This window comes from Panthera leo, chromosome D1, assembly GCF_018350215.1.
Source record: "Panthera leo isolate Ple1 chromosome D1, P.leo_Ple1_pat1.1, whole genome shotgun sequence".
NCBI lineage: Eukaryota > Metazoa > Chordata > Mammalia > Carnivora > Felidae > Panthera > Panthera leo.
This window is the reverse complement of record NC_056688.1, coordinates 21,630,027-21,751,922: the sequence shown is the minus strand read 5'-3', so window position 1 is coordinate 21,751,922 and position 121,896 is coordinate 21,630,027. Positions and strand designations below refer to the sequence as shown.

The 121,896-nt window shown below is 42.1% G+C and overlaps 5 protein-coding genes across 5 annotated transcripts; 1 reads left to right on the top strand and 4 right to left on the bottom strand.

Moving 5' to 3' along the window:
* Window positions 1-4,633: 4,633 nt before the first annotated feature.
* On the bottom strand, window positions 4,634-15,818 carry SPA17 (sperm autoantigenic protein 17). Its single transcript, XM_042904770.1, has 5 exons — window positions 15,715-15,818; window positions 14,349-14,529; window positions 10,425-10,495; window positions 7,795-7,881; window positions 4,634-4,967 (listed from the first exon to the last, which is right to left on the bottom strand). Exons 2-5 carry the CDS (start codon window positions 14,500-14,502, stop codon window positions 4,824-4,826), a joined length of 456 nt encoding a protein of 151 aa, XP_042760704.1. The 5' UTR covers window positions 14,503-14,529; window positions 15,715-15,818; the 3' UTR covers window positions 4,634-4,823.
* A 103-nt stretch (window positions 15,819-15,921) lies between these two features.
* Window positions 15,922-54,733, top strand: SIAE (sialic acid acetylesterase). Its single transcript, XM_042904768.1, has 10 exons — window positions 15,922-16,063; window positions 19,662-19,823; window positions 27,727-27,902; window positions 38,208-38,346; window positions 40,748-40,925; window positions 42,560-42,669; window positions 43,230-43,363; window positions 51,352-51,506; window positions 52,493-52,682; window positions 54,031-54,733. The coding sequence occupies exons 1-10, from the start codon at window positions 15,997-15,999 to the stop codon at window positions 54,280-54,282; spliced, it is 1,563 nt and encodes a 520-aa protein (XP_042760702.1). The 5' UTR covers window positions 15,922-15,996; the 3' UTR covers window positions 54,283-54,733.
* Window positions 54,734-58,589: 3,856 nt separating this feature from the next.
* Window positions 58,590-69,920, bottom strand: TBRG1 (transforming growth factor beta regulator 1). The gene is made up of 9 exons (XM_042904769.1): window positions 69,561-69,920; window positions 67,799-67,869; window positions 66,934-67,166; window positions 66,216-66,352; window positions 65,775-65,921; window positions 60,478-60,575; window positions 60,107-60,217; window positions 59,603-59,745; window positions 58,590-58,917 (listed from the first exon to the last, which is right to left on the bottom strand). The coding sequence occupies exons 1-9, from the start codon at window positions 69,708-69,710 to the stop codon at window positions 58,772-58,774; spliced, it is 1,236 nt and encodes a 411-aa protein (XP_042760703.1). The 5' UTR covers window positions 69,711-69,920; the 3' UTR covers window positions 58,590-58,771.
* A 3,844-nt stretch (window positions 69,921-73,764) lies between these two features.
* On the bottom strand, window positions 73,765-80,655 carry PANX3 (pannexin 3). Its single transcript, XM_042906272.1, has 4 exons — window positions 80,475-80,655; window positions 79,093-79,235; window positions 76,137-76,351; window positions 73,765-74,649 (listed from the first exon to the last, which is right to left on the bottom strand). Exons 1-4 carry the CDS (start codon window positions 80,653-80,655, stop codon window positions 74,010-74,012), a joined length of 1,179 nt encoding a protein of 392 aa, XP_042762206.1. The 3' UTR covers window positions 73,765-74,009.
* Window positions 80,656-115,603: 34,948 nt separating this feature from the next.
* On the bottom strand, window positions 115,604-116,560 carry LOC122201159 (olfactory receptor 151-like). Its single transcript, XM_042907105.1, has one exon. It carries the CDS (start codon window positions 116,555-116,557, stop codon window positions 115,604-115,606), a length of 954 nt encoding a protein of 317 aa, XP_042763039.1. The 5' UTR covers window positions 116,558-116,560.
* Between the last annotated feature and the right edge of the window lie 5,336 nt (window positions 116,561-121,896).

The following is a 121,896-nucleotide window of genomic DNA, read 5'->3' as shown; positions in this document are numbered from 1 at the left end:
CCTGGTGTTTGGTTTTGGCAAAGAATTTAATAAACAGCATAGTGTGGTGTGAAGCCATGTGGTGATTAAAGTATTGTGGTGGGTATTTGTTGGTTGCCTGCCCAGAGTCTACTCTCCCTTCCTCCTGACAATATTCCTATATTTCCTAAAAGGGACATCAAACTTCCTTGAATTTCAACCAGGTTTTTTTGGGGGGCAGAACTGACCCTCTACTCCAAGTGGTGGGTTCTGATGTTGATAAGTACAGGCCAATTAGCATATTCTTTTCCCTTGGTCTCAGTGATTTATTCGAGGATGGATGTATAACCCGATCAGGGTTAATTTGATGGAGGAACAGAAATGTCTGTTCCCCCTTCTCCCCCCACTTTTGTATGAGCCACTAGAAAGAATTCACTCTTTTCTGCTCTGTGTAATAGGGGCACTAGGCAGTGAACAAACTAGCAAATCTGTATCCCTATGGAATGTACATTTCAGTAGGAGAAAGTGGGCAGTATAGAAGATCCATTAATTAGATGATGTTCAGAAGCATGGAGACAATTTTAAAAGATAAGCGAAAGGAATAAGAGAGGTGACAGGAGGCAATATCTGCATAGCGCTTTGCAGACCGAGATGGAGACTTTCGCTTTTAACTCTGAGTGAGACGAGAAGCCACTGGGAATTTTAAGCAGAGGAGTGACGAGGTATGATTTAACTAAAATAGGACGTTCTGGCTGCTGTTCTGCAAAGGGAAAAGAGTAGAAGCAGGGAGACTAGTTGTGACAGTTATAAGGCTTTAGTATATTGCAATATTTCACTCTTTTTAATATAATAAATCTAGAGAGAGGGGGGAGGCATATCTCGAAAGAAACTGTGGATGCAGCTTTTGGCTCATGGAGTTGACTGGAGTCAAACACAGAAAACTCACAAAGCTTTTAAGAAAAGCATATTGGCAAAACAACTAAACGAGACTAAGGGTGTGTGCAAGAAGAACAGAAATTTGGTCTCTCAATTGTCTATAGGCAGGAATCAGTTTGAGAATTCCACGTATCCACCAAGAAAGATATATTTTCCAGTGCCCTTTCCAGGTGACTAAGATAGATGATGGAAAAAGAATTATTTTCTAGACTGAAGAACCGAGAATTATGGAGAATAGACTGGAAAGTCATTCTGAGAGAGCAGAACCTATGCCTGATCATGGTACGTTATTCCCTTTTCCAAATAGAGGAAACTGACAAGCTTCACTCAGTGGAATTTCATGTGTCATGGCCCAGTGACTGCGCTTTGCTTTCATTATTTTCTTTTTTTAATGACAGTATTTTTGTTGTGGTTACATTGTCTTGTACATCATTTGTTGTATGTTGGATGTATGAGAAGATACCTGCTCTTTTAATTCATATGGCTCAAGAACAGCCATATTTGGACCTGATGTAGATCCTGTATTTCAAAGACTTGATGGACCTTTTAGAGGTCTTGGGACAGGAAAGAATTATTTTGTATGTGAAAAGGATATGAATAATTATAACCAAGAGAGTACACTGTGGTAGACTGAATTGCTGGTTCTTCATAATTCTTCACTACCCTGTAGTATTATTATGTATACATGAGGCCTTTGCTACGGTTGCATGGTGAGCAGTGTATTTTCTCACCTCTTGACTTTGGGTTTGTGCAAGTGATTTTCTTTGGTCAATGGGATGTCGGGGGAAGCGATATGGGGAAAACCTTGAAATAGTCTTCTATGTTGGCTTTTTCTTCTTGTGCTTCTGTGACTCCCATGAGAAGAGCATGTCTTGGGTAGCATTTTCAGCATGGGCTCTGAATAGAACACATGAAGCAGAGACACATAGTAGACCCTTGGGCTCACAGCCTGAGGCAAACATTCTCAGTCAACCCACAAACCTTCAGCTTAAAGTGGATCTGAACCTAATCTCAAGCCTGGAATCTGGCCTGCCTCAATTAAAGTGCTACCGATCCACAGACTCATGAGAAAAAGTAATGGTCTTAAATCTCTTTGGGATGGGTTATACAGCATTAGTGTGGTAATGACTGAGCAGTAGAGAGTTAATTGCAATAATTCACAAGAGAGAGGATGGGAATCAGGGCCAGGGTGGTCACAGTAGAAGTGGTCAGATTTTGGGTATATTTTATAGATTAGAACCCACAGGTTTAGCCAATGGATTATAAATGAAGTGTGAAAGAAAGAGAGGAGTTGAGGATGAATTTTAGGCTTTTGGCTTGAGCAAAAAGGAGAATGGAGTGGTCATTTTCTGAGACGGAAAAAACTGAGACAACTCAAGACTTGAAGTAACATCGGGAGCTGTTACTAGGAACAATGACATGGTATTGCATGTGTTTGAGTTGGCTTGAGTTGGCAAATAGGGATGTTAGGTTGGTCATCGAATATACAGGTTTGGAGTTGAAGGAAGGCCCAATGTATACAGGTGGACAGCTGAGAATAGTCAGCTTTTAATTTTTTTTTAAAATATTTACTTATTTTGGGGAGACAGAGACAGAGTGCAAGCAGGGGAGGGGCAGAGAGAGAGGGAGACACAGAATCTGAAGCGGGCTCCAGGCTCCCAGCTGTCAGCACAGAGCCCGATGCTGGGCTTGAACCCACAAAGCGAGGGATCATGACCTGGCCTGAAGTCAGACACTCAGCCGGCTGAGCCGCCCAGGTGCCCCGAGATTAGTCAGATTTTAAAGCCATGACACTGAATAAGATCAACAAAAAAATGTGATCACTTAAAAAGGGGTCCAGCGACTGAGCCTGGTGGGCAGTTTCAAGTTTCATGGTTGGGGAGTTGAAGTTACCAGCAAAGGAGATTGAGAAGGAGCAGGCAGGAGAGAGAAGAGGAAAATGAGTTAAATGACAGTAAAGTGTTACTCATATGCATTGTTATAATACGGCATCCATTCCTTCCTACTTTCTTCTCTTCCTTTTCCTCCTTCATCAAAAATGTCACCACCACTAGATTTGTGTGTGTATGTGTGTGTACGATATGGAAAGCACAGTGTTAATCACTTTATACAGAAATAAGTATAACAGAATTATGAAGAAGGTAACAGGTATCTTATTCTTTTTTTCTCGGTATATACTCAGTAGGAGGAAAATTCCTTTTTTCTCTTCTGGTCTTCTCTCTAGGACAGAGAAGCTAAGTGTTTGTATTAATTCTGGGTCCCCTTCATAATCGCCCAAGCAGGATGGCTTTGTTTGAAGAGCAAAAGGATTGGAGGCTGGTGCTTTGAATGGAATAGAATGAGTAGCTGGAATGCTGGAGTAGAGTTGATTATTATTTTTTTCTCCCTAAGCCTGGGAGGGGGGTTAAGGATGGGAGGAAGAGGTCCAGTGCATATTAGAGACTTGTGTTTAGCTAGCCTGCAGCTCCCTAGTGACAGTAAGACCTTGGAAGGGGAGATGGCTGTCCGGAGGTGAGTGGAGATTGGAGAATGGATGCCATAACCTTGAAATCGTTGGCCTAAGTCATCTGATCTGAGTGGAGAACTTCTGTTCTTGGGTGAACTTCTGTTGTAGAGCCTGATAAAGTCTCAGAGACAGGAGTCGGTGTGGGGCAACAGGGCACCTGAAATAAAACTGCTTTGCAGAAAGAGAATGTCTGAGCTTAAGAAAAAGATCTAAGTGTTTGCAGGAGCACACTTGTTATGCACAACATGTGGCTGGCTTTAGAAGCTCCTCGAGATAGAGCCAGTCATGTTTTTGAGCTTTGGGGAACAATGGTTGTATGACTAGGAACTGAGAGAGGTGTAATCCTAGAACCAAAGCTTGGGACATCCAATGTGTGCAGACTGGAATCTGAACCAGCCAGGACATTACCACAATGCTATATTATTGTGGTAGAAGATAGCAGCATTAGTTAAACAAGACTCCATTTTTTTTCTCTATTTTGTTTTAAGAAGAGTACTGCATCTTTTGGTCTAAGACATGAACCCCACAGTTTCTTAGGTATTCAAGGGTGAGGAGGTCTCGAAAAGGAGAGACTGAACTTTCCAAAAATAAGGTACTGGGTGGGGGGCTTGAATGATTTGCTGGGGGAAAAAAAGGCATAAAGCCTCTGAGTTTATGATACACGTATTACTATTTGTGCTTTGGGGAAAACTTGGGAAGTTTTAGTTGAGGAAGGGTATTTAAGATGTTATGGTGGCTTTTGTTTTTCTTAAATATGTATTAGCCTTATTTTGTGTGGTTCTGGAGAGCAAAAAAATAAAAAACTGTCAGCTGCACGGGTGGAGGGACAGATAGTCACTACTGTATCATAGCACATGTATTGGGCTCAATACATTTTTCACTAAATGACTGCATGCATGCGTGACAAATGAAAACATATGGGTGAAACTTACAGGGAGGCAGATTTTTGACTCAGCTTATCTTTTTCATAATCTGAGTTATTAAAAAAAACTAAATGGACTATTCTCGAAAGGCAGTGAAATTCTCTATCACCAGGAGTGAAGCAGGAGCCAAAGGACTGTTTTGCAGCGATGTGATACGGGATTTATTCGTTAGATGATGGTGAGACCACGTAACCTCTGAGGTCTCTGAAAACTCAGATACACCAGTTCTGTAACTTTAAATCCAAGGCTCTTCATCTTTACACATAGACTTGGGAGAAGTATAAATAAGACTCATGATCTCAGGGAAATCTTGAAGAGGCATGTGTTCAATGGCATGTTTATTAAACAAATGCTCATGACAGATTTTCACAACAGCAACAAATGTTATTTCACTACATCACATCTCCCTTGCTAAGAAAAAAAACAATCATAGCAAGGTTGATGGATTTGGATTATTTGTTCACATTTTTCTGGGGAGCGGGGGAGTAAAACCGGTCTCCTCACTCCTTTTCCTCTGTTTCCTTTTCTTGAGCATTACCTGGTTTCATTTTCTTCACCTCCTCTCTGACTAAATGTCCCCGGAAGGCTGCTTGGATTTTGACAGCAGCATTCTCCTGTTTTTCTTTTTCTTCTTCAGAAGATTCCTTCATGGAATGGATAAAAAGTAAGAGACTTCTTAAATATCCAATATTTTGATGCCATAAAAATAGTGCATACATTGAATCCATTGACGGTCGTAACAACTGAGATCTGTTGCTTCCTAACAGAATTTTACATACTTGTCACACCGTATATGTACCAAATGGTGAGTGCCAAAATGGCAGACATTTTGTTTTGTCATTCTTTAATATGTCTCTGCAGTAAATGATCATTGCCAACTCCCCCAGGCCCCACCAAATAGTTCCTATTTAACAGTTCCCAATAACATTTTTTTTTAAATAAGTAAGACTCCTTAAAGCTTGGTAAAAATGTCAAGAAGAATAGTAAGTGTCCTGTTTCTAAATAATCATGATTACATGAAATTAATTTCTTAATTTCTCAATGGTTAGCTAATCAAAATCATACATTTAAAGCAATAATGTCAGTTTCAAGGTGGTGGGCTGAACTTCTGTATATAGCTCCTTTTTTTAAAATTGAGGTATAATTTACCTAAATTGTAGACAGTGGAACACAGAGATCTTAAGGGTCTAGTTCAATAGCTACATAGTTTTTAATATATAATTTTAAATTATAACAGTGATACATATACATTTAAAAACTTAAATGTCACTGGTAGTGAAAGATTTCTCCCCCTTTCCAAATCATACTCCTAAGATGTATCCATTATTATGGGTTGAGTATATATATCCCTCAAAACGCTTTCTGTATACAAAGTATTCATATGGGTATATACATGCCTTTTTATTTAAAAAATGAGATCATGCTAATTACAATGTTCACAACTACTTTTTTGTAACTATCTATCTTGGTTCTCTTTTCAATGTATATAACTCTGCCTATTCTTTTTTTTTTTTTTTTTAATAACACCATTGTATTACATTGTACTAATGGAACTTGATTTATTTACTCAGTCTTCTGTTGATGGACCCTTGGGGTGTTTATACCCCTCACTCCATTAAAAAAGCAATGAGGCACAGGGGCGCCAGGGTGGCTCAGTTGGTTAAGCATCTGACTCCGGATTTCTATGTGCTAACAGCACTGAGCCTGCTTGGGAATCTCTCTCTCTCTCTCTCTCTCTCTCTCTGCTCCTCTCACCCCCTCAAAATAAATAAATAAACATTATAAAAATACAATGAGGCAATTCTAGCTCTTAAACTTTTTTTAAAAAATTAAAAAATATTTTTTAAAGTTTTTTTTTTAAAGTTTATTTGAGACAGAGGGAGAGACAGAGTGCGAGTGAGGGAGGGGTAGAGAGACAGGGAGACACAGAATCAAAGCAGCTCCAGGCTCTGAGCTGTCAGCACAGAGCCCAACACCGGGCTCAAACCCATAAACCGGGAGATCATGACCTGAGCTGAAGTTGGACACTCAACCAACTGAGCCACCCAAGCACCCCTAGCTCTTAAACTTTTAAATGCAAACAGAATGGTATTAAAACCTCTGAGATATACCCCAATATGGACAAATAATTATAGCGGAGTTGGAAATCAATGAGATCTCAACTCAAACTTTTGAAATTCTGCGTAAGGGCAACTACTAAAGATGTAAGGAAATGAAACTCCCTTTCGTCTTCCCTGACCTCCCATTGCACCTTATGGCAATGTTAAGCTGATTGGGTTGTACTGATATAATTCTGGAGTAATTTATAAAGGTTATGGGGAAAAGTTCTGCCCCCCCACTGGGTAGGAGGTGAGGTTTTCCTTGAAGGGGAGGCCTACTTTGGGTGTCAAGACCAAGTTTGGCCTAACTGGGACATCAAGATATGAAAAGGAACTCAGAAGTTTGGTCTTCAATGCTGTAGAGAGTGAATTCTTTCTCACTAGGGTTGGTCCTCTTGAGTCTGGACGATGAAGAACATAGACAGTGATATGCTGGCAAATGTTTATATACGAACTCTCCAGAAAAAAAAAAAAAAGGCTGATTTGCAGTATTGGCCACAATCTTAATACTCCTACTGTGGCTGATTTCAAGCTACTAAATAGACATTACTGAACATGGGTTTGTACACATGTGCACAGTTGTCTCTTGAGAGCTGGCCCTAGCACACTAGTGAGAATAGGTATCTTTGAAGGTGGACCCTGCTCAGGTCTTTGTTGCTTAGATGTGGGCTGTCAGGCAGGAAGCCATTTAGGCAGTAGTGCATGGAAGGTGAATAAGACACACTGTGTGAGGCCATTTTATTTGGTGGCACGTACTTCTCTGTGAGTTTCCTTTTGTTATCTCTGAACCTTTGCCACTGTGTGGTAATGAGAGCATCAGTTAGTGAAAGACTCCCAAAGGGGAAAATGAATCTGAAGCATCAAGACTGGGGCAGTGAGTTCTGTCTGTTCTTCTTGGGGAGATTTCCCCACCCGATGACAATCATGGAAAATAAGGTTTTATTTTTAAAGGGAAGAATGAGTTTTCCTTTATAATAGGCACAGCTAAACATGATCCACTAGCTAGTTTACCACTGATGCTACTTATCTAGAAAGTAAAATCATAATTTTAGCAATATGGATAACAGACTAGATTCATATTGGAAATACGATTTTAAAGTTTATTTATTTATTTTGAGAGAGAGAGCGAGCGAGCACACAAGCATGCAGGGGAAGGGCAGAAAGAGACAGAGATTGAGAATCTCAGCCACTCCCAGTGCCTCTGTGGGGCTCGAACTCTCAAACCGAACTAAACCATGAGAACATGACCTGAGCCAAAATCAAAAGTCGGATGCTCAACCGACTGAGCTACCCAGGCGCCCCTGGAGTACAATTTTAAGTTGAGTGATATCTTTCTTTGTAGGAATCTAATAGTGTACAGAAAACAACTTACTAAGGCTGTGACTGGTGTCTCATCTTCTTTCACGGATGTGTGAGACTTTTCTTTTTCCGACTCACAACTCTCAGTTGATTCATGCTCCTGGAAGAGGGGTGAGAGGATCAGAGGCAATATTCTAAAACAGTAAAGTCTTGGGTCAAACTGCTTAAAGGTAATTAAATATTGCTTTATGTTATTGAGAAGAAGTGGGGATTAAATACATACTGTTTTTTTTTTTTTCAAGTAGGTTGGAAAAAAATAAATACATGAAAACTCTCAAGGGAATATGTATAAACAAATATGACCAAGGAACTCGTAGAAAATGTTTGATTTTTTGCTTTTGGAATGTAACATGGTTGGTTTTATATTAAAAACAAGCCATTGTCTTATACTAAAAGTTGATAATATGCTGTAATTAATCTTTTTTTAATGTTTATTTTTGGGAGAGAGAGAGAGAGAGAAAGAGAGAGAGAGAGAGACTGAGGGAGGGGCAGAGAGAGAAAGAGAGAGAGAATCTCAAGCAGTTTCTGCACCATCAGAGCAGAGCTAAACGAAGGGCTAGAACTCATGAACTATGGGGTCATGACCTAAGCTGAAGCCAAGAGTTGGATGCTTAACCCAAACTGAGCCACCCAGGAGCCCTCATGCTGTAATGATCTTGAACAAAATATAAAAAAGAAGTGCTGATAGTTTTTAAAATAAGAACAAAATATATGCCATTGTGTCTCATGTGTGAAGTCAGGTTGACTTTTTTTTTTTAAACTTTATTTCTTTTTGACAGAGAGACAGAGAGAGCGAGAGGGAGAGGGGAAGAGAGGAGAGAGAGGGAGACAGAGAGAATCCTAAGCAGGCTCTGCACTGTCAGCACAGAGCCCGATGTGGGGCTCGAACTCACAGGCCGTGGGATCATAACCTGAGCCAAAATCAAGAGTCGGAAGCTGAACTGACTGAGCCACTCAGGCACCCCTCAAGTTGACTTTTTAATGAAGTTTGTAGATTAAAAATGATGTCAAATAATTAAGTTCTACTGTGGGGAACCATTTAAACAAAAAAGGGAGGGGGAGGGGAATCAGTTCTGCCTATTTTGACATGGTTATTGAAAATTTCCACCAAAATAGAGGCATTGCTAATTCACAACCTATGGGAAGAGTTTCTTTCATCTGTAAAACAGAAATCTGAAGACATATAAGCTAATCAAGTAAAGTCTTCAGAATTCAAAAGATATGAACAAAAAAAACACCCTGAAATTGCTATGTGACACAAAGATTTAAAACTTTTCGACATTATTCCTTTGATTGCAGTAAAACATGAATACAGAGAATCTAGTTAAACGGAAACAAACTCAACACCCCCACATCTGGCAGGCACAAATGGATGGAACTTCACGTTTGAACTTATGGAATAAGTGACAGGTATTTCCCCAGGAAATTCCCCAAATCTATTGGGAACACCATCAAAACTAGAACTTGGCTAATTCCTTTTAATTCTTCTTTTTTAAGTTTATTTTGAGAGAGAGAAAGAGGGAGAGCATGTGTGTGTGGGGGGGTGCAGAGACAGAATGAGAGAGAGAGAGAGAGAGAAACAGAGAGAGAGAGAGAGAGAGAGAGAGAGAGAGAATTCCAAGCAGGCTCCCTGCTGTCAATGCAGAGCCTGATGTGGGGCTGGATCTCACAAACAGTGAGATTATGGCCTGACCTGAGCTGGAATCGAGTTGGACGCTTAACTGACTGAGCCACCTAGGGGCCCCGTATTCTTCTTAATTCTAATATCTGATGGTGCTTTGTGGCTAATGTATTATCTCAGTTGTCTAGCAGAGTGCTTCTCAGACTTCAAGGTACCTACAAATCACTTTGGGAGCTTGTTAAAATTCAGCTTCTGATTTGTAGATCTGGAGTAGGGCCTGAAACAGAAGTTCCACAAAGTTCCCAGCTCATGCCAGTGATGTTGGATCACACACAGCCCTTCTCAACCAGTGCTCCTCTTCTGGACCACAGAACACAGTGTTTCTGTTCAACTATTCTCTCAATTCTCCCACAGATAGTAAATAAGTAGAATCATTCTAGACACAAAGGAGAGAATGATTCCCTACATGCAATGAGTGCCTTTGGCTTAGGGCTTAATTATTTTGAGGAACCTTGGTTGAGACAAGCTGGTTGTAGGAATGCTGCTAAAGAGAAGACAGGTTCAGTGTCTGAATAGATTAGCTTTATAGAAAAAACACCATTACAAACATTAATTCTAATCAGCAATTTGTAAGATGTCAATGATGATGAAACAACTGGATAAATGGTGCTTTATTTTATGAAATGTCATTCATTAATTCAACATATATTTACTGAGGATCTGCTATTGCTAAGCACTGTGATACTCAATGAAATTTGAAGAATAAATGAGGGTAATCATTCTGTAACTTTCAAGTACATTCTTCCTCTTGATCATCTTTCGATTTCAGCTAAGTATCCAACCACGATTTAGATACTTGGGAAAAAAATTTCTCCTCAGAAAGAACAACACACTTAAAAAGGTTTAGGCAGATATTTGTGATGCCTCTCATGATGTTCATGATTCTGGGGAGATCCTGATGATCTCTGCTTTGGAGATAGGGAGAATAAATAACCCAGTCCACGAGTTTCATAGGACCGTACCTTGAATGCATGGTTGTTATAGAAGCGGTCATCTACCTTAGTCCCCCATTCTGCTGGATCAAAGTTGGTTTCTAAATTAAAAAATATATATACAATAATTTCAGACTTATTTTGAGTTCATTAAAGTAAATCCAGAATAGTAACACAAAACAAGTTTTCTTTTTCAAATCACAGGTTCTTTACTGCCAGCTGAAAATCTTATTATTTTTTAATTTTTATTTATTTTTTAATTTACTTTTAAAAAATTTTATTAAAAAATTTTTAATGTTTATTTATTTTTGAGAGAGAGAGAGCGCAAGCAGGGGAGGGGCAGAGAGAGAGGGAAACACAGAATCTGAAACAGGCTCCAGGCTCCAAGTTGTCAACACAGAGCCTGATGCAGGGCTTGAACTCATGAACTGGGAGATCATGACCTGTGCCGCAGCTGGAGGCTTAACAGACTGAGCCACCCAAGTGCCCCTTTTTTAAATTAAAAACATTTTTTTTAATGTTTATTTTTGAGAGAGACAGAGAGTGAGTGGGGGAGGGATGGAGAGAGAGGGAGACACAGAATCTGAAAAGGCTCAAGGCTCTGAGCTGTCAGCACAGAGCCTCATGTGGGGGCTCAAAACCACCAACCGGGAGATCATAACCTGTGCCGAAGTCAGATGCTTAACGGATTGAGCCACCCAGGTGCCCCTGGAGAGGTTTTTTAAAAAGTGAGGCATATTATATATAGTCAGTAGATACAAACAGGAAGAAGTATTTATATTTAAGCAGAATTTTTCTTTAACTTTTCATTATGAACAATTTCAAACTTAGAAAGTAGAATAACATAACAAGTTCCCATTTGCACATTATTCAGATTCAACAATTATAAACTCATGATTTATCTTATCTGTAACTTCACTCAACTTGCCATCCTTTCTTCTGATTATTTTCAAGCCAATTCCAGGATTCCTATTGTTATCTACAAATATTTATTTCAGTATGAATCTCTAAGATATAAAGAAACCACAATATCACTATCACATCTAAAACACTAATTCCTTAGTACCAGCTATCCAAATTTTCTCCATTGTCTAACATATTTTTATTTATTTTTTACTGTGGATTTGTTCAAATCAGAACCCAAACAATGGATACATGCAGACTTTTGTTGTGTCTTTTGAATATCTTTTGATTGAAAGATTTTTTCACCTATCTCCCAGCCCATATTTTTTCCTTGTAATTTTTTTATTGAGGAAATTGGGTCATTTTTCCTTTGGAGTTTCCCACAGTTTAGATATTTCTGATTCCATTCCTATGACTTTTAATAAGTTCCTTTGCTTTCGAATTTTCTGTAGCTGATTCAGGTTTTATTTATTTATTTATTTATTTATTTATGTTATTTAGCAAGAATACTTTATAGATAGTGCAGTGTAATTCCGTCAGGATATACATAATATGTAGTTGTTTCTCTTTTTAAGGGGATTGTTTCTTTTCTTTGAGGGCCCATTGATGATGATTGCTTAGATAATTTCTTTAGGGATTGCAAAATGGCAATGCTCTTATTAGATCATTACTTCTTGTTTTCTGGAGCAATCAGTAAAGAAAAACTTTCCTGTATCAACTATTTGGTTACCCTGACGTAAGGTTCATCCAGAAAAGGCAGGTTGAAGGTTTGATTTTATCGGCCAGTTTTCAGAATAATCAGTTGGTTTCTTAGGATCCTCTCAAAAAGGTTTTGTTTGTTTTTATCATTATGAACTAATGAATATTTAAGAAATTGGATAAACTTCGATCCATTGCATTTTTTATTCTTCCTGATGCTTTAATTGTCCAAAATTGGCCAGTTGGAGCTTATTTGTGTGCTCAGATGCTCCTGAGTCCATTGGAAACAACTCTAGAGTAGATGATCTCTTGAGGTTCCCTTCCACCCAGTGTGTCCATGAAAGACACAGTGAAGGAGGTCTGGGTAATAAACTGGTAATCTTCAACAATGTGACATAATGTGATTTTAAGAGAACCTGCCACAAAGGCACACGTTTTCAATAGCAAGAACTGTTACTTGAAGACACCTGCGTCATAAAGCCTTTCTATGGCATAGGGATGGTCTTGAGCGAGTTTTATCATAACCAAATGCCCACCTTTTTCTTAGGGATTTGTGATATCACTTATATCAAATGCTAACATGTTTCCTGTCAGAAAAATAAAAATTAAGACCAATAATTAGCTATGAAGAATGCTGGCAAGGGAATTCTTGCCTTGTGTGAGAGACTGGGCTAGAGGAATTTTTCTTCCCTTTTGGAGAGACTAAATTCTGACACTTGTATCAGTTGGATAACTCACCTTCGGTTTACATGAGTGAAAATGGTTGTCATGCTTCAAATGTTTTCAAATAGTTTTATACAGTTTTTATCAGTTAGAGAGCTAGTATTCTGAGACCATCAGTCTGAATCACCAATTGCTTTAATTACCATAATCCAGTAGCAATGACTCAAATGTTTTTGTAACGGGACATTTCTGAGATCTAAAATTAAATAAATGACTAAAGACATTTTACTCATGAATTTGTAAAATTAATGCTATAATAACAAAATTAAATGAACGTTCATTGGTATTCACCTCTTACCCTAAAAGATTTCGCTTGATAGCTTTTTAGTGGCACTTAAGTTTCAAGTTGTGCAACAGATAGTCATACTGACTGGATATGGAAAAGACCAGCAACATTCAGGAAATTGGCAGAGATTCTGAGCTCTGCCTGGATTGAGATAAAACAAGATGGTGGAGCTGTGCCGTGTGTATGGGAGTGGTTTTAACTCAAGCCTTGTGGTAGGTTTCCTTCTTCTGGAAGATGATTTGAAATGGAATGCTTACTTACCTGTAGGTATTTCTAGTCACCTTTACCACTCTCTTGGAATACTGTAGTCAAAAGTAATGATGGTAACGACTTACACAAAATGGTTGTTCTAATCAAGAATAGGGTTTTTTAAATAGAAATGTATAGCTGTAACAATGTATAGCTGTAACTAATCCTACTGGATTAGTCATAAACCAAGTTGTAACTTGATAGTTACGAGCCTTCAAGGCCGGGACTTTGGAAATTTTGTTTCTGGAAGTAAAGAAGCTGCTTTGGCTCTCAACCTGTCATATTAGCATGAATTTTAGTCTCTGGGCAGGAGAGGACCTTGGGAGAATAGAGAAAGAATATAAATTACCTTCCCAAGCTGGAATTTCACATTTATTTATTTATTTATTTATTTATTTAAATTAAAAAAATTTTTTTTAAATGTCTGAGACAGAGAGAGACATAGCACAAGCAGGGGAGGAGCAGAGAGAGAGGGAAACACAGAATCTAAAGCAGGCTTCAGGCTCTGAGCTGTCAGCACAGAGCCCGAGGTGGGGCTCGAACTCATGGAGTGCGAGATCATGACCTGAACTGGAGCTGGATGCTCAACCAACTGAGCCACTCAGGTGCCTTGGAATTTTACTTTTTAAAAGCTGTTTTTCTCCGTGCCTTCATTCACTATTTAAGGAGCACAGAATTATATTTTGCAACACTCACGATTCTTTCAAGTAAGAAGGGTCAAAATGTATAGAAAGTCACAAACTCTCCTCCCAGGAAGAACAGTCAACTGCCTGGGATGCATAGGAACAGCCTGTTGGAAAAAGCAGAGCTAGACTGGATGATCTCTTGAGTCTCCCTTCCACCCAGTGTGTCCATGAAAAACACAGTGAAGAAGGTCTGGGAAAAATACTGGTAATCTTCAATAATGTGACATAATGTGATTTTAAGAGAACCTGCCACAAAGGCACATGTTTTCAATAGCAAGAACTGTTATTTGAAGACCCCTGCTTCATAAAGCCTTTCTATGGCATAGGGATGGTCTTAAGCAAGTTTCATGATAACCAAATGCTTAGTCTCTTACTTAAAGAAAAATATGCCTATTTTAAAAAGCTTACTCTCTCGTTTCTCTAGAAGATTTTCAAAATATGCTGCTGCAAAAGCTGGTATGTTTTCTGGTTGCTCCCTCAGAATCTCGCGTGTCAGCCCTTCAAGAAGATTCCCAAATCCTTGTGGAATTCGGTAGTGGGTGTTGGAGAATGGAATCGACATCTCCTTGGAAGGAAATGCCTATCGTACCTAGAGATTCATTAAAGGGCACAGTCTTTAAAATTGTCTGATTTTACTTATATAATCACAACTATGTCAAATTATTTCTGAGACCCAAATTTTCTGGACTTGAATTCTTCCCCCACCCCCCACCCCGTCCACACAACCCCAATCCATCATTTCTTCCAAAGAATTTTGAACTTTCCGTTATTAATTAGAATATTATAAATACAGACCCATTTAACAGGCCAAATCATTTTTTTACATTAAAAAAATCACACATTTTTCACTATAGCACTAAATACTTTTTCTCTCTGACCCCTTTTTTTTGTCTTTAAAAGGTGAAGGTAATTTCTGCTATCCCACAGGAATTCAGAGAAAATGATTGTTAACAATTTATCATAAATTGCCGAGAAGACGCTGTTTGGGATCTAAAATTTAAAAAAAAAAATGAAGAACTAATGTTGGTTCTAGAAATTACTCTAATGTGTTGCACGAAGAAGTTTAATACTTAGTCTTGTCCTAGTTTCCACTTCTGAAGCATGACCTACAAGGCCTCGAAGCACCTATATACTCTGAAGGGGGGAAGCAGGGGCAGTGGGGAGGGAGGGTGGGTGGTGGCCGCAAGGTCAAGACTTTGCAGTCCTAGCGTCCAAAATTTTGGGATTCTTCCATTTTTTGGTTTTGTCTTGACCAGGTCTTATCTTCCTGTCTTGGAATACAAGAAATACAAGGACTAGATTAAGGATAGCAGCCAAGCGGCGGGTTGGGCTGCTGAGTAAGCAAACGACACTCAGGGACCTGGCTTTTTGGTGAAGGTGTTAATGTCACAAAAGCCCGCAAGCCGTGGTAGGGGTCTAGGTGAGGGACTCGACGGTTGAATGAGGCCCCATCTGTGCAGGATGTTTTTCTTTCTTTTTTTTTTTTTTTTACGGAACAGGAGATGAGGTGTCGAATCGTTGTAGGGTTGTGAAAAGTACTGGTGAGACCCTGAACCAAACTGGGGACTGGAGGGCGGTCGGAGGGGGAACGGTGGTCTAGTCGGGGGCGAGACGTCGAGGAGCTGGGATTTCAGACTCTCGCAGAATGGGCTGCCTCGGCGCCCAATCTCTCCCAGCGATCCCGGAATTTGTCGGGGATCCTGAGAAAATACGAGAGGAAAAGGGAAAAGGCGAGGTCTTAGTTTTGGAGAGGAAGTGGGGTAAACCGCCTCACCTCTTGGTTCTCTCAGAGCTGGTGCCGTTGGTTCCAGTTGTTATTTCTCGTTGCTGGGTAACCGTTTTTTTTTTTTTTTTTTTTTTTGTAACTCCAACTACGGCGGCCGGGAAGGGGAGAGGCACGGCTTCGCCCGGCTGCCGGTGCGGGTTCCGCGACAGAACGGCCCTGGATGGGTGGAGTCTCAGGCATCCCCGCCCCCCGCAGGTCCCGCCCACGGCCCCGCCCCGGCGTGGAGTCCGCGTCTCGAGTCCGGCGCAGGGCTGGCAGATCCTCCCAAACATGGTAGCGCCGGGATTTATATTTGTGCTGGTGCTGCCTTTAATCCTGCCGGCCGACACAAGTGCAGGTGAGGCGGCCCGGCTTGGCCCAACCTGTGCCGGTCAGCCTGCGCGGGCTCGGAGATCCCTCGTCCTCTGCAGGACCCGCGAACCGCGAACCTGGAGCCGGTCCTCCGACCCGACCCAGGCCTAGGCCGCAGGTGTCTGCTGGGCGGGAGTTCCGGCTGGTCAGCTTCTTCCCCGTCCTTTCAGCGTCGTCGTCGTCACGTTGCAGCGTGTGGGGCAGAGGGAGGGTTGGGTGTATCTGATTGGGGAGGCCCAAATGTGCTAGACCGAGGCCCTCGGGGTCTTTGAATAACTTCAAGGGAACTCGAAGGGAAGGGGGCGAAGCTAGTTCGATAGTATTTGGAAACAGGTAACTGAGTCATCCAAAACATTTCACTTCTGCCCCCACAGTAGTACCCTTGGGGAGGGTTTGCTGCAGGCTTGGTTCCTTGGGGGAATTAAATTTTACTAGTTTAAGTGGTGATTAGGACTAAGAAATACAACCCCCTCACTAGCTAAGAATATTTAAGGCTTAGCTTTGATTGCTGGTGCAGCTAACAGGGATAATATGCGTGACACTGGGGAGGAGGGTGACTCACTTTGACTACTGTCCAGGTCAGATCCTGTCATTTGAATACCCCAGGCTGGACCCTGAGTCACAACCGTGGAGAACCAGAAGACGGAATCTGCGTGCTAAAGCAAAATGATAATGCTGGCCTTGTTTTTTTCTTTAAACCATTCGAATTGTGGACCCCAAAGTTCCCTGCTAAGAAATGAAAGTTGAGGCGAGAATAGGGACAGGGTGCAGAAAAATGGCTCGTGCTCTACCTGAGCACCCAGAAGTACCCAGACAGACCAACTGCTGCCCCTAAGTAGTTTTTCAGGCTTTAACAAAGTGTAAACCAGCAGCACTCTCTGCATATCATTTTTTGCCTCTCACCCTCACTCAGTGACCTTTGAGTCCAGCATATGATAGGCGAGTAGGGCCATTATTTTATTAACTTTTCTGTTAAAGGCTGTTATCTTTAATGCCGGTGCAATATTCTGTCTTCACCTTGGGTCATATGCCCATGGTTACTATCTAATATTTGAAATGTACAAAAGTATATGAGCAATGAAACAATAAAATGGAACACCCAAAGGTGCTGCACCCAACTTAAGAACTAGAATATTGCCAGTTTTATTGAGACTCCCAGGATGTTCCTCCCAGGGCATCCAGGAGTTCCTCGCCAGAGGTAACCTACCCACTGGATTAATTTCATCACTCACTAACAGAACACTAATTCTTGTTTTCTACTCCAACATCCAAATGAAGGAAAAATTGAAGACCTAAGAAAAAAAGATTCAAATGCTAAGTGTCTTGTGCTTGACAAAAAGAATGACCAGTCCCGCCTCCTTTCTCGTTCTCCTATTTTGTCCATTGCTCAACTCCCTGGTAATGTTCCACTGTCTACTCTTATCAGCTTGGAATGTGAGCTTTATAAGGGCAGGGAATATGACTTTTTTTAAAAAAAATTTACCAGCAATATCTGCAGCAGACTGGAAATTGCAATAATAACTCTGGAATCAGGTGACTTGGTTTCTAGTCCTTTTGTAAACTACCTGTGCGATTTAAGGTCAGTCAAAGGAGTTTAATATGTGCAGTGTGGATAGCACTGTGCCTGCCACAAATAAGCTCCCCGGTAGAATGTAAGCTTCCTGCTGCTGGTGAGGCTTTTTGTCTGTGTTTTGTTTTCCCTTTATTGTTTTCTTCTTTCTTTTTCTTACTGTTCTATCCTCAATGCTTAAAATGGTGCCTGGCACACAGTAGGCATTAATAAAAAATTTGTTGAATTAATTCATTAATATGCAAGCTATTAGGTAAAATTACCTAATCTACCTGGGTATCGGTCTGTTGATCCATAAATAACATGATTGTGCCTTGGGGTGTGAAAGATCCTTTCTATCCTTAAAATTCTTTAACTCAGAATAGAGCCAGGCACAATGAGGACCAGTAAGTGCGTGTTGGCGAAAACAGACTGACTTGGAAAGATGTGTCCCCGGCACAATGAGACAATGGCTGCACTCTTAGAGAGCCCTTCCTTTGTATAGACTCATGTGCAAGCGACAGCCAGTTTTCTACACTCCGTTCCCCTACCCTCACCCTCTTTCTGCTTAGCTCTTAGCCCTTTGGTTTTGAGTTCTTGTTCCATATGAAGCACCTACCCAAGACTAGGCCCTCCCACACGTGTGCCTCTCCCTTTCCCTCCAGCAGGCTGCCAACGTGCTTATGCAATTCTGGGATGTTAGAGTCTCTTCTTAGAGCATTTTGCTTGTGGTAGCTGTGCATCTCCAGCCCATTATCCAGCCTTCTGGATGATTGTTGGTTGTCATTTAGGTTTTATGATGGAACTAACTCATGAGGGAGCGCTGAGGATGTTTAGCGACTGGACTGTTATTTGAAGCAAATAGGCCACTGAGTCTGTATGGGAGACCCTGTTAGCTTTGCTGCCCTGTTAAGTATAGCCTCAGGGGCCATCATCATTTGTAGCTTTCAGGGAAGAAACCTTGTTAGTTCTCATTCTCTTTCCTGCCTATCATTTTTGTTTAAAATGCTTAAAAAAAAATCTTAACTTTGTTAATTATTTTCTTCTAGGGATTTTAGTCTGTTTTGTTCAGACAAATTGGGACATAACTTAAGAAGATTTTTTCCCCCCTTGTTAAGTTTTGATGAGGAACTCACTGAGATAATTTGGATAGATGCTTGTTATTAATAAAATACTTCAATATAGGCTGCATGTTAAAAATAGGAATGATCTCGTTAAAGTAAGTTCTTATTCAGTCTTGTTAGTGACTCTAGAATAGAATCTACAGTTTCAAGTGCTCTTCCTCTTGTTCTTTTTATATAACTTAGCTTGTGAAATGGGTAAAATTGAGACGAAAGACCTTTGTTCTGACATTTTGACCCTCTATTTCTCGCCGACCTTATTTTATCATCTTAATTTATTTGAATTTACCTTAGAAGGAAGCAGATGTCACAGATATTCATAAATGCTTATTTAAAATTTTTAGTGGGTTGTCAAAAAAAACAATAAGGGGAATTATTTGTAGGAGTCGACACTGGTGGGAAGGAAAGGGGGAGATAAAGAATGGGGGAGAGATTAGGGGAGGCTGTGTTGGAGAGAAGCAGGTTTCTTTATTCCCAGCAACAAGGAGTGGGCATGGTAATGGAAAGTAGGGGAAGAAAGTGGTTTATTTTTCTCATAAATACCATCTGTGGGGTGCATAAAAGGAGCATTTTAACAATTTGGAGGGAGAGCGCAGAGCGTCAGGGCCAAGCTTGAGAGCAAAGGAGGATCAAGAGCTCTGAAGCGGAGGAGGCTTGTGGCACATTGGTTGCCGTAGGCTCTTTGAGTTTTCCTTATTGGTCATCTTGTACTATGATGCATATTATTGACAACTGCTCTTGTTATGTTGCTTACCTAATTAGGACGAATAAGACGTAGTTTTAGAAGATTAAAGGGTCTGGGTATATTCAAATTGTCCTGTATAAAAGCTTTATGGTTTCTTGCTGTTTAACCAGATTCAATTGGTGATGAATCCCCCAGTGATGCTTTTCTAAGTGTTGGTTAACATTTTTAGATGTCCGTTTTCGCTTTGCTTCATACATCAATAATTACATGGTGCTGCAGAAGGAGCCCGCAGGGGCAGTGATCTGGGGCTATGGCATATTCGGAGCCACAGTGACAGTGACTTTGTGCCAAGATAAAGAAACCATCATGGAGAAGGTGACGAGTGTGAAAGGTAAGGCTGCTCATCCTCTGTTCAGCTTTTGTCCTCTTCTGCCACCTGCTGGATAATCTGAAAAACGAACACTGGTGCTGGAACTCAGGTTGTCTCACCCATCCATTTAAGTTTGAGTATTTATCATGTGTTAGGCACTGAGGACACAAAGAAAATTAAGACAGAGTCAAAGTTCCTGCCCTCCAGGATCTCATGGCATAATGGGAATAGACACCAAGTCATAAAGTGCAGTGTGATAAATGCTATGATGAAGGTGTATATAGGCTGTTGTGGGATACAGAAGAGAAGCGTCTAACTCAGATTGGATGGTAAGAAACAGTTTCCCCTGAAGGTGACATTTGAACTGAATTATACATAAAGGAGAGGCAGTATGGAGGAGTGCTTAAGAACCCAGGCTGTGGACTCACTGAGCTCAGGTTCTGATGCTATAACCTCAGGCATATTATGTAACATCTCTGTGTCATAATTTCCTTATTTGTAAAGTGGAGATAATAATGATATTTAGGGTAATTGTAAGGATTAAGTGAATTAGCACATGTAAACATGAGTGTTAGCTGCCATTATTATTCTTATTCTTATTATTATAATATTTAGAGAGTCACTCAAATATTTATTGAGTGCCTATGTGCCATATATTGTGCTAGGTACTGGTAATACAGTGATTAACAAGATAGATGTGGTCTGTCTCCTAATGAAGCTGACAGATGAGGAAGGAGGCAGAAAAAGAATAAGCAGTTACAGGTAAGTTAGGTGCCTCAGTATGGAAGCACAGTGTGCTATGGGAGTGCTTAGGACTTAGTCTAAGATTTATCTTGAAAAGTGAGTAGGGCAAACCAGGTAGGGCAATAGCCTGGAGCCATGGAGGCATGAGGGAGCATGGGTCATTGGAGAAATGGCAAGCAGGTTGGTTTGTCTAAGCACTGGAGTCTGCAACTGGTGGCAGATGACAGGAGAGAAGGTTGGAAATGTAGGAAGGCTTGTTTGTCACTGCTAAGGACTGTATACTCTGTTGTGGACTATACAAATCGATGGATTTTAAGTGGCCAAATAATCAGATTTGTATTTTAAGAAGATAATTCTGGCAGCACCATGGAGAGGAGAGTGGAGATCAGTAAGAATAGAGGTGGTGGGAACCGTTAGCCTGTGATATTTAGGCAATAGATGACAAAGGCCCAACCCACCTGACCCATGGCACCACCCAAGGTAGTGGTTGTAAGGATATTCAGGAAGGTGAGAACCAGAAGCTTCTGTTAGCAGACAGTTCCTACAAAGGAGTCTTTGTCTAGAAGGCGTAGAGTTGTGTAAGTTGGCATGTGAAAGAGCATAGCTAGAAGTTAACTGCATATTGGAGGCCACAGTCACGGCTGGGTCAAGTGGAGACAGGATCAGATCTTGGTTAGAGGTAGTGATATAGCCATGAAATGTTGAAGGTGAGAGTCAGACAGGTAACAAGGCTGCTTTGGGGAGCAGGGGTGTTCATGTGGGAGTTGGTAGTTTGAGCAGTGACTTGAAGATATATATGACAGGGAAGCTTGTGGGAGTTTTATTGGGCCTTGAAAACAAGGGTTTCCTGATTAGTTTTCTCAATATCCAGTCCAGAGTGAACCAGACCCTGGTGCAGGCTCTTTATAATTCATTTCCATACAAAAAACATTTTTTAAAGTTTATTTATTTTGAGAGACAGAGAATGCACGCACACACACACACACACACACACACACACACACACACACACACACACTTACTTGCATGTGAGCGGGGAAGGGGCAAAGGGAGAGGGAGAGAGAATCCTAAGCAGGATCCATACTGTCCGTGCAGAGCCCAACAGGGGGCTCAAATCCATGAACCATGAAATCATGCCCTGAGCTGAAATCAAGAGCTGGATTCTCAACCGACTGAGCCATATAGGTGCCCCAACAAACATTTAAAAATACTATGTGCCAGGCATAGATGCGAGGTGAGTGCTTCTAGTTCTTGGATTGTAAGACTGTTTAAGGTAAGAATGTTATCGGGTGACACTAAGAGACTTGAAAGGGGAAGCTTAATCTGATTGAGAAGTTGTTCTGTGTTAGATTTAAATGCTACTGGTGACCTGTGGGATGTACTGAAAATGAATTCAAGAGACAATTTTTGTGTTGTGTCTATCTTAGAAATTAACAGCATAGAGTATAAATACTGGTGATCACAGTTGATTTAGAAATCCAAAGAGCTGCTGTAGTTTAAAAATAAAAAATAGGGTTTCCTTGGCTAATAATTAACATTACCAATAAATATTTAGGAGACAGAGACTACATAGTACTATAGTGATAGATGCAAAAGAATATACGTATACTTTATATTTGTTAGGCTCTCTACATTTGCTTGGTAGGAGAGAAAAAATAAAATATTTATTTTTTTTAGATCCATAAACCTACTTATAGGGACATATTGTTGTGTTCTATACATGAAACAAAATGAATAAAGTGTTATTTGGAATAAAGGAGGTAGACATGTAGGAAATTTTATAGGGCAAAAAAATGTTTCTCAAAGGAAACACTACAGGGTATATTGAAAGGTTGACTTCTCTTTAAATTTGATGAGGACTCTGGGATTTTCAGCTAGACTACCTCAGTTTGTCATTCTGTCTCTGTTAATATTTAACTTATTACCTATAATCAATCCCCTGGGTGCCCACAACAAAATGGAATTAACAGCATGAAGATTTTTGTCCAGCAGACTGACACTTAAGCTTTGGGATGGTTCAATTAAAACTTGAGGGATGATTGGGAATATGGGTCAGGTACTGGGCCTAGTCAAACCATATCGTCAAATGATGCATGATGATTTTTTCAGACACAAGGAATAAAATTGGGGAGGGGAGGGTATATCTTTTCACTTTGACATACATGGGGGATAAAATGAGAGTGTGTCTGGATTCATCATCATGACCTGAGGTAAGTAGGGATATTTACTTTAACTTAGAAAATTACAAAAAGCCTAAACCCCTTAGAAAAGTAAAAAGCTCCTTGTTGCAATGTTAGCATGCACACTAGTTTTCTGTGCTATACAATAAATTACCACAAATTTAGGTGCTTAGAACAACACACTTTTATTATGGCACAGTTTCTGTCTTTCTTTTTTTTTTAAATTTTTTTTTTTAACGTTTATTTATCTTTGAGACAGAGAGAGACAGAGCATAAACAGGGAGGGGCAGAGAGAGAGGGAGACACAGAATCTGAAACAGGCTCCAGGCTCTGAGCTGTCAGCACAGAGCCCGACGCGGGCCTTGAACTCACGGACTGTGAGATCATGACCTGAGCCGAAGTCGGACGCTTAACCGACCAAGCCACCCAGGCGCCCTATGGCACAGTTTCTATAGATCTGAAGCCTGGGCCATTGCTTAGCTGGGTTCTCTGTTCAGGGTCTCACAAGACCGAAATCAAGTGTTGGCTGGGCTGTGTTCTCATCTGGAGGCTTGACTAGGGAATGATCCACTACAAGCTCATGTAGGCTGCTGGCAGATTTCCTTCCTTATGCCTATAGAATTCATGGAAGCATCTCTACTGCTTCAAATCTCTGACCTCTAGACCTTCTTCTGTTTTTTTTTTTAATTTTTAAAAATCTTTTATTTATTTTTGAGAGAGACAGAGTGTGAGCAGGGGAGGAACAGAGAGAGAGAGGGAGACACAGAATTGGAAGCTGGCTCCAGGCTCTGAGCTGTCAGCACAGAGCCCGACACAAGGCTTGAGCTCACAAGCCCTGAGATCATGACCTGAGCTGAAGTCAAATGCTTAACCGACTGAGCCACCCAGGAGCTCCTAGACCTTCTTTTAAAGGGCTTACCTTATTAGGTCAGGCCCACCCAGGGTAATCTTCCTTTTTATTAACTTAGTGTCAACTGATTTGGAACTTTAATTACATCTGCAAAACTCCTTTATCTTTTCCATATAATGTAACCCAAATCACAAGAATGACATCTCCTCTCCCATGCCATTTTCTGATGGTTGGAAGCAAATCACAGATTCTGCCTGAATTTGAGGGGAGGGGATTTTGTACGGGTGTGACTTATTGGGGGGGGGGGTCACCTTAGGGTGTTATATGCCATAGCATGCTATAATTTAAATAATTTGCATAAATAGTTTTATTGATGGAAAAATGTTCAAGCTCTTTTTTTGCTTTTTATATTCATATTTGGTGGTGGTGATGAGCTTTATACAGAATAAATGAAGGTTGCAAAGGGGCAGTTTGGGCAGTAAGACCTTCTTTACCTCCAAGTCACTTCTCTAGATCACTAAACTGATTTGCAGCTGGTGAAGTGCCAGGGTTTTGTGGGAGAAGAACTTCTTCCAATTGTAGGCTTTTCCTCTTGAGGAGGGAAAGGTCATGGATAATTTCCTTTTTTCTCTTCTTGGCATCTGAGATTTGGCACAATAATCTGAAAAATAATTAACATCTGATGTGAATAGCAAAGAAAAAAAAGCATGAACGCACCTTATGACTAATCATGTCTTTAGACAAATTCTTTTAATTTTTTTCCCTTTGATTATTTGTTCTTCTGATTTTGAGGTGGCGGGTGGTCAGGGAGATGGAGAGAAGAAAATGAAGAGAGTTCTTTACTTCAGTTGTTAGCTGGAACATGAAGAGAAGAGGGACAGGAAGAAATAGGCCCCCAGATATGCTAACCATTGGACACAGAAACAAAGCCTGATTAGTAGTTTGCATGGCTTTCTTGGTGGTATAACTCAGGACTGAGGTTTACTCTCTGCTGTTCACTGAATGCCTCGCACACAGTAAGCACTCAAAGTAACCGTGTAATAAAGGAAGGACATGAATCTTCCTACATGGGAGATGAAAGAATGCGAGGAAGCAGAGATTTGAATGCAACAAACATGAGAATTTACAGAAATCCAGGCCTGGATTGGTAAGCAAGGTCACAAGATTCGCATGTGATGAAGGTCCAGAAGAAGGAACCAGAACAGCTGTTGCTCAGAAAGTCCATCAGGATGAGCAGAAATTCAGCTGGATGGTGAACTTCCAACTCTTCGTAGTTGGTGACTCAGTTTTATTATTTGGATTCAACCTAGTGGACTTGGTGGAGGGGTGGTCAACAAAGTTTCTAAAGACTGTAACTGGATTTCATCATCCTGTGGTGAGCTCCACTTTAACCAGCCAGTCCTCAACTCGATGGCCAAGGACTAACCACTTCTCTTGTGAAATGTGGTGATTTCTACTTTTGTAATCCCATCCTTGCCTTTGGTCTAAGAACCAGCCTTCACAGAGCTTGCTCTCCTTTGTGTATACTTGCATGGGGGTCAATCCTCAGTGTCTTAACCAAATTGTTTCTAGGTTGGTTTAACCATTAGTAAGCTCTCTGCAGTGGACCTGGTTTCCCCTGCATTCCCTGGCAGGTAACTTCACTTAACCCTCATTATTGTGTCAGTTTTATCAAGTGGGAGAGGAAAACAGCTTGAATCAAAAAGAGCTCAAGTATTAGACAAGAAGGAAGTTCTCTAAGGTCTTTGAGGGAGTTGAGAGTTTTCCTCAAGAGAGCAGTTCTTGGTGTGGATCCCTAGTTCTCTTCAGACTATTTAGGTACTAGAGGGAGCTCATTCTCTGGCTCTAGTAGGATGGCATTGCTATCTTTTGCCCAAACATCTCCCCCCTCCCTATTTGTCCTTCAGTTGCTGGGCAGTGAAACTTTTCAGAAACTCTGGTGAAGGTAACTTTCTTCACCGGCCATATTGCGTGGATTGAGGCTAAGTGTAAATATCTAATTAACAGTGACTAGAAATAGGTTGCACAGTAGTAGAAAGCTAAAGAAATTCTGCCCTAGGTTTTTTGACCTCCTCATCATAAATGAGTAATGTTTGTGGCAGAAGGACAGAGACTTAGTAAGATATGTGAGTGCAAGAAGCCTGGAAAGACCTTGGCAAGACTGTAGTGGGGACAGATTGGAGTGTCTGCCTGTTCAGAAGCGTGAGCCATATGGAGCACATCACACCTGTGCGACACAATCTGTACTAGCTGCCCACTGTTTCCAAAACAGCGATTTTTCTGCTTTAGGTGAATTATACATTTAATATGTTGATGTCTGGCTATTGGTGGTATAAAAACAATAGTGAGCATTTGGTCCTGAGCTTACTTGACCTCTAAGGGATGGGAGTAGCAGTCTCAGTGGGTTGTACTTTCAAGAGGGGCAAGCATGCACCCTTTCGCTGATGCCTTCAGGCTTTTGTACATTTTCCCCAAGACTCTGAACAATATGTGTGGTTTGAGCTTTTCCTAATCTCCTGTCATGCATCCGGACTTCTCATGCTTCTGCTTAGCTTTTGCTGATTGGGAAGAACTTCGCGTAGCGTCTGGCACTTAGTAGGCACTTGGATACTTTTTTTATAATTGTAATTTTTGCTGGCTGCTATAACTTTAGGGTGCTCCATTTCCACTTCTCACTCTTCTTTCCCTCTGAATTAACATTAATCTGATGGGCACAAATTAGAAATTATTTTGTAGCCTTTGGCATGATGCCAAGAATATTTATTTTAAAATGATCATTTCTCTATTTTCTTTATTCTCTTCTCACTCTCCTTTTTTCAACTTTGTTCGTGTTGTTTGGCTCCCCCAGGCATCATTTTGCCATTTTGAAGATATTTTCCCTAAGTTTCTGAATATGATGTTGGCAGTGGTGGTGGTATGAGTGGGTGAGAGGTAGGAAGGTGGTAGGGGGGTGGTTCCTAAGGAATGTGCTATGAATTTCTGAAACAGGGTCTTGGATAGCTTTTCATCTTCCTAATTGAGTCCGAAAACCTTAAGTCTGGTAAGTAACTCTGTGAAAATAATTAATTGGGCATGTCTAAATATCTTCTTCACAGAGAGATCAATTTGTGATTAATCTTAAATTGGTACTATGTATGCTCCTACTCCTTTGTCCTGTGTCCGTTTCTCTGCTCACCTTAAGGGAAGTTCCAGATTGTAAATTATTTTCTCTAATCTGTGTTCACATTTGATTAGATAATTACAAATTAATTTGGGGCACTGCATAAATCTATCAGATCATGATTATATTAATACTGACATTTGGATAGTATAATATGAATTTCTATTTTATGTTTTTTTTTAAATTAAGGTTTTTTTCGTATTTATTTATTTTGGAGAGAGACAGAGACAGAATGCGAGTGGGTTAGGGGCAGAGAGAGAGAGGGTGACACAGAATCCGTAGCAGGTTCCAGGCTCCGAGCTGTCAGCACAGAATCCGACGTGGGGCTTGAACTCATGAGCTGTGAGAGCATGACCTGAGCTGAAGTCGGATGCTCAACCGACTGAACCACCCAGGAGCCCCTATTTTATGTTTGTTTTTTTAAAATTAAACTCTCTTGGATTTTAATCTCAGTATATTTTTGTCTGTTCTCATTTAGGATTATAACTGGGTGATTAATTTTTCCTGTAAATGCTTCAGTTACAAGGAAGGAGGGATTGGTACAGATTAAGGATAGAAATGCTACTGCTTTTGTTATTTCTTTTGCTTGTCTGAAATTTGGCTAATTTTCATATCTTTTTAAAGTTTGTTTTGAGAGAGCGGGAGAGTGAGGGTGAGAGTGAGAGAGCGAGCGAGCGAACGAGAGAGAAAAGTGTAGGGGCAGAGAGAGAGGGAGAGAGAAGAGAGAATCCCAAGCAGGCTCCACACTGTCAGTGCAGAGCCCGACGTGGGGCTTGATCTCACGAACTGCGAGATCATGACCTGAGCTGAGATCAAGAGTCAGCCTGTTAACCAACTGAGCCCCCCAGGTGCCCTAATTTTCTTATCTTTGAATTCAGTTAATCACAGTGGTTGGGAATAGCCACAAATGAATATGATGCGTGACAGGATTGTGCTTTAATTTCGTTTTAATTGATTGATTGATTCCTTGGAGTCTTTTTATGATTTCAGCACATTCTAACAGCTGGATGGTGGTACTGGATCCTATGAAGCCTGGTGGACCTTATGAGGTGATGGCACAACAGACTTTTGGGAGAACAAACTTCACCCTGAGAGTTCATGATGTCTTATTTGGAGATGTCTGGCTTTGCAGTGGGCAAAGTAACATGCAGATGACGGTTTCACAGGTAATTTACAGAGTCTCAGTGGTAATAAATAATGATGATGAAGAAGAAGAAAAAGAAGGTAGAGGAAGGGGACAAGTAGAAGGAGGTAGAAACCTTTTTCTGCCACGTGCCAAGATCTGTTCTCAGTGTTTGCCATGTGTTAGTTAATTCGATTTAACAACTTTATGAGGTAAGTATGGTTATTCATCTCACAGATGAGGAAACTGGCCCCCTGAGGTTAAATTACCAGCTTAAGGTCACACAGTTAATAGTGCAGCCAGAATAGGAGCAGGTAATGCGACTCCAGAGCCTGCTTTCTTTCTCACAGCTAGTGCTCTGTACGTGTGCAGGGCACCATTTGCTGGCCTTCCCGAGCTACGGGCAGGAGCTAGAGTGTCTGACGGCAAGGAAGATTTCATAACAAATTGAAGACAAAGTAGATTACTCTTCTTTTTGATTGGTCTTGATGAGCTTCTGGAGAGAGCCTGGGAAATCAAAACAATTAGAATTTGTTTCAAGCTGTGCATCTAATATATGTCTTTTGTTGTCATGGAGATTTAAAAAATTGAGACTGAATGTTGGCTTTGCCTTTTACCAGTTACATGACTTGGAGAAAATCACTTCGTATTTCTGAGACTTTGTTTTCAAAACCTGCTTTTTAGGAGCACCTGGGTGGCTCAGTTGGTTGAGCATCTGACTCTTGATTTAGGCTCAGGTCATGATCCCAGGTCATGGGATCAAGCCCCGTGCTGGGCTCTGTGCTGAGCATGGATCCTGCTTACGATTCTCTCTCCTTCTTCTTCTGCCCCTCTCCTCTGCACCTGTGTGCTCTCTCTCCTCAACCGCCTCCGCCAAACCCTGCTTTAAAAAAATTGTGGTTAAAATGAGTTTTTGTTTATTATATTTGATAAATGAATTTTATTTATCATATTTATCATTTTAACCATTGGTAATTGTACAACTTAGTGGCATTAAATTTGTTCACAACCCTCTGTGTACCTGTCAGCACTATCTGTACTCAAAAAATTTTCATCATCCCCAGCATCCCTCTGTACCCATTAAACAATAACCGTCCCCCTCTTTTTGCCTTCTTCCAGCCCCTGGTAACCTCTATTCTGCTTTCTCTCTATGAATTTGCCTATTCTAGGTACCTCAGTTTTCAGTATACAAGTCTCTTCCATCCTTAGCTAGATTTAGTCCTAAATATTTAATTCTTTTAAATGCTATTGAAAATGGAATTATACAGTCTTTGTCCTGTGTCTGATTTATTTTACCTAGCATAATGTTTTCAAGGTCTATCCATGTTGTAGCTTATATCAAAACTTTGCCCCTTTTTGTGGCTGAATTGTATTCCATTGTGTATGTCACATTTTGTTTATCCATTCTTCTGTTGATGGACACTTGGGCGGTTTCTGTCTTTTGGCTATTGTGAATGTGTACAGATACCTGTTCAAGCCCCTGCTTTCAATTCTTTTGGATATATACCTTTGAGTGCAATTGCTGGATCATCTATTAGTTCTGTGTTTAACTTCTGGGGAACCACCAAAACATTTCTACAGTGGCCGTACTGTTTTACAGTCCTACCAGCAATCTGCAAAGGTTCAATTTCTCTAACGTGTTATTTTCTGTTTTTTTTTTAATTAATTTTTTTTATTATAGCCTTGCTAATACGTAGGAAGTGGTATCTCATTGTGTTTAAATTTTGTTTTTAGCTTTTTATTTAAATTTTAGCTAAAAAACAAAAGTTGGGGCGCCTGGGTGGCTCAGTTGGTTGGGCGTCTGACTTCAGCTCGGGTCATGATCTAACAGTTTGTGAGTTCGAGCCCCACGTCGGGCTCTGTGCTGACAGCTCAGAGGCTGGAGCCTGCTTTGGATTCTGTCTCCTCTCTCTGCCCCTCCCTACGTGTGCTCTGTTTCTCTGTCTCTCAAAAATAAATAAATGTAAAAAAATAAAAAAATTAATTTCAGCTAACATGTAGTGCAATATTGGTTTCGTGAGTAAAATTTAGTGATGCAGCACTTACATGATACCATCCAGTGCTGATCACAAGTGCCCTCTTTAATACCCATAATCCGTCTAGCCCATTCCCCACCCACCTCCCTCCATCAACCTTCAGTTTGTTGTCTATCCTTAAGAGTCTCTTATGGTTTGTTTCCTTCTCTCCTCTTCCTCCTCCCTTCTCGTATGTTTATCTGTTTTGTTTCTTAAATTCCACATATGAGTGAAGTCCTATGTTATTTGTCTTTCTCTGATTGACTTATTTCACTTAGTATAATACATTCTAGCTCCCTCCATGTCATTGCAAATGGCAAGATTTCGTTCTTTTTGATGGCTGAGTAATATTACATTGTATGTATGTATATATGTGTGTTTGTATATATACCACATTTTCTTTATCCATTCATCAGTCAATGGACATTTGGGCTCTCTCCATAGTTTGGCTATTGTCAGTAATGCGGCTATAAACATTAGGGATATGTAGCCCTTCAAATCTGTATTTTTGTATCCTTGGAGTAAATACCTAGTAGTGCAATTGCTGCTGGATTGTAGGATAGTCCCAATTTTAGTTTTTTGAGGATCATTGTAGTTTTGATTTGCATTTCCCTAATGACTAATGATATTTGTCATTTGTATATCTTCTTTGGAAAAATGTCTATTTAAGTTCTTTGCCTATTTTTGAATTGGGTTGTTTGTTGTTGAATTGTAGGAATTATTTGTATGTTCTAGATATTAACCACTTTTCATATGTATGATTTGCAAATATTTTCCCCATTCTGTAGGTTGTCATTTCACTTTCTTGAGAGTGTCCTTTGTACATAAAAGTTCTTAATTTCAGCAAAGTCTAGTTTATTTATTTATTTCTTGTTTTCTATGCTTTTGATGTCACATACATGAAATTGTTGCCAAATCCAGTGTTAAGAAGGTTCCCCGCCCCCCCCCCCCCATGTTGTCTTCTAAGAATTTTATACTCTTAGGTCTTTGATCCTTTTTGACTCAATTTTTATATATAGTGTAAGTTGAAGATCTAACTTCATTCTTTTGCAAGTGGATATGCAGTTCTTGCAGCAGCATTTGTTGAAGACTGTCCTTTCCATATTGAACTCTTGGAACTCCAATTGACCATGTATGTGAGGGTTTATTTCTGGGCTTACTATTTTATTCCATTGGTCTATATGTGTCTCCTTATGCCAGTACCATACTGTTTTGATTACTGTAGCTTTGTAGTAAGTTTCAAAGTTGGGAAGTATGAGTCTTCCAACTTTATTCTTCTTTTTCAAGATTGTTTTGGCTATTCATGGCTATTCATATGGAATTGTCTTGCAATTCCATATGAATGTGAGGATATGCTTTTCCATTTCTGCAAGAAAGGCTTTTGGAATTTTGATAGATATTGTGTTGAATCTGTAGATTGCTTTGGGTGATATTGACATTTTAATGATTTTAAGCCTTCCTGCTATGAAGGGATGTTTTTCCATTAATTTAGATCTTTAATTTTTTTCAGCAATGTTTTGCAGTTTTCAGTATACAAGTCTCTTACCTCCTTTGCTAGATTTATTCCTCAGTATTTAATTCCTTTAGATGCTGTTGTACATGAAATTTCTTTCTTAATTGCCCCTTAAGACTGTTCATTGCTGGTGTATAGAAACAAATGATATTTGCATGTTGGTCTTGTACCCTGACCCTTTGCTGAATTTGTTTATTAGTTCTGGTAGCTTTCTTGTGAATTTTTTTGGGTTTTCTAATATAGGAGCATATCATCTATGGATAGAGATAGTTTTACCTCTTTGGATGCCTTTTATTTCTTTTTTTTTTTTTTTTTTTTTTGTCTAGTAACTGGTTAGAGCTTCCTGTACAATGTTGAATAGTAGTGGTGAAAACAGACATCCTTCTCTTGTCCTGGTTTTAGTAGGAAAACTCTCACTCTTTCACCACTGAGTGTGATGTTACTTGTGGGTTTTCATAAATGCCTTTTCTCATGTTGAGGAATGATCCCTGTATTCCTAGTTGTCTGAGAGTTTTTACCATGAAAGTATGTTGCATTTTGTTAAACTAAGTCTGAGACTTAGTTTTCATGACTATACTGCAGTAGTGATTGTATCTGACCTGATTTACTGAGCCATTAAAAAGATTAAATTATTTTGTTTGTTTCTAAAAGGTCTTTATAAATTGAAAATAGCTGTCAAAATATAAGGTGTTGCTATTTTCTCAAATTTTTTATTATAAAAAGTTTTAAGCACACAAAAAAGTTAAGAGACTTGCAAACACCTATATACCTACCACCTAGATTGACAGTTGGTAATATTTTGCCTTATGTGGTTTATCTGTTTGTGTGTGTGTGTGAATTATCTCAATGTAAGCTGTATATCTTGATATTTCAGTTAGGTGTCATATGTCAAATTGATACATATTCATGTATAAAATTAATATGTTGATTTATATGTACATATATGTATACATAATAGAAAATATGCTAGGTCTCAAAATTTAAGAACAGTTAATCTTCAAAGGCTGTGATGTATATATAAATATAAACATATATTTGTATATTTTTTTTACACAGAAAGAACATATATGTATATATACATATTTTTTTTAACAGAAAGAAGGCCAATGATGATTTTTTTTTTTTGCTCAACTTTTTCATAGCCTAGGATTTCTTTTGTTAGCATCAATTCATTTTTCTCTGTTTCACTCACAGCCTTTGAAGACGTTCTTAAATTTTGAGACCTAGCATATTTTCTCCTTTATGATAACTGTATAGAGGCTTCACTAGGCTCTATTTACTCTGCTAGAATTTTTGGGAGGAAAGGCACTACACAGGCTCCCAAGTAGGGACGGGACACACAGGGTGCATGGAGCCATGTGGGATGGAACCAGGGAATACTGACTTGCCATCTGTTGGTCAGTGACGAAATTCACTTTGAAGGGTTCCGGTGTTCGTTGCTCTTAGGGAATAGGGCTGCCCTGACAGACTATGAGTGAGGTCTCTTAAGTAAAGCTGGGTAAAAAGGACACTGAAGGGGCGCCTGGGTGGCTTGGTCGGTTATGCGTCCGACTTCAGCCCAGGTCATGATTTCATGGTCCGTGAGTTCGAGCCCCGCGTCGGGCTCTGTGCTGACAGCTCAGAGCCTGGAGCCTGTTTCAGATTCTGTGTCTCCCTCTCTCTCTGCCCCTCCCCTGTTCACGCTCTGTCTCTCTCTGTCTCAAAAATAAATAAACGTTAAAAAAAAAAAATTAAAAAAAAAAAAAAAGGACACTGAAAAAGTTGCCAAGGGGAAGGAAAGTTCTTAGTAGTTTGGTATTCTAGCAAGGCAGCAGAGGTAGAACAAAAGCCTTGGTGCTGTATGTCTTTGGCATTCAGATTTATTTTCAAGATCAGCTCTACTTTCTAATTAGACACAAAAACTGTCTAGAATGAAGAGGGTGGATTTCTGGATAGGGTGTGATGGTGTTAGAGCTTTGGGCCTCAGAATTGTCCCCTCTTCGTTTGTTTAGTGGAAGCTGTCTGATTTAAAAAGGAAAGTAAGGGAGATCATTGTTATTTCTTTTAAATTAAAATCAGGGTTGGACAACATATTAGCAAGTTCACAGACATAATTGAAACTATATTAGCTTGAAATATTGCTGACAGAAGGTAAAGGTTTTTTATGCACTATCAGAACTTCAGAGAAAGTAGTCTGAGTTAAGTTCTTTGGCACATTTGAAACTGGGATTGATTTTCTTCCCTTGTCTGTATGTTCTGATTTTGCTGTAATGAGCATGAACTAACTATAATTTTTAAAAGAAAGTTATAAAAACAAGAAACTGATATGCACTTGCCTAATCCCTTAAAGATTTATCAAAGGCTCAGTTTGCAATGAAGAGTCCCATTAAATAAACAAGAATCTTAGGAATAAATGGTTTTGTTTGCATTATGGGTTGGCACAAATATGTTCTGCGTACTTTGATTTGTTTCCTTTAATAAGTTAAGAATTTGAAAAGATTATTGTCTTCCTAGCTCTTCCCCTGAAACTTAGTTTCTCCTCAAGTTGATATTTATTTTCTTGCCTTTCTTTCATTATGCTTCTCCAGTTTTGAGGAATACTTAAATTTGAGGTTTAAAAATCTCTATGACTATACTATGATCTCAACTCATTTTTGAAAAAATTTTTATTTATGTTATTTCATTTTTTAAAAATGTTTATTTATTTTTGAGAGAAGAGAGAGCACATGAGCAGGGCAGGGGCAGAGAGAGAGGGAGACAGAGGATCCGAAGCAGGCTCTGTGCTGACAGCAGACAGCTCGATGCGGGGCTCGAACTCACGAACTGCCAAGATCGTAACCTAAGCTGAAGTCAGAAGCTTAACCGACTGAGCCCCCAGGCACCCCAATTCATTTATTTTTTTTTAAATATATAAAATTGAGTCCTTTCACATACTTTGTGGTTTATTTTGCTTTTATTGCTTCTACCCTGGATTGCTTTTTTTTTTCTTTTTTTTTTTGTTAACTAATTACTAAATAATGCTACTAAAAAGATCCTACTCTGGACATACCTACTCCATTTTTGTATTAGTTTTCTAATTCAGAATCTAAATTCTTGCATTTATGTCTTCACAACCAGTATCTTATTTACTCTTGCTTCCTGCCATACTTAAATATGTGGGAACTTTTGAATTTAAATGTTTATCGAACTGAACTTTAACCGGGCTCCCTTTCAGCCCAAGTGGCTGGAAGCAAAACTGAAGTTTTATATCTTGAGAGAAAGCATGGTTTTGTTTAGAAGTGGGATTGCTGTTAACTCACTAAGGAAAACAGTCCTTTCTTGAATGCTTTGATTATAGTTCCCTGTTTGCACAGAAAGGCATGGACCAGATGTATTTGTATCTATACAGTCAGGTTCTCAATAGCAGGCTGTGCCAGGGGATCTCATCTCATTTTCTGTCAAGCTAAATCAGATTTTGATTGTTAAGAGTAAACACATTCTTTCTGCCTAGAATTTACTCTTCAGCATCTTCTGCATTAGATTAAGGCTATAAGCTCTGAGATACAGGGAGATGGAAAAAGAATTCCATCTGACACAGCCACATGTTAATTTTTTATTTTTTTGTTTTAAATCGTGCGCTTAGTTTGCAAGACAGCATTTTAGGTGCTGATGGTGTCAAAAGCCAAGTTTTCTAGTCTGTTAACATTCTATAGAACTTTATTTTTTGATCGAAAGCATGCTTTATATGATTCTTCTTTTATTCCTTTTGCTCTTTTTTCCTCTAAAGACGCCCAACACAGACATGCACGTACACACACACGTACACATGTACATGTGCATATGCACACATGCACACACATGTACCCAGACACGGTATCTGTCTCTTCTCTTTGCCCTCCTCCGTGTGACTTTTCTGAGGAGGTAAGATTTCTACTATAACCTACCACTCTTCACATTCAAATGAAGGAAATGGCAGATTGTATGCCCATCTTGTTGTTAGGGTAAAGTGGAATTTTAAGATTGAGTGTTATTTATAACACTGAGTGAGATGTGTATAAATGGAGAAAAGTCTAAATGTTCATCTGTCGCCTCCTAACTCAGGGTAGGTCTTAAGACTTGGATATTTCTAGTTAGGCTCAGAAGAAGATGGCCAGTGTTAGACAAGGAAGCCCAGTTTTCAATATCTTGGCAATCCTGACATTGTTCGTTTACAAGTAGAGAAGTCAAAATCCAGAAGCAAAGGGCTCATACTGTATTACAATAAAAGATTCATGGGAGGTATGGTGGCTGGCTTATTTATAGTTATTGCCTCAACTTTAAAGCTGCTATATTCTACTGTAGGAGAAGGGACTCTAACTTAGAAAACCTAAATTCTTTATTAAGTGAAGCTCCCCTGTGTTCTTTGGTATGGATTCCCCACGCGTGCGCACAGCCTCACATACTCTCACACAAGGGCCCTGCTCCCTCACGCAGACCCCATGCCAAGATTCTCTGAGGAAATAGATTCTTGACGTTTCTTCATTAATTCAAGAATGTGGCATAAAGGTTACAAAATGAACACAGGCGAGCAGCTGCTTTGATGGTGAACGGCCTGTCCCCAGGGAGGCAGTGGTACACTCTTTCCGCCGCAGCAGCCTTAATGACTTCAAATACCTTGGTATTCATTTACATCCTCATTTAAATACTTGGTAGGAAAATAATTACACTGAGGTGTTTGATGAGATGAAATTTGATCTCAGCAGATGGAGTAAGGCTTCCCCTTTCATCAGCGGGGGAAACCAAGTGTCATTTAAATGAAAATCTTCCTGAAATCTCTTTATTCCTAAATTTGCTGCCCATATCCCCGAGGAAATGCTTCCATCAAGAAGGCTTGGTGAGATTGGGAAAGGATACCAATTTCAGAAGTAATTGTCATCAGGTACAGCAAGAATTTTCCCCCACCCCCAAGCGTTTTTTTTTTTTTTTTTTTAAACGCTTGCTGTGGCTTTCAGGTTTTGGCTTGAGAGAATACACAAATGTGAATTTGAAAATGGAAGTTTTTCCCGGCCGGTGTTTTGGATCCAGGTCTGTGTGCTGGTGACACGGGAGAGTGCCAAACACCGCAACCCTGTCGGCCTTGAATAGTCCACCGCGCTAGCAACGGGCCTATGAGACAAGTAGCATGTTCACCCCGTACCCGCCTCCCCACGCTGGCATCTCACTGCGATGCGGCACTTGAGTTCCCAGGCAGTGCGGAAGCTAGTGTGGGAGGAGAGAAGGAAAGCAGTTTCACCCACGGTTTCCATGGAAGCAGCATACCGTCCTTAGTGCTCAGAGAGGAGCTGGTTTCAAGGGAGGTGACTTTTTACAGGTACTTGCTGCCGAAAAATAATTTTCCTGCCAGAATAGACTGAGTGCTTTAGGCTGTTTTCACTCTTGACTGTTTATTTTACATTTCGCTTGCCGGGCAAGATTTTGCACAAACGTGTCTGGATTTCCTATGGAATTTTCCCGAGAACGGATGTAGTCTCTGTCCTGATAGCGTGAAGACCAGCGACCCCCACCGGCTAGAGCTGCTGTTACCCAGGGGGCAGTTCAAGGCTGTGGCTCCCGTAGTGATCGGAGAGACATTTCACTTGCATCTGGCCGTCTTATTGGCCACAGCAGGCTCAGTGGCAAGTCGAAAGGCGATTCAAGGGGGCAGTCTATTTCACTGAAATGCCCTGTGGGGGCACTCTGGCTGCTCCAGGGTTTCTCTTACACTGTGGACTGGAGGGCCAGCTGTATTCTGTGTGGTGGGTGGGAGGAAAGGGGAGCCAGCTGCACACTCGGTGGCTAGCGGCCAATGGAAAGTATCCCAGCCTCCTGCGCTCTCGGTGTGGCAGTCCCGTCAGCTGGAGCTCTTGTTCCCTGAGGCCAATGATAACTGGGCTTCCCGATGCGCCTGTTAGCCCTTTGTTTTGGGAAAACCAGACTAGTCCAGGGTGGGGTGGGGGGATAGAGAAGACAAGAAAAGGCACCCAAATTACAAAACAAATCAATACATTTACACTCTATATTCTTTGTAAAAGAAAAGAAAAGCATAACTCAAAAATCAGGATGGAAGGAACTGGCACTTTTGTATAAGCTCACAGAGGAATGACTAACAAAGAAACTACTCAGTATAATGCAGTCTCATCCAGAAAAGCTCCAAGCCATTCCTGTCGTACTCTTGGCAACTGGTGAGGTTTTGTGAAGGGATCTGGGAAGAAATGGGGTCTTTGGGTGGACACTTTTCTTTGTCTGCAGCCATGCTGAACATCACCTTTCAGATTGCCCTATCTTCTGTGCCTTTCTTGAGTGATTGGGCAGGATGAGATGAGAATATAAACATTTGAGATATTTCAGTATGTCTTAGTACTTCGAACAATCATCTCTCAGGTGTGTTCCTTTTGAAGACACCTCTCTTCTGTGTTGTGGATTACACACACCTACCTCCCCCTGGCCTTTTGAGCTCCATTTTGGAGAGACGTGAATGCTATGGTTTTGTGTTATCGGTTACTTTTCCTGACTAGAAGCATTTTAGTTTCAAGATGCTACAGTGGGTCTAGTTGACAGTTGATCTTTAGCCTAAACCTCATCCAATTCAGACTTGCTCCTTGAGATCTCAAATTTCAGGGTATTCCTACCTTCTTTGGGGACAGGATTCACCATGGTCTGTGTTTGTCAAGGTGTATCAAGGTGATTCAGAGCAGCCCTTCACTGGTTTGGGTTATTTATTTGATCTTGGTTTATGAAGGCTCAGAAGAGCTCAGAGGTTGGGTAGTGTTTACTAAGAGGTGGTAGGCTAGTTGGCCGCCCACTAGGTTGATGTAAGAAATGACATTCCTGTCTGTTTTCCTAGATATTCAATGCGACAAGAGAGCTGTCTAACACTGCGGCCTATCAGTCTGTCCGCATCTTCTCTGTGTCGCTCACTGAGGCAGAGCAGGAACTGGAGGACCTGGCCAAGGTTGACTTGCAGTGGTCTAAGCCCACCTCAGGTGAGTGACTGTGGAACGTGTGCCACCTCTTACGTACTGGGTCAGTGCCCTAGGAGGACTCTGGAACCCTGAATTTGGTTCTGATCTATTTATTAGGATTCAGCCACCCTTATACTCATTTCTCGTTGACTCTCCACCCGAGTTCTGGGGGTAGCCACTTCATGCATTTCTTCCCGAGATTCCCCCCTGCTACGAGCAAATGACACTTCCTTCAGCTTCACTGAACAGACTGAGGCCACTCACATGAGCTCTGCCAGCATCTCTCAACACTGCCTCAATGCTCTTCTCTTTTTCTCTTCCTTCCTTTGTTTCTGTGTCCGAACACAGCTGAGTGCTGTCCTTTCAGGGCTACCTGTGATGTGGGCGCTTCCCCTTCCAGGGCCTTCTACCCCTCGAGCTCTGGTCTTTCACCCCCATGTCCATTCAGCACAAAATCTTTATTTCCCACCTGTTCTGTGTCAGGCTTTGTGCTGGGCCCCAAGGACACAGCAGTGAGTAGGACAGACACAGGCTCTGTTCTCAGATTCTGCCTTTCTCTTACTCTAAGCAGACAAAACAAAACAAAACACACACACAAACATGACAATCCCCCGTCTCATGGTGTCTCACCGCTCTCCTTTGCTCTGTTAAACTTTTCTAGAGTATTTTCTGTCCTCATTCTTTTCACTGCCTTTTCTATGTTCACTCTTGGTAATTTGTCTTCTCCTTCCACCTCAACAACTTGTTCACCTCAAGGCTGCTGCTGTTCTTCCAGTTATACACTCGGGAACACTCTAGCCCTTGACCCTGCTGAAGGACACCTGTTCTCATGGAGCTTGTATTCCAGTGCGGAGGAATACAGGAAATGCTTAATACAATTAGTAAATTCTATACAAAGTGTCTGGTCCTCAGTATTACACTATCTGAATTCTCCCTGTGAGAACTCAGGAACTGAAGAGATTTGGGTAAATTTTTGGATAAATTTCTTGGTCTGTGAACTCTCCTTACATGGTATCCCAAACTCAGGAATCAGTTAGGTTTGGATAATATATTATACCTTCCTATTATCCCCCTTTTACTCTCTGAACTCTGAGACCGAATACATTTTTGGGGATCAAGGGATAGGGTGGATGAGGGTGTAAGCTAATGAGACAGAACTATATAAATAAAATACATCAGGGAAGGGGGTGCAGTAGGACTGTTGGGGACTGGGATGGGGTCGTGGTTTCTCGTTGAGGGTGGCCATGGGGGTCTCAGTTGAGAAAGGCGACGTTTCGGTGATCAGCTGGCAGAGGCGAGGCAAGCAGGTATCTGGGGAGGAACACAGTAGGTCAAGTCGCTGTCATATTTCAAATCTCTGCCACCTCCTCTGCTGTTGTCATGTCACGTCTCTCTGACTGTGGTGGGGAAGGTGGGCCGGTATGAAGGAGCCGCCTCTGATCTAATCATGGTACTCCTCCTGTCTCAATGTCCTCAACCCCAGTCACCTCTACAAAGTCCCCTTAGCCACTTCGGGTCACACACCCATAGGTTGCAGGCATCAGGGTGTGAACATCTTTGGAAGGCTGTTCTGCCTTCCACACATTCTCATTCCCAAGCCTTTTCAGTGGCTTTCTGTTTTTTCTCCTCCAAGATGTGATTCCCCTCCTGTCTTATCTTCCACTCGTCCCCTTTTGTGGTCTAGGCTCCAGTCACATACTTTTCAACATTTTTCCTACTCTGTGTCCTTTTTTAATATATTGTTTCCTCTGGATAGAATGCCAGCCCTGCATTCCCTTTCCCTTCCTTCTTATTTACCTTTTCCTTATACCTAACTGTCAGTGGGCCCACCTTTATACCAGCTACCCACAGCCACCCGGCACCAGCCAGTGAATTTACTGACTCTGCATTAGGTACTAGACATCGGGGATCCAGAAGTGAAGAAGATAAGGGCCCTGCCTTCGAGTAGCTAATAGTTAAGTGGGGTTAAGGAAAACACTGTGAATAGAAGATTAATGGAAGCACAGGAGAGGGGGTCATTCTTAGACTTTTTGTGATCTGCCTTTCATTTGATATTCTTTCTTTTGCTGTTAAAACCCCTTACCACCTGTTTGTACCTTCTGAGGCACTTAACCATATTGGGTCGTATATTTTATTCAGCTGAACGTCTTATTCTGTAGAATGTAAGAGCTATGAGGAGAGGCTCCATGTCTCTCCATATCTCTTTATTCACTGTATCCCAGCCATCTAGAAGTGCCTGGCACCTAGAAGGCGCTCACTCAGTTTCACAGTTCATTTGCAATTTATTTGAATTCCCAGTATTACACTGTCAACTTTTTGAGTGCCCGCATTGTAGAGTTTGGATCTTTTGCAGTGCCAACCCGGTGACTTATATGTAAACTACTATGTTTCTGTCATTTTTTCTTTAACTTTTTCTGACCAGAAAACTTAGGCCATGGAGTTTTCAAGTACATGTCAGCAGTGTGCTGGCTCTTTGGGCGTAACCTGTATGACACATTGCATTATCCCATTGGGCTGATCTCCTCCTCGTGGGGTGGGACACCCATTGAAGCCTGGTCTTCTGGAAGGTCACTGAAAACCTGTGGTGTTCCTACACGAGGGTAAGAAATCATCCTGAAGTCTGGGAGAAAGCCTTGGAAATTATGTAAGAGAGAAGGAGCATGGTTTCCTTTGGGGAGCCAAATCTGTGTTGAGTGTCCAAATATGTATTGAATGTATGTAACTTATTCTGTGAACATGTATGGTATTCTTTTTTTTTTTTTTAAGTTTATTTATTTTTGAGAAAGAGCATGAGAGAGTGTGTGAATGAGTTGGGAGGGGCAGGGAGAGAATCCCAAGCAGGTCCTGAGCTGTCAGCACAGGGCCTGATGTGGGCTTTTTCCTCACAAACTGTGAGATCATGACCTGAGCTGAAACCAAGAGTCAGACCCTTTACCAACTGAGCCACCCAGGTGCCACCGTAAGGTATTATTTTTATTGTCATCAGCACCACGATCATCTGAGAATATGTCAAGAAGCAATTATGATCCTTTTCCTTAATAATAGTGATAGCTAATACTTACTGAAAGCTTTCTTTTTGTTGGATACTGTTATCATCACTTTATATGTATGACTTCACTTAATACTCCCAACAACCTCTACAAGTGTAGATACTGTTAACATACTAAGCTATTAAGCTTAAGTCTCAGAGGGGTTTAGTAACTTGCTCATGGCTACAGCTGGTAAGTGGCAAAGTCTGGCTTCAATGTCTGTGCTCTTAACCACTGTGCTCTATTGTCCATGAGAATAAACACTGTAACATGAAGAACAAATATTCATGTAATCAAAGAGATGTATTAGTATATTGATTATGAAAGCACGATCAGGAAAAGCTGGATCAGGAAGAACACATGGGGTGGGGAAGAAAGGAATAGTTATTAAAATCCTGACACTAATATTAACACAGAGATTAATAGTCTGTGAACTGTTTTCATAAATATTATGTCATTAAATCTGGGAAGGGCCCTGGAGAGAGGCTGAACTTCAGCTCTTGGTATAGCTTAGGTAAAGTCATGCCTGTCGGGGAGGGAAGACCTTCCACTTTGGGACTGACAGAATGGCCTAGGTAGAGTGGGAGGGATCTAGATAGAGCCAGGCTTCCCAGGTCTCTGGGGACGTGAAGGGATGCCATCAAGGGTGTGGGGAAGTGGGCATTCTCATCCACACCTCCCGTGAGTATAAATTCATATACGTATTTTACAGAGAAGTTTAGGAACACGTTTAAAGCTTTGAAAAAAATGTGCCCTTTGACCCAGCAATGTCATTTCTGGGCACTTATCATAAGGAAATAAGCCTATATGCAGTGATTTTAGCTATGAGGAAGATAAGCAAAAAGCTTAAAAAAATCCAAGTGTGCATCAACTGAGTACTAGTTGAGTAAATTTATTGTCTGCTTGAGACACTCACAATAAAATACTCCTCTTCTCTGGTTTTAGTGACCTTATCTGGAAACTGGGATGGCCCCCTCTGAACTTGTACTGACTGATACATTTATCCTGGGAAGAACCTGGATAGATATGAAAGTTGGAGGCTATTCGACATGTTTTCATGGGAAACAGAGTGGTTCGGTCTAATCTTGTGTTGCTATCATCAGACGTTTACCCCAGATGAAAGTTGGGTAGACTCCCAGTTTAGGGACCATGATGTGATCGGTCACTAGCTCTCTCATGATACTTGTGCTTCTTATCAATTTTAGGTTCACTCGGTCTGATTCTGTAACCGGTCCCAATAAGAACTCTGTTCTCTGGAATGCCATGATCCATCCACTACATAATATGACACTGAAAGGGATGATATGGTACCAGGGTGAGTGTTAATTTGTTGTTTCTCCATTGTATTAGTTAGCTTTTGCTGTGTAACAAACCAGCCCAGGATTTAGGGACTTAAAACAATAATAGTTTTATTTGGCTCCCCATCTGGTGGGTTATTGGGGTAGTTTTCCTGTATCGACTACTTTGGTTAATTTCTTTCGGGATCTTTTATGTGTCTTTGGCCACCCGGCAGGTGTCTGGTGGCTGGATGGCCTCGGCTGGCCTCTCCCTCCTGTCTGTTGACTGCTGGAGCACCCTGGTACTCAAGTGGTCCCTTATCCTTCAGCAAATTAGTTCAGATTCTTTATCATTTACACAGCAGCCTCAGGGTTGCAAGTATATCAAGAGAGAGCAAACCCCAGAGCTGAAGCATTCTTCACACCTCTGCTTGCATCATGTTTGCTGATGCCTCCTTGGCCAGAGCAAGTGACAAGGCCAGTCCAGAGAGACTGCAGGAAGACTCATTCCCTAAGGGCACGGGTAGAGGTTGGGGAGTAACGTGTGGCCATGTTTGCATCTACCCCAACCCCCTCTCATAATCTGGACTGTTTTTAGGGGAGTCCAATATAAATGTTAACAGGGACCTGTACAATTGCACATTCCCTGCGCTCATTGAAGACTGGCGTCAAGCCTTCCACCGTGGCTCCCAGGGGCAGACAGAGCGTTTCTTCCCATTTGGATTTGTCCAGGTATGTGTTGAGAGGAAGCAGGTTTTGGGTATTGAGGTGGGGGTGTTCTGTGGAGGTCTCTTTCCTGGAATCTATATTCCTTTTTTTGCCCTCATAGTCTGCTGGTCAAGAACTAACTGTAAGACTTAATTCATCTCAGTTCACTGATGGGACAATTACATCTTCAAAAAAAGTTAATAAGTAATATTTCTTTTATTTAACATTATTTTTTTAATGTTCATTTATTTTGAGAGGGACAGAGCACAAGTAGGGGAAGGGCAGGGAGAGAGGGAGACACAGAATCTGAAGCAGGCTCCAGGCTTCTAGCTATCAGCACAGAGCTGGACACAGGGCTTGAACTCATGAAACATGAGATCATGACCTGAGTGAAAGTTGGACGCTTAACCAACTAAGCCACCTAGGCGCCCCAGTAATATTTCTTATTAAAAAACAAATACATACATGTTCATTAAAGATATTTAAAAGATAAGCAAAAAAAAAGCTAAAACATTTCCAATTGCACAATCCAGAATCTGTTCATGTATTCTCGCAGGAGGATCCATACCATAATACTGTACCATATCTTGCTGCTTCTCTCTCTCTCTCTTTTTAATGTTAATTTATTTTAAAAGAGATAAAAAGGAAGTAGGGGAGGGTCAGAAGAGAGAGGGACAGAGAATCCCAAGCAGGCTGCATGCTATCAGCGCAGAGCCCCATGTGGGGCTCAAACATATGAACTGTGAGATCATGACCTGAGCCGAAATCAAGAGTCGGGCGCTTAACCCACTGAGCCACCCAGGCGCCCCTTGCTTCTTCTCTTCATAGGTATTGTGAACATTTTTTCATGCCAATAAATATATTTTTAAGTTTATTTATTTATTTTGAGAGAGGGAGAGAGAGAGAGAGGGAGAGCATGCAGGGAGGGGCAGAGAGAGAGAGGGAGAGAGAGAATCCCAAGCAGGCTCTGCTGTGTCGGCACGAAGCCCGATGTGGGGCTCAAACCCACAAACCATGAGATCACCACCTGATCCAAAACCAAGAGTTGGGTGCTCAACCGACTGAGCCACCCAGACGCCCCTCATGCCAATGAATATTAATCTTGAGCACAATTTATAATGATTGCAGAATACTTTGAAATATGGTTGTATTGCAGTTTATTTAACTAGTTCTCAAGAAATGGACCCTTCGGTTGCTTTAAACATGTTGCTTTTGTAAGCAGTGGTGCGTTGATTGTCCTTGTAGCTAAATCACTGCATGCGTGCTTAATTCTTTCCATAAGATAAATTCCCAGAAATGAAATTGCTACATTAAATTGAACATTAATTTGAACGTGTCCTCAGGTTTCTCTGTAGAAATTTATGAATTTGTGTTCAGTGTGTACTCTTAGCAGCTATGTGTGTACTTGGCTGTGCCCTCCCTAACTTGGTGCTGTCCTTTCCAGCCCCTGTAGTGAGCCTTGGTCTCTCACTCCCGGCCCACTGCCCCTGCTCTTTGCCTGGAGCACCCTTTCTCTCCTGCACTCTCCTGACCAACTTCGTCCTTTAGCTCTCAGCCTGGACATCAGTTAGGAAGCCTTCTGTGACTGTCCAGCATCTGGGGTGCACCACCTCCTTTCCCCCGATGGGTAATTTCTTAGCACCCTCTCCTTCCCCCATTTTCCTTGCATGTCAGTCGCACACGGCATCATGTTTTCCTGCGTCACACTTGTATCTCGGGACCTAACTGGTCAGCAGTTATTAAATATGGTCTAACACATAAGTGAAAAAATATATCAAGAGAAATCACACTTTTAATTAGTGGCAACTAGACACAAGGATTCTGCTCTCGTCCTCGCCTAAAAGGAATGAACGTATTTAACCAAGCTGATGATGGCTTTGCCTTACCTGTTCACATGCCTCCTCCAAGACCTGCACTCTTTAGCAGGGTGGTAAGTGGCGACTCTTCTGAAATACAGGAAATGAAACAAGTAAGGTGTTAGAAAAGCGGGGCCCAGCTCACAACATACTAATGGAACGGGCTTTCAGATTTGAATTGGACACATGCTTCCAGATGTCTGCCTCTGCATGTCCCGCAGATACCTTCTGCTCACCGTCCTCACGTGTCTTCTACCTTGTCTCATTGCACCACGCCTTTTCTTGGATGAAGACTTTTATGGACCTCCTTTCCACTTATACTGACTTTACAACCGTTTTCTTTCTTCCTTCTTACCTTTGTTTTGACTTCGAAACCAGATTATTCTACTCATTATTGTCAAAATAGCCAGCCCTGTCAGCAGATCTGTATTTCTGGTGGTGGAAACTACATCTGGACTTCTGAGGTTCTTTTTCATCTTTGCCGTGTAGATGGTGATTTGAATGGGACTCCAGCCAATTCAGACCGTGTGTTGTATGCTTCTTATATGCCGTGGACTGTGTGAGGTGCTAGAGATACAGTGCGAATCAGAGAGACCTGGTCATTGCCCTTAGGCCTTACTGTTTGGCAGGGGCTTTAACTGATCACCATCGACAAAAATATGTTGGTTACTTGTGGGAAACTGGGAGCACAAACATATACCTTTGAAGAGAAATACCACATATGGCAAAATAATGGTTCAGCGCATGGATCTGCAGCTAGTCTGCGTGGATTCACATCTCAGCCCTGACGCTCCTTCGGCTCTGTGATTTTGAGCCAGATATTAAATAGGGAGAGTATTATTTTAAGTATTGAATGAGCTAACTCATGTAAAGCCTGGCACATGCCAGATAAGGTTCATCCGTGAGAGAAGTCAGAAAATCTGGCGGGGGGGGGGGGAGACAGTTGGTCTGCAAGGAAAGATGAATTGGCTTTGTAGAGGTGTTGAATTTGAAATGATGGTTGCAATAACTAAAGCACGGTTAGAGACGCAGGGCTCAAGCTCAGCAGAATGCCCCGGGCCGGACACACGTATCTGAGAGTTGTTAGTAGTGAGGTGACCGGAAGCATGGGAGGGAAAGAAGACCAGGAGGCTAGGGAGTCCTGAGGAGATGCTTTTGTACAGCGGGTGTGGAGCAACGGGAGTGAAGTGCAAAGTACATACAGTATGCTATTGTAAAGTCTTCTGAATGGGGCCCCTTTTTTATTCTTTGGCTATTATATGCCTTCATTAGCGGTGGTGTTTCTACTAATCGCTGTGGGAGACTGAACGGCACCCTAGCGGATCTCAGAGTAGGGAAAACAAGAATTTCATCTGGGTATGGAGTATGCTGGTGCCTCCATGTGGCCACTGTGTCATAGTGCAAGCGAGTCAAGTGCACCTGTCAGGTGCAAGTGCGTGGTGAAACTGGAGAATTGCTGCAGGAATTCTCCACAAACGGCCATGTGGAGACCACTTCCTTGGCTTGCGCGGCTGTGTAAGCATCTCTCGGTGTTGGGCCTCAGCCTCGTACTTACCCTAGACTCTTTCTGGTGGCTCTGCTGCTGTGATCCTCCTCATGGCACTGGCTGCCGAGCATGATTCCACTTTCGGTCTGTTGGGTGTTATGTGGGAAGAAGCAGTGTTGCTCACTGGGTCTTCTCGTGAAATTCGATTGTGAAGCTTCAGCACCTTTTATCATTTCATATGTGAAAGCAGATTTGCCGAGAGATAAGAGAACTAGAAATGTCCCCTTAGTTCCAGATCACATCCCTTCTGCTGCCGTTGCAACCTCACCAGTGTTTTCCTGATGATTTTCTAGTCTTTCTGGAACAGGTCAAGAAGCAGAAAACTTCCTGTTTTCAAGCCTTCATTTGGCCACGTTTGTCTGGGATGATCTCAGGTATTTGCTGGCCATGGGAGTGAGAAGGCTGTGGGGAGCACTCTCTTCATCATGTAGCTTCCCTGATGGGGACAGAAGATTTCAAACGGGGCCCAAAGACAGTGGTTGCTCGCCCAGGATGTTTGCCAGCTTGTGGTTTGACTTATGTTAGATCATGGTTTGTAAAAGAGGGATAATAGGTTGATGCCTCTCATTGCCTGGACTGTGGCTAAGAATAAGTTGCAGTCTACATCAGAGAACATGGTGATATAAATATCAGAGAATTAAGGAAGGAGGAAAGAGTGGGACCACATGCGTCATAGTAGTATTGGAGAATTTTTCTGGTAGTCTCTGTCCTTTGCAGGAGTAGGAGTCTATCAATTTTTAAAAATTAAATTTTTTTTTTTTGAGAGAGAGGGAGAGACAAAGGTAGAGGGAGAGAGAGAGAGACAGAGAGAGAGAGAGCGAGAGAGAGAGAGAAATTGAATCCTAAGCACACTCTGTGCTCAGTGCGGAGCCCAACACCAGACTCGATCCCACGACTCTGGCATCACGCCCTGAGCCAAAATCGAGAGTCGTATGCTCAATGGACTGAGCCACCCAGGCACTCCAGGAGTCTATCAATTTCAAGTTTAGATGAGAGTGTTTACTCAGTATGTTGCAGTCAGACAGCTTCTTACTACCTTTACTGCTCCTGCACTAGTGTAAGGCGCCATCATCTCTTCCTTGAAATATTGCCTCCTTACTGATCTTCCTGCTTCTACCTTTCCACCCCCTTTAGGATATTCTCAACATTTCAGTTAAAGTGATCCTTTGAAATGCACGCCATATCGGAAGGCTCCAGTGGTTCCTCCATATGAGTGAAGTCAACAAAGTGATGTGTGATCTGCCCCTACTTTTCTTTGCCTTGCTCACTCCACTTCAGCTATGCCGCTGCCTTACTGTCTTTAAGCACACTAGGCTTACTCTGCCCTAGAGTCTGCCATTTTCCTTTCCTTCTGCCTGGAAAGTTTTTTCACAAGTATATTAGTTTTCTGTTGTAGCATAAAAAATCACTGCGTGTTTAGCCGCTTAAAATAATGTTACATACATTTATTATCTTACGGTTTTCTGGGTGAGGAGTCAGGGCACGCATGGCTTAGCTGAGTCCTCTGCTTGGGGCTGCAGTGAAGGTGTCGGACAGAGCTGGGGTCTCATCTGAGGCTTGGGTTTTCTTCCAAGCTCAGGTGGCTATTGGTAGAATTCATTTCCTTGAAGCCATAGAACTCATGGCAGCTGACTTCTTGAAGGCCAGTAGGAGTCTCTGACTTACGTACCCCATTTTAAAGGCTTATCTGAGTTGGGCTCTCCACATACTCTTCTTTTGGTTTCTTTGAAGTCAGCTGATAGAGGACTTTACCTACATCTGCAGAATCCCAAGCAGATAATTAGGTGTTACAGATTCTGAAGGATGGATACTGTCTTTTCCCTGTATTCCACCCCGTATCCAAGGTGATTGCCTGCTTCTGTCAGTTTGTCTTTTAGGTTATCTTATTCCTGCCCATCCCATTCCTACTGCTATCCTAGGTCAGGCCTTTCTCTTATGTGTCTAGAATGTTCTAGTAGCTTCTGAACCAATCAGTCTGTCTGTTTTCGGGCTCTTCACAGGATCATTTGCATGATCACTAGATTAATCCTTTGAAATAGTCCTTTTATCATGCCAATAATTTCAGTGGCTCTCTAATTTCTTTTTTTTTTAAATGTTTATTTTTGACAGAGAGAGAGAGAGAGAGAGCAAGCATGAGTGGGGGAGGGGCAGAGAGAGAGGGAGACACGGAATCTGAAGCAGACTCCGGGCTCCATGCTGTCAGCACAGAGCCTGACACGGGACTTGAACTCACGGACCGTGAGGTCATGACCTGAGCCGAAGTCGGACGCTAAACCGACTGAGCCACCCAGGCACCCCGGCTCTCTAATTTCTGAATTGAGGTGAAATTCACATAATGTAAAATTAACCATTTTAAAGTATTCAGTTCAGCAGCATTTAGTACATTCACAGTGTCCTCCAGCTGTCACTCTACAGTGATTCCCTGTTGCTTATAGGTAAAATATGAATTCTATCCAAACTCTTGCCTCACTATCTTTCCAACGTTGTCTTTCCTCCATAAACCCTCAAGTTCAGCTCAGTTACTCTCTCTTGCTCTCAAAATTGCCCTTTTACTTCCTACCTTTTTACATTATAAGATTCTAACATGTCCTGTTTGTAGTGGTTGCTTATATTTTCTGGGCCCATCCATTTTTTCTTTTCTTTTCTTTTCTTTTCTTTTCTTTTCTTTTCTTTTCTTTTCTTTCTTTTCTTTTTTCTTTCTTTCTCTCTTTTTCTTTTCTTTTTCTTTTTTTACATATTTGGAGGTCGTGTTTTCTTATAATAATAAACTTTGTTCTTATGCAGAGTACTTGCTGTCTTTGGCTCCAATATAACATTCAATCCATGCTATTTTATACTATTGTTTATTAACTTCTCTTTAAAGCATTTTTAAAAATGTTTATTTATTTTTAGAGAGACAGAGTGTGTGTGAGTAGGGGAGAGGCAGAGAGAGGGAGAGTGAGAAAATCCCAAGCAGACTCTGTGCTGTCAGCATAGAGCCCGATGCAGGGCTCCATCCCATGAACTGTGAGACCATGACCTGAGCCAAAATCAAGAGTCGATGCTCAACTGACTGAGCCACCCAGGCACTCCTTGTTTATTAACATTTCTTATGTCTAGGTCTGTTCCACCAACACAGCTGTGAAGTACTTGTGCTGGTTAGCTACTGCTGTGTAACAGATCTCCTCAAAACTCCATGGCTTAAGATAACTATTATTATAGCTCACATGTGTGGATAGCTGGGGTTTGGTTGATCTTGGCTGAGCTCCACTGAACTCTTTCATATCTCTGTGGGTCAGTGGCAGGGATGGGGCCGAGTGGGGTGGGGGCTCTGCTTTCTCCTGGGCATGGTTGGCATGGGTCAGAAGAGGCAGCTCTGTTCCACAGCTCTCCTCCTTCTCCAGAGAGCCATGGGCTAGCCTAGGCATGTCCTTGTCATGGTGACAGCAGAAATGTGAAGGAGCCAATGGGACCACTCAGGTCTCTTGGGCCCTAGGCTAAGAACTGACACACCATAACTTTTGTTTCAATCTGTTGACCAAAGCGAACCATATGACTGAGCTCAGAAAGTGGTAGGGAAATACACTTTGTTTTTTTTTTAAGTTTATTTATTTTGAGAGACAGAGCAAGCAGGGGAGGGGCAGAGAGAGAGGGAGAGAGAGAAAATCCCAAGCAGGCTCTCTACTGTCAGCATGGAGCCCGAAGTGGTGCTTAAACTCACGAACCGTGAACTCTTGACCTGAGCTGAAATCGAGAGTCAGATGCTTAACCGACTGAGCCAGTCAGGTGCCCCTATACTCGTTTTCTTAGTGGGAGAAACCACAAAACCATATGGAAAGAGGCTGTGGATATAGGAAAATGTGAAGAATTGGGGTCTTTGATGCAGTTTACCACATGTTCTCAGCAGATTCCTCTCTGCTTCCCTACAGCACTTGACCATGTTAAATACAGATGTATCAGTTACCTGTTGCTTTGTAACAAACTTCCCCCAAACTTAGTGGTTGTAAAACATCAGCCATTGTATTTGCTCATGATGCTCATGATTCCATGCGTCAGCCAGGCAGAGCTCAACTGGGATGGTTCATCTCCGCTCTAGGAGATGCCAGCCGGTCTTGCTCATGTGGCTTTAATTTGAACTGGAGCCTCTAGCGTTCACATGACTGGGCTCTTGGTTGGGACTGCTGGGACAATAACCCCTTTCTCCCCTAAGGGTCTTGCTGTTTCCAGGGTCCCCTTCTCCATGTAATTTCTCCAGCAGGGTAGCTGGACTCTTTTTACATGGCCATCTCCAAGTTCCAAGAGAATGAAACTAGAAGCCAAGGGCCATTGAGGCAATGACTCAGAAGCTGCACATCACTTCCCCTGCATCCTGTTGGTCAGAGAAAATCACAGGCTTCTCCCAGATTCAGTAAGAGGAGAAATAGATTCCACCTCTTGATGAGAGCAGGGCACAGATACGCTGTGTGGGGTGAGGGGAATTGAGCCACAACAGTAAGACACTCAGTAAATACTTGTTGAATGGGTATTTGAACAGATTAATGAAGCAGAAGCAGAGTCTATATATGAAAAAAAGACTCTGGTGTAGGATTCTGATGCAGTAAAATTCTGATGCAACATTCTCTACTTTCCAGTTATCTTCATATTTGTCTGCAACCTCAGATGATAAATTTCCCCAGATCCGTTGGCATCAAACAGCAGACTTTGGCTATGTCCCCAACGTGAGGATGCCCAACACTTTCATGGCAGTAGCAATGGATCTCTGTGATAGGACGTCCCCTTATGGCAGGTACGGGTGCTTCTTGGGCTTTGCTTGAACAATAATCTATGTTCTTTGTGGCCTTCATTCTGATGTTCACTTGTGAGGGGCAGAGAGTGGGTGTTATGAGGATTGGACCTTCGGAGCCTTATCAATCATTTACACTGGGGATGTGCTGCAGTAACTCAACATCTCAGCGCCCTGATGAGACAACATTTTACTTCCTGTTCACAATACATGTCCAAAGAAGGTCAACAGAGAGGCTTTGCTCGTTATAGTCATTCACAGATCTAGAGTGATGGAGGTTCCAGGTTGATCTGGGCTCCCGGTCACCTTAAAGTCTCACACTGGCAATGAAAGTAACACATGTTACTTCTACTCACGTTGCATTGGCTCAGAGCAGGCAATATGGCCATGCCTGGCTTCAGCGAGAGCAGGCACGGAATTCTTCCGTCAACTCAGAGGAGGAATAAAGGGATATCTGTGAACGGCTCCAATGACTACCACACGCTAGCTGTGGGATACAAGGGGATTTGAAATATGAAATGGGGCCCACACAGTGTCTGGTTTATAGTGGGAACTTGAACGAATATTTATTTTTGGACAAATGAATATTTATTGATTGTCCTATCTGAACCTGGAGGGTTTTATTCATTGAACATGTGAACACCTAATTCAGATGAAACGCAGGACTGCCAGTGGTTGGAGTAAGTTTAAGTTAGCTCTCCTAGGTTAGTTCCAGTGCCTTTCCTCCGTCACTCAGGGACCTGTATTCCTTCCTTCCAAGTCATCTGCTATTTCAAGGTTTCTAACCCATAGGATGCCTGGAGCCCCATTATGGCTACCGTTCACCGTGTCTCTTAAGCTGACGAGCCATTGACCTGTTAGATTCAGTCAACTTTGTTCTTACCTTCCTAAAGGGTGCTTTGTATAATCCTTCCCCCCCCCCCCCGTTTTTAAATGTGGCTATTGTTCAGTGAAAACCCAAAGTTCTCTGCCTGTTCTTTATCCGGTAGCATCCACCCTCGAGATAAACAGACTGTGGCCTACAGGCTGCACCTGGGGGCCCGGGCTGTGGCCTATGGTGAGAAACTGATCTTTCAAGGACCGCTGCCTGAGAAGATGGAACTCCTGGCTGACAGGGGGCTGCTAAACCTCACATATTCACAGCAAATCCAGGTGAAGAAGCAGGACAAAATATTTGAGGTGAGAATAGCCAGAACTTAATAGGGGTTCATCCTGGGTTGGGAGTCAGGATTTCTCCACACTGAGGCCCATCATCTCTTTAATTGTAACATTTCTGTTGAAGGGGATCTTGGTTTTTGGCGGGGCTGAGTTTATCTCAGAAGGGTGACTAAGTAGCTATTAATTCTGTAACTTAGGGGCAATTTTGATAGGACAATCAAGGGAAGGAAAATGAATCTACATTAAAATATTCCTTTTGTTTTTTCGCTCCCAGAGCATCCATCTTTGCTCTGGCAAGGGCCTGCAGCTTTATTTGTAGGTTACCTTTGGAAGATTCCTTATTCCAGAGTGTTTCCCTCATCTTGGGTGTCTTTTTATGTCACACTATCGCAAATTCTGATAGTCTTTTGAGTTTAGTGTTTCCTTTGAGAGGCTTAGCTTGGGAATTTGTAGCTCATTGTAAATTAATGTAATGAAACTACTTTCTTCTAGCGCGTAGCGAGGATCATTCCACTGTGGAACTAGGGCTAATAACTAAAGAGCTTATGTAGTCTTTCTTCCCTAGTTGGGGGTGGGGGTGAGGCATTCCTATTGGAACATGCAAATGAGCTTCTTTGGGAACCAGGAGGCCATTAGGCTGGCTGGGGAGGTTGCTGTATGAAAAGAGGGCACTGGAGGGAATGAAAGAATATTAAAGACAGACTTTAATTACACAGGTTTATCCTTGCTCCTCCTCTAGAGTCCTAACTACAACATTCACAGGCCTCAGGGCAGCGCTTGCCCCACTGAGCTTCTTTGGACACTGGGTTTTAGGTAGTTCTAGCTCCCCAGACGTCTGCGTTCTGACTTCAGTTCTCCCATGGCAGAACGGCCTGTCACCTGGACCCAGAATCAGTGGGGAGCAGGACAGAATTTAACCTGGGGTACTGAAAACTTCATGTCCCCTTCTTTGGATTGCTTTCTGGTTTGAGAAAGGCTCTCTGTCCAAGGTTCCTTTGTGCCCCTTGTTCGTCCCCCGGCCCCTTCGGGAGTGCTGGAGTTGTAGCAGCCGCTGGACTGCCCCGCTCCCTCACTTCCTGCCTGCTATGCCATCTGGTCGGAAGGCTCACAGCAAGGAGGTTCAGGGGAGCCCTCTCTAAATGCTCTATGTGATTATGTTTCCTTGTCTCCCTCAGTAATTTAATATTTTTTTAAAAATTGATTTATTTCATCACAGGAACATTCATTATCGCACCAACCTGGGTTCGGGTTTGTTCTGGTTATTGTAGGAAATGGATCCTGGGCCAAGAGTGGCTCCTTCTGTCCCTTGTGGTCTCTTGGAGTATCCTCACTGACCTAACCGTTCCTATTTTTCTGATTCTCTTACTAGATCTCATGTTGCAGTGACCGTCAGTGCAAGTGGCTCCCGGCTCCCATGGGCCCTTTCTCAGCCCAGACCCTGGCCCTGAACGTCAGTTCTTGTCGCGGCACTCCGGCTGCTGTTCGCTATGCCTGGACCACGTGGCCTTGTGAATATAAGCGGTGCCCCCTGTACCACCCCAGCAGCACCCTGCCGGCTCCTCCCTTCATCGCTTTCATGACGGACCAGATCCCTGGAGATCTCAGCAAGCTTGCTGAATGATTTAGCGGCCTTGCGATCATTGCCTTGGACATAAGTGTGGGTCCTCTCGATGTGGGCATTTAGCTGTGGAAGTGATGACAGCTATAGCTTTTAAAGGCAACTAATAGAAAAGCCGCACTGGACAGCTCCCAGCTAGCACATGGCTGTGTCCGTGTTCTGAATAGGCGATGAGCAGTGCTGGCAGGCTAATGAGATGCTTGCCTCTTGTCCCCTAGTCAGCCTAGGTGTCTTGCCGGACTAATTCCCAGCTACAAATGGAACTTCAGTGTCCTTCATTTCCCTGTGGAGAGTGCAGTGTCTAACACTTTTGTCTACTTATATCCAGAACTGTGGAAACTCATGGCTGGAAAGGATTTGAAGGCCATGTGGGCCAGCTCCTATTTATGTCTTCTTTACAAAATCTGGTAAGTGGTTACTGAATCTCTGTATAAAGTTTCTCAACTTCCCAACAGTTTTTTCTTATGTGGAGATGAACTCTTTCTAGGCCTGTTTGTGTTCTGTCTTAAGCCAAAGCCAGTTCTTTTCCTTTCAGTCTAAGAACGATAACGTGAATGTTTGAAACCAACAGGAACTGTGTGTGTGCATCTGGGGAGGTGCTGCTTTAAGGAATGAGGAGAAAGGGTGAGGTGGCGGCAGCCCAGGAAGGCACTCAGGCAGTCAGTGACGGGTGGGGGAAACACGGGCTCAGGAAAACATGGCAGTAGAGGTCACGGACAGGCAAACAGGTTAAATACAAATCTCAGGCTTTCTAAGGTAAGAGGTTTACCTCTAAAAAGGATAACCCAGATGGAAGAAAAAAGAGGCTGAAAATAAAGCTACACAATAAGCATTTAGAAAAATAATCCAGATGGGACAAATGTGAAAGTGGGCTTCTGTGACTGTTAAGAATCCTAATGCAAAAAGAAAAAAAACAAAAAACGTAGCACTACTGCTTATGGGTTGATTAAAAACAGCTAATGGCACTTGGTAATTTTGTCCTCTATTAGAATTTGGAAATAAAAGTATAATCATTAGTGACGTGTAAACATTTATAGCCCACCAAAACTGGGTTAGGAACAGTAAATGTGCTTTGAAGCATGAGGAAGGAGGAAGATTTATTTGAGTAGCTTCCACTCCCTTAATGGGAAAAATAAGAACTAAAGTAATAAGCACCTGACCCCAAGGGGTCCTGGTGTAGCGCTGAACAGCAGGAATAGCTGTCAGTGTCAGGATTTATTTTAGTAAGAAAACAAAACAACTATGCAGTATACAAAGAACTTTGGCTCCTCTGAGGACTTCCTAGTGTACAATTAACTCCTAACACCCATACTTTGACCTCATATGCCTCTGGCCTAAGGGGATCCAGGGACCCGGGAACAGAGACTCCTGAGAAATAAATCTCCGGGTCCACCCCTCCCCTGTGCCAACACACATTCACTCCTGGGCTGTTCTAACTTGTAGGCAGCTGGACACGGTCAGGAACCCCATACCCAGGCTCCTTTCCTAGTGCACACAGTGGGAGATACTAGGTTTAGGTAGTGGATATACTAATGAAAAGTCACGTGAAACTTTAAAATTTTTTTTAATGTTCATTTATTTTTGAGAGACAGAGACAGCGCGAGCAGGGGAGAGGCAGAGAGAGGGGGAGACACAGAATCTGAAGCAGGCTCCAGGCTCTGAGCTGTCAGCACAGAGCCTGATGTGGGGCTCGAACTCACGAACTGCGAGATCATGACCTGAGCCGAAGTCGGACACCAGACCAACTAAGCCACTCAGCACCCTGTGAAACTTTATTTTTAATGGCTGAATGCTTTTAAACATTCTGTGGAAACTCAGTTAATTTCCCAAGTGAAAATAACTTTTTAGTATTTGTAAAATGAAATTTATAACTATTGTAGATTTGGACACAAACAAAAAGAATAAACAAGTAAAAATCACCCTAAAATCCACCATTTGGCAAAAAACATTTAATGTTTTGGTAAACATTCAGTTGATTTGCTTGGGTTATATTTTATACACTACATGTCATACTATTTTGTAATCTGTTTTTGGCTTATTCTAGTAAAATAATTTTCCTATGTAAATTGAATATAGTGTTTTAGTTTGTGGGAGCCCCATACTTTATTTAACCAATTTTTCCATTAGTGGACACAGATTTTTTTTTCCAATTTTTCCCTGTTAAAACGAATACAGTGATGAATGTTACATGCAAACATCATACTGTACTTTCTTCCTTAGGATCCTTTTTTTTTTTTTAGTGTTTTATTATTTATTTTTGAGGCAGAGAGAGAGCATGAACGGGGGAGGGTCAGAGAGAGAGGGAGACACAGAATCCGAAGCAGGCTCCAGGCTCCGAGCTGTCAGCACAGAGCCCGACGCGGGGCTCAAACTCACGGACCGCGAGATCATGACCTGAGCCGAAGTCGGCCGCTCAACCGACTGAGCCACCCAGGCGCCCCTCTTCCTTAGTATCCTTAATGTGAAATAACAATTTTAAGGATTAAACATGCTTAAAAGTTTGATACCTGCAGCTTAACTCTCCTGAAGGGTCCAACAGTTTACATTCGCACCAGGGCACAGTGCCGTTTACGTTCTCCCATTGACACTGGATACTGTCAGATTTCACTCTCTTAACCAACAGATGAAAAGACGTTTTAAGTATACTGGGGTGGAGGGAGGCTCGTGGTTTTTTTTTTTTTTTTTTAAAGGATTTTTTTTTAACGTTTATTTATTTTTGAGACAGAGACAGAGCATGAATGGGGGAGGGGCAGAGAGAGAGGGAGACACAGAATCGGAAGCAGGCTCCAGGCTCTGAGCCATCAGCCCAGAGCCCGACATGGGGCTCAAACTCACGGACCGTGAGATCGTGACCTGAGCAGAAGTGGGACGCTCAACCGACTGAGCCATCCAGGCGCCCCGAAGCTCAAGTTTTTAAAAAGGATGATCTGTAGTAAAACATTTTACCTTTATTCCATGTACTCCCTTCATGTGTGTACATGTGATTTTTATATAAATACATATATACATTCTACAGTTGAAACCCAAATTTCAATTTTTGACATGTGATGCATTCTATTAAGTTATAATTGTTTTATTTAATTTTAACAGGTGTAGGTCTTACCTCCCTAAGTTTAGGAACAACTGATGGGTTGAGATCTGTACTTTGAAAATTACTCTTCTAGGAAAGCTACAAAGTAAATACTCTTATTAAAGCAAGCAGCGCAATAACTTAAAAAAATCTTAAATAATCTTTCTTAAAATGAGGTTCTCTTGTATGTGTTTTACTCAGAATGTAATACAATGGAAAGATATTTGCTCTATGGTAAAAGCAGCATATATCATTTCTGTAGGAGTGCACATATGTCCAGCCAACGTGTGCAGTGAAGAAAGAAAAACGTTAAAGCATGAACAGCTTTGAGTAATCCCCCTTTTACCCCAGGTTTGGTGTTATCCTAATTTTATTTTTTTGTACTGTAAAAGCTGCACAAACTTATAGAGACCAGAGTTAAGAGCCATACAATTACTAGCAGTTAACTTTCGTTTCTGATACTTCTGCTGCCCATCTGTTCCTAGGAAACAAACCCCTTCGTGTTGTCCCTGGTCAGCAGCTACGGACTGCAGCACAGTGACAACTGACACTCCTTCCTCGTTCTCCTCCTTCTGGGGTCCTTCTGTTGCTTCCTTCCAGCTGTCCCTGTCCCTGGTTGGACGGACAGCAGGGCCTCCCACGCGGTACTGCTGGGGTCCAGATGGGGTGATGCGGTAAACCTGTACCTTAGTGCCACGGGCAGGGTCCAACACATTCGGTTGCACAAAATACAGAGTCAAGTTATTACAGAGCTAGTGAAGTGACTGGGTGAGCCTGTTAGGGAGGGTGGGAGCCCCTGCCCTCCCGGCATGTTGTATCTGTGCCATCATGTGGATTCAACGTATTGAGCTACAAGCACATTCTCGGGTAAGGAATGGCAAAGAGCCGGTAGGAAGGATTACAGAGGACTTTTTGTTTCCCTTGAAGGATATGAAGTGTGAAGAAAAAGATGAACAGCGTGCCTTGGGCCAGCCTCTCTGGCTTGGGGAGAAGCAGACTGGACTGTGATCGTCCAGACATGGAAATGAAGCAGCTGCTGGGGTAGCAGGGGCTGGGCCTTCATTCCTGGAGCTAGGATCAGAATCCAGGTGGAAGACTGGGACTCCTCCCACGTCTCCCTCCTGAGTCTGCAGCCTGTTCTCATTCCGGCTTATAGAACACTTAGGTTTGCTCTACCACTTCGGGCAGAGCTAAGCAAAAAAAAAAAAAAAAATCCTGATCACAATGAGATGAAAATAAGCAGATTTGTAAAGAGAAATTTATTGCTAAAAATAAAGCAGCTGCAGTTTTTCCAAGGGAACACTGTCACCACAGGAACCTCTGTAACAAAATGTGTATCTCCTTCGTTCCTGAACTGCTGCCTTCTTCCATATTCTAAGTTTTACTTTAAGCTAAATGATGTGGCATCTGACCCCTTCCTGATCAATCTGAAGACTGAGTTGGGCTACACTGGGACAGAGACTTCAGGTGCTGTAGGTGAGTGTCTACCAGGGGTTCATGCGTCAGGAACATGGGTTGGTAAGAAGACACGAAGGCCGTGGGCTGAAGCTCTGGAAGGTCCAAGGATCCTGGAGAAGAAAATTCCTTCAGTTCCATTGCTGCCTGGGAGTCTCAGGGGACTGATCCCACGCGTGAATGTCCTTTCAGTACCTAACACTCTTGCCCCTGTCAGCCTAATTTTGCCCTTGCTTGGTAAGATAGGACAGAAATTGACTTTTACGACAAAGAAAACCGTGGCCAAAATAGATTAAGTGTTTTGTCTAGGGTTATATAGTATACAGACAAAAAGTGAGGATTTTAATTCTATGGTTTCTAGTCCAGAGCTGTGCCTATGTGACCCAACGCCAGATCCCCTGAGAGCTCCACCCATCTGTGGGAAGGGAACCCACCCAACACAGGCAGGACCAAGGCCATCATCTGCTCCCCTTCACTTCACATGAAATTCTTGTCCTGAGCAGTCAACTTTCCCCTGCAGTTCCGCTTGGGTCTGTTTTAGGTGGGAAAACGAGAAAGCCTGGTTTCTCTGTGGGCCCTGCCTCACTGTGACGACAGCCGCTCCCTGTCACCCCTGCAAGTGCTGCTGGAGAGCCCCGCAGGGCGGCCCATCCTCATACTTGGGAGTCTCCGTGGTCCCGGCAGCGTAAGTTTCTATCGCTTACTGCCCAGCTCTCTGGAGTACTCCGCTACCCATGAGGAGCAGACAGCAGTCTAAAAATAGTCAATTTTCAAACCGGGAAGGGAAAACTAAGCTACCTTGCAGAATGGGATCAGTACGATCTTCATCAAAGGCCTGTCTCTGAAAGGCTTCAAAGCTTATACTTGCATCATCCTCTGGCGGTCCCTGGGGCGGCTGCCCATCTCCAGGTTTCCATATATCAAACTTCACCCACTGGTAACTGCAGGATCAAAGGGCATCGTTATCAAGAGCTGTCTGTTAGCCACAATAACCCATTCTTACTTCCAAAGAGATCAGGTATGTTTTTTCTGTAGATCTTTCCCATATGTATCTAAGAATCACATTAACGAAAACACTAAGAGAAGATAGGCACATTCAGTGACACGTCATCCTGCAGGATTTCCCAACCCTTTTGCTGTCATGGTACACACAGAAAATGACAATTCTAGTACAGTGGGGTACTGCCTTCTGCCACTTGTCCAGAGGGCTAGGAGGACCAATACTGAGGCACACGAAGGAGCAAGCCTGCTTTGAAGACAGAAGCAGAACACAGCGTAACAACGAGCAAAGCAGTAACTTACTTGATACATTTTCGAGCTCCTGGACAACTCTGGATCAGGTTGTGAATAGTTGGGTGAGAAAACCCAAAAAAGTCAGCTCCAGATGGAAGCAGGTTGGGCATTAGTTTCCCCCTAAATAGGAGAGGGAAGATGGTAGTTTCAAAGTTTAGAGGGAGATGAGAATGGCTTTAGGAATGGAATGTGGGTATGAATGCAGAGAACAAACTTTCTTGACTTGGATACTCTGGAGAAATCCATTGGATTTCTGGTAAAAAATCTAAAGGATGCAGGATAGCTTTCTATAAAATTAGGGATCTCCATACATTAAAAGCAAGGAAAGTCTCACTGTACCACAAGTGACCTATTTAGACAGTCTTCAAGCTTCAACTTACATAGTAATACTTATGGTCTTGAGCAGCTCTGCATGACAGGCATCTGCAGAAGAGGTGACAATGGCATTCTGGGGGTCATCTTCGGGAACAATTTCAAACTGAGAAAGATAAAGGAGCAATGAGATCAACTTTGAAAGAGGGAATAGTAGAGAGAAAGCCACACTACTTCTATAACTATTTCTTCACTCTAGCACTTGAAGCTGATGTATATATTAGAAGGTGGGTCCAATTTCCTAGAGTGCCGTTACAAATTCAAACAAATCGAAGAAAACACCGAAAGTCCTTTAACTGTTTCAGTTCTAAACACCTTGTGACTGCTCTCCACATGTCCACACTTAATTTGTTACACACCTTTCCTATCTACTTACTTACATCTATAAGTACAAATACAAATGGTACTTTAAAAATACATGAACAATAGGGGGCGCCTGGGTGGCTCAGTCAGTTAAGCATCCAACTTTAGCTCAGGTTATGATCTCATGGTCCGTGGGTTTGAGCCCCGCATCAGGCCCTGTGCTGACAGCTCAGAACCTGGAGCCTGCTTAAGATTCTGTGTCTCCCTCTCTCTCTGCCCCTTCCCTGCTCATGCTTTCTCTCTCTCAAAAATGAATAAAAAATTTTTAGCAAAATTAAAAGAAAAAATAACATGAACAATATACAAATTATGGAAAGAGCTTAAACGTTCATCAACTGATGAATGGATAAAGATGCAGTTTATATATAAAATGGAATACTACTTGACCATGAGAAACAATGCAATCCTGCCATTTGCAGCAATGTGGATGGAACTGGAAAGTATTATGCTGAGTGAAATAAGCCAGTAGAGAAAGACAGATATCATGTTTTCACTCGTATGTAGATTTGAGAAAATTAACAGAAGTCCAAAGAGGAAGGGAAGGGGGGAAAATAGTTACAAACAGAGAGGAGGGAGGCAAACCATAAGAGACTCTTAAATACAGAGAACGAACTGAGGGTTGATGTGGGGGGGAGGGGGGAGAGGGGAAAATGGGTGATGGGCACTGAGGAGGGCACTTGTTGGGATGAGCACTGGGTGTTGTATATAAGCAATGAACCACGGGAATCTACCCCCAAAACCAAGAACACACTTTATACACTGTATGTTAGTCATTTTGATAGTAAATTATATTTAAAAAATAAATAAACAAAACTACATGAGATCAAATAATTTAATCTTATATTTACTTTGTAATATCTAGGAGGAATAAGGCCATTCTGACTCCAAGCCCCATTTTTTAAATTGCAAAATATCTTGACTATATACATAAAAAATAACCCTCAACTTGAAATTCTACTAATACTGAAGAATTTTTGCCAAGAAAGTATTTTTGTAATAAATACTATCTAGCCAACTTAATTCCTTGACCAGTTTTCTCTAAGTTCAATGAATTTTTGCATAGAAAATACTTAGCCAATTAAATTCCCTGACTAGTGTTCTTTTCATAAAGTTCAGTTAAACAGTATCCATTTTTCCAAAGAAGACCTAAGATGGCCAACAGACGCAAGAAAAGATGCTCAACATCACTCATCATCAGGGAAATACAAATCAAAACTACAGTGAGCTATCACCTCACATCTGTAAGAATGGCCAAATCTAACAACACAGGAAACAACAGGTGTTGGTGAGGATGTGGAGAAAGGGAAACCTTAACACTGCTGGTGGGAATGCAAACTGATGCAGCCACTCTGGAAAACGGTATGGAGGTTCCTCAAAAAATTAAAACTAGAACTACCCTACAACCCAGCAATTGCACTACTAGGTATTTATCCAAAGGATACAAAAATACTGATTTGAAGAGGCACGTGCACCCCGATGCTTCTGGAAAGAGCCAAATGTCATCCATTGGCTGATGAATGGATAAAGAAGATGTGGTAGATACACACCGTGGAATACTACTCAGCCATCGAAAGAATGAAATCTTGCCATTTGCCAACACGGAGCTACAGTGTATTTTGCTAAGCGAAGTAAGTCCATCAGAGAAAGACAAATACCATATGATTTCACTAATGTGTGGAATTTAAGAAACAAAACAGATGAACATAGGGGAAAGAAAAAGAGAGGCAAACCATAAAACAGACTCTTAATTCTAGAAAATGGAGGGTTGCTAGAGGGAACATGGGTGGGAGATGGGTTAAATGCAGGATGGGTATTTAGGAGGGCACTTGTGATGAGCACCGGGTGTTATATGCATGTGATGGAATCACTAAATTCTACTCCTGAAACCACTACTACACTGTGTGTTAGCTAACTAGAATTTAAATAAAAACTTAAAAACCAAAACAGTATCCCGTTTTTCAATGTTTACCTTAATAAAATTATCCCAAACAGGATTTACTTATTTTCTGTATACTTTCAAAGAATAATGTGATTAATCATTTTTTAGAATCCAAAATATACTTTACTGAGTATGGCTTCTCCTGCTGTTAGTTTTCTTCTGCAGTTATTACTTCAATTTTGCTGTATCAAATTTTAGAGCTCTTTTATTTTTGTCAATAATAATTATCTTGTAGTTTTAGTCAGTGGTTTTGTTTGTTCAACTAATGACATATGTTGCAAATTTAAGATACTGAGGGTTTATATTTATTTCTCAGCTAATTTATGGAAAAAGCTGTGAGCAATTATCTTCAAATATTCCAGGACTGCTCTCTTTTTGGTACTGGTCATGTCAATTCCAATCTTTTTTTTTTTTAATTTAGTTTGAAAGAGAGATAGACAGTGAGTGGGGGAGGGGCAGACAGAGAGGGAGACAGAGAATCCCAAGCAGGCTCACTGTCAGCACAGAGCCTGATCTCACAAACCATGAGATCATGACTTGAGCTGAAATCAAGGGTCAGTCCCATGCTTAACTGAGTTCCCCAGGCACCCCAAATTCCAATCTTTTATACTGTGTGCACACTATTCTATTTTGCACAAAGAGCAATTAAAAGGCCAAAATCTTGTATTTTGGTCTCACAGAGCTTTCCCTGTTAGTATGTGTAACTGTACTTCATTCTTTTAACTGCTACATAATATGATGTAAGGTGGATAAATCTTAATTTTTAACCATTCTCCTCCTGATGGGCATTTCAGCGATTTCTAATTTCTTGCCATTACAAACAATACCATAATGTAGACTGTTACATGTAACTCTTTTGTTCACATTTGCACATCTCTCTAGGAAATACTTCAACACCTAGCAGTATCCTGGGTCAAAGGATACACATACCAAACTTGTTGATATTGCCAAGTTGCCTTCCAAAAGACTGCAAGTTTTCACTCAGGCTAATGCTTACTTGTTTTCCTACACTCTGGCCAACACTCAATATTATCAATCTCTCTGCTGTCTGCCTATGAGCAAAATCGTTTTATCTCCATTTTTCTAATTGCTAATGAGGTCCGTTCTTACCAACCATCTGCACAGTTTCAACTGATACCTGTTGTATTTGATTGCTTTTTGTATTTGACCAGAGGAACACTTTATCTGGATATTAATCCACTGCTACATACTTTGTTCCTTTTTTTTGCTTGAGTTTTAACTTGGATTATGTATCTTTTGTTGTTCATTAAGTCTTTAACAGTCCAATCTATTCTCCTTCATAGTGTCCACATTTCATGCCTCACTCAAAAAAAGCTTTCACCTCACTCTAAGATTACAAAAATATTCTTCCATATTTTAAGATATAGTATGAAACATTCTATAAAGCTAAAGAAATTAAAGTTCATATTAGCATTTATAGACAAAGAGATGAAAAAGAACTGTCTACATACTTTTAGTATATACTAGAGATAACACTTGATGTTAGTTGGAAAAAAATTAAGGCTCACAATATACCTGAAAATAATGTCCAGAAGGATTAATCAGCTAAAAAACAAAGCAAAGCAAAACACCTAAAACCCACACAAACTCTTCTTTTCACAAATATTTTAGCAATTTGTCCTCAAGGAAATTAAGAACCAGTTTGTCAATATCCATGACAATTCTATTAGAATTTTTATTAGATTTGTACTGAATTTATAAATTTGTTATAAATAAATATGGTATACTACTACCATAGGAGTCTGTTACAGTACTTTATTTTTACTTTATTATTACTTTTTTAATTTTTTTTTTGGGAGAGAGACAGAGCATGAGCAGAGGAGGGGCAGAGAGAGAGGGAAGCACAGAATCCGAAGCAGGCTCCAGGCTCTGAGCTGTCAGCACAGAGCCCGACATGGGGCTCGAACCCACGAACCCTCAGACTGTGATCTGAGCCAAAGTCAGATGCTGGACTGACTGAGCTGCTCAGGCGCCCCCTGTTACAGTACTTTGTAAACAGAACTCCTGCATGGCCAGGTCATCTGAACACTCAGATGAATCTAACAGCACTCTAACCAGGCGAGGAGCGATGCAATATTATCCACATGTGGCAGCAGGCTCTCAGCTTCTGCTTAGAGGTTCCCTTCCCTGTGTCTACTTCCTTCCACCCAACTTTCTAGTGATCTGTAACATCAGACAGAGAAGTCTGGAACTTTGAAACTGGTTTATTTTTTTCCCAATGACCAGAGGTGACGGGTGGGGAAAATGAACTCCCTTGCATCACAGCAGCGAGAAGGATGAACAAAAGTATTTGATAAGACTAAGGTTCAGGGCGCCTGGGTGGCTCAGTTGGTTGAGCGTCCAACTTCGGCTCAGGTCCTGATCTCATGGTTAATGAGTTCAAGGCCTGCGTTGGGCTCTGTGCTGACAACTCAGAGCCTGAAGCCTGTTTCGGATTCTGTGTCTCCCTCTTTCTCTGCCCCTCCCCGCTCACACTCTGTCTCTTTGCCTCAGAAATAAATAAACGTTAAAAAAAATGGTTTTAAAAAGACTAAGGTTCACATCTCCCAGGTCCTTAAGAGTGTATGCGACCAGAAACCAATATGCAGTTTCTTTGCTACCTTCATTTTTGTCCTACTTGAAATGGCAGAATATCAAATTAATCTTTCTTGTATATAGGCCTGCACTTCACAAATAAGCATGCTTGCTCAGCCTCCCACAGTCACCATAGCAACAGTACAAGTAGCAGGGTTCAAAGGGAAGGGCCTCAGTAAGAGAGTCGGACAGATATGGACTCAAATCCCAGCTCAAGCACTTATTAACAAAGGTTTGACTTGGGGCCAATCGCTTTTCTGCATCTTGGCATTACCCAAATGGTTATTATACAGCATGTACTGGGAGTGTCAAAACGGGTGATATCTAGTAAGTGGCTGTCACAGAGAAGGGTCTCAAAAAACCAAACCAAACCAAACCAAACCCAGTAGCTGTGAATCGAGTGGGTACCTGGGGTTGCGTGCCACCATCCTTGATCTGACAGGTATACAGACACTTCTGGTCTGGGCACTTCATGCTGGCATATATCCGAGTACTGCAGTAGCCAACAGGGTAGATGGCACTCTCATCATGGAAGCCAGGTCGGTCGGTGATGATCTATAAAAAAGATTCCCCCACTCTGCGACTGAGGTCACTGGAGAATTCAGAAGTCCAGTGTGCCGTGGTAGCCTTTAAAACCACTCTGGGGCCGCAAAGAGTGACTCGAATCACAGAGAGAAAGTGTGTCAGCTGCGCAGCAGACAAAACTGACCTGGTTTCCTAGGGACTGGAGATTTTCTGGGGTTGGTCTGGATCAGCAAGGGGCTGCTGCTGATGGGAACAGGGAGGGAAGGCTCAACCCCATTCCCATATTTCTGATTCTCCTCTCTATATATCGCTGGTCTCACTCACCTCCCCCAGGCTATATACTGTTAGACCCCCCAGTCCGATGGGGAACACAGGCCGTCCTGAGGGATCCAGGGCAATGGGCTGAACCAGCTTGCGAGCACCTCCCTCCATTTTCTTTTTCTTGGATGTTTTCTTCAGAACTGAAACGCAAATCTGGGGTCACCCACTTTTAGCCCCTCCCAATGCTGAGGGGAAGGGAAAAATTTACACGTGAATGCTAAGAACAATATGCCAATCCTGGTTCTGTACACTCGCTGAATGGGCACATGGGACTTTTTCCCCAAAGCCCGGAGTATCTTTTTAACCCACCCACCTGGCAATGGCTAATTTTAGTATCAATGCTGAGGACCTAAAAGCCTTGCAGTTTTTAAGGCCTCTTCATTTATCAGATCAGAAATTTCCAAAGCCATCCGTGTGCTCAAAAGGCCACCTAGCCCATTTCCCTGCCTCTAGGAACCACTGAACTGAAGGCAACCCAGAGAGTTGGGGGTGTGGGAGAAGGGGGAGGCCTTAGCCTGCTCCCTTCCATTTAACCAGGTCTGACTAGAATTCCTCCACCCAATGTGGCTCTAATACACTTTCTTTCCAAGGGCTATTAGGGCAGCTAAGGGACCAAATGAGGGTTTAAGTATATCTGTGGCCGTGTGTGTCTACCAGTTAGTACCAGGTCTTTGTCATTAGTCGTGGAGCCACCGGGACAACTATCATCTCCCCAAGGTACCTTCCAGTTTGTTGTTCTCTTTGCCTTTTTCTTTTTTCTCCTTCTTGGGTTTCTTCCCAAACGGTTCCTCAGCCCCAGCGCTGGGCCCCGAGATGGGCCCAGCTCCCTGTATGGCTCCCACAGAGCCGGCCACGCCGTAAGTTAGGGGCACACTGGAGCTGTGGGAAGGTGCTGCGGCCTGTACCTCGCTTTCAGTTAGAGCCTGAAGCTGGAGGAGCTTCTTTAGCAAATACCTGAGGTTGGGAAGGAAAGGGAGCAGAGGTATGAACTTCTATTTTATCTCAATTCAGTATTTGACTTAAGTAGTGGAAAAGCCAGAATTATATAAAGATTATTACACTCATAAAAGTAAGGTTCTTCTTGGACCCAGGGAATAAGAGGCTCCAGAGGACACTTCCTCAAGAAGCCAAAGATAAGGACTGTGGTTTATCTCTCTGGCATCTGGAGGGTTCCTCTACCCTGATGTTGAAAGGTATTATGCTTCTGAAGGGAACGTAGGTATGAATTATATATACCCACTGTGCTTTGCATAGAATATAGTACATACTGAATAAATATCTGTGGAATGAGAGGTAGTTTCTTTTATCCCTTGTCTTTTGTAACTGGGCAGTTGTAAGAAGATAGCTTATGAGATGTGGCAAGAGGGCCGTGTCAGAAAGGTGAATAGAGGTGCTGTCTCGTCACCACGGTCCAACACGACTTGGGTAAATGGAACCAAAACCGGAGGTTGTGAGTTTCTCTGCATTGATCAGAGCCAGTGGGCTGTGTAATACATAAAAATTCCACTGGAGAAAAATCCCCAGAGCAGTAACACCGTATCAATCACTGAAAATGGGATTCTGAACACAACACGAAGGCAGCTCACCGTCTTTCTTCTTTTGCTTTAAGAAATTTTTCCTCAAGACGAGCAATTTCATCACAAATAGCAGCATTTTCCTTTAAGAAAAAATTTTTGGATATAATCACATATAGAGAATAAAAGATCAAAGTATTACGCTGGGAAGAGAAGTTATGTTTCAAACCAAGAAGTCTGTGTTGCTGGGTGAGAGGAACAAGTTAATCTACCCTGCAGACCAACTATTAAGAAAACCTATAGGTAAAGGTAGAGTCAAATTCCATTATGGGCAAGGTCATTACATAATTTATTGAAACTGGGGCACCTCAGAGTGAAAAAGGGGTGCTATTAATTATTATTCCGGAATAGTATGGTAGACTAGGACTGCCCTAGGCAAACCAAGATGTATGATCACCCTAGTTAGGGTAGACTTTGGCAGAGAAAAGGGCGTCCTGCTGAAGTCCATATAGCCTTCAATTTAAACCTTACAAATATGAGAAATGTCCATTCCCAAGTGCCTTGACTCTCGGGGAGATAACAAAACCAAGCTTTGCTAACCCCAAAACACCCATGCAATATGAACCTTAAAAGGACAACTGGACAAAATAAAATCAACTCTGGTATGCAAAATTCTTAAAACTTCATAATCTACTTATGTGTATTCAAGTATCATCTGACTCTCTGACTCAAGCTATTTCCCAAGCATCAGTTGTAAAGGAAATATTCTCATCTGGACCTTCCTCAAGTGAGAGCTCAAAATTTGAATGTTCAAAGCGATATCCCTTTTCTTCACAAAGCCTATTTCAAGTACTTGAATGGAATCAACATCCTAAGAACATAGACTTTAGGGACATCCGACATGTAGAGCATAAAAGAAAATGAGCGCTCAATTAAGTATCAAGTCCTCTTAATTCTACTTTTTTCATGTCTCTCCAGTGCACACAGCCAGTGCTAAATAAATGCTTTTGGAATGAATGTTCTAATTTCCAAACCTTTCCTTATGCTTCTAAAAAAGCGGAGATATGTGCAAACTTGTGGTAGAAAGAAGAGTTTAAGGTGGTGATTCAGACACGGAGGCACATTTGAAAAGTGAGGACTCCATTCCCTATTTCCCAGCACTGAGGCAAGCTTGAGCAAGCCAGAATGCCAGAACACAAAGTTGTGGCTGGCAGGTCAGTTCACTTATTCAATGAATTCAGTGCCTCTACAATAAAAGAACAGCAGAAATATTTGAGAGACTAGAGAGGTTAGAAGGGGGCGGGGGTGGGGGGAATTATTGAAAGTTTTGTGAGCCTGTTTAGGGCAGAGGTCTGTTATGCGGATTTGGGGTGCTTGGGAAATAAGGCTGTGTGGTCGAAGTATTGAAGACACTAGGACCAGGAATCAGGGCTGGGACACAGCGCCCTTGCACAAGTCATCTCTTGGGGTTTCGGTGATGCCATTTTTAAAAACAGTGCCTCACTCTAGGGTTCTCTTGAGAATCAAACGCCTTTCCAAGAGTTTCGTGGTAAGAACGATGACTGAAACCGACTGGCACATCTTCCAGATGTCAAGCACTTTACTTTCCTCGATTAAATCTTCACGACTCTGAAAGGCAGTTAGCTCTCTTCAGGAAACGAAGAGTACAGAAATTAGCTAATGTGCCCAAGGACACAAGGCTAACGAGAAGTAACGTGTACTGCAAAAGCTAACACTACTGATTCGGCCACTCTGGGAGGGGAACGGTGTGGGGAAAGATTTCGCGAATTAGGAGTGTCGAGGCGGAGAAGGGCCGAGCGACACTCTGACTCACAAACACGGTGGCTTTGGCCGCTTTGCGCAGCCGCAGGTACTTGAGCCGGTACTTCTCGTTCTGGCTCTTCTTCGGGAGCTTTTTCATCCTGGCCTTGCTGGACTGCAGCGGGGCCCGCGGCGAGGAGGCCGGGCCGCCCAGCAGGCTCATCGTCCGGCCCCGCTACGGGGCCTCCAGGGCGCGGCCGGCATCGGCTCCCAGGCCGAGGGGCGCCGGCTTCGTCTCGTCTGGGTTGCCGGAAGCCGGCTTCTTAGGAATCTACCCCTCCAGAACTTTCCCAAGGCGAAAGGCCGGGCCAGAAGTCCGGCAACCGACCTCGGCCACCGGGCCTCCCAGCACTTCCGCGTCTGCCTCGGAAGTAAGCCCCGCCCGGAAGTTACGTAACGGCACCGGCCACGAGTAACTTCCGGGGCCGTGAGCCTGGGGAGGTCTGGGATGTGCAGTTCTGCGGTCTGGAGCAGGGAGGGCCGGGTGCAGGCGACCGAAGAGCCGACTCGGTGTCTCGCTGCTGTGTCCTTAGCTGAGGAGTATTACTGTGCAGCTAACGGCTAAAAGCCCCGAAATCTTGCCGGCGCGAATCTCCCACACGCTCCCCCAGCCCACCTCATTTCAGCTCGTTTTCCACACTCCCTAACGGGTCTTCCCGAAATGTGGGACGCACTTGAACGCCTGGGTTGGGACTGCGGCTTTCCAGTATACAGCTCGCATAAAGGTTTCCCGAAAGCCTATGAGGCCGAGATTTAACTAGGATCTGGGACCACACTGGCGACTAGAAAAAAGGCTTCTGCCCCTTCAAGTTAGGCTCTAATAGGGAAGAGAAGAGTTTTAATAACGAGCTAGCACTAAGTAGGCACTCAGTAAATGTTTCCCTGATGAAACCAAAAGTATGTTTCTGGACCTCTACCTATATTAACTTAGCGCTAACTTCGTAACCAAGGTCTATCTAAAATCCTCAAATAAGGAGGGTAGGCAATTTTTAGGAGACAGTGCTGGTAAATGCTCAGGTCTGGAAGACAAAACGCTTGTATATATATATATTTTTTTAAGTTTATTTTTGAGAGAGAGAGGCAGAGAGAAGGGAGAGAGAATCCCAAGCAGGCTCAGTCAGCACTGTCAGCACGGAGCCCGAAGTTGGGCTCCAATTCATGAACCGTGAGATCATGGCCTGAGCCAAAGTCAGGAGTTGGATGCTCAAAAGGCTTGTTGTATTCTTATTCCAGCAATGCCACTAACTAGCTGAATAAGCCTGTGTGTCACAGGTTTTTCTGTTGAAAACTGAATATACTATTTAGAATAAGGGAGGCTAGTGAGGGTTCTAAACTGGTGTAAAATATAATTACCGTTAGACAGTCAAAATGTGGACTTCTGGAGTTGTATATGGAAATTAAAGGAAGTATGTACATAGTTAAAACAAATTCAGTGAATTACTGGAGAAAAATGTAACGCTAATGTGTGTAAGTAACAATCAGAGTTCAAAAAAAGGTTTCGAATTGATGACCCAGCTATTTCATTTCTGATTATTGTAAAAATAGTGACAGGGTCAAGACAAAATGGTTTTCACACAGAAGTCTTATGAAAGTTCTTTCATATCCTTCCATAATGAAAGCTGCCCTTGTTGCATGTGGCTGAGTTTTAACAGAGCAACTCTTCAGGATGCCAGTGTGCTTTCACAGCCATACTCAAGGCAGCCATAATAGATACATTTTTGGAAACTGCCAGGAATATTTTCTGCCCACAAAATATCCACAATCAAATATCCACAATCATGTCTTTGCTAGTGTAGGTTGGCTCTTGGAACCTGAGAAAAGATAATTGAGTGACAGGAAGAGATTTTTTTTTTTTTAAACCTATTTGCAGGGGTGCCTGCAAATAGGCGCTTGGTTGGTTAAAGCCTCTGACTTGGGCTCAGGTCATGATCTCACCCTGCATCGTTGGAGCCCTGTATCCGGCTATGTGCTGACAGCTCAGAGCTTGGAGCCTACAGCCTGCTTCAGATTCTTTGTCTCCCTCTGTCTCTGCCCCTCCCCCGTTTACGCTCTGTCTCTCTCTCTCAAAAATAAATAAACATTTAAAAAATTAAAAAAAAAAAACCCTATTTGCCAACTGCGTGATTTATTTGCTGTTCATCTGTATTTTGTCTTTGCAGGCTTTGTGATCTGACTTTATTTTCATTGTTCCTCTTCATATACAGGTTTCATACCTAGTGGGAGGGAAAGTGTGTTCTTTCCTTTAGTTTTCAAGCTGCTCTAGCCAATGGATTTCAGTGGAATTTGCATTACAATATGACTTTTTCTTCAGTAGAAACGTTTGCTTACAATTTATAAAGCATTTTGGGCAAGTTTTAGAAATTTAGAAAATATAGTACAAAGAAGCTTTTAAAAAAATCCATAATGTAGCCACATAAGGTGAGCCACTTTTATTTTATTTTTTTATTTTAATTTTTTTCAGTATATGAAATTTATTGTCACATTGGTTTCTGTACAACACCCAGTGAAGGTGAGCCACTTTTAACGTTTGTATGTGTTTAATACCTTCATGCATTTTCATATATGTTAGATAACGTTTCCTTTTTGTTCATGGACCTTTATTATCATTTTGTGGTGTTATTATGATTTCTTTATAAGCATAATTACAACTTTTTTTTATTAATGTTTATTCTTTTTTTGAGAGACAGAGACAGAGCGGGAGCATAAACATAATTTTAAATGAGTGCTTAATATTCCAGTTACGGCATAATAATTTTACATGATTACTTCCATGTTGTTTGGCTTTTTGCTCAGCAATTGCTGTGGAGTGCATCTCTGTGCACAAAGCTTTTATTAATGTTTATTTTTGAGAGAGAGGTACAGAGTGCGAGTGGGGGAGGGGCAGAGAGCGACAGACACAGAATCCGAAGCAGGCTCCAGGCTCCGAGCTGTCAGCATGGAGCCTGATGCGGAGCTTGAACTCACAAACTGCGAGATCATGACCTGAGCTGAAGTCAGACACTCAGTCGACTGAGCCAGCCAAGTGCCCCACAAAGCTTTTTTTATACAAGATTATTTAGGGGCTGGGTCTGTGTGCTCCAAACAATGTAACGTGGTTGAGCAAAATTCAGTCACTTACTTATTCAGATTAATACCTATTTAGTGCCCACTATGATACAACCTTTAGGAAACTTGTTAAAGAGGAAAAGGCAAATGAGTGGGCAATATTCATACAGTGTAAGAATTTTTATCTCAGAGGTAGGTATCGAATGATATGGCAGCACATAATTAGGGAAGAGGCGAGGAGATAGGGAAGCCTTCTTGCAGGAAATATGTCTGGGCGGACTCAGAAGGAGAGCTGGTGGACAGCCAGTGAAGAACGGGGGAGGGCATCTTGGGCAGTGAAACAGCATATTCAAAGGCTCAGCGTTGTGAGAAGCATGAGAGCAATGTAATTTTTCTGCTTACCTATATGAAGAAGGGTCTAAATGGTGTATACAAAAATTCCCTGAGGAAATATGCAGCTTTATAAATGAAATATCAAATGAGAGACAGCATGGTATCGTGGGCTGGGCAGGGCCTCGGAAGTCAGATCAAGGTTCCATTAAATTCAGATGTAGGAATGGAAGTTAGAAGCTAAGAGGGGGTAATAAAGAAGAGAGAGAAAGGGCCCAACAGCACTTTCCTGTCTTTCCCATTTACTTCTAATGGTCACTATTCAGTGACTGGCTGTAAGTGGAGGAGGTGTGGCATCTCCTGGAGTATTCGAAGCACGCCTGGGCCCCTCAAGAGTTGTGAAGAAGCCCATAATCCCAGCCCTTGGCGAAGTGGTCCCTGGCTTAGATGATGAAGAAAACCCAGAGCTCCACCCCTAGCTGATGCATGGCCGCAGCCTCGTTCTATGCTGGCCTAACCCCCAAAAGCAGATAACAAGGTCCTGCCATCATTGTCTTCTGTCCCACTCTGCAGGCCACACAGGACTTGGGCAAGGTCAATGACTTCCACAAAGCAAGCTGGCAAGTTCCTAGGATTTCAGGCCACACCTGAAGCATTTCACATTTTTATTCACTTAACAGATTGCCCTTTTGCTCTTTGGGTTGAGCTGAGCGTGCATTCCAGAAGGGCAATGGAGTGCATATACTGAAAAGAACCTGCCTCCATAAATAGCCTTTAGCACCTTCTTTCCTTATAGAATGTCTAGACTTCAGCTGAGTTTTAGGTGTTTTTTTTCCCCCCTATCCTCATAGAAGGCTCTAGATCTAATTTTTTAGTTCTTTGACTCTTCAGCTCTAACTTTCAGATTTGTTTTCATGCGTTGATTTTATCTTCTCACCTTTAGGAAAACATGATACAGGATGTGATTCAGCTGAATCCACACTTAGCATTTCTAAAGCGGGTATTTTTGTACCTTAGTGTGTGAGGCTTGTGAAGAAGGAGAGACATTTTTACTTTCCATAAAATTTCTTGCTCCACGGTTTCTTAACTAGGGGTTTTCATCACACACCCTTTGGGTGAGATGTTTAGGTTTTGTGGGTTCTAAGCCAGCCAATAATGTCATGAAATCGACCACTGTGTCAATGTTGTGCTTCTGGGTGGTCGTGTCCTTCAAAACACATAAGACACTCAACCAACTAAACGAGTTGAGTTCAGAGATGTTGGCTCGGAGGAAAAGGAGGATCACATTGAGATCATTGATGGGGCATCCCAGCATCTTTCTGCTGAGGAGATCGAAAGCTGGCAGCATCTCATAGATGGATAGGAGCCGTTTGTCCCACCGACATAGTCGTGTGAGGTTGTATATTATCACTGGAACCAATAGGGTGTATATTGTTAAACTGGAGAGACTAACAATTTGCAACATGGACAGAGAGGTCAGCCTGCATGTGATCAGGTGGGGCACGTGGGTCTCATCACTTAGGAGGCCTGTCTTGATGGAACAGCTGAATTCCTCTTGGAAGAAGACATCCAGGTGGAAGTGGCCAAGGTACAGGTAGATGGCTGAGGTGAAGAGGAGCAGGAGGGAGTTCCTCAGGAGGTAGGTGGCCACCAGGCAATGTGAGCGCTGCTTACAGGCCAGGTACCGCTCTAGCAAGGGGAATTCAAAGTATCGTTCTTTCCGAGCCCTGGGCAGGGGAAGAAAGGAGGCAGGGTGAGGAGAGACCACTTGGAACCATATCTGAGAGAGCCACGTGGGGCAGTAATGGAATCTGTGTATGCCACGTGGCGTTCTTGGCTCACATGAAAGTCTGCCTTCCTGGAGCATAACCACCCCTCTCCCTAAAGAGACGTGTGAGTATGTCTTAATTTTCCAGCTGATGAGTGCAATGTGGTCAACCCAGGAAATGATCAGTGAATAACAAATGGCCACACTGGATTTCTGCCCAGCAGAGCAGACTAAACCTGTAAGCCGAAACAGGATCCTTAGGAAGCAATAAGCGTATTAAATTAGCACTGGACGGGGAGTCTAAATAACCACGTTCTGGTGCTTGGTCTGTATACTGTGTGTATGATTTTTAGGCCAACCCACCCATTTTATAAAAATAAACATGCTAACAAATATTTGTTGAGAGCTGTGGTGTTCAGGCACATGTAAGCCAGTCTCTGCTCTTAAGGAGCTTGCCGGCTGCCTTGTGGGGAAGGGGCGGATAAGGTATGCCGATAGGAAATAATAGTAGTGCTTAATTTGTTGCTAAAATGGTGGATACAAACCACGGTGTTGTACAAGTGAGGAGAGAGGTACCAGCACGGGCTGGAGTGTTCAGAAACCTTTATGGAGAATATTGTCTTGGAGCTGGGTGGAGAGGTGGATGGAGTTCAGAAAGACACACAGGAGAGGAACGTTTTTCAGAGGATGGAGAACGTGCACACACACAAGACAGAATATGCTCCCAAATCTCAGTTCAACGCTCCTGTTGGTGGAGCCTACCTTGGCTGCCCTATTTAAAATGGCACCACTCCACAACCTTCCAGCTTTCCTGACCCCCATACTTGGCTTTGCTCCCCCGCTCCCATACCACTTATCTTCTGCCAGATGATTTGCTATGTGTTGTGTGTATTTGTTGTCTGTTTCCCCTCCGTAGAATGTGAGTCCCTATATGGGTAGGTATACCTTTGTCCCCTCCCCACCCCTGCCTCTGACACACACAAGGCACACTGATGGGTCTGGAGCACCCAGAACAGTGCCGGGGCCACAGTAAATTAGGCATGAATGGCTAATCAGGAGAAGAGGAGGAGACTGCCTGGGTAAAGTGGGAGGTTTCTGTCACTCGGTGGTCAGAGGTGTGAAAAAGTAGAGGGCCTTGGGAAAATATGTGGGAGAGTTTGGGTTTTTTCCTGCAGGCATGGGGGGAGGTTCTGAGCAGGGGAATGGTATACAAAAGTGGTACATTAGAGAGATTAACCCCTTTGTGACGCAGGATGTCCATCTATAAACTAAGGAAGAGTCCTTTCTGTCCTCCCTGTACAGAAATGATGGACAGTTAGTGAGATGGTGTGTTAAACTCTTTGGGTTCATGAGAAGGACGGTACAGAGGATAGTTTGACGATGACCCTGCACGCCATGTTAACGCTCAACTGAGGCCTTCAGAAATGGGTGGGAGAGACAACTCACTTTTCCAGCTCATCCCAGAAAACATGGGGGTCTGAGCTTTTCTGCCGGATCTTCAACATGTGCTGCACCAGGCGGATGGAACGATTGTAGGATTTGTCCAGTTCGCTGATGATGAAGAGCAGATCCGAGCTGAGGGCCGGCTGGGCTGCATACTGCCACAGCAGAACAGGCAGGTACATGACCACAGCCAAGGCCAGCAGGGAGTAGGGCAGGGCCTGTGGGGTGAGAGTGAGCTGAGGAGGGGGCCCCAGTGTGTAGAGAGAGCTCTGAGAGAGGGGCTCTCATTCCCTGCTTCCTGCATCGGGGAAGGAAGGCGGTGGGGGGAATGAGCCACCACAGGCCCAGGACATAAGGCTGTCTACTGACCTGGCTGAGTATGTTGAAGCCCAGAGGAGAAGGTTTGCTGAATCTCCATGTTCCCCAGCTGCACTCCTCAGATCTGGGGTCTGTGTAGGTATGTAGGAGCCCAGGGAGGACAAGGGGAGGGAGAGGGATATAAGGAGGGAAAGAGGGAGACAGAAGGTGGGGGAGAGCGACAGAGAACCACGAGAGTCCCTCCGTTCCCCATGCATGTTAGCCTGGGTCGCTAAGCAGAGACCATGGCCAGCAGTGGTCATGGCATCACATCCTAGGGGAGAGTGTCTGCCTTCTTAATCTTCCACCTCTCTTTCTTTGACTCCTCCAAGTTCTTATGGCCAGACACCCAGAGTCTGTTAGCTTTCAAAGTCCAGTCAGGGGCCTCAACATGGCTGACTTTGGCTTAGACCCTCCAGAGAGGGGATGAAATCCCATAGCCTCCACGCTGCCTTCCCCGGTTCCTCTCGTGTGCAGTTCTGTTTTCATCTCTGCGTTCGTGGCCGTGCCAAACGACACCACCAGGCACTGTCTTGGAATACTTTGGGGCTATTCCTGTTCTGTATGTATACAAGCTGACATTGACGAATGGGTGAGTCTTGTGTCCTCAACTACACAATTTGCCACCTGAGGTAAGGGACTTTTCCCTACCACACCCAACAGGGGCTGGGCCGCTATTTTACCCACAGTAGAAACTCAACTTTTTTTTTTGTTTTGTTTTGTTTTTTTAACGTTTTTATTTTTGAGACAGAGAGAGACAGAGCATGAACGGGGGAGGGGCAGAGAGAGAGGGAGACACAGAATCGGAAGCAGGCTCCAGGCTCTGAGCCATCAGCCCAGAGCCCGACGCAGGGCTCGAACTCACGGACCGCGAGATCGTGACCTGAGCTGAAGTCGGACGCTTAACCGACTGAGCCACCCAGGCGCCCCGTGAAACTCAACTTGTTAAAGGCTTTTTAAGCTCATTTGTGCCAGGTGCTTGACATGCATTATTTCATTTCCTCTTCACAAAGATGCTATCAGGTAGGTACTATTAGTATCTCTATTTTACGATAAGAAAATTGAGGCATGAAAAGGTTAAGTAAGCCGTACAGGGTTATACATCTCGTGGATGGCTGAGCAGGATCAGGAACTAGGCAGCGATTTAGGAGCTCATAAGAACTACTTGACTATAGCTTCTCCTGAACAACGGTTGCCTTTTATTTTGGAGGAGAATTTGAGGAAAAAGAGGGAGGATGCATATTTGGTTGCAGCTAGATGGAAGAAAGTGTGTGTGTGCGTGTGTGTGTTTCTGAACTAAACACGAGAGACATGTTAGGAAAACTATACTAATCCACGAGAAAAATTAGAACCTTTTCATTCCTGTTCTAAGACATGGCATTTCTTGAAGATAAGCATCACCCCCAGAGATTCTGTTTCAGTAGGTTTGAAGTGGAACCAGAGAATCTGGGTTTAAAGAGCTCTCAGGCAATACTGGTGGTCAGACAGTTTGACTCTTTTCACATTTGAATCCCCTCTGCAGTATCTTGCCCTTGTTGCCATCTGGATCCTGTTTGAACACTTCCACTGACAGACACCCCATGAACTCTTTCCATTAAGTCTGTAGTTTTGCCTGGGTCCCAGACCTGTGCGGCCTTTTGAGGCCTTGTAAATTGTCATAACTTAAAAATGTCACCAGTGACTTCCAGTTCAACATTGTGAATTGGACACACACGTGACTTCTGCTCCCTCACGAAGCCCCACTAGCATGGCACTAAAGGGATAAAAAAGACATAATTCTCCAAGGACAAGGAAAACAGGAGACAAGAGCAAGAAAATGTTGCAAACTGGAAAGCAGTCGTCTGCTAGAAAATAGCAGCCTGTTTGGGGGGTAAGGAGATGGGAGTTGAGGCAGGCCAAGCAAGCTGTTTTTGCACCACAGAACTAGAAAGACTCAAGAGTTGCAGATATGAGGTACGTCTGAAAATGGGGGTACAGGTGGGGTTGCAAACAGGAATATTGAAAAAACAGGCCCACAGATCTTCCCTATAATATGATGCACTTGTCAAGTGACTGCCCTTTCCGTCCGCCGGCAGAATCAATCCGCCTGTGGTTGGCTCTTTGGAAACATTAAACCAAAGAGTTTCTGCACTTGGGTCCATTGAGGGCAGGGGAACAAACTTGAGAACGATGTTAGTTGAAGTGAATACTGAGTGCTGAGACCCACAGTTGAGTCCCTAGAGTGTTGGTAACCGAGTTTAATACCAACTGCCACCCTGGATCCACACAATTAACGATCCAGTGATGCTTTTTGGGAATCAGCTCAAGAGAAAGGATTACAGATACCGATATTTGAGGTTTTCCCAATGAAATGGCCTGAAGGGTTCACTGTAAACAGAAGGCTGCTGGTCAGCCAGCCTCACCTATAGGCACAAAGCTTCCAATCAGATAAAAGTGGGCAACCAAAGATCACCAGACATTTGAAGAAACATGAGAGTCAATGACAAAAGAAAAAAAAAAACATGGGGTGGGGTGGCAAAGAGGCAAGAGAGAAGATAATGATGTGGTTCTAGCCTGCTCCACCCTGCCACGAAGCAGCATGATGGAGCCCAGCTTACTTTACCTTGTGAGGCCACAGGGATTTCATCTTGTTCTGGCCAAGCTCATCCTGTTCGTGGTGAATAAGTGAGTCCCAGCAGGAACCGTCCACGTAGGCGGCCTGCCGGATGCTGAAGTTACTGGGAGAGAAGCATCGGATGGGGGGACCTGGAATAAGAACACAGCTTGGAGGCAGCCTGGAGTTGGGAGTGGAGGAATGGGGACCCAGAGGACTATCAGCTGAGAGCCTTCCAGGGGATGCCTCCAGCGCTCCGCCAGTCTTTTTTATCTGGCAGGCACTTTCTTATTCCCAGGCCCCAGTTTCAGGTTGTGCACTGCAGCGTCACCATAGGCCTGTTTGGCTCAGCTCCCTCAATGCACTGGCTCCCCTTTGACGTGGGTTCTTCCCTCTCAAAGCTTCCCTTGGAGTCCCAGACACGCGGGCAGCAGGGGCGCCCCACACTCCTGTGGTTTGGTGGTGACTTCTCCTTCCTGAGAGAACTGGCATCTTTTAGGTTCTAAAATTTAGAGGATTAATGGCCTGTTTTTGAGCCCAATCAAGGGAAAGGGTGAGCAGGAGGTCCTGAAAGGGAAGGGGCTCAGAGGGAGAGTTTTGTTTTTCCATGATTCTCCAGAGAGAGGTGGAAGGGGGAACCAATGGTTCTCTCCATCTTGTGGGGGAACGAAGAGGCAGTGGGAGGTTGACATACCTCTTTGGGAAACATAGTAAGCTAATCGTATAGCCAGAAAAGAAAGCCAGAAATCCCAATCCTCAGGAAGTCCACCTTTTCTTTAATAGAGGTAGGAAATTTGCTGAGTTAATCTAGTGCCTAGAACACCAGGTCTGTGTGTTTGTTAATGTGTGTGTGTGTGTGTGTGTGTGTGTGTGTGTGTGTATGTGTGTGTGTCTGTGTGTGGCCACGGGCTGTGGGAAAGAAGGAATGGATTTATTTAGCACCTATGATATGTCAGTCTTTTAACATATGTCCTTAAATCAGAAACCCTGGAGGTGGAGAGTAGGCAGAAGGCTCTGAGACAGTAAGAGACTCATCTAAAGCATGGCCAACTAAGACCTTTAGCGGTCCTAGGTCCTGAAAAGATTATGGAGCCCTGATCTCTCTAGATCCATATGAAAATCAAAATAAAAGTTTAATTATTGCAGTGACATAAAATATATTAATACTGAAATTAAAGCTAAATATTTTTACTACAAAAGTTCGGAAATGGCTTTCAAAATTTTTGGTGCCTCTGCTCTGCTGGTGCCCTAAATTCATGCATAGTCTGCTTTTTGGGTAATGCCCAGGCCAAAGTCACGACACCCGGACAATATGGGAGCCACTTCGGAGTCCATGCAAAGAGTGAAACAAAGTGGGGTCTCTCATACACTGGGTCTTGGAGGCTACTTACCGGAAGAGAACTCCTGGGCAAATGCTAGGGACATCAGCAACAAGGGGAAGCCCACAGCTATGAACTTGACCATGCGGTCCAGGGGAAGTTCCAGGTGCAGTCCTTTGAGGCGGGGTCCCCTACGGTCGGGCAGCAGGGCATCTGATAGCATGTACTCTGCAGCTGTGTGTGCGAGTGACATGGTGCCGCTGACCTTTGGGGTGCAGAGGCCGCAGGAAGGGTCCCAGGACCGCGGTGTGGGGAGATGGCAGCTTCAGGCAGCTGGCTTTGAGCAGACAGTGCCTGCGGCCCCAGCCTCACGGAGATCTGTGCTAGGAGCAGGCACTGGTTCTCTAAATAACTGGCCAGGCCCTGAGCCAGGCATCTGGTAATTAGAGGGAGGCATAGCTTAGTGGGTCCTCACTGGAGGAGGGTCGGGCTTCAGCTGGGGCTGGTGCCAGGCCGCTCTCTCTGGGTTGTCCCTGAGCACATGGAGTCCCGTGGCTTTATGCTGCCCTCTCATTAATAAAGTATTTTTGGTGGGGTGGTGGAGAGAAGGAGAGTTGTGGAGCCAGGGCCCCCCCCCCCCCCCCCATGTAATTGGTGTGGAATTTGGGTGGAGATTGCTTAAATGTGGTGAAGGCCCTCATTTTGTGGTCTGTGTGGGAGAGGAGCCCCCAACACCCAGCTAGGATTGTTGCTCTTACATAGTATTCTTTGTCTTGCTGGTGATTTTTGCTTTGGGCCCAGGATCTTTCCCAGAAACTACTCTATATTTGCTGTTAAATTTCCTTCCCGGCCTCTGGTCTTTTCCTACAATGTTTCAGCCACAATTTTACAATTTATGCATATTTACATTTTTGTTTGTTTTGGTATTTTTTAGCCCCCTTTGAATCTCTAGGAAGCTGGGAGATGGGTGGCAGTATTGAATAGTGGAAAGAATAGGACCTTTAAAATTTGCAGGGAAAAGTCTCCCACTGGAGACCTAGTAGTACTCATTTTTTTATTGCTTGCCTTCAGGCAAGTCACTGTTGGCTCAGTGTTCTCCTCTATCAAATGATCTTACGTTGTAATCTTACAAGCTTGTGAGGATTGACTAAGAGTATTGTATGTGAAGGTGCTTTGCAAAGTACAAAGTGTAGAGCAAATGTCAACTCTATTTCAGTTTGGTGGAGTTGGGTGGGTGGAAAAGCACAGGGTACTTACTCTTGTCTCTGGTGCTACTTCTAGACTTGGCAAAGAGAGGCCCTGACCTTGGTCTTCACACTGGCTGCCTCTGGCTGAATCCTTCTCACAGGCTAAGTGTCCATGGGGCTAAGGAGCTGTGACCTTTCAGAGCACATGCACCTGCTCTAGACCACTCTTCTAGTGCCTGAGACACTGTGATTCCCCCTCCAGGTGGCCCCATCCTGCTTCCAGGGCCTGTACAGGTCTTTTCCTCAGGTGCATCCTCCCAAGGGTAGATCATGCTGGCGGTGTGCACTCCTGGGCCTAAAAGATGGCTTGTTGTGGGGATTTGGATAGAATTTAGAAGTCGTGGGATGCCCACACATGCAATCGTGAGACTTCTTGCAATGTGGGACTTAGCTGGTTTGGGAAGAAGGATCTGAGGAGTCTGGGGATTCTAAATTCAAAACTGGCATTCCTGATCATTATGAAGGGTGTGTGTGTGTGTGTGTGTGTGTGTGTGTGTGTGTGTGTGAAGGCAGACAGACAGAACATATTTTATTTAACAGTTTGTTAGCTTGATCTGTAACTTTAAAATGTATAGGTATATGGTATGTGGCCTTCTATTTAAACTGTTTTTCCTGGGCTCACAAATGTTTAGACTGGGCCTGCCTCTCTCTCCATCTCCAGGTTAGAGGCCATCTCTGATTTAGAGCTGCCCTGTGTTTGCTGAATGGAATGAGACAGGCATGGGAATAGGAGAAAAGATCCTTTCCTATTTCCCATTAGTATTTCCACACTCCCATTTCTGAATCTTTTCATAATGTGTGTTTTTGCCAATGTTTATTATTGGTTTGTATGTGTGTATTTTCTTTTGCCTAAATCAGTTTACATTTTGGAGAAGCATAATGTACATACATTAATATGCATATATCATAAGCATAAAGTTCAATAAACTTTCTTCTGATCAAAAAATAGAACCTTACTAACACCCCCAGAAATGCTTCCTTTTTTAAAAAAAATAATGTTTATTCATTTTTGAGAGACAGCGAGACACACAGCACAAGCGGGAGAGGGGCAGAGAGAGAGGGAGGCACAGAATCGGAAGCAGGCTCCAGGCTCTGAGCTGTCAGCACAGAGCTCGATGTGGGGCTCGAACCCACGAACCATGAGATCATGACCTGAGCTGAAGTCGGTCGCTTAAATGAGCCACCCAGGCGCCCCTACTTCTAATGGTATAAATTAGTTTTGTCTTCTTTATACTTTCTAGAAATGGAATCATATGTATATATTCTTTTGTGTCTGGTTTCTTTTTTTTTTCTAAATACAATTTATTGTCGAGTTGGTTAACATATAGTGTATACAGGGTGCTCTTGGTTTTGGGGTTAGATTCCCATGATTTATCACTTACACACAACACCCAGTGTGTCTGGCTTCTTTTGCTCTACATCATATCCTCAATTTTGGGGTGGTTTCAGTTTGCTGAACTTTTGTTAAAGATTTTGCATTTATATTTACAAAAAAGAGCAAGCTTGATCTAATTTTTCTTTCTTGTGAGGGCTTTGGCACATTATGCTGGCCTCACTAAACGAATTAGAACGTGTTTCTTTATGTGTTATCTGGGAACGTTTGTGCAAGATTGATGTCAGTTCTCTCCAGTAAGTATTCGGAAGAATTTATTAGTGAAGCCGTGTAGGCTTGGGGTTTTCTTTGTGGTGAAGTTTTAGTTAATGGACTCAGTTTCCTTGATAAATATTTGACTATTCAGATTTTCGGTTCTCTCTTCTACTAGCTTAAATGCACTACTTTTCTACTGCTGCAATAAAACTGTACTAAAAGTGAAGGCTTAAAACAGCGAGCATATTATTTCATTTTATCTCCTCATTTGCCTGTTGATGACCACTCACTTTGCTTTTAGAATCTTTAAGTCTCAGGACAGCATATACTTAACTTGTCTTAAGTGGTATCATACTGCTCTCTAGAAAGGCTTTGTTGCCCGGAGTTCATCTCAAAGATTCTGCAGATCGGAAATTTAAGAGCAGCCTAGCTGTGTTGTTCTGATTCAAAGTCTCTCATGAGGTCAAGATGTCAGTTAGGGTCGCAGGCAACCAAAGCCTTCAGTGGGCCTAGAGGATCCAAATCCAAGCTCACCCAGTGATTACTGGCTGGAGTCTCAGTTCCTTGTTAGGTGTTGGCAGAGGCCTTAGTTTCTTACCATGTGGGCCTCTCTACAGGGCAACATGGCAGCTGGTTTTCGCAGAGCAGATGCTCCGAGAGAGAGAACAAACAGGAAGCTGTGCTGCCTTTTGTGACCTCACCTCTGAAGTCACAATGGCTGTTCCTATTTTTTTCGTATTCAGTAGAAGGAAGCCATGAAATCCAGCCCATATTCAAGGAAATTAGGCTCCACATTTTGAAAGGAGTGTCAAAAAAAAATTGTGGAATATTTTAAAACACTATAGGGGATTAGTTAAATTTTCGAGGAAATTGTCCGTCTTTCATCCAAACTGTCAACTTTATTTCACATACCGATCTTTATAATATCTTCTTATTAAATTGCATCGATATTTTATTATGAAAGCATTTAAATATAAATCAAGGTTGAAAAGAATATACAGTGAATATCTGTAATGCTTCTACCATTAGCATATTTTACTCTGCTTGATTTTTTGCACATCTATCTATTCATCCCTCTATCTACTCTTAAATCTGTGTTATTTCTCTGGGTACGTGTCAAAGCAAATGGCAAATATTCACATGCTTGTCCCTAAATACTTCAGCATGCACATCGCTAATTATACTTCAATATTTGCAGCTTGTTTCTTTCTTTTTTTATTATATATAAATATATGTATATATTTAATGTTTATTCTTGAGAGAGAGAGACAGAGGGCTGGCAGGGGAGGGGCAGAGAAAGGGGGAGACGCAGAATGCTAAGCAGGCTCCAGGCTCTGAGCTCCAGGCTCCAGGCACAGACCCCGACATGGGGCTCGAACTCAAGAACCGTGTGTGAGGTCATGACCTGAGCAGAAGGCTGACACTTAACAGAGTGAGCCACCTAGGCACACCCCTGCCTTATTTCTTTTAGGTCTTTTTTTTTTTTTTTAATGTTTACTCTTGAGAGAGAGAGAGAGAGAGAGAGAGAGAGAGGGAGAGAGAGAGGAAGTGGGGGAGGGGCAGAGAGAGGGGAAGACACAGGCAGCTTGTTTCTTTCAAGATAAAATTGATACATTGATGCACAAAGCTTAAGCCTGCATACAGAGTTTGACAAATGCATACACCAGTGTAATCCACACCCACTCACGATTAGAATGTTATCTTCACTCCAGAAAATTCCATTTCATTTTTTTTTTTTAAGGATCCTAGTTTTCTGGTGAAAATCTCCACACTTTTCATCACTCCACACTCCACACAATTCATCCCTTCTCGATTTTCTTGAGCCTATTAATCAGAGTTATTTTAAAACCCTTGCTACTAACTCCAGAACTGGGGTGTTCTGTAGACCTGCTTCTCCTGTCTCCTTTTTGCATATGATTTTATCTCCTTGCAATTTTGCACTATATGCTGAACATTGTAGATAAAAGAACTGTAAGAACCAGAGATGCTAGGTAAGGCTATCTTTTGTCAGAGATGCTTCCTTTTTCTTTCGTCAGACACACAGGGCCAGACGTTGATCATTGAATTTCATCGGGGACTGAGGTGAGTTAGGTCTGTGCTGGAGTTTTAGTAAGATTCATTCTGCAGTCAGTTGTTTTTTTTTTTTTTTTGTTCTGAAAGCCTGATCTTTCCAGGTTTTTGATTGAGAGTTTGTTGGGTCCTCTTAATCTCTGAAGGATTGTGAGAGGTTCTATTATCCTCTTTAGGGGATTTCAGTTTAATTATTTAACCTCCCACTGTATGTTAGTCTCACAATCTGGCACATGTTTTGAAGGAGAGACTGATTCGGTAAGTTTGTATCAGTGAGTTCAATGCAGGCTCACTCCCTGTGCAGTGTCTTTGTTTCCTAATTATCACTAGTGGGGGAGATTTCACTTTTGGTCTAGTCCACCAATACTCAGTAAATGTCCTGTGGGGAAGACTAGGAATGTGTTTAAGTCCCTCAAATTTCCAACTGTTGTTCCACCCTCATAACAACAGCCCTGACGGTTCATTTTAACCCCAACATAGGCCCTTCGCCTATACCAAAACCAATGGTGAGCTGGCATCCGGAAACAGAAAATTCCTAGAGATTGTACTCTTACCTTGAAATGGTTCTGTCCCCTCTTGAAGTTTAATTCATCGTGTCCTCATTTTCTGCATAGCTTCCTGATATCCTGATAACAAAACATAATGTTTTGTAATTAATATAGCCTTTTCTGTTGCTTGCAGAAACATTTCCCTGCCATGACATGACATGACATGACATGACTGAGCTTTACCCAAAAACCTATGTACTATAAATATTCATAAGTGATTTTGTTTTAAATCTCATTTAAAAAAATGGGTTTTTTATGTTTATTTATTTTTGAGAGAGAAAAACAGCAGGGGAGAGGCAGAGACAGAGGGAGACACAGAATCCTAAGCAGGCTCTAGGCTCTGAGCCGTTAACACAGAGCCCAACACAGGGCTTGAACCCAAACAGTGAGATCATAACCTGAGCTGAAGTCTGATGCCCAACCAACTGAGCCACCCAGGCGCCCTGATTTTAAATCTCATTGTTTCTTTTTATTTTGACTGAGCCCTGAACCTCTAAAGTTGATACATATTGCTATGTTCACAGCTAATCTGTTGTTTCTACTGCAGCAGAATACTTCATTTTACCTCATTTGCCTGTTGATGAACACTCATTTTGCTTGCCCTCCCGTTCCATAGAAAATGTACATTTCCCCTTGTGGTCCTTCAAGACAATTCAATTGGCGTATGTAACCAGGACCTTGGAATTTTAGGTCATAGGGCAGCATATAGTTACCTTGTCTTAAGCAGTTTCGTATTGCTCTCTAGAATGGCTGTGGTGCATAAAGTTTCTTATATTCCCACATCTTCACCGACAGTTAGCACCATTCAACTTTAAAATTTTTGTCAGTCTGGGGGTGCCTGGGTGGCTCAGTTGGTTAAGCATCCGATTCTTTTATTTTTATTTTATTAAATTTTTTTAATGTTTATTTATTTTTGAGAGAGAGAGAGAGAGAGAGAGAGGCAGAGAGAGAGGGAGACACAGAATCTGAAGCAGGCTCCACGCTCGGAACCTGACACAGGGCTTGAACTCACAAACCTTGACATCATAACCGGAGCCAAAGCCAGATGTTAACTGACTCGCCACCCAGGTGCCCCTTAAGCATCTGACTCTTGATTTCAGCTCAGCGCGTGATCCCAGGGTTGTGAGATTGAGCCCCGCATCAGACTCTGCGCTGACAGTGTGAACCTGCTTGGGATTCTTTCCTTCCCTCTCTTTCTGCCCTTCCCCCCACTCATGCACTTGCACTCTCTCTCTCTCACTCTCAGAATAAATAAATAAACATAAAAAAATGTTTTTGGGTCAATCTGTTGAATGTAAAGCAGAGGTTCTCAAAGTGTGGTCCAGGAACCCCTGAGAGTACTTGAGGAGCTTTTAAGGGGTCCACAAGGTCAAAACTATTTCCGTACTAATATCAAGACACTATTTGGTCTTTGAACTCCCATTCTTGCATGAGAGTGTAGTAGTATTTTCCAGAGGCTGCATAATATGTGATATTTCAATGGACTGATTGCCAAGGCAGATATGAGATTCCTTCTATCTTCTACCAAACCAGATATTCAGAGATTTGCAAAATTGTAAAACAGGGTCACTTTTCTCAGTAAGTTTTTATTTTATTTTGGAAAATATACTTATTTTTCACAAAAATATTTGTGTTAATATGGGATGGATTTATGATTTTATTTTAAAATGCATGAATAAAATAAAGATTTCCCATTTTCGTTTCTAACATGGTAAATATAAACTGACATAACTCACATGTACAAAAGCTCTTTGGGTCCTTGATATTTTTTATGAGTGCAAATTGAGATTAAAATGAGCTGTTGCTATAAAGTGATATCTCATCACATCAATTTGCATTTCTTTTGATACATGAACAAGTTGAGTATCTCTTCATATGTGCATTAATTATTTCTGTGTAGCAAACAAAGGTTTATTATCCCTTAGTTTCTGTAGGTCTAGAGTTTGGTAGCAGCTTAGTTGGGCTGCTCTGGTTCTCACAAGGTTAAAGTCAACAGATTGGCTGGGGCTCTGGTCATATGAAGGTTTGAGTGGGGTTGGATGATTTGCATTCCAGATGGCTCACTCACGTGGCTGTTGGGAGAAAGCCTCGTTGTGTCAGGCAGCTTCACTTCCTCACCACATGACTCCCCATAGGGCCGACTGAGTGTTCTCACTACATAGGAGCTGGCTTCTCCTATGGCAAGTGACCTGAGAGCGAAAAGGGAGATGCATGAATGCATCAGGCCCATAGAAAAATCTCAGAGCTTTTGCTGAAGGCTTTGGACTTGCTCTCTGTGGAGCTGATGTGGAGGATGCTGGAGAGAAAAGGCCTAGGACACAGAGATTGTCAATCTAGTGACTCCGGTGTTGAATTAAGCCAAAAGGAAAATTGTCATATCAATATCATACATGCTAGTATATGAGAGAAGTAATGACTGATGAATAGCTCACAAAAGGACAATCTTCATACAAGGCATAGGGTCTGTGTGTGCGCCATTCAGTCCCATTACAAATCCTACAACTACCAACAGGGAACTGCCTTGATGGCATCTGATGACAAAGTGTCATGGTCAGCATGTCCCCGTCAGCCATGACGAACACAAGCAAGGGACAGAGCTGTGACATGCTGTCCACAAATGGTGTTTTTCTCTGACACAAAGTTCATCAGTATCTTAGGGGTAATAATAGAGCAGTTGCCAAGATCCACCAATGAGAAACGTCTGATGAAGCGGCAAATGGGAGTGTGAAGCTGAGAAGTAAGAAATATGAGAGCAATCCAGACCAACCTCCCCACACGGTGCACCCTAGGAGAGGTGGGCTGGAGCCTTGGCTGCCTTGTGGAGTCCCCGAGGATTAACTCTGTCACCGTAGAGGGATTTTCTGCATCAATTCTCCTCCAGGTGGGAAGCCAGGTGGAGCAGCTGCCCCCACTGAACTGTTTCCTGTGTTTTACTCATCTCACTACTGCCAAGGTTTGTTAGGAGTCAGATGAGTTGGACAGTGTTTTAGAGATCAGGGTGGTTAGAGGAAATGGTCAAGGCCCGGACTTTTTACTGCCTACAACCTTTTCATACATTTAGAGATGAAAATTTTTGTGTTGCATTTCTTGGGTCTGGACATGTATTTTACTTCAGAAATTTAATCTCCTTTTTGATATAGGCAATCCCAAAATATTCACCAGAACATGATAATGTAAAGCTGACATTATCCCAAATCCAGAGAGTACAGAGTGGTGTGGTTAAAGTTATACCATGTACTGAATGACAAGTCCTTATCTGCAAAGTGAGAAGTCAAAATATCAACTCTTAAGGTGTTCTGTAAACCCAAAATGGGATAATGCATATGGAATTTTTTTTTCAAATGCTCAGTTGCTATAGAAATATGAGTTGCCATCAGGCATCTGGAAATTGGTCTTAGATTTTCCCTGGTCCTGAAGCTCTATGATCCAATACAGCAGATGTTTGGAGAAGTTAATTACCAGCTAAATCAGAGGGCAGTAATTCAGGTGACAGCACCCCGTGGTCTCTCCTGAGAAACCTTTCAGAAAGGGGTACAGTCTGCACTCTGACAGGCCATGCATATCAGTGTTAATGGAGCTTGACTCATGGAATTTTGTTATTTATTTATTTCTTTTAAGTAGACTCTATGCTCAATGTGGGGCTTGAACTCATGACCCAGAGATCAAGAGTCACATGCTCTACCGACTGAGTCAGCCAGGTGCCCCAAGACTCACTGAATTTTAATGCACACAGATGTAAAATTTAGAAGAACATGTAGAAACTGTTTTAGGTGCCTGCATGTGGCATATGCATGACGTAGCCAAAGATAAAGGAGAGAAATAAAAGACAAGGGATTGTATACATCCATTAAAAAAGATGTATGTTATTAGTTATTTATTTATGAAAAATTATATATACATTAGTGAGGCACCTGGGTGGCTCAGTTGGTTAAGCGAAAAATTATATATACTTTGAGTATATGTATCGAAAATTTTTAAAAAGCAAAAAAGAAGTAGGATATAGTACTTTGTGTATTTATGCCAGTAACTAGGTTTTCTTAGCACGTGTATTGGTAGTTGGATTTAAGTCCTATGATGCTGGAAAGTCAGCATCTAGGACTCTATGAAGTCTTCTATTAAAGAAAGATTAGATATATCAACTGAGAGTTTTGTAGGTTGAAAGGTTCAGGAATCAGAATAATTTTATAGCTTAAAAATTGGGGGGTGCTTGGGTGGCTCAGTCAGTTAAATTTCCAACTCCTGATCTCAGCTCAGGTCTTGATCTCAGGGCCGTGAGTTCAAGCCCCATGGTGGGTTCCATGCCCAGTGTGGAGCCTACTTAAAAAAAATTGGCTAGATTAAGCTTGGAATGTAGTTTGTATTGAATAAAATAAGGGAACTAAAAATAAATGAGATTTATTGGTCTTTCTGTAAAATTCAGGTTAGGTCAGGGTTAGAAGTAGGTGAAACTAGAAATAGGACATAATATTTTATTTTATTTTATTTTTTAATTTTTTTTTAACCTTTATTTATTTTTGAGACAGAGAGAGACAGAGCATGAATGGGGGAGGGTCAGAGAGAGAGGGAGACACAGAATCTGAAACAGGCTCCAGGCTCTGAGCCATCAGCACAGAGCCTGACGCGGGGCTTGAACTCACGAACCCCGAGATCATGACCTGAGCCGAAGTCGGACGCTTAACCGACTGAGCCACCCAGGCGCCCCATAGAAATAGAACATAATATTTTAACAGAGAAAAATGGTTTGAGTGGGGAACTAGATCCCCCTTCTCTTGTATCTTTTATATTGGGGTCCCAAGAAATCTGTCTTTCCTTAGATTCTTGTCTCATGTTTCACTTCATCCCTGAAAGTGAACTATATAGAAATATTAAGAAGATGCATGTAGAAAGTCACGGGGACTGCATTCACTCTGGAAAAAATAAAATAGAACAAGTAGAGAAACATAATCATAGTACAGTAAACATTAAGTATTGAGAAATTAAAATTGTGATGCACCTATGTTGGGCGGAGAGGAGAATTGGGGGTTCGGCGAGTATAAGAGCTCTAAATCCAAATCAAATCTAATCAGGAGTAATCCCTTAGCAAATAACTCATAATAACTACATTGAGTTAGACTATTCTGGGCACTGAATTAATGAATAATGTCTAAATTAAGTGAATCAACAAATAGCATTGTAACTGTATTATTTAGAAACTCCTTCTGATCTTGACTATGTGGCCCTGAGCAAGTTATTTGACCATTTGAAGCCTAGACTTCCTTAGCTACACTTGGGAATTATTATAGCAGCTACTTCATAGGATCGTGAGATTTAAATTACCTCAGTGCCTGGTAACTAGCAAGTGTTCAATAAGTTTTAACTCTGATGTGGTTTATTATTATTATTTACACACTCACATCATGGTATTTAACCAAGACCCTGTTATCTCCAACAGTGGCAAAGTACTCAAATCTTAGACATGCTTTCTAGAAGCATGCATCTTCATTGTTGGGAATCTAAACTGACAGACATCTGTGTCTAAGATGTATTTCCTAAAATAAAAATAATTTAAATTCTAGTTACTTTAGTTGCCTTACTTATATAATTGATGCCATTTGCATAATTCAGTAGAGTTTATGTATTCCTTTCACGCATTTAAATCATTGAATCCTCAAAAATCTTGGGGGCAGATGGTACTTATTAGCAGGAATTATAATATGCTTTTTCTTGGTAAAGAAACGCAAGAGCAGATAGATTAAGAGATTTGCCCAAGGTCACAGAAGTAAGGGAGAGGACTTGGAACTTGAACCTAAAGAACTTTTTTCCCCTTTGCCTCTAGTTCAGTGGTTCTTAACACGTGGTTCCCAGACCAGCATCATCAGTACCCTTTGGGAATTTGTAAATAAATCTTGGGCTCCACCCAGATCTATCAAAATTCTTTTTTTTTTTTTTAAATTTTTTAATGTTTATTTATTTTTGAGACAGAGACAGAGCCAGAGCATGAACGGGGGAGGGTCAGAGAGAGGGAGACAGAATCTGAAGCGGGCTCCAGGCTCCAAACTGTCAGCACAGAACCTGATGCGGGGCTCGAACTCACGGAGTGCGAGATCATGACCTGAGCCGAAGTCAGATGCTTAACCGACTGAGCCACCCAGGCACCCCTATCAAAATTCTTGAGATGAGGCCTGCAGTCTGAGTCTTAACTTTTCTAGGCGATTCTGATGTACATGAACATTTGAGAGCCAGGGTTTTAAGGGTGTAGCCTTTCAAATATGTACGTCTGTGTCTCTCTGGGCACTTTTCTTCTTGATGTCTTGCTATTGGCACAGCATAGGGAAAAAGTGGAATGCTGTATTATTATGATAGTTTTCATCTTTTAGGAAACTGAAGCTCAAAAAGGTACTCAAGTTACCAGGTAGCTAGTGCAAGACAGAACTAGGACCCAGGACTTCTGGACACCAGCCCATCCTATAACATGCTGTTTTGCTATAACTGACTTTTGCACAGGACTTTAGTGAAATTGATTTACTGGGTTTCTGGAGATAAATAGGAGAGGAATCTTATTACTATATTTCATAAGCATTTTTAAAAATTTCAAAAGCAATAAATGTACATAAAAATGAGAAAGTATAAGTAGCTAAGAAAAATGAGAAGTTAAGAACACCATATTTCCTCTATCTAATGATGACCCTTCTTAATTACTTAATGCCTATCCTTCCAGATACTTTTGTGTGGATATGTATGCCTTTTTTTCCTTGAAATGAGACCATATTACATACACTGTTTATAACTTACTTAAAAAAAAGTTTTTTTTTAATGTTTATTGTTTGAGAGAGAGACAGAGTGTTAGTGGGGGAGGGCAGAAAGAGAAGGAGACACAGAATCTGAAGCAGGCTCCAGGTTCTGAGCTATCAGCACTGATCCTGATGCGGTGCTCAAACTCAAGAACTGTGAGATCATGACCTGAGCTGAAGTCTGACGCTCAACTGACTGAGCCACCCAAGTGCCCCTATAACTTACTTTTTTTTTTTTAATTTTTTTTAACGTTTTATTTTTATTTTTGAGACAGAGAGAGACAGAGCATGAACGGGGGAGGGGCAGAGAGAGAGACAGACACAGAATCGGAAGCAGGCTCCAGTCTCTGAGCCATCAGCCCAGAGCCCGACGCAGGGCTCGAACTCACAGACTGCGAGATCGTGACCTGAGCTGAAGTCGGACGCTTAACCGACTGAGCCACCCAGGCGCCCCTATAACTTACTTTTTTATGTTGAATTTTAAAATACACGATTTCATATGATTCCCACCTCCTTCCCCTTCCATTAACAATACCTGCCTTAACCATGTCCCTTGAGGTTTCAGATTTCAGTAGTAAAGACAGGGAAACCCACGTTGTACCATAAACTTTATACCTTAAATTATAGTGCCAGAAGTGGCACTGTTTGTTCATAAATATAACTTTTGAGTTGTGTTTATTACCCCATCTTAAGTTAAAGGATTTGGAATTCAGAGAGAGATTAAGCAACTTTGCCATGGTCATTCAGCAAAGAGGTGGCAGAGGCAGGATTTGTAGTGAGAACAGACTGATTGCAAAGTGTATGCTCTGAATAATTAGCAGGGTCATGTAATTTATCATGCAGCTGGGGTATGTCTGAGAGTGAAAGGTTACGATTCTAGAGTGATGCCACCAGAATGGCAGGGTAGGGGACTCCCAAGTCCTTTCATACACAAAAGCAATAAATAAACTCACAGAAGACTTTTGAAATTAACTTTCTTGGAACTATGGATATTAGTCACAAGTTTGTAGCAACGAGGGGCACACAATTAAGGGGAAAAAGCCGAATCTCAGTAAGAGAGTTTTTTGGCATTTTAATTTATCCTGGATTCATCTCCTGCTCCCAGCTGGGTGTTGGCCTTGAAGACAACAGCCTGCCTGGTATAAGTACCAGTACTAGAGGCAGGAGAACAGACTTTATTCTCCAAGAATTGTGGTTCTTTGTTTTGACCTCTCTGGTGGTTCTCTGAAAGGCCAGCTCAAAGCCTTTGCCTCTGTTTCATTAACCTGGAATTCTCCCAGGGCTGAGGTGGCTATAGGGGGGAGGAGGACAAGTGTGGAAAATGTTTAAAGGCAAAGTCATTAGTCACTAACCCCTGGGGCAAGGGAAAACAATGGGGCAAACAATAGATGAGCCTGGGAGGGAAGACCAGGGAAAGAGAAGTTTAGGGAAATAGGGGCTTTGAAAAGCTCTCCTACATTCTGGGGAATCTGGAAGTCCACATGCATGCTCAAGGCTGGGCACATGCTCCGAAAAGACCTGAGAAGATCCTAAGTTCTCACCTCTGACTGACCTTAGGGCAACATTATTTGTAAAGTGGGAATAACCCAAATGACCATCAACTGATGCACAGATAAATGAAATGCAGTATATTCATACAATGGACTATTGCTCAGACACAAACAGATTGAAATATTGACACATGCTTCTCTACACGGATGAACCTTGAAATCATTACACTGAGTGAAAGAAGACAGACATAAAAGTCCACATATGTACAATTCTATTTATATGAAATAACCAAATTAGGCAAATCAATAGGGACAGAAAGCAGATTAGGGGCTGAGGGTAGGTGAGAGCAGGGAGTGACCGCTTAGGGTTAAAAATATACAACAAACCATAGTATATGCCACTTAAAATGTTTAAATGGTGAATTTTACCTCAAAAAAGGTAAAAATAATATCAAACAAAAACAATAAAGCAGGTGGCTCTAATAGCTTTGAGATGCATTTGAAATGATGCCTCCATGGCAACAGTCTCTGACTAAGCATCAACTCAAAAGAACTTCCTCTGGGGTTGCATCATCCAAGCAAGAGCCCTCAAAGGTTCTTAGAGAAAACTCAACTTTTAATGAACCCCTGAGGCCTTATTTGTGCGAGAGTCCCAAGGAGAGTCTGCCTTATGGGGCTTATGTGAACTTTGTGATAATGAATTGTTTTTTGCTATTTGTAAATTTTGTGCAGTGGGATTAAGGAGATAGCTTGGGATTTATTAATGATACTGAAGGATGTAGAAAAATTCTAAGCAAAAGTCTATAGATAAAGTACGAACCAGCACTGCTGAACCTTGGTTGAATATGGGTCACAAAGAAAAATAAGCAATTGTTGATAAGTGTGTACATATACTCATCAACATAAACAGGCCTTGAAGAAGATGGTTTTGGTGTTTATGTTGTAATTTCATATAATTTCTCCAAGGGGACTCCAGCCCTTAACTGTGACCAAAAATATATCTAACTCACCAACTTGCTGAGACTTGAATTTCCTTATATTGAGATTTTTTGGCTAATAAGTTTGTCCTCATTAAAATAAGTGTACCTAATAAGGAATGTAGAGTACAGATAGTCACATACCAACTTGATCAGTCCTTGAAAGAATGAGTTTTATCAGATCCCTTCCTAAAGCCAATTACACAAGGAATGGAATTTAGAGTATATAGGGCTAGGTGTTTAAGAACAGAATTGGGTGTGTATAGGTACCTTCATCATATGACTTATAATTTCTTAACATTCCAAGAAAGGTCTTTTGCTCCTCTAAACTCTATATCTAAAATTTTCTCCCTTAAAGCCAGTGCTTTGGATTAAGGTATGGTTACTAAAATGCATGATAAAAATGTATTGCCTGGGAGGGATGTTTCATTGAGCTATGTTTACCCAACAGAACGTTAGAGTAGCTGTTATTACCAAGTACAACTCCAGCCATGTCTTTTTCAAGTATTTGTACAATTATCACCTTCACAATGAGGTCTAACCGCACCATCGCACTTAAAATTGCAATTTTTCCTTGCTTTATTTTTAAGGATATAAAAATTTAAGAAAGAAGATATTTTATATTTATCCACATATTTATAATTTTAAGTGCTCTCCAAGTTTATATTTATATTATATATACAAGGTTACTTTTTACAATTTCAGGGGCTCCCCAAATTACTTTTCATTCTGCCTACAGAAATTCCCCTAACATTTCTTTTAGTGCCGTCAGCTGACAATAGAATCCCTAAGCTTTTGTTTGTATGAAAACCTTGATTTCACCTTTAATTTTGAAAGATATTTCCACTGAATACAGAATTCTAGATTGATAATTTTTTTCTTTCTGCACTTTTAAGATGTCATTCCATTATCTTCTTGCTGGCATTGTTTCTGATGATAAATCTGTAATCATTCTTATCTTTGTTCCTCTGTATAGATCTATAATATGCTTTTTTTTTTTTTCCTTTGGCTGCTTTTAAAATGTTCTCTTTATGATTGATATTCAGCAATTTAATTATGGTATAACTTTGTGTGGTTTATTTGTGTTTATTCTGCTTGTAGATTAATTGAGCCTTTTGGATATATGGGTATATAGTTTTCATCTAATTGGAAAAATTTCAGCCATTATTTTTCAAAATATCCCCACCCCTCACCCATTCCCTTGCTAGGACTCAAATTACAACTATGTTAGACTACTTGCTATCATTCTAAAGTTTACTGAGGTTCTATTAATTTTTATGTCTGTCTTTTTTCTTTCTGTATTTCTATATACAGACTTTCTATTGCTATGTCTTCAAGTGCACTGGTATTTTTCAGCAGCATCTATTCTAATGTGAATACAATTGAGTGATTTTTCTTCAGATATTATGTATTTCTAAGGTTCTAGATGTTCCATTTGTTTTTATTATATCTTCACTTTCTTTTAGCATCATGTTCATTTTTTCTTTAAATTATTGAGCATTGATATATTTATAATAGTTAATTGTAAAGTCCTTATCTGCCAATTCCATCAACTCTGTCACTTCTGGGCTGTTTCTGTTAACTTATTTTCCTCTTGGTTATAGATCACATTTTGCTGCTTCTTCCATACCTAGTAATTTTTGATTGGATGTAAAAATGACAGATTTTATGTTGCTGAGTGTTAAATTTTATTGTATTTCTTTAAAGTTTATTGGGCTTTCTTCTGGCAGGCTTTTAAGTATCTTGAGGATCAGTCCAATTCTTTTATTTTATTTTATTGTATTTATTTATTTATTATTTTTTAAAAGTTTTAATGTTTATTTATTTTTGACAGAAAGAGACAGAGCATGAGTGGGAGAGGGGCAGAGAAAGAGGGAGACACAGAATCCGAAGCAGGCTCTAGGCTCTGAGCTGTCAGCACAGAGCCTGACGCGGGGCTCAAACTCACAGACCGCGAGATCATGACCTGAGTTGAAGTCGGACACTCAACCGACTGAGCCACCCAGGGGCCCCAGTCCAAATCTTTTAACGTTTGTTTTCAAGCTTTTCTAGGTACGTCTAGAGTAGCCTGGTGTATGCCCCATGTATTTTTTGAAGTCTCTTCACTCTGTCTGGCAGGAATTCGAATGATTCCAGGCTGTATGAGCTCTGGGAATCTCATGTAGACCTTTATACAGGTTTCTGGAGTTCCCCTTTGCAAGCAACCTCTGCTCCAGTATTCTGCTCCACAGATTCTAGCTGCTTTGGGCTCCCCAGATGCCAGCCTCTGTCTCCTCAGTTCAGCAAGACTACCAGGCTCTGTTTGCTTTGCTTTCCCTGCACCCCTGTTTGGAAATTGCCTCTAGGAAGAGAGGGTGATCACATTTATTTCCCCCTTTTCCAGGAACTAGATTCCTCTGCTGCTTTTTGTCAATGTTAGAAAGCAGTTGTTTTAGATATTCTATTTTCCTAATTTAAAGCATTGGGCAAGACTTAACCCTATTACTCCCTCATGGTTGGAAGAGGAAGTTGCAACCCCATCTTGTCTTAAAGTATCTTTTCTGTATACTTTTAATGTGCTTTTCTCATATGGGAAAAGTTGAGCATCTTTTCATATGCTTAAAAGCAATTAATATTTCTATTTTCTTTGAAATCTCTATTCACGTCTTTTGTCCATTTTCTCTTGGGTTGTAGGTCTTTTTATTCTCAATTTTTAGAAGCTCCTTATATTACAGACTTTAGCTTTTTGTCTGAGATATAAATATGTACATTTGAAATTTCCACTGTTTGTGGTGTGAGAAATGGATCTAATTTTATTATTGTTCATATGGCTATCCAGTTGTACCATCACTATTTAAAAAAATGGAAACTCAGCTCTTTCCTACTGACTTGAGATGCTACCTTCATCAAATATTAAATTTCTACTGGTTCTCAAGTCCATATGCAAGTTTTATATTCTTTTCTATCCATTTACCGTTCTCTTTATGTGCTATTATAGAAGCTTTTTAATGTCACTGTATAACGTTAGGGTTAGCTTTTACACATTGTGTGTCTCCCCACCCCCAGGATTTTCCATGATATTTTTGCTTATTTATTCTTTCTTATAAACTTTATAATCAGTTTGTATTCTCCAGAAAAAAAACTGAGGCTATATTTATTGAGATCATGTCACATTTATTTTTTTTAAAAAAATTTTTTTTTTTTTCAACGTTTTTTATTTATTTTTGGGACAGAGAGAGACAGAGCATGAACGGGGGAGGGGCAGAGAGAGAGGGAGACACAGAATCGGAAACAGGCTCCAGGCTCCGAGCCATCAGCCCAGAGCCTGATGCGGGGCTCGAACTCACAGACCGCGAGATCGTGACCTGGCTGAAGTTGGACGCTTAACCGACCGCGCCACCCAGGCGCCCCGAGATCATGTCACATTTATAAACAGACTTAGAATTGATATATTTTGGTTGAGTCTTCCAATCCAAGAACATGGAATGTCTTCCTATTTGTTAGATCTCATTTGTGTCCTAAGTGTGTTTATATCTTTAGCCATGTGGGTTTTGTAAGGTTCTTGTTGGATTTTTACCTAGAAACTTTATTTTTCTTTTATTATGAGATCTATAAGTTCCAATGGGTTACTGTTTGTATATGAACTATGTTGATTTCTGATTTTACTCCTGCAATGTTATTGGTATTATTTTTTAGTAAACTTTCATTAGTTCTTTTTTCTTTCTTTTTTAAAAATTTTTTTTACATTTATTTTGTAAATAAATGAGACAGAGTGTGAGCAGGGAGGGGCAGAGAGAGAAGGAGACTCAGAATCCAAAGCAGGCTCCAGGCTCTGAGCTTAGAGCTTAGAGCTTGACGCGAGGCTCAAACTCACGAATGGGGAGATCATGACCTGAGCCGAAGCTGGACATCCAACCGACTGAGCCAGCCAGGCGCCCCAAACTTTCATTAATTCTTTTGAAGTTTTCAGATATATAATAAAGTCATCTGCACAAATAGGTGGTTTTACCTCTTCCTTTCTGATTCTTCTGCCCCTAATTCCTTTCTTTTGTCTAATGCCATTTTCTTTCCCCTTGTATACAATATTAAATAGTAGTGGGCATTCTCTTCTTGGTTTAGGTTTTAATGGGAATGCATTAGTTTGCTAGGTTGCCATAACAAAATACCATTGACTGAGTGGCAGAAATAACAGAAATGTATTTCATCACAGATTGGAGGTTAGAAATCAAGATCAAGGTGTTAGCAGGTTTGGTTTCTCCCAAGGCCTCTCTACTTGGCTTGCAGATGGCTGCCCTCTCCCCGTATCCTCACATGGTTTTCCCACTGCGTGCATATATCCCTGGTGTCTCACTTGGTGTCTAAATTTCCTTATTTTATAAGGACACCCAGTTTAATTAGGTGTTGGATTAGGGCCCATCCTAATGGCTTCACTGTAACTTAATTACTTATTTAAAGGTCATATTTCCAATACAGTGTTATTAGGGCTTCAACATGAATTTGGAGGATGTGGGGCACAATTCAGCTTATAACAGCAATGAATATTTTTACATGAAGAATGTTTTCAATTCATCTTAAGAACCATCTATCAGGCACCTGGGTGGCTCAGTTGGTTAAGTGTATGACTTTGGCTCAGGTCATGATCTCATGGTTTGTGAGTTTGAGCCCTGTGTCAGGCTCTGTGCTGATGGCTCAGAACCTGGAGCCTGCTTCAAATTCTGTGTCTCCCTCTCTCTCTGTCCTTCCCCTGCTCACGGTCTGTCTTCCTCTTTCAAAAATAAATAAACATTAAAAAAATTGAAAAAAAGAACTATCAATTTCTATTTATTTTATATTTAAACATAATGAGTGAATTTTATATTTAAACACAATATATTTAAACATATTGAATTTGGCAAAATGCCTTTTCATGTGCTCTTGGTATCACCCCATCATATCCTCTCAGGTATTTCAAATCTTGAAAATTCCATTTTCTTCCTTGTGCCTTTAAAATTGTCTTTTCTACTAACTCTTTTTCTCAGTGTACAAGCATAAACACACCTTCATTAGACTAAAAATGTTCCTCCAGTACCCTTTCCCTCTCTTTTTCTCTTATTGTAAAAAAATTTAAAACAGTAATATATACTTACACCTTCCATTTCTGTCTACATTCAAGGACTGGTGATCATTTTTAAATGTTATGTTATTCCTTGCCTTTCTCCTACTACCCAGTGCACCTTTTGCGCAGATGTACTCGTAAATCAAAATCTGGGTTTTCTATCCGTTTTTGAACTTGTCTAATTGTCAAGTCTTCTTGGGCTAGAGGGAGCTCCTGAGCACAATCTTTGATTCCTGTTCTTGAATTTTAGGCATGTTGCCACCAGGTGGCAGTAGCTAAAGGAGTCATCCAGTCTGAACTGATACTGAAGATGTTTAGGCCTTTGTTGATTTTTCAACGCCATCTTTCTACCTCTTTTTAATGGAAATATAAAAGTGTATATAAATATGTATTTAAATATGTATATATATTCTTATATAAAATATACATATTTACATTTTTATATACACATATATAATTTATTTAATGGGGGAATATATATACATATATATAGTATAAATAGTACACATATATTTGTATATAATATATATGTATATTTCTTTTAAAAAGTAAAAGAGCAAGCACTAGAGTTTGTCATGTGAAAGATGTTCAATCCTGTTCAGTTTCCAGATCTATAAATTGTGTTACTGGATTTTGGTCATCTTCGTAGAGAGTCAACGTAGGGATTCCCACATAGCACTCACCCTGGGCCCCAGGACCAAACAAAGGAGGGGATAGAGTAGGCACCTGCCTCCATTATTCTTGGTATAAGCAGTGCCAGGGTTGAAGTGAAATTGTGCATAGTAGGGGTGAAAGTGTGCTTCATGTGTGATCTCAAAGGCCATGATTTCCTGTTTTCTATATTATCTAGGAGAGTACTTGAGGGAGCCACCTCTTTATTACTACTTAGGCCTCCGATTTATCTACATGTGAAATAAAACTCTTTAAAATACCATTTTATGGCCACAGTGATACAGACAAAGGATATTTTTCTCCTTCATTTGGAGAGAAGCCTACGGGAAGAGTCTTAATCAGAAATCATGGTCTTTAGCTCAGAATTCCTGCCAGGATAACATAGATAGAAAGGGATTAGGCTCTTCTTTTCTTGGAATAATAGGGAAAAGAAGGATCTAGGTTCAGGACTGTCCCCTCCTCCATTAACTGAGCGTTTTCCCTGCTAGGAGCAGGAAAGAAGGGGCTGTAGGACCCAGCTCTGATGTTACCATTGGGTGAATGGCTGAATTCCATGTCTCTTTGTAGCCTTCCCAACCTATAGTCCCACAGTGGAATGTTTTGGGTGTGGATTTTGGTTTGGATCTGTCCTCTCCTCTTGTTTGGATCTGGGGTGGGGAAAGTGAATCAAGGGAGGAAATCTTCCCAGGTCTCAGTGTTTGAATCTGGTTCAAGGTCAAGTTCTGAGTAGCATGGGCTCATCTCTGAGATGCTGTGAGTATTGGATTCTGTTGCACAGCCTAGTGGAGCCCAACATGGACGGGAGATATGCCTGGCTGAGGACCTGTGAACACTTCAAACCTGCAGATAAATTTATAAGGGGAGAGCACACTTAAGTGTGGGAAGGGACAAAAAGGAATAGCCATTACTACCTCACGCCTCTTCCTTTGCATGAAAACTAGACATTCTCTTGATTCAGAGATAGAAATTCTAGTTCTGAAGGTAAGGAACTGGCTCTACCTCTAATAAGGTTCTAAACCAAGAGATCACTGCCCAGAAGAGGATGGTTCAGCCATGATTGCTAGATCCCTGCTGGGTTCACGCATAGACCAGACCTGCAGGCCATTCACTTCATTATCTTTGGGAAGCCAGGGCTTTACCACTCTGTGGTGAGTCGCTCAATACCCCTTCATCTTGTTCTTTTTCTTATCTTTAGCTTATCCTTCACAGATTTATTTTATTCATTTTTCAATTCACTCCAAATAATAGTACTTATTAATTGTCATCACCTATGTGAACTGTAAGGCTTAGATCTTTTCATTTGTTCCTTTGTCATTGGTGACCACTGTGTTTTGATACTAGTGGCTCGTGGTCACTATGGAGGCTGTGTTCTCAAAGATTCTTTCCTGTTCATGCTTGGTTCCTATGTTATAATGTTTGCTAGAGCCATGGCTTGGCCAGGAGGCCTGGACTGACCAAGTTTTATGATGACAACAGCAACAACTCTTACAGATATGTCATAGCCCCTTCCTCCAGCTCTCCTGAATTAGGTCTTGTGTTGTGGTCGGTGGGTTTTATAGTCATGGGCAATAATTTTGTAGTTGTCAGACTCAGTATCTTTATCTCACGTTTTCATTCACTTTATATTCATAGGTACCATCTCTGGTGGGTGCAGGTCAAAGTCTCACTACCTACAGGTTACATTTAAAACTGGTCACTCTTCTCTTCCTCTTCTTTCCTTTTCACCCTTCCCCACTTCTTCACCATTCATGTTCTTCATAAATTCTCTTGGAGCTAGGGTGTAGGGTAAACCATCCAATTTGAGTGTGCTGTTTTCTACTGGGATTCTGAGTGATATTGTCATGGTTTCCTGGGCAAGCCCTCAATTTCCTTGACCTAGACTCTAACCTTGTCTCTTACTAGTCCCTTCTCTGGGAACTATTTTATTTTTCACCAACCACTGTTTGTGGCCCTGCTATGTATGTAAAGATCACAAGGAGGCAGGAAAATGATTAGGACCTAGCTTCAAGTATTACTTCCTGCCTTTGCTTTTCTAGCTCCTATGCCTCCTTTCCCCATGGCTAGGACTCTTTATTTTCCCTGCCTCACCAAATATCAGATTTGCTTTGCCCTATGGATCCTATGCATGAACTCAGGTCTTGTATACTTGCCTGCCCTACCAGCCCACAGGACAAGGAAGGGCACAGGGAAGCTAAAGATTAAGACTGACAGAGGCACCTGGGTGGCTCAGTTGGTTAAGTTTCTGACTCTTGATTTCGACTCAGGTCATGATCTCATGGTTCATGGGTTTGAGACCTGCATCAGGCGCTGAGCTGTGTCAGCATGAAGTCTGCTTGGAATTCTCTCTCCCTCTTTCTCTGTCCCTACCCCAGTCATGCTTTCTCTCTCTCAAATAAATAAATAAGCTTAAAAAAAGGACAGGTGCACATCTCTCTGTTCCTCTCCATGACAAAGAGCTCCTCTTCCAAAAGAGCTCCCAAATTGGGTTGGGAGTTCTTTGGGTTGGTCTCGAATTGAGACACACGTTGTATATTTACCCAAAATTGCAAGTGGGTTCCCAGAAACAGATCCAAACTCTGACCAGTGGAGAGAAATGGCTAGGCTAACAAGGAAATAGTCTTAAAAAGGACATATCTTAAGATTTCTTAATTATTTCTTGGGGGTAGTTTAAAAATTACAGGTATGTCTCAGTAGTATCACAGTATTGAACTATACTTAGTGGAACTTTATAAGGGAGTCTTTAAGATGTGACAAGAAGGGAACCTGCTGTGGGTTGTGATGATTGCCCCATCTGTGAATGGGCTGCTGGCTCTGGGCAATAGTAGATGAATCCTGTATAACTGGATACCTATTCCTTCTGTGATCCAGGATGGTGAAAAATGGGAGGAATCCTTTCTCTTTGTCCAAGACTCATCCTTTGTCCTGACTCATCCCCAGGAGAAAAGCTAGGAGACAGTACAGCCGACACATGGCCCTGCCCCCTGAGCCTTCTCTTTTTAGGACAGACTTGTCCTCAAGAGTTTAATTCTCTTCAGAGTGCCCTCTTTTTGCAGGGAAGAGCTACTACTACAAACTCTGCTGGTTTGTAAAGTTAATCTGGGGAAGCAGGGAGGGAATTAGAGGGTCCTTTTATGGCTACAGCTCTAAAGTGCTTAGTTTATCTTTTTGAGTTTAGCTTTTGTGAGACAAATGGCCTACAGACTTCCCTCAGCCTCTTCCTCAAAGATGTTACTCTCTGAAATCATAATAATCTCTGGAATCTGGCCTCGTTGTTTGCTTGTTTGATTTTGCTTTAATACACCAACAAAAAGAACTTAGAAGGGGAAAGCAAGTATAAATACACATTGTGTATTGTGTGGAAGCAAGAGGGAGGTGCTGTTTTTACCCTACCAAGATGGTGGAGGGGCTTCTGACCAGTCACAGGATGTGTGAGCTGTTCCCTGGCCCTGAATGCGCTCCTCTTCACTCCCTTCCCTTGGGTGCTCCAATTGACTAGCAGTGATGGTGTGTCCTATCAACTTCATCAATATTTAGGCTGATCTTTATTTTGTATTATGTGGCTCTTGTCTTCCTTCTCATTTCACTGCCCAGAGTGTGGAGGCGAGGAGGATTAATTATCAGTAACCACATGTATCAGTCAGTGTTCTCTGGAGAAACAGAATCCATAAGATCGATCTATCTATCTACAGATTTATTTTAAGAAATTTGCTTATGTGATTGTGGAAGCAGACAAATCCACAATTTGTAGGGCAAGCTGGCAACTTGGAATTCAGGTAAGAGTTGAAGTTGTGGTTTTGAATCTCAAATTCATGGGGCAGACCAGCAGGCTGGAAACTCAGGCAGGATTCTAGGTTAAACTCGTGAGGCAAACTTCCTTCTCCAGGAAATTTCTTTGTTGTTTAGGCCTTCAACGAGTTGGATGAGGCTCACCCACATTATGGAGGATAACCTGCTGAGAGTCAGATGATCATAAATGTTAATCCATTTATAAAACACATCCACAGCAACTTCTAGAGGAGTGTTTGATCAAACCACTGGATAGTACAGCCTAGCCAAGTTGACATATAAAATTAGCTGTCATAGTCCACCCATTGTCAATTTGACATCCAAATGCATCTCCTTGAACCATATACTTGATCTCCATATAAAGATAATAACAAAGCCATACTTCTGACATGATACAACCAAGCTGACACATAAGATCAGTGATTGCACCACTCTTACCCCAAACTCTCTTATTATTCTTCAGTACACTCATTGATTTAGCCATATTATCTACCTTTCCCTAAATATACTTGAATTTTCTGTACCCCCGTGTCTTTTTTTTAAAGGCTTATTTATCTTTGAGAGAGAAAGAGAGACAGTGAGCGAGAGAGCATGCATGCAAGTGGGGGAGGGGCAGGGAAAGAGGGAGAGAGAATCAGAAGTGGGCTCTGTGCTGAGAGCTGAAAGCCTGATTCAGGGCTCCAACTCATGAACCCTGAGATCATGACCTGAGCCGAAGCTGGATGATTAACTACCTGAGCCACCCAGGCGCCCCAACCATGTCTTTTTTTAATGTTGCTTTCTCTACCTGAAAATCCTTCTCCCAACCTCTGCTGGTGACCTTCTACGTATCATTTAAGACGGTGAGCAAAGAGTTCTTAGCACATCATAAAACTTAATCATGTATTTCCATAGTAACGATGTTAAGAAATAGGACACAATTTCTGAGTGAAGATTGAGTGTAAAAAATAAAGGATGGTTAATTTTCTGTCATAAAAGTGAAGGCACGCCATACGTTACAAACTATAATCAATGAAAACATAAAATCATAAAATAAATTGTACACAGTGGGAAATGAGCTACTCTTTGTATTGATTACATAAGGCACCTCAACAGACAACAGTTTGTGCGTGTGTGTGTGTGTGTGTGTGTGTGTACATGCATGTGCGTGCATGTGAGTGTCACATAAAAGACCTCTACTATAAACAGTGCTCACTTAAAATATAATGCTAACTATGCCACATGCTAACCATGTAAACAATAATGATGTCATTAGCTTTATTTGAGTTTGGAAACAATTTGGGGGATATATTAAATTATTTTAAGAAGCTTCCCAGTAAATTTTGAGCAGATACATATATAGATATCTAGGTTACAAGCAAATGTGTTTAGAGCTGTTTTGCTATATTAGAGTATTAGTTTATCTTTTTAAAATATAGCTCTTGTGAGACAAATGGCCTACAGACTTCCCTTACCCTCTTCCTCTAAGATGTTACTGTCTGAAACCATAATAATCTCTGGAATCCGGCCTGCATGTATGTATGTATGTATGTATGTATGTATGTATGTATTTGCCTTTACTCCACCAACAAAAAGAGCCTGGAAGGGAAAAACAGGTATAAATACACATTGAGTATTGTGTGGAAGCAAGAGGGAAGGGCTGTTTTCACACTACCAGGAAAATGGTGGAGGGGCTTATGAATAGTTACAGGATGTGAGAGCTATTCCCGGGCCTGAATGCTCTCCTTCCCATTACCTTCCCTTGGGTGTTCCAATTGGTTAGCTTCTGTTATAGCCAGTGATGGTTATTAGCTGGAAGAAACAGTCTGACTCTGGGGAACTTCAGCAGGAAAGACATTTATTGAAAAGGTATGGGGTAACTCACAAAACTGTACAGAACATAGGAACCAAGTTTAGGAAATAATTAGGATCCGTGGGAAGCCCAGTGGCTAGAATCAGTTATAACCACAAGTAAGGAATGTGCTGCTTTAAGTCACACTGGACATTGGCCATTACCAGTGGTCCCATTACCACTACATATCACAGCTGGTTGCTCTGGAAGCAAAGTCCTAAGTGGGAGAATCTGATTGGCTGAGGTCTCTCTGTACCTTTTAGAGATTTGGGAAGCATTGACTGCCCCTACTCACTACCAATTGGAGAGATTTCAACACTAAAACCAGCACAGTTTTCCAGACAGAGAAGGGGGTTCTGGTGCTGGGGAGCTGAATATCTACCACACCCTACCCTTCAGGTCTCTGAATTTCACTTCCTCAGAGAAGCTATCCCTGACCTTGGAAATTCAATTCAGCTCCACCATTTAATGCCTCCATCCAATCCTGTACTTTCTGTTGGAGCATTACCACACTTCTAATTCCATCTAATAACATCTAGGGCATTTTTATGATAAGTGTTTGGTGGGAGGTGTTACAACTCATCGATTTAGCATGAACTCAAGGTCCATACACATGGGAGTGCAGGTGTGGTTAGGGTTCTCAGGGGAGAGGGTTTTCTTTTTTCCCTTGTTCAATCCAGAACCAAGACTGACACCAGCTCATGTCCTTGCCCTCAGCCTGTGTGGGGCAGTTTTCTTCTAGTTCATTCACTCAAGTGTCATTTGCTTTGAGCATGGGTTTATGAGTGTGGTAGGAGGTGACATGGTCTCGAATCCCAGTCTGCATCGTGCCAGTGCCCCTCGCTGCATCTCTTGCTCTGTCTGTGTGAAAATCCAGGTTCTTGGCCTCCAAGGACACCACGAGGTCAACACTGGCTCCAGCACTATCAGATTTCTGCTTTCTTAAATTTGTTTTTCTTTGCTCTTACAGCAACTTTCCTTACTTTCCCATAAATCATACCATATAATGACAGGTCACTTTAATATTGCCTATCCACTATTTTTATGTGTCTCTAGTGAGTTCCCCCCCCCCCCCCCTGCTTATATAGCCAGAAGTATTTATAGTTCCAGTAAATATTTTTTTCAGTTTAATGAATGGATGCTTTAATAATTATTTTCACTTATTTCTCTTTCATGCGCCTCTAGGTCACTTCTGTGTACTTGGTGAATCTTCCATTAAAGAAGCCATTTTCCCTAAAATAAACTCAGAACATTCAAATTTGGAACTGAGATTGACTCTCAGGGTGGGGGAGAGGTGATTGGACCAAGAGACTCTGTCCTGGATATTTCCCTGTCCCTTCTCTGTGATGTCCACCCACCAGCATGCAGGCCTCCGAGCGTCTCTACTTCTCCTCAACACCAGACAAATGACCACAACCTGGCTGCCCCGTGGTGCATCTTGAGACGAGGCCAGAGGGTTCTACTATGACTGTCCTAAAGGCTAGGGGATGACAAAAGGGAAATCAGCTTGAACCATGTCCACAGAATACACCTTGTGAGATGTTATTTAATCATTATCAGCTTTGGGAGTCCCACAGAGGTGTCCACACCCCAGCTCCTAGGGCAGAGGCCACCCTTTACCCTCACTACGCAGGATCACATTTGGACCTGTCTACTTCTCAAAGTCCAAACTGAGGAAGGGAGGTCAAGACCTCTCCCTTTTTCCATCTAGGCCCCTCTTCTTACACTGTTGGTTTCATGTATGAGAATCCACATATCTCCTATGTGATTGGCCCTGGCAACACCTTTTCTTTGTAGGAGAAGAATCCAGCAAGGCATCTCTTGTTTTGACAGTAAATGAAGGCATCAGAATTTGCACTCAGGCCAGCCTGACAACTAAGCCCATGCAGTTGGTGCCGTATGATGCCCCCACAAGGTTCGCATTTCTCTGAGCATCCAGGTGATCGTTTTTCACTCTGGGCCCATGTGGCTTTATAGATGAATCGCCAATCTTAACACAAATAAGGACATGGTGTCTTAAGAAAGAGCTTGATCTTTTGAGATATACTTCTGAGATGTGCACTGGCATGTTTGCTCTGCTTCTTACTAACCCCCAAGTTGGAACTAATTATTTCACTTTTGTTAACCTCAGCTTACTTTATCTGTAAAATGGAAATATTACCAATATCTTATGTACCAAGGTGTGACACCCTCGATGCTCTTTCCACTGCTGGGTTTTTAGAATGTTGGCAGCCAGTCTCATGGACACATTCCTTATCCATCCCAACCCAACCTTAAATAAGGAGGCTGAAGAACTTTCTGGTGAAGCTGACAAGCCTAGAAGATTACACGTACTGATAAAGTGGCTTACGTATCTTTTAACTAAAACAGTGCTTCTCAGAATGTGGTCCCAAACTTAGCAGCATCAGCATCACCTGGAAAATGTTTAGAAATGCAGGTTCTCAATTCTCACCCAGAGATAGTAAATCAGAAACTCTGGGGTACAGACCTGCACCTTGTCTTCCTAAGCCTTCTAGGTCATTCTGATGCAGGCTTCAGTTTGAGACCCACTCATCTATCAATCAATGACCTATTTCAATTACATTGGGGTCTTAGGTCATGAAACAATTATGGTGCCCACTCTCCCTCATCCACATGAAATTCAAAATATAATTTTAATATTTGAAATGAAACAAAAGTTACATAGATTCTGAAATTAAAGTAGTTTCTAGCCTGTTTTAATTGGAAAATTGTGGGGACGGTTTCTAAAATCTTTTCGGTATCCTGATTCTCTGGTGCCCAAGCACAGGCTTCATCTGCTTGTTTCATTATTTTCTGCCCAACCCACAGTAATGAAACTTGGTCAATGTATGCTTCACCCATGGAGCGGTCTTATTCTGAATTCCATGCAAAGACAGGAATAAGGTGGCGGAGACTCTCTCCCACTGCATTATGTAGTGGCAACAACACAGTGGAGAGGAACTCCTGGGCCAGGGACATCAGTGGCAGGAGGAAACCCAAGTCTATGAACATGACTCTCTGTTGGGCACCAGGGCTTCCAAGAGTATGTGCCCTGCAGCTGTGTGTACAAGCAGCAAGACACTGTTGAGCACCAGAGTAGGGGTGGGGAGGGGTGGGGAGGCAGAGGCAGCAGGTGGGATCCCACGATAGGCAGGGTGAGGACAGGACAGCTTTCAGTAGCTGAGCAGTTATCTATGCTAGAAGCAAGAGATGCTTCTCTAACTGTCCAGGCCTCTGATAATTAGAGGAAGGCTGGACCTTGCAAGAGTCTTTGCCGGAGGAGGATGCAACTTCAGCTGGGACTGGTGCCAGACTGCTTACCCTGAGCTGTCCCTGAGCTGGTGGAGCTCCACTGCTTTGTGCTAAACTCTCACAAATGAGGAATTTTCAGCATGGTGATGGAGAGAGGGAAGCTACAGGCCAGCAAACCTCCATAATTGGTGTGGGAGTCGAGTGGAATTTACTTAAATGTATCGAAGACTCTAATTTTGCAGTTTGGAATGAGAATGGAACCCAAGACTCTGGGATTATTACACCTGCATTTTATTCTTTCTCCCAGTGAAGGTTTTAGCTCTGGACTGTGGTTCCTCTTCCAAAACTGCTGTACATTTGATGCTAAAGACCATACTTTCCATACCCTCACCCTGGAACATTTTCCAAGCTGTTTCAACCACATTAGATCCTTCTAAAAAGCTCAGGAATGCATAGGAGGATACAAAAGTACAAAAAGCATGAGCTTTCCAAGCTGCAGTCAAAAGACCAGGGATGATAGTATCAGTTTTTTTTTTTTTTTTTGCTGTGTAACTTTTGAGGAACTGAATATACAAACACATAATGGCCAGAGCATGTGTAAAAATAGATTTCTTACCTGCAGTCTCTGCAGCAACCAGCCTGTGAAGCCAAACCACAGCCTCTGGAATGATCAGCCCAGAATGGTCAGGATTCAGTTGTTGACTGCCAGCTTTGCTGATTTCTGCCCTCCGTTCCAACTTGGGACCACAGAAAGCCAAATATGTTCCCCAAACCAATCACATAGGGAGCCCTGTGTCTAGTTAGCCTGTCTCCAGCTTCCCCATGCAAACTGCCCCCAATTAGAGCCCCTCTGAAGACATCTCCCTTCTTCTCACTCCCCGGACCCTTTATGAGTCTCTACCAAAGGGAAGCGCTGAATAAGTAGCCTTTGCTGGTTCTCATTTGGTGGCTTTTGTTTATTCCACACTTTAGACCACCCACTTAGCCCTATTTTTCTTATTTGTAAACAGTATATAAGATGATTTCACAAGATGGTAAGTATTCATTGATACTGAACATTAAAGTGCCATCTAAAAAACATTTTATTGAGGTGTGACTGACATACAGAATGCTGTATGTATTTAATGTATACAACTTGATGAGCTTGGGGATAAGTATACATCCATGAAACCATCACCACATTTAATGCCATGAACATACACATCACCTCCACAAGCTCCCTTCTGTCCCCTATTTAAAAAAATTTTTTTGGGGGGCGCCTGAGTGGCTCAGTTGGTTAAGCGACCGACTTCGGCTCAGGTCGTGACCTCGCGTTTTGTGAGTTCGAGTCCTGCGTCGGGCTCTGTGCAAACAGCTCAGAGCCTGGAGCTGCTTCAGATTCTGCGTCTCGCTCTCTCTTTGCCCCTCCCCTGCCCATGTTCTGTCTCTCTCTGTCTCTCAATAACAAATAAACTTTAAAAAAAAATAAAATTTTTTTTTGTGATAAGGACACAGCATAAAGTTTACCATCTTAGCAAATTTTTAAGTATATGATACAGTATTGTTAACTATAGGCAAAAAAGGAAGACACTTTGAGGTATAGGCTGAACACACTTTTCAGAGGACACACAAGAAAGAATGTTGCATGTATAAATATTCCTTCTGTCTCTAATAGTATGAAAAATGAGTAAGAAGCTTATGCACTCACATAACCTTCATCTCTTTTTAAGAAAACACTATGCCACACCCATAACATGTAGGGAAAAAAAACACTGAGAAAGCTGAAATTAAATTAGTCTCAAACTTAATATGATTTTCTCATAAAGAATAGTCTTCTGCATATAAATTTGAATTCACTGTAAACAAAAAGATGCTTTGGGGGTGCCTGGGTGGCTCAGTCAGTTAAGTGTCCGACTTTGGCTCAGGTCATGATCTTACAGCTTGTGAGTTTGAGCCCTGCATCAGGCTCTGTGCTGACAGCTCAGAGCCTGGAGCCTGGTTCAGATTCTGTCTCCCTCTCTCTCTGCCCCTCCTCTGCTCACGCTCTGTCTCCCTCTCTCTCTCAAAAATAAGTAAACATTAAAAAAACTTAAAAAAAAAAGGTGCTTTGTAAAGTGTAATATGAGGGACAAACATATCTTAGCTCAACTGTATGACTTGCCAGTCAGGGAGAGGAGAAGCAGCTATGGGCAGACACATGGGCAAAGGTCACCTCCTTCCACAGCAGTCTTCTTAGACTCTGTGAGAGGTGCTCAGTCCTTGGCCTTCTCTGGCCGTGCCTCTCCCCAATGGCTGAACAGATCCAAGGGGATGTGTCCAGCCAGAGCCTCTGCACCTCATTCTGGACTTGTTCTCAGTTTGGGAATACCAGGATTTCAATGCAATTTCAAATACCCTTTACCTGCTTATAAGGCTCTTCCCGAGGCTCGCCCCCTAAAAGCGGACCACATAGCTGGCTGTTCATCCCTAGACCAAAGGGGTTAGCAAGGGATGGCTGCGTGCAGAGGATATGGACGGAGTCGGGACACACGGATATCCATAGATGTGTCTGTGTGAGGTCCCTTGTGAAGTGGGATAGCACCAGCAGGGGCAAGCGGAGAGAGCATGCTGTGGCCACGAGCAGGGGGCCGGGGGCCAGGCAGAGCCTTACTTTAATATCACTGTTCTGGCGCAGAACTCTTAGCATCCTGAGATTTCTAAATTTGAACTTGGCATTCTAGCTTGTTTTGAAGGTATATTTGTCAAGGTAGGAAGAAGAAAATATTTAACACTTTGTTAGCTGGATTTTTAACTGCTAAATATTCAGAGGCCCTTTCTCCAGGCCTCGCAAATCTTAAGGGGTAGGCCTGCCTGACCCCCCAGTCAGCTGTTCGGTGGCCAGCTCTGATCTAGACCTTCTTGGGCGTGTTGATTGGTATGCATCTGGTGGGGGGTGGTGAGTCTAGAAAAAGGAAATTTTATTTCTGTTTTCCCACTCCCTATTTCCATGCCTCTTATCTCTCTGGGTAGCCATTCTAACCTACTTAATGTATATTTTATGTTATTTTTTTTCTGTCTAAATGTGTTTTTTTTTCCCCTGGTTCATGTGAATATAATTTTGTATTCATAAGTAATACTGTGCTTTATACCCTGCACAGCACTGAAGCTCTCTCTAGGCTATATCGCTCATAGCTAATCCTCTGCTTCTAACTGCTGCCAAGTCTCTGCTGTAGTCTGTTTACGTACCCAGTGGTGGGTGTAAAGAGATATCTCATTGTTTTAATTTGCACTTCTCGGATTAGTAATTGGTTTAAGCATCTTTTCACATGCTTGGCGGCCCTTCAGGCTTTCTCATCTGTAAAATGTTTGTTGTATACACCTTGCCCATTTTTTTTCTGTTGCTGTTTTTCTTCTTGTTGGTTTGCCCCTGTTTCTAATATATGCTGGTTAGATATCGTCTTCCATGCTGTTTCTATTAGCTCTATCTGCTGCGTCCTTTGCTGAACAAATATCCTAAGAAGTGAAATTCATATGAAATTCACTAATTTATTTAGCCTTATGCCTTCTCACCTTCAGCTAACAAATATTTTCCTACATTTTTTCCTGACTAGAGGGGATCAATAGTGGTAGAGATCTCATCTTTGGAGAAAGGTCAGGAAAAAGTAGGTAGCCACTTGGGAATGGCTCTTTCTTTCTTTCTTCTTCTTCTTTTAATGTTTGTTTTTGAGAGAGGGAGACAGAGGGCAAGCAGGGCAGGGGCAGAGAGAGAGGGAGACACAGAATCCAAAGCAGGCTCCAGGCTCTGAGCTGTCAGCACAGAGCCTGATGTGGGGATCGAACTCATGAGCTGTGAGCTCATGACCCAAGCCGAAGTCAGACGCTTAACCGACTGAGCCACCCATGTGCCCGGGGGAACGGCTCTTTCAATATCCATTCTGCCCTCATTCTAGTCAGGTTAAAGACTCAAAGTTTTATACCCAATTCCCTGGTAGCTGGAGCCCTGGGATGTGAATTCGTTACCATTTGAAAGGTGGCACGAGGTTCTCACGCTTCAGTGTGTCTCAGAATCACCTGAGGGTTTATTAAAGCACAGATTGCTGAGCCTGCCCATGAATTCTACAGGTCTGGAGCCTATACAGGGCCTGAAAATTTACATTTCTAACAAGTTCCCAGGTGAGGCCATCATGAGTGTGAGTGGCAATCTTCACCGTGGCGGTCGTGATGGTGGCAGTGCCAATAGGAGCTTCTGGACCCTCTAAGTCAGGTCTTGCAGAGTCACTTGAGGGCCTCCCCATTTCCCCAGTCATTCAAAGATCTGTTAGCGACTAGTTTCCTGTATTATAGTCCTTTCTGCTTGAGAAAATTCGAGTTATTTCCGTTTCCCATAATAAACCACTGCTTGATGCAATAGCATACCAAAAATAGCTTTCAATGACAAGAGGTTGTCCACAAATCCGTTGCCCCACGTCAGGCTGCTGAGCCTAACCCTTGTATCCTCAATTCCATCATCGGCAAGGGGCGCAGGGAGAAATTTTGCCCCGAGGCCCCTGGATTTACTGAGCGAGGCTGACAGTAGAGCTATCGGTCATTTCAGCAGGACAAGAGATTTGCAGCGATGTGTCACCTGGGGTGACCCATCATCCTGCTTTGTCTGGGACCGGGAGATTCCCCAAGATGTAGGGCTTCCAGTGCTAAAACCGGAAAAGGGCCCAGCAAACCGGGTCAAGTTGGCCACTCTAGTGTAACCTTTCCTAAGTCACCTTGAAGGAGTTGTCTATAAAGGGAAAGAAGCTAGGGCAGGTGATAAAAGGTGCGGATCTGAGAAATTATTTTTTTGGAGGTATTTGAAATCGGAAGAGCATAAATGGGTCAGGCTTAACAGGCTGTTCAAATGGAGTGTCGGCCTAACGCACTGGGGATAATGCGTGAGAGCCAAGACTGTGGGCTCTGGGTTACTTACACTTGGGTCTCAGTGTTGCTTGTTTGCCAGTGATGGGACTTTAGCACGTTACTAAACCAAGTTTCCATATCTGTGAAATGAGGATAACAACAGTACCTACATGTTATGAGGTGTAATTGTAATAATGTATATAAAGCAGTTAGGGGGGTTGCATGGCTCAGAGTAGGCACCCCAAAACATGTGACCGGGTCTTGTTTTTTTTTATTGTCACTATGAAACTACATACAGGGGTCGTGTAGAGGTTCTGGGGCGGGAACAAGCAGAGAGGAGTGAAGGCAGGGGAGGAAGTCTGGATGAGGAAGGAGCTGCACATCACTTCTTGGTGACTTTCACATTCACCTCTCTTTGCCTTCTATACTCCCAGGCACAAAAAAAGAAGAATTGGATTGAGAAATAGTTTCTGTAGGGAAGGTAATAAAATAATGGATGACTTTCAAACTCAGTGCTGACATTTTAGTATTTTATTTTATTTTATTTTAAAGCTTATTTATTTATTTTTGAGAGAGACAGAGAGAATGTGGGTGGAGAGCGGCAGGGAGGGAGGGAGAGAGAGAAACCCAGGCAGGCTCCACGCTGTCAGCACAGAGCCTGATGCGGGGCTCGAACTCAAGAAACAGTGAGATCATGACCTGAGCCAAAACCAAAAGTCAGACGCTTAACTGACTGAGCCACCCAGGTGTCCCTCAAAGCTGAAAGTTTAAAATTTTTAGTAAATGTTTACCAAAGGGTTCAGGAGAGAAAATGGATTTCAAGTGAAAGAAAATATGAACTTGAAATGATTTGGTTTCAAACAGAAATGAGAGTCCAGAGAGGGAGGGAATGAAGAAGGATGAAGGGGAGGAGGCACTCATTCAAATTTGTGCCCAAGTTAATGCTTCCCATCGTGGCCGGGCAAGCATTCAGAGGGCTTCCCTGTGTATCACAACTTAATTTTAAAATCGAAAAAGAATAACATTTACCTCAAAACATTTGTTCCCCTCAGTGCTTTCTACATGGCATTTGCATCTGAAGTTTTCTCCTCAGTGTTTTCTGCACGGCAGCCTTTACCTCCTTATTCCTCAAGCTGTAGATCAGGGGGTTCAGCATGGGGATCACCGTGGTGTAGAACACGGAGGCCACGTTCTCCTTGGCCACAGAACTGGCCGTGGAGGGTTTTAAGTACATGAACGCTGTAGATCCATAGAACATTCCCACAGCTGCAAGGTGAGAGCTGCAGGTGCTGAAGGCTTTGGACCTCCCCTGTGTGGTGCTGATGTGGAGGATGCTGGAGAGGATGAAGACGTAGGAAACAAGGACTGTTAAGCTGGTGACTATGATGTTGAATCCAGCCAGAAAGAACACTGTCATCTCAATATGATAGGTGCTAGAGCAGGAGAGCTTCATGAGGGGCACGATGTCACAGAAGTAATGGCTGATGAGGAACTCACAGTAGGACAGTTTTAACATCAGGCCAGTGTCTACTGTTGCACCAATGAAAGCCATGGCATAGGCCGCAGCCATCAGCAGGGAACACACTTGAGGAGACATGATGACATTGTAGAGCAAAGGGGTATAGATGGCGACATAGCGGTCATAGGCCATCACTGTCAGTATGTAACTCTCTGCAACGACAAACACAACGAAGAAGTAGAGCTGTGACATGCACCCCGCATAGGAGATGATGTTCTTCTCTGACACAAAGTTCACCAGCATTTTCGGGGTAATGACAGAGGAGTAGCAGAGATCCACAAGGGACAGATTGCTGAGGAAGTAGTACATGGGGGTGTGAAGCTGAGCATTCAGACAAATCAGCGTGAACATGCCCAGGTTCCCTATGATGGTGACCAAGTAGATCCCAAGGAAGAGGAGGAAGAGGGGGAGCTGGAGCTCTGGCCGATTTGTCAATCCCCTGAGAATAAACTCGGTCACTGTAGAGTGATTTTCGGCAGCCATTCTCCTGTGCTTGGGAGCCCTGTGGGGATGGGAGAGAAGAGCCCATGAGAGCCTACATTTAAACTTCTTGGCAAAGCTGGTTTTGAGCACTTGGGTTCAGTTGGGCGATCCTGGGCTCTTTCCCGATGAATCCTCCCTTCCTTTGGCTGTTGTCTGGGAGAAAGACCAGGCTCTGGGTATTTCAAAGACCATGAGGTTGGGAGGAAAAAGGGGACAAGATCTGGGGCTTTACCACTTTTATGTTTCTCAAATATCCTACAGCAATGGTTCTTAGGGTACATTTGTTGGACCAGCAGCATCAGCACCATGTTAGAGATGCAAACTCTCAGCCTCCACCCGGGACCTACCAAATCAGAAACTCTGGGTTTATATATATTTATATATATACATATATAATTAATATATTAATATAATATATAATAAATAATATAATATATATTAATGTATATTAATATATATGTTAAGTTTATGTATTTTGAGATATTGTGAAAGAGAGTACACCTGTGCATGCAGAGAAGGGACAGAGAGAGAGGGAGGAGTGGAAAGAGAGAATACCAAGCAGGCTCCTTGCTGTTAGTGGGGAGCCCGACACAGAGCTTCAACTCATGAACCTTGAGATCATGATCTGAGCTCAAATTAAGAGTTGGATGCTTAATGGACTGAGCCACCCAGGCTCAGTCCATTTTTAAAAAGTTTCGTAACCTGCTTTTTAAAAGTACTTTAATACATTGTGTCATTTGATTCCTATAATAATAATAACTCTGGCATTAACCTTATTTCCATTTCTTAGATATAGAGCCTTTAAATCCTTAGGATGTGCTATGAAGACACAAAAATCTGATTTGCATTATAAACTTCATACGTTATATTATTGGTGGTATGGCATTTAACTTCACAATAAGTAGTCTCAGAAGTAGCTAAGTTTTTCCCCATATATTACTAAAGGGAAAACAAATTTCTTCTAGATAACAACAATAGTTTAAAAAAACTTACATTTTCCCCTTGTACACAATTTTCACCTCTTTTTTTAAAAAAAATATATATATTTTTTTCAACGTTTTTAATTTATTTTTGGGACAGAGAGAGACAGAGCATGAACGGGGGAGGGGCAGAGAGAGAGGGAGACACAGAATCGGAAACAGGCTCCAGGCTCCGAGCCATCAGCCCAGAGCCCGACGCGGGGCTTGAACCCACGGACCGCGAGATCGTGACCTGGCTGAAGTCGGACGCTTAACCGACTGCGCCACCCAGGCGCCCCATTTTTTTTTTTTCAACGTTTTTAATTTATTTTTGGGACAGAGAGAGAGACAGAGCATGAACGGGGGAGGGGCAGAGAGTTAATGTTTATTTTTAAGAGAGAGAGAGAGAGAATGAGCAGGGGAGGGCAGAGGGAGAGAGGGAGACACAGAATCCAAAGCAGGCTCCAGGCTATGAGGTGTCAGCACAGAGTCTGACAAGGGGCTCAAACCCATGAACTGTGAGATCATGACCTGAGCTGAAGTCAGATGCTTAACTGACTGAGCCACCCAGGCACCCCACAATCTTCACCTCTTAAAACAGTAAGAAACATAGAAAATCCACCTTGAATACACCATTACCAGAAATCAAAGTATTTTACAAAGCAGTGCAGAGTAAATACCACTCAGTGTGGTGTGGACTGGAAAATCCTAGATAGAACTGATTTAAATTTAATTTTTTACTCCCATAATCATCTAATGATATGAAATAGGCAAACAAGATCCATATATTTGATATCAGTTACTACAATGATTACCTCTAGTTCTACCAGACCATAAGAGGCTTGGGCTTGCAGCCTATGAGAACTCAGCACATAAAGAAGAAAACGCTTAGAGATGAAGGTAAACAAATGCTTAGAAATAAAGCCTGAATTAGAAACAGGAATTCACGGAAGAAATATTTTTTCATATAATTGCATTAAATCTGTAATTGAATACTGTGCTGAGAAAAAAAACAACACAGTCTCCTGGAAATTTTAGGGGATGCCTTGGTTCCAATAGTTAGGAAATAAACATCAAGAAATGAAGGAGCTTTCCAAATTTATATCTATTCCTAAATGTATTCCAAGAGACCAGCAGGGTTATGAAAAATGGGTCACTGGGGGTCTGTTTATATAACACATGGGCAGAACCTCCTGGGATTCAGTCATTTCAGAGTCTGGAGTCTTTGCTGAAGAAGCAATTAGAGTCTTGGTTTATGCCTGTGCTGGGAATCATGGTGTGTCTCCCAGGTGTGTTAATTTTCCTTTTATTTGGAGTCATCTTCAGCTTGGGAAACTTAGAGTCTAATGCCAGCATTCAAATATTTTACAGCCAAACACCCCATAATCACCACCATCACCACCACCACCACCATGACCACCATGTCAGTCATTACCATCAACATCTTTAGTTACAACCATTATGGTTACTACTAATTATTATTCTTCATTAGGCATACTCAATGAGGCTTAAAATGTTTATTTACTTACTTATTTTTGGAGAGAGAGAGAGGGAGAGAGAGAGGGAAAAAAAGGAATGAATGGGGAGAGGTGCAGAAAGAGAGGGAGAGAGAGAATCCCAAGCAGGCTCCATGCTCAGGGTGGAGCCCAATGTCGGGCTCCATTCCACAACCATGAGATGATGACCTGAAGAAACAGAAAATTTGAGCAGACCCATAACCTATAGAAATTGACTCAGTAATCAAAAATCTCTGAACAAACAAGAGTCCAGGGCCAGATGGCTTCCGAGGGGAATTCTGTCAAACATTTAAAGAAGAATTCATACCTATTCTTTCGAAACTGTTCCAAAAAATAGAAAGGAATGGAAAACTTCCACACTCATTCTATGAGTCCAGTATTACCTTAATTCCAAAACCAGACAAAAATCCCAAGAAAAAAGGAGAATTACAGACCAATATCTTTGATGAACATTGATGCAAAAATTCTCAACAAGATACTAGGAAATTTAATTCAACAGTACATTAAAAGAATTATTCACTATGATCAAGCGGGATTTATTCCTGGGCTGCAGGGCTGGTTCAATATCTACAAATCAATCTACATGTTACACCACAGTAATAAAAGAAAGGATAAGAACCATATGATGGTCTCAACAAACACAGAAAAAACATTTGACAAAATACAGCATCTTTTCTTGATAAAAGCCCTCAAGACAGTAGGGATAGAAAGAACATACCTCAACACCATATAGTCCATATATGAAAGAATCATAGCTAATATCATCCTCAATGGGAAAAAAAAAAACTGAGAGCTTTTCCTCTAAGATCAGGAACAGGACAGTGATGTCCACTCTTACTACTGTTGTTCAACATTGTACTGGAAGTTATAGCCTCAGCAAACGGACAACAAAAAGAAATAAAAGGCATGCAAATCGTCAAGGAAGAAGTCAAACGTTTGCTCTTTCCTGATGATATGATACTCTATGTGGAAAACCCAAAGACTCCACCAAAAAATCTGATAGAACTGATGCATGAATTCAACAAAGTCTCATGATACAAAATCAAGGTACAGAAATCTGTTGCATTTTTATATGCCAATAATGAAGTAGCAGGAAGAGAAATCAAGTAATTGATCCATTTACAAAACCATAAGATAGCTAGGAATAAGCCTTCACCTTTGGAGGTAAAATATCTGTACTCTGAAAACTATAGAACATTTATGAAAGAAATTGAAGAGGACACAAAGAAATGGAAAAACATTCCATGCTTATGGACTGGAAGAACAAACATTGTTAAAATGTCCATACTACCCAAAGCAATCTACACATTCAATACAATCCCTATTAAAACAACACCAGCATTTTTCACAGAGCTAGAACAAACAATTCTAAAGTTTTTATGGAACAACAAAATACCCTAAATAGCTAAAGCAATATTGAAAAAGCAAAGCAAACCCAGAATCCTCACGATTCCAGATGTCAAGCTACATTACAAAGCTGTAATCATCAAGACAGTATAAAGAAAGTACTGGCACAAACACACATACACAGCTCAGTGGAGCAGAAGAGAGGACCCAGAAATGGACCCACAACTATATGGTCAACTCATCTTCGACAAAGCAGGAAAGAATATCCAATGGAAAAAAAGACAGTCTTTTCAATAATTGGTGTTGGGAAAACTGGACAACACCATGCAGAAGAATGAAACTCGACCACTTTCTGACACTATCCAGAAAAAATAAATTCAAAATGGATGAAAGACCTAAATGTGAGACAGGAAACCATCAAAATCCTAGAGGAGAAAACACATAACAACCTCTTTGGGTTCAGCTGGAGCAACTTCTTACAAGACATGTCTCTGGAAGCAAGGGAAAGAAAAGCAAAAATGAACTCTTGGTGTTTCATGAAGATAAAAAGCTTTTGCACGATGAAGGAAACAATCAACAAAACTAAAAGGCAGCCTATAGAATGGGAAAAGATATTTGCAAATGACATATCTGATAAAGGGTTAGTATCCAAAATCTATAAAGAACTTATCAAACTCAACACCCAAAAAACAATAATCGTGTTAAGAAATGGATGGAAGAGGGGAGGGGGCCAAGATGGCAGAACAGCACCAAAGTTTTTTTTTGCATCTCTCATCTCTGAAATGCAGCCAGATCAACACCAAACCATCTTGCACACCAAGAAAACTTATCTGAGGATTAACACAACAATCTGAACAACTTGAACCACAGAACTCAGCAGATATGTGGTGTGGAGAGTTGAACTGGGGGAGAGAGAAGCTGTGGAGGGCAGGAAGCTGTTTTTGCTTGTGGAAAGAGGACAGAGATGGGGGGAGAGTATAAGAAAAGCACCCCCCTCCACTGGAAAGCAGCTGGAGAGGAAGTGGAAGAGTGGAAACAGCACAGGGACTGAACAAAAAAGGGAGAAAGAGAAAGGAGGGGGTTTAAATTCCATTAAGACTCTATAAACAGGGGGAGTGTAGAGTCTGACACTCTGCAGCTCGATACCTGGTGGTGCTCTGGTGGGAGGGGCAAATCCCCAGGAGCAGACAGCAAGGTGCAAGGGGTCCTCAGGCCACGTGGGGAGAGGTAGGTTCCCTGCTGTGGGGACATTTAGTTGAGACTGTGCGGCCTCCCCACAGACAAAGGTCCCAGCAGACGCTGGAGAAAAACCACATATCCTGGTGTGGAACAAGGACAGTAAGGGTGAAGCCTGGCACCAGATGTGTGTTGTGATTTACCATAAGCCCTGAAGTGCTGCTGCTACATGATTGAGTGAACTTTCTCTGGGGTGGGCTGGTACCAGGTCGTAGTCTCTGGGCATCTGCTGCAACACGGTTGTGTGAACATTCCAGGGGGTGGGCTGGCACCTGACCAT

Excerpts from the sequence above, each read along its gene's own strand:
- SPA17 (XM_042904770.1), bottom strand. The coding sequence starts at position 14,502 with ATGTCGATTCCATTCTCCAACACCCACTACCGAATTCCACAAGGATTT. Across the intron at positions 10,496-14,348 it reads TCTTCTAGAGAAACGAGAGA|AAACCAACTTTGATCCAGCA; the intron begins GTAAGCTTTTTA and ends TTTTTAATTTAG. Across the intron at positions 7,882-10,424 it reads ATAACAACCATGCATTCAAG|GAGCATGAATCAACTGAGAG; the intron begins GTACGGTCCTAT and ends CCCCTCTTCCAG.
- SIAE (XM_042904768.1), top strand. The coding sequence starts at position 15,997 with ATGGTAGCGCCGGGATTTATATTTGTGCTGGTGCTGCCTTTAATCCTG. Across the intron at positions 27,903-38,207 it reads TGCAGATGACGGTTTCACAG|ATATTCAATGCGACAAGAGA; the intron begins GTAATTTACAGA and ends CTGTTTTCCTAG. Across the intron at positions 42,670-43,229 it reads AGGGATGATATGGTACCAGG|GGGAGTCCAATATAAATGTT; the intron begins GTGAGTGTTAAT and ends GACTGTTTTTAG.
- TBRG1 (XM_042904769.1), bottom strand. The coding sequence starts at position 69,710 with ATGAGCCTGCTGGGCGGCCCGGCCTCCTCGCCGCGGGCCCCGCTGCAG. Across the intron at positions 59,746-60,106 it reads GGAGCTCGAAAATGTATCAA|TTACCAGTGGGTGAAGTTTG; the intron begins GTAAGTTACTGC and ends TTGATCCTGCAG. Across the intron at positions 58,918-59,602 it reads TACTGATCCCATTCTGCAAG|GATCCTTGGACCTTCCAGAG; the intron begins GTAGCTTAGTTT and ends TTTCTTCTCCAG.
- PANX3 (XM_042906272.1), bottom strand. The coding sequence starts at position 80,655 with ATGTCACTCGCACACACAGCTGCAGAGTACATGCTATCAGATGCCCTG. Across the intron at positions 76,352-79,092 it reads AATCCCTGTGGCCTCACAAG|GCCCTGCCCTACTCCCTGCT; the intron begins GTAAAGTAAGCT and ends CTCACCCCACAG. Across the intron at positions 74,650-76,136 it reads TTCTGGGATGAGCTGGAAAA|GGCTCGGAAAGAACGATACT; the intron begins GTGAGTTGTCTC and ends TCCCCTGCCCAG.
- LOC122201159 (XM_042907105.1), bottom strand. The coding sequence starts at position 116,557 with ATGGCTGCCGAAAATCACTCTACAGTGACCGAGTTTATTCTCAGGGGA.